We start from the raw sequence: 144179 nt of genomic DNA on the forward strand, positions 1-144179 counted from the left end.
TATTGTAAGCCGCGACCATATTCACCACTTCCAGCGAAAATTAAATATTATTACCATTGCCGCAACACTCTGTCAGCGGTCGATTTACACGTAATTTCTGCTCTCGATTGTCCTCGTTCGTGGTCGAATACCGCCATCTATAGAGCCCATAATTTTCCACATAAAACATCACGCGCCTCTATGTATGTGCTGAATCCATACGTCCCTCACTACAGCATACACACTCATCTTCTCTAGTCATTATACAACACAAGGCAAACAAGTGCTAGCCGTGATAATGAATGCCTGACCAGCGGACGTAATGCTCGGGAAGACGTCACCGACGTACTGTGATCATCGTCACAACCGAGAGAACAACAAGGAAAACGTGAATCCGCTCGTCCTCCATGTCCTAATGCAGCAGTTTCCATCTCGCATTACATTTCATTCCTTCAACATACGCAATCGTTCGCGCCGCCGTTTAGAGACTCCTATATCCGAACACAGAGCATCAATCAAGCATTATCATTTGCTCTTATCTAATTACTCATCCATCTCATGTGGAAGCAAGGTCTGTCTTTTTTCTGCACACCTGACTTTCAACAGCAAACAACTATTTTACACTGATCGCTATGTTGCACCGGCAACTAAACGTAGCCAATTGCCATACATATCGTCAAATACTTAAACACTCTTACTCAATTACACTGCATTCTCACCGAGGACATGAGCTTGAATATTACAGTTCTGGATGCAATAACAACGAAAACATCTACTAATTCGTCAAACTATATTTCCTCTCTAACGCTCACAACCCTTAAACAGCACGTGGAGAAAAAAAAAAAAATTCAATCCATAAATACTCTTTGCATATAGATGGGTCGAGCGTGCTCTATACCAGTGAGTAACTAGAAACAAACACATCAAAAATGATATCTCCACCCGTAAATACCGATCTCGCCCATCTAACAAATTCCAATTCATCCGTATAATTTACAAGCCAACTAAGGTCTCTGCCATGTCTAGAGAACAGGTAAACTTATCTTCCACACAACACATTCGATCTTGTCTCAACTAAACAAACGTGCCAAATGTTGAGAAGCAGTCAAGCGAACAATTTGCGTGGGAGGGACTAACGGTCTAGCACAAACCCACCTCCACACACAATGTTCTCAAATTTACACTTGTTCACGAAAGCCCCCCATCTTACGATCGCGATCTCAATTGAACATCATTCGACAATGAGCGAAGTATTGTAAATACACCCTACCGAAGGCGGTTGCTCTGGAAATTTGAAATATCTGTACCTTACTTACGACTAGACATACTCTTCCCTTCGCTATCACAGTACTCCAGATCAAATCCATACCCTCCCTGCAACAGCTCATAGACATTTCCTTTACGCAAACACATATACTTCATAACCGGGTCCTCAAATGCGAACATATCGCACACCCAGCACTAATCCCAAGTATAACATTACCTCGCCAATAACTGGGTGCATACGATAGCAAATAATACTGATCGAAAATAAACCATGAGTGTGCATGTCTCTTAAGTTCTTCTTTCGAGTCCTACCACCCTGTCATAGACGAAAGCGACCAGATGTTCAAGAAGAAATCCCGAGCCCAGCAACTACTGCATGTTACTCTCACAAGCGCTGTTGGATCTACAGGTACATCCAAGTATCCATGTTGAAACCTGTACCCGCTTTACGAAGCGAAGTACGACGTCACCTCTGAGTGAGGCGGTGTTTTCCTGACAAATACCGTGACGGTGATCGTAGGAATGTGTGTATTGACAGCCAACGATGCAACCTCGGGATAAAATCACTGAACTTTGAAAGTGATTCTGCTAAGGAATGTGGTATGTACGCGGTATTTGCGACTCCATCACACAGCACCCAACTAGATAATTCATTAATTTTTGCAAAGCATTTTGTCTCGAGACCGTATCAGAGCTTCCTCGATATATCCACTGAGTTATCGGCGATGACAGACAGTAGTAGTAGATGATGTGGTGATTGAGGTTGTAAGAAGAAAAGTATACACAGCTCATCAGATCTCTAGCCTTACGCTGTATGCTGGAAATTACGTCCATTCAAACACATACTTGCATAGGCTCACACCCACAAGTCAATCATATTTCACGCACTCTCATATCTCCAGACGAGTCACCTTTCCCGAACCTAGCTTCTACAGTAAAATTCCAACGCGGCTTTAGTCACCCCCTATACGTCGTGCAACTCATCCCATTTCTACAGCTTCGCGCAAGTGATCGGTCCAATTTAAGTCTGAACTGAGCACAAGTCGGAGAAAGAAATATCCACGACCTTCAGTAACCTCTGTAGAAACAGAACGACCTGAATTACCGCAACAGAACCGTGTTTTGACCATTCGGTGGAAATGCATGCAATTTCTTACGTCCCCAAACTAGATACAAGTACTACAGATCCACGTCCACTCAAATCAATCGGCCCATCAGATAAAAATGACGAACTACAAAAGCTCATACGAATTAGAAGTCACCAAGGCACCGACGTGGGTGCAATGACACATAGCTGAGGTCGGCCTCCAGCGCGGGCAAACAGATTTGACAATACTTCGCACAACAGCGTAGCGTGCAGCCACCCACGCATTCCTAGACGTACAGCCGCTCCCTGACCGGCTGTCTCCCGAGACTGTATGTGTGACACGATTCTGTTAAGTATACACACACCGCCCAGGCCACTTTAAAGTTCGATCACCTCTACTCTGGCCGAATTATAGTATGACACGCACCCTCTGGTCTTGTTTAGTTGTCTCAAACACTGTTTTCTGACACGCTTTTGTACGACGCCAAACATTTCGTTTTTCAGCCACGAGTTCCGTGCCTGTCTCGTGTTCTAAACTAACGTTAAGACGCCCTGATACACGGCCACTCACAGAAAACTAGACATCGCGCTGTGTAAATCATTTTGTTACTGCAACTACCATAACACGCCACACATCTACTTATTTTAAATAAAAACCCACTTGCAACATAACGAAAGTAGAATACTTTTACGGCGTTGGCGTAGGTCTCCAAACTGATGTCCGAAAGCGAACGACGGCCTACACATGTAGACTCGTGTCTCACACTTTTGACTCACTCCTCACACTGCACTCATGTACGCGATCACGGTTTTGCTGCCAGCAACCCCCAGGAGCTGCCATGCGTCCACGAAAACTTTTTTCCCAACTCTGACAAGCCACATCAGTCAATCATTGTCTGCTAACCAATGCAGGGCTGCTATGGAAAAGACACCATCCATGTACTCTAATAATAAACATGACAGACACCAATATTCAGGCTTTGAAAAATAAATACACAGTAGACTTTCAGACAATGACCAACAGACTTGAACAATCGGAATTAATACAGGATCCCGATGCCATTAAAGCAGACGTTAAGAAATGAAACAAAACCACGTGTAGAATGGAAAAACAAATTATATGCCTGTGACACTAAAAATGGCGATCAGGTAAAAGCACTGACTGAAAAATTTGATGCATTGGCCAGTCTTATTGACGGTCCCGAAAATAACAATGACACCCAAATCAGACGATACGTCACCAGTTTCGTTCAATCAAACACCCGAATTCCAAAACATACAGCAGACAATCAGCGGGATAGGCACGTCAAATAATACATTACGTAGAAAATTGTCATCTTTACAGCAAGAAGTGACAGAAATGAAAAATGTTTCAGCCTCTAACACGTCACAGCATACGCCACATTCTGAACATTTGTCACACTCACACAGCCAGTATAACTTAGGTAATTTACAAAGAGTATGTGACTTAGATTCCGAACAGACACAGACAAACAGATTGCCATATAATCCTGAACCAGCTCAGACAATCAGAGACGATAATTTTGATTACAAGCACTTTCTAACCGTTAGGAAATTTAACGTATTTAAAAATGATAGAACACAGATTCACCCCTTAGATTGGATACAACAATTTAGTTTTGCTTTTCCACCATCTTGGCCCGTAACACACAAACTTGAATTTATCTGCAGTTTTTTGGAAGGCGAACCGGAAACTCGTATGAGACCGATCGCCAGACAGTGTTATTCGGTAGAAGAATTTCAGAATGCTTTTCTGTCAGCGTATTGGTCGAAGACGACACAGAGCGGAGTCAAGGATCAGTTAATTACCTTACCGAGTTATGACAACTCAAAATTTCCCACTGTCACGCAATTTTTGGAACGCATGGTACAGCAGAACCAATATTTATGTGAGCCATACAGTGAGTCAGCACTTATCCAATTATGTATTTCAAAGTTACCACGATCGTTAAGAGTGTCACTTTTAACAGTTCAGCAGAAAGAAAATATTTCGGCATTGAAATCTGCTACAGCTTTTGGAAGTTCAGCAATCAGATTATTCCTTCATAAACAAAAGTTTTTCACAACATAACCAAGGCCAACAAGCATACAGTAATTACGATCAGTCACGCTATTTTAATAGCAAAGGTGATAGACGCTCCAGGAATGACAACCACCAGAACTTTAATACCAGACAAAATTTTTTTTATCAGTACCGTCAAAATTATCAGCAACAGCGAACACGTTTTGGCAACAATAGAGGATTTTCCCCACAACAACAACAAAACCAGCGGGTTGGCATACCTAACCACCAATGTAATGTGCAAGTTCAACCAAGCTTTAATGTTTCACAGCCTAGACGTATAGCGTCGGCTCCACCAAACAGTAACGCACAGCAACAAGGAAATCACTACGTACAGAAGTCACACCATTTCCACTCCTATCGCAACGCTCCGTATGGTAATGACTGTCATGACAGACGTAAAAGTAATGAGCACAGTCTTCAGCGGACATTTAATAACAGCAGGTTTTGTCAGCAGCAAAACCATCCACAACAACAGATTATCATGGATGAACCAGACAGTCGATATCACCCCCAACCTAATACGTCAGGACAAAGTAACAGAACAGTACAGATATTTGAAACGCCACTAAATCTTCCCCCAAACAACAGCCAGTCTGACTAGATACAGTAAAGGCTGCATCTTCCAGCAACGTAAGCAATACTTTTGACACACAGAATCTTGTTCACGAAAATGTTATTAATTTTGACGACATCCGAGACACACTTTTACATGAAAAACCAGTTATACAAAAAACCATTTCCCACCCTGTTATTGAAGTAAAGATTGGATCATCAACATTTTGAGCTATAATCGATTCTGGATCACCTATGTCAGTTATAAATGAAGAAACTTTGAATGAACGTAACAAAGGGAACACCTATCCTACGTTATCACTAGGCAAAACCAAAGTAAAGGGAACAGTATCTGGTAAAGGAGTAGATGTAAAATTACAGACACACTTATCATTTTGTATTGCAGGTCATACGTTCCACACAAAGTTTTTGATTGTTCCCTTATTTTCAATACGTTACTTTAGGTACGAATTTTTTGGTACAACACGACGCAATTATTGACTTTCGAAGTTCTTGTGTAATGTTAAAGGATGAAAAATTACAACTGGCATTAGAATTTCAGCACACTTTATCAGCAGAAGAAGAGGCGATTAATCGGACAGAGGTCATTTCTACATCGCGTAACATAGACTGTCATTCCACATTGTTCACAGATACGTATGTACTCAACTACAATACACCAGACGAAGCCGACTATGACGTTATGCAAATGATTTCTGAGAAGGTAAAACAGAGCAGTGCAAATACAGATAACTAACGTACTCAACTACGCAATATTCTTTTACAGCAAGCTCCAGTTATTGACAACATCCCTAGTACTATGTCCGGTTTTATGTATGAATTTCAAGTTAAACAGCATGACACCTTATCCCATTCCATATATCCACAGAGAACAAGTCAAGAAAGAATTGCAAGCTATGCTCGACCAAGGTATTATTGAACAGGCAATTAGCCCGTACATAAACCCGCTGCATATTGTTAAGAAAAAGGATGGCTCAGTTCGACTAGTACTTGATTCGCGTCATGCCAACGACATTATTATTAATGAAACAGATCATCCACAGACACTACAAGAACAATCCGGATTTTGGCAAATTCAACTCCATCCGAACTGCAGAAAGTACACAGCATTTCTCGGTTTTAGTGATTGTTATCAATTTAGCAAATTACCGTTCGGTATAACAATTTCTTCAGCAACATTTATTCGCGCTTGAATACTATACTTCCGTCAGAACTTAGACAGGATCACAGCGTATGTAGACGATATCCTTATCGCAGAAATTAACTGGTCTGATCATAGTTTGATTCTTGAACAACTGTTGCAAACTTTTCATGCACAAGGACTCACAGTTAATCTTAGCAAATCGCACTTTGGCAAAACTTCCATAAAATTTCTTGGGCATGTGATTTCAGCAGAAGGAAAAACTTCAAGCTTTACGTGACATTACTGTTCCAACGACCAAGAAACAACTACGCAGCTTTCTGGGATTAGTTAACTTTTTCCGTAAGTTTATTCATTACTCTGCTTTATACAACCCTACATTATGCCAGCTGACGGGTAAAAACGCTATTTGGTCCTGGGATAGCCAAGCACAGTTTGAGTTTGTTAATCTGAAACATGCCTTGTTAAACGCACCACTTTTATCACACCCAGATCCCACCAGAAATTTTTCCATTGCCACCGACAGTTCTAACACCGCTTTAGGCGTTTACAATTTTCAGGAAATTGGAGAAGACGGTACGACAGTAATTAAAAACATCGCCTTTGCAAGTCGCATTCTGTCACTTGCTGAATGCAATTATTCTGTTACAGAGCTTGAAATATTACGTGTTGTATGGGCATTTACCAGATTTAGGCATTTTCTTTATAGAAGATATATTACCGTTTATGCAGATCATAGAGCTATACAGTTTTTACTTTCACTAAATTTACACATGACAGGTTAAGCAGATGGAAGCTTTATTTACTGGAATTTAATTTTACGATTGTTCACATTCCCGGTACACAAAATACTGTAGCAGACGCACTATCCCTTCTCTCAGCAACAATCAGCAAGACATCGCAACCGAGTTCTGCCAAGGAAATTTTAGCCTCATGTATATTCAACAAGTTGCATTTGAAAATTTCATTTCGTCGTTATCACGAGACACAGTGGAAGAGCAGAGCAAAGACAACATACGTAAAGGAATTAAACACCTTTGGCAAGATAGGAATAACGTTACCATTAGAAACAATTATACTGTTTCGCCGCTCTCACCCTGACAGCATCAACTGGTTATTATGCATTCCTGACGACCTTGTTAACAAATCAATTTGGTATACTCATTTAAGATACGCACACCTTGGACCCAGAAAATGTTTTCTTATACTGAGAGAGAACTGTTATTTTGCCAACATGGAGAAACGTATTCGACGAGTTTTAGCGTCATGTAAAATCTGCCAGAAAGCTAAATCAGACACGATTTCGCATATTCCTCCGTTACATCCCATTGTACCCATTAAATAGACACATATGGCCGATGTAGACATTCTTGGACCGATTCCCAGATGTAATAGAAGTTTTCGTTACATTTTTGTCGCTTTGAACTCACTTCGAAATTTGTTACCTTCACTGCGTTACGCAAAGCTACTGCTAAATCTATTTCGAATGCATTTGTAAAACATTTTCTGTTTCATGTAGAGCATGTATTGAAAGTAATTTCCGACAATGGACCACAATTTCGATCTGCGATATGGAGACGTATGTTGCGAGCTAGAAACATTTCTCCAATCTATATATCCAGGTATCACGCTTCTTCGAAACCTTCTGAACGATTGATGAAAGAAATTGGTAAACTATGTAGAATGTACTGCCATAAAAGACATTTTGATTGGGACACACACATACTATCATTTCAGGATGTAGTTAACTCCATACCAAATGAATCTACTATGCTATCTCCGACTGTTATATTGAAAAATGTTGAACCACCCAACAAAATTAAAGAATTAGTATCTTTTCCTACATCTCGTCGCCTACGCCACCATGAAATAATTGACATTCCGCTCAACAACAACAAACGTGCCGCAGAGCGCCGGAGAAGACAGCAAAAACCGGTTTGTACACTCCTTGGCTTTCACATAGGACAAAAGATATTAGCACGCACACACTATTTATCCAACAAAGAGTAGATGTAGTAAATTTGAGCTTCTATACGCTGGTCCATATGGAACTCGCAGCATTCCCCACCCCAGTGTAGTACATGTCGAAACTTTGAGAACCAGAAAAACCAAGGGCGGTCACCATATATCCAATATTAAACCCATTTTTGAATAAACATACGTTATGATTTATCGCACTGTAATGCCATTTCCTGATACTTATATGAATACATACTGATGATGATAATATTTTTTCTTGGGAGGTGCCCTGCAAGGTGAGGTTAGCAGGTCGCTTTTCTTGTTGTTATACCTCAGACCGTGCATATTTTTCCAGATAAACAGATTATGTGACCACTTATGCATTTATACTTATGTGACTACTTACCGATGACGATCATATTTTTTCTTGGCAAGTGCCCGGTAAGTTAAGCTTAGTAGGTCGCTTTTCTTGTCGTTATATATCAGACCGTGCACATTTTTCCATTTTTAATGTATATATGATGGTTTTCCTATCGAAAGTAGAATTTTCTCTGTATGCACTATGAAACCATTAAGATATAACAAACACCAGTTGACTTTGACATTTTGCCTTATGATATCCCAATATCTTGACTTTTCTACATTTTTTTGCTACTACATTATGAGATTGCGTATACATATCTGCATTTGAAAATTGTCTACGGTTTTGACTTAATACGTTTTCTGTCATGCTATGCTGTATGCTTAGTCACATCACTAGAAAGAAGTTTTCATTTAATGGGTGTATGATTGCAATGCAAGATATTAATCCATATTCATCATTTTCAGAAAACAATATCGTGTGAAAGAAATAAATTAAACAACCACAGTGGTTTACTATGAAATGGAAATTTCACCATTGGAATGAACGAAAGAAAATGCAGTACCTTGTCATGAAGAGCAAATGGAATAGAATTAACAAAGATTACCAAAATATAGTATATGCACCGTATGACAGCAACCTTGACTAATTACTTTTCTTTCAGATGAAATTGCGGCAGACCGTCGAGCGGAGCTGTGAATCTTAATTTTAGTGATGAAGTATGCTAGAAGTAAGAAACTTAGTAAGATATGAAATGATGACTCTGATGAATGATGCTGATAAATAAGATAATGGATAATGAACTATTTTTGCAGGGGATAATAAATGATGGCGTGTAGTTATATGAAGAAAATGGCAATGAATATTGAAGTTTTTTTCTCTTTTTTGCAGATGAAGATAATGATGAAGTTTATGTAGTTATTTAAGTGTTTGTTGTAGTTCTATTTGACAGTATGTCGTATATATTAAGCAGATATGTCATTACCTGTTAATTAGAAGTTTACCACTTTTCAGCATAATATACATTTCTTGTTTCAGCTTAATAATCCGCATTGTATTTTTTCCGGGAGAAGCTTTTCACGACATTAAAATGATTTCTGAAATATGTCGTTATGTTATATCCTACAAGCACTTAGCTATTAAACCTGTTCTAGTACTTGCATTTTTTTACCCAGTTGTCTCTATCATTCATGAATGTGATCACATATACTCTACTTGTTTGATAACTTTGCTACAGCTGACTCATGACGAATTTCCAGCAATAAGTCAAAAGCAAATATTTGCTTGTCCCAGCAATTGACTATTGATCCCAACGCAACGCAATGCATTGCTAACAAAAAAAATTATTGCTAGTCCCAACTATTACCAGTATACAAATAAATAATGCTACCAGTTTAAGATATGTTGCTAGTCCTAAATGTAATGCAAATTTTTCTGATGTATTGATTCCATTCTGTCTATGTATTATTGGACTAAACACGTTGAGTACTAGGTCCAATGACTTACATTTTAAATATGTCTTATGTCACTTGCATGATATCAAGTATACTCACTAGCAGCTTGTTGCTACACACAATAATTCATGTTTTGAATAATGACTTCTGAATAATGCATAATAATGTTATGCAATACTACATAAATGCTTTGTAACTGGTCAATGAGTGCCCATAATTACTCAAATCTAATGATACACTAGTGTAGTTCTGAATGATGGCTAGCATAAGACTTAATGTATCGTTGACCTTCTGACCTAATTACCACAAATTACTGCGATATCCGCATGTCCTGTCCATCCTCATGATGATGGAGCACTATATTTGGTTTTTGCACAAATGCTACACTGATGTAAGATTGTGGATTCTACAAGAATGTGGTGTTGACATATCAAGCTGTCCACCTCTCTGACCGACGGAGGCGTCGTTGTGGTCCTACAGTTTGGTGTATCTACTGTACTACCAAAAGGACAACATGCAGTCTTACTACTACATTTCAGTGTCTCGGCTAGACTTATAAATACTTCAGGGAAGAGAACTGTGCTTCTGTGAAATGATATGGATATTTGTGCAGTGATGTGCAACCCACTGTGCTACAAACCATGATGCTATCCTTCCCATTCCTTTCTAAATTCTTGTAAAATTGGCAAAGAGTGATATAATGCATATGCACTCTATTTCATTTCTTAATATGTTCTGTACTTGTATTATTCATCAATAATGTTTACACATACTCTGTGAGTGTAGACTTAGTAAACTAAATAGGGTATAGAAAAATTTGTTGCTCATGGCAAGTCCAATTGACTCACCATCGCTGCCAGATTTTTGCCCCCCAGTGGATGGTTATGTAAGAGGTCCCCGAATAGGGACTTTATTGCTAGCGCACTTGAGCAGATGTAACTTCGGTGGACTGTTCACGCGCTGCCTGCGATATGTAAGCTACAATAGAATCGCAGACCAGAGAGCAATGTCGGCAGTAGTAGTAGTAGTAGTAGTAGTAGTTGTAGTAGCTCGCGGTCGGGCGGTTGGGTCAGGTCGCTCGTAGAGAGCAGCTGTCGAGTTGTACAGCTCACAGAGAGCACTCGTGTCCTGGAGTTCGGACACCGTAGTCCAGCAGTGGTGGTTTGTAGCTCCAGAAGAACAGTAGAGTTATGGTATTACCAAGGCTGGTCGTGGAGAACGATGGCGGTGCCTGGGCGATGTAGTACAAGGTAAAAGCAAAATTTGTTATTTATTGCCACACGCATATCTTAATTGCTACGACTGATTTTTTACTATTGCTATATAAATTCACATGTAAATATTTTTCAATAATTTCTTAATAATATGTTCTCTTATAAGGATAACTTTTGTTAGTCAGCCACCTGATTTTTAAGTTTTTTCTAACTTCTCCAATCCATAGTCATGGCAATTATTGTAAAAAAATATTTCTTTTTCGTACATAACAATTGCTTGAGGAATTCTGGAATTTTCATCGTGACTTCGATCGTTTAACTGTTGCCATCTCGCCTTCAAATTACTGCACGGTGTGGCACAATGATATGCGGGAGCGTGAATCGGCCACTCGGAAGAAGCGGCTTTGTAAATTTTACATTGAGGGAACGCTTCGCGGAGAACTTGCGAGATGTTGTTGGGTGTGTGGCATGTTTCGCCTTCTGGATGGAACCCAGCTGGCGGGTGAGGCGTGCTGGTGGAAGGCGCGAGGGCCGGCGAACTCTGCCGCGTCGCCGTACACCGTGCGGCACCGAACTGCTGGCCCGCACGCGGGGTGGAGCTTGGCACTTGGCACTTGGCACTTGGCACCGCTGGCAGGCGGCGCCACGGCCGCTGTGTGTCGTCTTTAGCGCGCGTTATTCAGATTCGAAATTCCCGAAACATGGTGAAGCACTCTGTGGAATCGAATGCGTCCGTCTTTATTTGCGAAAACTGGCCGAGTCGATATATGTCGATTACAGCGCCATCTACGTCGACTCGAAAAGAATTGTTCAGCTAAACTGTGCGTACTCTTTGGTGTGGATTCCGAATAGGAAACAAAAGTGGGGCTGGGGTGAAGTTGCCATTAGAAGACACAACGTCAACACTGCCCGCCAACCCACGGTAAGGGGCTGTCCACTAGTAGCACAGGCAGATACCACTTTACTAATGTCAGTGTGTCACCCAAAAGATTATTTTTCGTACCATGCATCGTTTCTGAGATCTTTAGCTGCGTCAAGTTGAAACAGACACTGTGTACTGGCTCTTCCAACAGTAAATTTTCTTTTTTCCTGACATTAACGATTGTTCCATTTCATTTTATTTTTATTTGGTACAACATTGCGCGCCATGTAGCTTTTTCAACCGCATTCACTAGAGACAAAAACTTCCAGTCAATTATCCTTTCAGAAAAAAATGGGGTTTTAACTGCGCAAAAGCTGCGGTTAAGTTTTTGTGCACCAAATCTGTTTGCCACTTGCGCAACATTCCGTAAATATTGCGCCTTGCCAGTACTTCAGATATTTGCACCGTGACGTGACAAAGGTCGAGGAGACCTCTTGACTGTCGACTCGTTTGTTTGCTGATTGTACAAGTCACCTGAGGACAGATAAGGAATCTGACTCAGAGGCAGCTACGCAGTTTCTGGGCGGCTCCTGGAGCACTGCGTGGCTTCAGATCTTCTGGAGCTTGGCAGAAACAGCGTTACTTCCTTCCCAATCCCTCAGGTGGTTTCGACGCAGAGGCAGAGCCACAAGTGCCCGAGAACCGGACGCTCTGGCCTGTGGCTCTTTCTGTGCGAAGGGCCTTCTGCACTGTGGCTGGCTTTGAACTGTGAGATCTACACTACTGGCCATTAAAATTGCTACACCAAGAAGAAATGCAGATGATAAACGGGTATTCATTGGACAAATATATCATACTAGAACTGACATGTGCCCTGGCCATTAAAATTGATACACCAAGAAGAAATGCATATGATAAACGGGTATTCATTGGACATATATATTACACTAGAACTGACTTGTGATTACATTTTCACGCAATTTGGGTGCATAGATCCTGGGAAAACAGTACCCAGAACAACCACCTCTGGCCGTAATAACGGCCTTGATACGCCTGGGAATTGAGTCAGAGCTTGGATGGCGTGTACAGGTACAGCTGCCCATGCAGCTTCAGCACGATATCACAGTTCATCAAGAGTAGTGACTGGCGTATTGTGACGAGCCAGTTGCTCGGCCACCATCGACCAGACGTTTTCAGTTGGTGAGAGATCTGGAGAATGTGCTGGCCAGGGCAGCAGTCGAACATTTTCTGTATCCAGAAAGGCCCGTACAGGACCTGCAACATGCGGTCGTGCATTATCCTGCTGAAATGTAGGGTTTCGCAGGGATCGAATGAAGGGTAGAGCCACGGGTCGTATCACATCTGAAATGCAACGTCCACTGCTCAAAGTGCCGTCAATGCGAACAAGAGGTGACCGAGACGTGTAACCAATGGCACCCCATACCATCACGCCGGGTGATACGCCAGTATGGCGATGACGAATGCACGCTTCCAATGCGCGTTCACCGCGATGTCTCCAAACACGGATGCGACCATCATGTTGCTGTAAACAGAGCCTGGATTCATCCGAAAAAATGACGTTTTGCAATTCGTGCACCCAGGTTCGTCGTTGAGTACACCATCGCAGGAGCTCCTGTGTCTGATGCAGCGTCAAGGGTAACCGCAGTCTCGATCTCAAAGCTGATAGTCCATGCTGCTGCAAACGTAGTCGAACTGTTCGTGCAGATGGTCGTTGTCTTGAAAACTTCCCCATCTATTGACTCAGGGATCGAGACGTGGCTGCACGATCCGTTACAGTCATGCGGATAAGATGCCTGTCATCTCGACTGCTAGTGATACGAGGCCGTTGGGATCCAGCACGGCGTTCCGTATTACCCTCCTGAACCCACCGATTCCATATTCTGCTAACAGTCACTGTATCTCGACCAACGTGAGCAGCAATGTCGCGATACGTTAAACCGCAGTCGCGATAGGCTACAATCCGACCTTTATCAAAGTCGGAAACGTGATGGTACGCATTTCTCCTCCTTATACGAGGCATCACAACAAAGTTTCACCAGGCAACGCCGGTCAACTGCTCTTTGTTGTATGAGAAATCGGTCAGCACTGGCGCGAACCTTGTGTGAATAGTCTGAAAAGCTATTCATTTGCATATCACAGCATCTTCTCCCTGTCGGTTAAATATTGCGTCTGTAGCATGTCACCTTCGTGGTGTAGCAATTTTAATGGCCAGTAGTGTACCTTTGAAGCTGACCTGGGATCCTATTCTGTATCGTTCACACAAATCGGTGCAATAGGTTAACCTCGCTAGTGACTTCATTTTTGGTTCTTTATCCCAAGCTCCTATTCAGTAAGCTTCTGAGACCTGTAACCGATCGGTCTTCCTGCCGATTTTTCGACAATTGTACCAAGACGTTTTGGATTTCCGTACGGACCTCCCGTTCGGTTTGGTGTGGTTTATTTGCACAGCGAATTCGTTATTTTAAACATACTGAGCGGTTTTATCTCCGGATGTAGTGACTGTGTCACTCAAGCATCTTCAGGACGCATACGGGTGGGAGTTCATAATAGACTATTTTCGTTTGTTAGAAATATGGTTTGTATTGTTGTTACTGTGAATGATTATAACGTAAAAAACATTGACAATATTCTCACAAAGTATCTGTCATTTTTAAGCAATTAAGAGTATAAGAAGTCATTAAATTTCGAAGCGTGCATCACATGATTGTTAGCTGAAATTACTACTGACTTCACATCCTTTTTCCACAAATAGTGCCGGCCGGAGTGGCCGTGCGTTTCTAGGCGCTACAGTCTGGAATCGCAAGACCGCTACGGTCGCAGGTTCGAATCCTGCCTCGGGCATGGGTGTTGTGTACTGTCCTTAGGTTAGTTAGGTTAAAGTAGTTCTAAGTTCTAGGGGACTGATGACCTCAGAAGTTGAGTCCCATAGTGGTCAGAGCCATTTTCCACAAATAGTAATACGATTTGCAGTAGCAAAGCTAGAAAGGCAAGGAACTGCTGCTTCGAAGGTCGTAGGCTGGCATTGCACATCATGCCAAAATATCTGCGGTTGAATCTTTAACGACAGTAGACAGAGATGAAAGATTCCTGTCACAATATTTTCATGCTATACCACCATATACGAAACGTTTTGGTTCATCAGATGCATGTAACAAACTACAACGAACTTCTCTAGCTACACCCGCCACACTCTCTCGAAAAGGTGTCTTTTTTTTTTTTTTAATTTTGTTACTATGAACCAAATCGCTGATACGTCATCTAGGGAAGTAGGCTGCGTCATCATTTGGATCTCTAGGAGCGAGGTTCAACCACATTCTATGCATCTTCTTATTCTTTGACTCTCCCTTAAACAATTTTTCGGGTTCGTGGAGGTGTGTTCCGTCTATGCAACTAATTGAAGGCAGTTTGTTTGTTGTCACATGCATTTCTCTTCTCTTATTTGTGAAGCATCTTCACATCACATACATCGAAAGAAGTAGGTGTACAATACGTGATTGACACTTCAGCTGTCCCGGCTACGAACCAGCAATCAAAGACGTAATTCCGAGTCGTGTTGCAAGGGAAGTGTGTGGGACTTGTCACCGCTAAACCATTGTAGTGAGCAATGTACACAACGATAGCCACCCACACCGGCGCAGCCGACTGCGGGCTGCGGCAGTGGGCACTCCACGTGGGCGTGGTTACGGACGCTTAGCGGCACTCAGTTGTTCTTTTTTTTTTTTCTTGGTCTTTGCTTACAACAGTATTCACGCCACGCTGTCACAATAATTACATGCAAGGCTCAATGCACGACTATTAAAGTAAATGTGGCTAGCAATTGTCCTGTAATTTACGCCGGAAACGAAAGTGATAAACTCAGAACTCGTGCCATATTTTACGAGCTGATTTCCAAAGAATACTTGCATTTACTCACAGAAAACCATAAAGGCATTTAATTACAAAAACAAAAATAATTTTCAAAGTTAAGACACCACACTTCCCAGAACATTATTTGGACACCATCGACCAGTTGGGTAATGTCCCAGTCTTTACTCACGGCGTAATTCACCTCGCTCCATCCTTTTGTTCCTCTGCTTAACGACATTGACGTCTGGGTATCCTGTGGTCTGTAACGTACCTTATTAGACTGCTGAAAACATACTGGGGTGAGTATCAGAAACGAAACGCACTATGATGTCCGATTTCGTGACGTGGGTCACGATATTCTAGCTCGGCAATCACACATTCTTTACATACTTTAAAACTGAGCTCCATATTTCTGTGTGTTCCTCAGCTTCCTTACGGTGAGACGCAGTACCCAACTTTGGTGTAATGTTGTGGGTGACAGTGGAATAAAACGACGTTTATGTTTGCTGCAGAAACATTGATTTGAGCGCATAAAACAAGTTTACTCTGATTCCGTTCCTGCAGCTTGAGATACGACCCTTCACCCGTACAGCTCCACTACAGAGTCAGTCAATGGCGCATTTCTGTATCAAGTAGTGGCATAAAATACTCTCTGTGTTTGTTGAGGGAACATTGAAACGAACGAAATAAACCAATGCCATTCGGTTTTGGATCATAAAACATTTGCTAGAGACGCCCTTGAAACTGAAAAATGCCAAAACCCTTACTTACACTGTAATTGAGCTCAGGTTCGCCTTATGGTCCCCAGCTTTCACAAAGCGACACACAGTATCACATTTGGGTATGATATTGTATGGAAAACTGACAAATTATTCTATATGTTTGTTGCACAAAGATTATAGTGCGGAGAATAAAGTAATCCTGTTCTGCTTCCGTTTCTACATTGTGAGTGAGATATGATCTCCTAGTTGGACATTATCCGAGTTGTTAATTAGGCTGGCACTGAAGCTAATTCCTCCCCTACAATTTGTGCGTCTTTACGGTGATACACGATGACGTATTTGACTATGTTGTGGGGGAACGGTGACGTAAAATATTCTCTGCGTCGAGGGAACATCGAAATCAGCACCATCAGCCGAACCCACTCTGCCTGCGCATCGACAACTTACGTGGCCATCCAGCTGGACAACCCATCACGTTCCGTACCCACACTGCGGTTAAGCCCAGTAATTTCTCATCTTCCTCAGTTTGCTCACCGTGACAAACCGTTCCTCATTTGGGTATAGTGCTGGAGGAAAAGGCTGCAGAAAACAGACACACAGTTTGTCAAGGACACGTCGAGGTGAGCGGCGCGCATCGTGGCCAGCCCTGTTCCGTTTTAACAGCATTACTCAGACACCAACTTCCAGCTGAACACTGCCCCATTCCTTTCTTACACTGAAATTCACCTCAGCTTTGTAATGGTGGCACACAAAAAGACATTTGGGTACAACACTGTGAGAAACAAACAAATAGGAACACTATCCAAACAGGCCTCGAAGGCCCAACGGCTCCGACCGGCCGCCGTGTCCTCGTCAAGCTCTTACACGTCACCGGATGCGGATACGAATTGGCATGTGGTCAGCACACTGCTCTCCAAGCTGAACCGTGATTTATTTTCGAAGAATACTGTTAAGAATTTATTTTATTTACTAGCGATTCATCAAGAACATTAACACATTTAATCGCACTATGTAAGCATGGAAGTAGTTGCCAGGGAGTAACTGATGAAATCATAACCAAATTCCTTTTAACAAATGGGAATTTTATTCACTTTAACAATGCCTAAAAGCATTTCTTAAAAGAAACACATTTAAAATTATAAAGCACCCTCTAAATATCAAAGTTACAATTTATTCAGAGGCAGAAAGAAACAAGTTTTCACTGTACGAGCTTTTGGGGACAGAACCGTGCCGCTCCCCTTTGACACGGCCGTCGTTATGACCGCTCACGACAGCCTCTGAAAGACTACACTGGCGCAAATCTGCAACACGCCAGGTTACCTTAAACTAAGGGTTTTACCAATTTACACAAGCACACAAACTATGCACCCCCTGTAGGAGGGAAGGAAATGATACAAAACATTAACGATTAAAATATTAACCTTGCCACTGAAGGAGCAACTTACGGCGAAAGGATGGCAAATTTATATACTAAAATGGTCATTTAAATAAAAGCCCATGAAATGCAATCTTATATAAAATTCTACAAGGTTCGCCAAACAATAGTTAAGATGCTCCACAGTACACAGCCACCGCCTCTCAAGATCATAGGCAATAATATCAAACTTTCCAAAGATCAAAACATATTTCAGGTATTAAGCTGTTACACTCTAGCCAATAAAGACACCAAATCCGACAAACATGACAGAGGCAGCTACTAACGTACGGAAGATTGATAGGCAGATTACCGAACAACCCGAACCGCAGGTTGCTCTAACCCGTCCCTACTCCACAAGGGAAAAACAGACCACCCAATTTATAAACAACCACCTTCCCGCGGGTGGGCGAACAGAGAAGAAAGGTGGGACGAACCCAAAGCAAAACTGGCTGGTGACCTCACCAAGAAAACAAGTAGAATTTAACAAGAGTAAATCAAACAACATGTCACCAATCACTTAACTTCTAATAAACTCTAGAAGACCTGGCGCAGAATCCCCCAAATCGCTCTCCCGAACCGTCCGCTGCCAGCCGCTTCAACGTACGCAGGAAGGCGCGCCGATCTCCCGTCTCACGGCGTCGCAGCTCGCACCGGCCAGACCGATGTCGCGGTTTGACTCCTGCTGCTCTCGTGTCGGCCGCGAAGCCACTACCCCTCGCTATACGGCGCGGCCCACTGGACTCACGTGGCGACCTCACACGCGCCGACGCTCAGGGCGGACAAGTCATCTCGTGTCTCAGTGCGCGACCGACCAACCGATCGATCCAACCGCCAACGACCGTTGCCCGAGCAACTCGAGCAGACTGGCGGCCTAACGCGCCGACGCAGGTGCAGGAACTAAGCCCAGACTGGGCGACCACTCGCTGAGTTCTCTTACTGGCGGAGTGGCTTTAAAGGTTGATCCGAACGACAGACATACCAGCACTCCGAACGACAGGCAGACACTAACTGCCTAACAAATGCGGACGAGAAACAGTCTAGCAAGCTGGGGACGAGAGACTGACCCAGACTGACCGACTGGCGAGCTCCTAGCGCCCCTTAAATGCACGTGAACAGGCAACCTTTCACCTTTCCCGCCAGAGGGAGACACCAAAGCTGCCATTGCCACAGCGGCGCCACCGCCAGAAACGGATGGCGACTGCTTCACACTACTCGCTGCGGCGCGCTCTTCAAGACAGCAGTTTTCGCCACGGCTCACAAGCCGCTGTCTGTTTGGTGACCAGTGTCGCTACTGCTCAATCGAGCAGCTCCTCAATTGTCATCACAAGCCCTGAGCGCACCCCGCTTGCCAACAGAACTCGCCAGCCCGGATGGTGACCACCCACGTGCTAGCCCGGCACGACAATGTTTAACTGTCACCATCTGACAGGAACCGGTGGTGTCACTGCGGCAATGCCGTTGGCACATTGTGACAAAGGCTGGCATAAAATCACCGTGTCTCTTGTAGAGGAAACATCGGAGTCCTGAGATTGAGCAAGGCCGTTCCTCTTCCACCTCTACAGCAACAGTTACGTCCGACCTTCCAGCTGCACGATTCCCGATATCTTTGTTAGGCTGTTATTCACCTCAGTTCTTTACGTATTCAGTATCCTCGGAGTGACATACAAAAATAGCTTTGAGTATCCTATTGTGTGCAATAATAGCCACCAAAATAACGTCTGAGGTGACCTTCACTCGTTCTATAGCTACCCTCACTTCCCTCAAAGTGACAGTCACTCCTCCAAAAGAGACCCCAATCCTCCAAAGTGACCCTCACTCCTCTGAGACTGACCCTCAGTCCTCTGAACGTTTCCCCCAATCCTCCCACCAACCTTTACTTCTCCGGACCAGACCCAAACCGAACCCATTCTGTTTCCACTTATAAACATTTCTGAGATGTTATCCTACATCTGGAGAATGTCCCACTTCTTACTTTGCCTGTTATTCACCTCACTCTTTCCTTATGTGTCTCAGAGTCCTTGCAGTGGCAGACAATCTCTGAGTATTGCAGTACGTGGAATAATAGTGTAAAATAACGTCTCATGTGACCCTCACGCCTCCAAAAGTTTCCCTCACTCCTCTGAAAGTGGTTCGCTCCTTCAAAGCAACCACCAGAACTGCAAAAGTAACTCCTCTCTCCTCCCAAAGTGACCATCACACTTCCCACAGCGACACTCACTTCTGCATATGTTACCTTTATTCCTCTCAAAACGACCCCACTCCTCTCAGTGTGTTTCTTCCTCCTCCCAAACCGATTCTCACTCATTTACACCTAAATCTATGCTCTGAAAACCACGGTGAACTGCATAGAAGAGGCTACATCCATCTTACCGGCTATTAGGAATTCCTCTATTTTCATTCATGTGGGGGAACATGTAAAGAGTTATTTGTTAAGGGTCTCTGTGCCTGCAGTAATTAGCCTGGAGTTTTCTTTGTGATCTCTGTGACAGAAATACGTATGGGGTCGTGATATATTGCTAGATTTATGACTCGAGGTTGGTTCTGTAGACTTTCTAAATGTGTTGCTATGAGATTTTTAGCGTCTCCTCCAAAGGTGACCTGCTCGCAGAGTAATCCTTAGGTGCCCCAAAAGCATTCAAAATGGAAAAATTCTGGACCGATTTAACAAGTGTGGTGTTCCAATGATGCTAACTCGCCTATCAGCTTACCCGTTATTTCGAGGCCACTGACAGGTTTCCAGATTTTAGCCACTGTTGTACTGAAATGGTGTGGCGATGTCTGCTAGTCAGAGAGCCCAGTCGAGCCCCTCCTGGAGGCAGCCGGCCCCCCAGACCGCGCCCCCCAGCTGGCCTGCCCGCCCGCCCCCGCCCCCCCCCCCCCCCCCAAGCAGGCAGCCCAGCCACACCTCCCGGCACTGGCTGCAGTCCTGGCTGCCCCGAGGACGTCGCCCCGCCCCCCTGCTGGAAAAAAATGTCAGGAGAGAGAGAGAGAACCAGTGCAAAGATTCGTACCAGAGACACAACAAATATCAGAGACGTGTCAGTCCACTGTCTCACATTAAGTGAAACCACTCAGATCCGAAGAGTGAGCGGAAAAACGTTCTTATCACTGACCTGGGTGCAGGGACAAGTTCCATCTGTTTGTTTCACTCGACTGAAAAAAACTGACTGAATGCCAGACCTTTCTGCTGCTTTTACCACGACACGAATGACACACAATGTTCCAGCAGGGCAACACTACGCTGCAGGCTCAACTCTCACAAACTATCCTAACTTTCGTTAGCAACGGCACACAGGCCCCGTACTAGTTAATATGTTACAAGGAATTTCAATCTAAAATAATTTCTAGGTTTTGAAGTGAAGCAAAGTACCCTATTGTTGTGTAGACAATGTGCCTGCATGGCTGCCAGTCACACACTTTCAGTGAGATGTTGTGAGGGGTTCACTTGTGCGTGGAGCCCGATTTTGTAATATAATTAATGAAAAATGACCTGAGATTGTATTTTTGACACTGCTGAACCAAAGATCTTGCCTGAGTGGCAGAATCGATCGTAAGTAGGGGCACGTGGAGCGCAGTGGCAGTTGCCGTCGCACTCCGTCCTAAGGAGGATGAGAGGCTTAAAGCTGGCGGCTACCTGTGAGACTGAAGTTGTTGGTCTGTGGACAAAGCATAATACACCTCTTTTTTTTAAAAAAAAAAACGAAGTGATGAATAATACTGAAGCTAAGAGGTAAAGCAACTCAAACAAGTTGATAACGTAATGCAATTTGTATATTTCGTTTTAAGTATCCAGCAACACAATTTGTGGATTTCCCTGAACTTTTAAGTACTGAGCCCTGAATGTCGGAACCAAGTATTTTTCCATCAGATTTAATGTACAGGTTGATTAGGTACACCCAGTTTGTAAGACTTTATGTGTTTTGTAATCCTGATATAGAGAACTTAAATTTCGGAATCGATTTTGTCAAATGATGTCAGATTTTTTGGCATGTAACAGTCGAACTGTTTTTTAATTATGTCAGTAAGTGAGAACTGTAGAGCAGTTGACAAACTTCACTGATTTTGAAGTTAATGTAAAAAGTTTCATATCAGATTTTGTGAATGAGAAATTTTATTTTGAATACAATTTTCAAACTGAAGCATTCGGTCGTAAGATATCTCCTTATCAGTAGCTCATCCTCTTTCACGTCGTGTTTAAAAAAATATTGATTGGGTTCAAACAATGAAATCATGTTTCAATCAGAATCAGAAAAATATCAGAGTGCCAGGATCACAAAAGTATGGATGTCTGTAACAGTTTCAATGCGGGCGCCATTGCACAGTGCTGAGCCAATATCCAGTATTTTCACTGAACATATGCAAGAGTACTCATTTATCGGCTAATCTACTATTATTATCTGTATGGCTCTATCCTATGGAATATTTTCTATGCCTACTGTGGAGAGAACAGAATACCAAGATTACATCCGTTGTGACTCAAGAGCTAAAGAAAATTTACTTGATTCTTTATTTGCATAGCCAATTTTATCAGAACTCGGTGCTCACGATACTAAGTTAATTTCAGAGGGACTGATTTCATTATGAAAACTGCGTATTGGTTTTGGAGATTAAGTCTTTTGTTCAACAACACATCACACAGTAAATTTGCATGACACAAATATTACCGATTTCATATTCATTTGCAAACAAAAACACTAAACTTTTTAGAAGAACCTTACATTTTGTAAAAGGACGTTACAACGTCCACTTTCAACATGACCGCGACCCTCGCTTACTCACTCCACTATTCACCTCTGTTATCCACGCCATTCTTTAGCTCGTCGTGCAGTACTGAAATGGACGAAATTACGTTAGCGTCTTGCTGTGTACCGTCACCTAGAATTCTGCTGCAATACTTTACAGAAGACACCAGTGCGTAGCATATATGTAAACTGTTGCACTGTTACTCATGCAACATGATGTGCCATCCTCATGACGTTATTCTTAAAATTTACGAAACCAGCGTGACGATAAAAAAACAATCGTAACAACGAAAATATAGATAAGAGCCATAAAGACTATGTGTTGTGATTATTGCAGTGAAATATTGTAAGATAATATAGAAAAAGAACAATGAAAATTAGTATTAATACGAAATGTATTTCAAGGATAATCAGTGAACAAAGATGAAAAGGAATAGACAGTCCTCTAAGGAGGAAGAAAGAGAAAAAACTAACTACTCTTTGTTCTGTTCTTGATTGTAGAAGGACGCCATTGATGATTCGTGTGTTTGTTACTAATACTGTAAGAAAAGGCATTGTCATGATAATAGTAATTAATTCAACAAATGTGTAAACTTGTGTTTTCCTTTCAGTAGTGTAGGGAAAGGCATCCTATAATTATAATAATTTGCAGTTGTCAAATACAGAGCTGATTTTGTTTCAAAGACGCCATTACGGACGATCACATAATTTTAAGTTTTTCATTACGCCACACGGCTTAAAAATAGGAACTCACTCGACGAGAATTATCTGCTTAAGTGTTTCGCTTGAAAGGGAATTAATATTTCATTGCAGAAACATTTTTTATGTAGTGAATCGTGTCAGACCCGATCCGTGCTGACTGGTCCAGGCTAACACAAAAACTAATTGTAATTCAGATGTAAACAGAGAACAGCTTTCAAAGAATGTTAACCAGTTCTATAACAAGATTTCAATGCGAACCTCACAGAAAGCCTCATTAACAGAACAATGAAGCTTGTCGGATTTTAATGTGCGCGACATTTAGCTTTGCTACATTTAATGTCTAACACGTTAAACACAAACATGCTAGACAGCTTAAAGTCTCAGTTGAAAAGAAATTGACATTACTCGCACAACAATCAAAGCCTTTCGCGTAACCGTCAAGATTTTGGTGCACTTCGTCACAGCATTTCAGCCTCGTGTTGCAGAGCGGCTCTGCGCGACTGCAAACGACGAGAGGTACGGGAAACACAATACTCTAATAACGACAGGCCCCCAGAAAACTAAAGTGTGTGGGGCCAAGGTGTCGGAGAAAAGTACATTTCTTTTTACTGAAAATAGCAAAGCTCCATTAAGGTGGCTTTAATGGTTATTACACTTTCTAATTTGCAACCTTTCATATCAGAGAACATCATTAGGTGTTAGTATAATTGAGTATTCTGCAAGTACAACTACATTTACTATTGATACTGAGAATAAGTCATCTTAATTATTTCTGCAGCCAGCGAACATTGAGAATAACCTGATACAGTCTGATATTAGTACAAATGGCACTCATAACGTGTGGCCAAATTGTTGCTATAGAGTGCCAAGAATATTTAACGAATATAGAAAACTTAAGTGAACTTGAGAGTACATAGTGATTAAACTGTATAACTTGTATATGTATACGTATATTTAATACTTCACTCGATTCTTTTCCATGGACTGAACGAGAACTCTATTGTATGAGTGAACTGAAGGAGAACAGAGACGTTTGAGTTGGTCGAAAAGAAACTGAGCTTGGACCATAAGCTGACCAGTGGCAGAAACATTTCCAAGGTGAGGACATTTCTCTCAGTGCTCCAGCTTGCTAATGTAGTGACTAGTATATTCCTCTGGGGCACGAACTTTATGAAAATTTGGATTAACTGTAACCTACGCTAAGTAACATTTACATGTAAATTACACTAGTGTGCTTGAAAGCAGTTTGAGTAGCACCTTCAGTGACATTTTTTCCATTTTTTACTGTGTGTAACCTTTTGGAAGGGAACCCAGTGGTTAATAGACTGAAGGGGAAAGTGAATATGTACCGTGTGACGATATCTGTGACCCCATTGTATGTAAGAGAAGTCATCTAGTTTAACAACAACTGCCGGCCGATGGTGGCCGAGAGGTTCTAGGCTCTTCAGTCTGGAACCGCGAGACCGCTACGGTCGCAGGTTCGAATCCTGCCTCGGGCATGGATGGGTGAGGTCCTTAGGTTAGTTAGGTTTGAGTAGCTCTAAGTTCTAGGGGACTGATGACCTGAAGTCCCATTGTGCTCAGAGCCATTTAAGGATTACTATGGGTCGACCGAAGAAGGTAGTAATGTCGGAAAGTGAAACCGTAGAGGGCACGGAGCATGGTGTGGTGCAGGGACTGGAGCATGTACCACAGCAAAACGATGTATCAGATATCCAATCCACAAGTAGGGAACCCGACGCGCAAGTCCGTTGTCCGTTCTAGGGAAGCTGATGGGCGTATCGAGAATATAGTTGTGAAAGACGGAAACGCAGATTTATCGGAAATCGGAACTGCTAGTAAATCTCCAACACAAATGAGTTTCATTGTAAACCTCATGTGTGAATTTCTCTAGAAACTGGAATCAGTAGAAGGGGAGCGTGGAGCTCTAGAATGTGCAAGACGGAAACACAGATTTATCGGAAGCCGGAACTGTTAGTAAATCTCGAACACAAATGAGTTTCATAGTAAACCTCGTGTGTGAATTTCTCAGGAAACTGGAATCAATAGAAAAGGAACGTGAAGCTCTACAATGTGCAAACCTCCACAAAGCAAGGCCTTAATGTGGAGAAGTTATCACGAGCTGAGGCGAGGTGTAGCTGCGAGAATAGTTGCTCCAGCGAACAGCCTGACAACAAGACTCGATACGGTAATGCAGCGATCGTTAACGTGCAGGGCAACCATAATCCTACCCCGCAGCAAAATAGCAACTTTTGCGAAAGAAACGAAGGAGATGGTGATGCAGCAGCGAGATTGCGAGCATGAAATTAGATGAGTCGACGTTAAAACACCGACAATTCCCAACCTTTGATGAAGACAAGAAAACGACACAATCTGTGGTGTTTGTAAAAAACTTTATAAACGTAATGCCGAGCTACTGGCCAGAGAGACAAAAGATACAATTAGTAGCACCGTACATTACACGAGATACTGCTCTCCGGACTATGGAGGCTGCAGAAATGTGCGATACCTTTGAGGAATTCGGGAAGCAATTTCTTAATAAATTCTGGTCCTTGAGTACTCAAGAAAGACTAAGAAAACAGGTGTATAATGCAGCGTTGTATGCCGTTAAGGAAGGTTCATTACGTAAATATTTCGAAAGGTACCTGAGTATGACAAGGTGCTGGACTGAACCGGTCTCTACACGAGACGCCTTGCGAATCTTAAAGGCAAAGTTGCCTATTGCTATGCGGGAAAAATTAATCAATGTACCGCATACTGACCTTGAAGAATTTATGTCAGTGATAGATTCCGTGGATTTGATTCAGGAAGGCGCTAGACAAGCAGTCGGAGAAACGAATAGTGCCTCCAGCAACAATAATAGCAAGAGTGATAAAGGTTTTGGAAGCTCACGGAAGAATGGGGAACCAAATAACGGAAATAATTATAAAAATGGGAACTAAAACAAGGGTAGTAATTTTCATAGTCCACAGAATCAGGCTCAATGTGTAAACGGTAATAAACAGTAATTTAAAGGCGACGAACAAGATTATACTAGGAAGCGCAATAATGAAATAACTTCAGACGAAAAATATGAAAACACAGAATGATCAATGGCATAACCGCACGCAGGGAAGCGTACCGGTCAACATTATGAATGTACCGAGTACTTCGTCGGGAACAGCTTGGGCGGTGAACGCGCCAAAACTTCATACCGGCGCCAAGTGGTAATGTACGTACAGTAGAGCACGTGACGGGGCAACAGCAAGAGCACACGGCCGTTAAACGCTCAGCGACCAGCGTGAGTCCCCCATGCTTGGTGGATAGGAAGTTAAGTGGGGGCGGAATCAGGGCACAGACAACCATACAACGAACTCTCAAGGGAACTGGAGAGGCAATTCGTCAAAAGTAAGGTGTGTACAAGCCGCGATTCGGGCGACGATTAACAATGTATCGGTAATGTGATTATCGATACTGGTGCATCGATGTCGGTCATGAGTGAGCAACTGTATGGATATATTGCTGCGGTGAAAACATTGCCACGTCTTTGGTGCAGAATTGTCCAATCCACGGGGCGATGAAAGGTAAAAATGAAAGTATAAAGTTTCAGGTACAGGCGGAGGTAACCGTGGGAAATGAAGTCATAAAATGCTTGTTCCTGGCTGTAAAGCACCTCCCAGTCACATGTAGCCTGGGTCTGGATTTTGTTCGCAACAGGTACGCGATTATAGACCTGGCCCGAGCTTCCCTAACTTTCGTCAGTGACGGAAGGCAAATAACTCTGGACGTTGCTGAAAACGCGGTCGGTGATGGGATGTAATATGGGAGTCTCGCCATAACCGATGAGGAGCTGCAAATTATGTTTTTAAAGGGAGGAGAACCGTTTGTCGGTCACCCCACATACATGAGGACACTCGTGAAGAATTAAAAGACATCGTAGGAGAAGTTGAAAGTAAAGTTGACGAGTCAGAATGTTTGAACTCGAATCAACAGCAGCATTTGAAACACCCTCTAACACAATATGCACCTGTATTTTCGGGGATTCCCGGCATCATAAAAGGTGACGTCTACAATATGCAGGTCAAGGAGCACAAAGCGTTTCGTCGCGCCACATTTTCCGTTGCTCACTCAAAGAAAGAAGGTGTCTGGAAACAAATAAAAAAGATGTTAGAATGGGGGATTGATAGACACCTCACTGTCACCTTATAACAGCGCCTTGCTTCCGGTTCAGAAGGCTGATGGCAGCTTAAGATTAGTACTGGATGCCTGGGATATTAATAAAACTATATTGTGTACGTACTTGTCCAGAGAGCTTAGAGGAGCAAATTGAAAGATTTCAAGGAGTGAAATTTCTTTCCACGAGCGACCTTCGATCGTCCTACTGGCAGGTGTTATTAGTGGAAAGATCTAGACAATTCACAGCTCTCATTTTTGCAGGACGAAGCTATCCGTTTACAGTATTGCCTTTTGGCCTGAATGTCAGTGCAGGCGTTTTTATAGCTGCACTTGACACTGCGTTGAAACCAGACTTACTTACTCTATGTTGACGATTTGTTACCACTAGCACATGGGAAGAACAGCTTCAGTTAATGCAAAGAATCTTACAGAGCTTCAAACGAGCAGGTGAAACGGCGAATTTAAAGAGGTAAAAGTTGGGTAGAGAAGAGATTAAGTTCTTGGGTCACATTATCTCACCCCAAGGGATTGTGCCGGATGGAAAAAAAGTAACAGGTAATTAAAGTGTGTCCTTATTCAACAACTCGGAAACAGTTAGAGGCGTTTTTGCAGCTGGCCTCATTTTTTAGGCGTTTTGTGCCTAACCAGCTATTAAATAGTTCTGGATTAGTAGTCTGGCACTTTACAAAGTAGTTTAAAGAAGCATTTGACAGGATACGGGAGGATTTGCTCAATGCATCTCCATTGCACCAACCAAACATGAAAGAGGATTTCTGTCTTGCAACTGACGCCTCGGTTTCGGGATTGGGGCCTTGCTTGTTCCAAGTAGACAATCAGGGGTCACAATTCGAAATCAGGGTCATTGGATTTGCAAGTAGGGTCCTGTCTGATTGTGAAAGAGCATACTCAGTGACAGAACTTGAGGCACTGGCAGTGTGATCTTCCATTACTCTGTGTTTGGCGGACAAGTAAAAGTTTTTCTGCGACCACCAGGCATTGAGCTAGTTATTAACTTGTAAGTTGCTTCATGCGAGATTGACTCGACGGGCATTGTTGTTGCAAGAGTACGATTTTGAAATTAGGTATTTGAAGGGAAATCACAACTCGATGGCGGACGCACTATCACGTTTGCCGTAAGTTTGCTGAACTTGATGAACAGTTGACAGAATTCAGAATACTACTGTTGAAAGATGAGACACGTGAAATGAAGTTTACAAAGATGAGCAAGCACATGGCGAGAATGCAGGGGGAAGATGATATGTGGAAAAGTATACGGGATAAGCTAAAGGATGGTCCGCAGAGACAGTAAAGTAAACATTTTCTCCTTCAAGGGTGCATACTGTTTCACCGTACAGACGAGTAGAAAGGCAGGTGGGGAGTGTGCATACCGGAGGATCGAGTTCGAAATGCCATCTGGTATACACACAATACCTGGCGCCACCTTGGTGTTGAAAAGTGTGCCAGGAAACTGGCAAAGTATTGCTACTTTCTGAATACGCAGAATGTGTGTTACATGTCAAAAGGCCAATGTAGCAATCGAAGTACTTTATCCGAATTGAACCTGATATTACCTAAAGAACCTTTGATCTCCGTGGATGTGACAGGCCCGCCATTCTGACGGCTCGGGGTGGGGGTGGGGAGGGGGGGGGGGTGCACGAAATGTGTTACCATTTTGTTTTTGAACATAAACTTTATGAACAATGATGCTGGTCGGATTTTAATGTGCGCGACATTTAGCTTTGCTACATTTCATGTCTAATACGTTAAACACAAACATGCTAGACTACTTAAAGTCTCAGTTGAAAAGAAATTGACATTACTCGCACAACAATCAAAGCCTTTCGCGTAACCGTCAAGATTTTGGTGCACTTCATCACAGCATTTCAGCCTCGTGTTGCAGACCGGCTCTGCGCGACTGCAAACGACGAGAGGTACGGGAAACATAATATTCTTATAACGACAGGCCCTCAGGAAACTAAAGTGTGTGGGGCCAAGGTGTCGGAGAAAAGTACATTTCTTTTTACTGAAAATAGCAAAGCTCCATTAAGGTGGCTTTAATGGTGTTACACTTTCTAATTTGCAACCTTTCGTATCAGAGAACAAAATTGTTCAAATGGCTCTGAGCACTATGGGACTTAACTGCTGTGGTCATCAGTCCCCTAGAACTTAGAGCTACTTAAACCTAACCTAAGGACATCACACACATCCATGCCCGAGGCAGGATTCGAACCTGCGACCGTAGGGGTCACGCGGCTCCAGACTGTAGCGCCTAGAACCGCACGGCCACTCCGGCCGGCTATCAGAGAACATCATTAGGTGTTAGTAGAACTGAGTATTCTGCACTTACAACTGCATTCACCACTGATATTGAGAATAAGTCATCTTAATTATTTCTTGTGCTACACGAACATTGACAATAACTTTTTAACAGAACATTACATTTCGTAAAAGAACGTTACAACATCCACTTTCAACACGACCACGCACTATTCAGGTCTGATTTCCACGCCCTTCTTCAGCTCGCCTTGCAGTACTGAAATGGACGAAATTACGTTAGCGTGTTGCTGTGTACCACACCTAGAATTCTGCTGAAATACTTTACAGAAGACACCACTGTGCAGCATATATGTAAACTGTTGCACTGTTGCCCCAGCAATATGAACAGGACTCTGATTTCCAGCAGGATCAACATTCATAACTCACTATCCACCTCAGAAGCTCCAAACGATCTCAAGTGCCTCCAGCATGGACATACAGGGCCCACAGCAGGTGGTATGTGTCACGGAATGTCTACTCAAAACAAATCTCAGAATACTTTAAAGAACATCCAGTTATTTCAACAGGACTACTCCCCTCATGCACTTAATCCGTTATACAGAATTAGTCTCCAAGGCGTTCCTTACCTCATCTCACCACAATATATTACACCAATGCTGTTGTCATCTGCCGGTGTGTCATAACCCAGAGTAACCACTGCAGCATCGTTAATAGTTAGTTGCTGTTTCCAGAACATGAATGAGACGTTACGTGCCCGTAGGACAACTCCCCGCTTCTCAGTAATCTCCTTACAAACTGCAGCTCCATGCTTCGGTGGGAGTGACCTTCAGAACCATACAGTGTGGTAAGTTCATTGGTATTTTAAAAAAATTTAATTTAGTTTTTAGCTTTTAGTATACTCCTGTAATGTTGCAGTGCATTTCACTGCGTCCTTTGTGCAGAGAACGAGGGTCACTCGCAACACTTTAGTACAATATCGCTCACACCTTCATCATCTAATGTCTTTGTCTTCTTACTCTTACTGTGCCCTCTGTACCACCTGGTTCGTTGGTTAAGCATCTATTTAAATATTTATTCCTCTGTCTGTCTATCTGTTTCCGGATCCCGCTCCAGCTACTGCCAGGTCTGGGTGCTGACGAGTCCTCTACATTTGGCTCGGTCCCCCCACCACCACTTTTCTTCCCCCACTTGCTGCCAGGTCTCACATCTCCTTTCTACAGATATTCTCCCATTTTCCATCGTGTTCTTGGGCGCCCTCTAGGTCTTTTCCCACCCATCTTTAGTTCTTCCATAATTTTGGGGAGTCTCTGCCCATGCATCCTCTTAACATGCCCATACCATCTTAATCTCTTTTTTTCAGTTTCTTCTCTCATACTTTCGTGTTTAAGGTCCTTTCTAATCTCTACATTCCTTACTCTGTCCATTCTTGTTTTTCCCTTAACTGCTGTGAGAAATTTCATTTCACCTGCTTGCAGTCTGCTCCAGTCCCTTTCAGTCATTGTCCACGTTTCTCCACCATAGGTGACAATGGGGAAGTAATAATTCTTATGCATAAGGAGTTTTGCTTTCTCTCAAACTTCCTTATTCCAAATCAGGTGTTTTATTGTTTGGAAGAAATTGCCTCCTTTCTGTAACCTCCTATTAATTTCGTTAGTTATTCTTCCATCCCTAGATATTTCATTCCCTAAATAAGTGAAACTTTCTACCACTTTGAGGGGTTCTCCATTCAAGGTAATATTTCCGTTGATCCCTTTCTCTCTTCCAAATACCATTACTTCACTCTTACTTTATTTATTTTTAATCCATACCTTTTCATTATTTCCTTCCACGTGTCAAGTTGTAACTGTACATCTACCTCTTTTTCACCCCGTATTACCATATCATCTGCAAAAAATCATCTTTTTGTCTTTTTATTTTACTGTATCTATAACTGCCCTATTCATTCCCTTTATCACAACATTAAAAAGTGCTAGAGATACTTCCTTGCTTAAGTCCTTGTCTTATTTCGAAGTATTCAGAGTTCCCCAATGGTGTTCTAATTCTACAATTGTGTCCTCTGCACATTGTCTTTGTTACAGTAATGTATTCATCTTCTACATCTACCTTCATCATATTTATTCACATTTTATGTAAATTTATCGCTCTGTAATTAATCTCTACACGTAATGTTCAAATAACTTTTAAATACTGTTTTTTACCATTAGCATGCAAGTTGTACCCACGGAAGAAATAACAGCCAGTGTAGAAGCAGGCGTTCGTAGTGTGGAGAAGGTCACGGATGAAGAAATCCGTATAGAAGCTGTAAGAGTAGCTACTGTCTCGCACAAGGCCACCAAAAAGTAATTTTAAGTGTGGGTGAGAGGAAAGCCGTAAAACGCCTGAATGAGGACGATAGTGTTGTCATTCTCGCCGCTGACAAGGGAAATGCCGAGCTAGTTTTGAATGTCACCGACTATTACGATTAACGACTTATTAGATCCGCAGGCATATAGGAAACTAGGTAAAGACGCCACTGACAAAGTTCTTAGAACTGTTACGTGGTTGATAAAGATGTCCTCTATCGAACACAGCGTTCAGAAAAGTCTGTTCAATTCAGTTGCGCGAGCATCGAGTCTTTACGGGTTGCCGAATCTGCACGAAGAACGTGTTCCTCTGTGGCCTATTGTGAGTCCTACTGGTTCGGCCACCTACTCGACTGAAAAGTTCTTGACAACATTATTAAGACCACATGTGGGCCGATCGGATTCGTATGTCAAGAATTCGGCACATTTTATCAGTAAATTAAACAGCATAGAGGTACAGCCGAAGGACATATCGGTTAGTTTTGATTTGGTGTCGCTATTCACTATCGTTCCACTCGATGAAGTGTTGCAACAGCTGAATCCAATTTTTCCTCCCGATGTCGCAGAACAGTTCAAATATTGCCTCAGAACCAAGTACTTCAAATGGAACGAGGAGTCCTATGAACAGACGGATCGCGTCGTTATGGGGAGCCCCTTAACCTCGGTTATAGCGAACTTCTCTGTGGAAAAATTCGAGGAGCGGGCATTGGAAACTGCGAACAAGAAACCGAATATCTGGTTAGGTTACGTGGATGATCCGTTTGTGTTGTGGCGGCATGGCAGGGAGCAACTGGATCGTTTTCACAAACATCTGAACGGAATCAACCAGAAGATTCAGTTTACCGAGGAGGAGGAAGATTAAATTTCCCTGACGCGCTAGTTTTCAAGAAAGAAGGCGCACCGAAAACCCACGCACGCAGACCATTACCTACACCGGGATTCGAACCACCACCCACAACAAAAGCGAGGCATCATAAAAACATTGGCGGACAGAACAAGGACCACTTGCCAACCAGAGCTGCTTGAAGCAGAATTGAAACATCTCGCCAATGCATTGCTCAAGAATGGTTATTCGTTCGCTGAGGTGAAGAGAGGGTGAAAAAATTTTGGAAATTTGTCGTACGTTCCTACGAGATCAAACTGGTGAGGTCATCGGTCCCTAAGCTTACACACTACTTAATCTAACTTAAACTAGGTTACGCTAAGGACAACACACACAAACACCCATGACCTAGGGAGGACTCGAACCTCGGACGGAGGGTCCTCAAGAACCGTGGCAAGGTGTATGAAACCACGCGGCTACCCCGCGCGGCCCAAGGCGACAATACCACAGCGTAGAAATCATAGCGACGCTCGAGCGCCGGTGAAATCGGGTCTTGTTGCCATTCATTAAGGATATGACTGACAGCAGAGAAAAAAATCTTGAAAAAGCGGATCGCCGCCGTAATTAAGACAGCCACGCGGAAGATGCAGGATCACCTAAAATCGGCCATGGAGCTCGCCAAGCGCAGGAAAAAGCTGGAATTTATAGGATTCCGCGTAGTCGTTGTGGCGAGTTTTGTGTATCATCAACATGGACAAGTGCAATGAATATGGATGATACGATACTCTATGGTATTCTGCGGTTTGAATTCACTCTGTTTTTTTTTTTTTTTTTTTTTTTAGCAGTTGCATTGATTTGATTTTGTAAATGATACTGACAATATTATACACATGTATAATGCATTATTCAAACTACAACTTCTCCCGGATAATTATTTTGTTCAAATTGCACAAGAATCCCACCTGACGTAGTGTAATAATGTTGACTGGTAGCTGTGTTCATATAACTAAAATTACAGATCGTACATCAGAGCATTTATAATTTTTTTTGTCTTCGATGGATTTAACTATTCTTAGCAAAGTGATCATGAAAAGGAACCACAGAATACCACCTACACACAACAGTGATGTATGCTACCAAAAAATATTTTTCTCCCTGATTCGTCCGTAGTTTAATTTTGGCCTCATACATCAGCAATGAAATCTTGTTCAACAATAAATACCATCTGCACTGTTCTTAGAAAATGCAGTCTGATTCGATTAATTTTTTTTCTTTTATAAACAGAGTTCAGTACCAGCGGTGTAACATTTATTTCTTACACATCGGAATATTGTTTGCAGTTTCAAGTAATTTAAATCTGCCACTGTAATAAAAGTTAAGATGACGGCCAACAAAAGATATAGGATTTCTTTATTAATTAAGATTTTCCTTTTCGCAATAAATAGTTAATTATTTAAATTGATGTCACCAAAAAAGTTATTAAATTGTTTTGCAAATTAGTTTAACGCAAACCCATGCTACTTTCTACTAGAAGTACAGACGAAGATGCTATATAATCGCAACTAACAATGGCTGCGCTTCTTGCAGCTATGATAAAACAATTAATACAAAATTATAATTAAAAGAGGAAGTGAATTTTCAATAATTAATCGTAAATAGTTTTAACGCATTTGGCTCTATTTGTTTTTACCGGCAAATGAACATGAAAGTACAATAATTTTACTTTAAACGTTTTTCACTTAACAGACCTCAAATCGATTCGCGTCTTGCGTCGGCGATGTACATCAGAAGAAGACGACAAAAGGGTACAAAAGAAAAGAAAAGAATGACATAGATTAACAAAGAATGTGAGACAAATATTGTCTCTGTTTTACATAATTATCATCTTTTTAAGAAATAATTACATAATTGAATGAATATTATCCACACGTTCATATTCCACTCGTAATAAAAATATATATATATATCGTGGATTTTATATTGCCCCTTGGGCTGATAAAAAAAAATAGTTGATTCACCATGTTTATTTCTTATCACCCTTTTTTTATCAGTCCACGTAATCCATGAAGATTCATTATTTTTAATATCCGAATATTTGACTTCGATGTAACTTGTCACAGAAAATGGTTTTTGAATTGAGCAATTACAAAAAAAAAAAAAAAAAAAAAAAAAGAAAAGATCCTCCGTGACTGTATTGCGTCGGAAATTTGCTTCGGATACTTCCTGGATTATCTTATACCCCCCCCCCCCGCCCCTCCCCCCCTCATTCCGGTTAGCTGGAATCGGAAAACAGGGATCAAAACCGTCCAAGGGGCTTCAAGACAATACATTCACCCACTATTTACAGTCAGGTTTGACATAGTTGAGATTGAACAAACTGGAACACGAATTTATGTTTCTGTCGTATGTGCGAAATACATTGAAGTTTTATGATGTTTTTTTAACAGTTTTAGTGTATTTCTTGTGCATGACAAAAATTTCTTCCACGTCGAGCCGTCGGAACGCAGTCAGGTAGTGACTGCCTGGCAGCGTCGGCGTCGCGTCGACTGCCGCCGGCTGCGTCGTGATTGCGATCTGCTGCCGGCCGGAACTACCCCTGCAGCAGCTCTGGATTCTCTTGTGCCTCGTCATTCAGTTCAAGACGGGTACATGTGTCAGTGACAAGATAAACACTCTTACCATCCTGTGGATGGAATTAATTTTGTCCTGTATCTTGACACTGTTCAATACAATGTAGTGATTCATTTAGGAATTCATCACAATATGCACGTTTCAGTCACGGCACTGTTAATCACACACGTGTCCGCAGCGTGCTTTCTGTATACTCGGAGGATGTGATTACTCTTTCTCTCTCGCGACGCGCTGCCAAGCCAACGTTGCATTGTTTCTGTGCGGCGCGGCTGGCTCTACAGTGAGTCACATAATATTTTACCTGCAAAGGCGCTCCGAATCGAATTATTAGAGGTCACGAGTTCCTTTTAACTGCTAATATTGGCAACAGAACTTAACGTCCATAGCGTCCTTCGACACTACACGAGTGTTCTTAAGGTTTCTTCATCACAGTTTATCACTGTTCACATTTTTCGCTAAATAAATCAGTGTCCACTAGACTTTTGTGCAGTTCTTGTAAGACACAGATCAAGTTTCTGATTGCTGTGAGTACATGTCCATAGTACTTACACACAGTCTATATGCGAACGACACCTTTCATGAAAAGAGGTCTGGTACATTTGCACACATTTTCGGATTACAATGACTGAATAACATGATCAAAATTTTATCCAGTTACGTAAACTTCATACAGTATAAAACTTTAGGAGTCTGCTACATTGTTGTGATCATTAGATCATTCTCGAACAATCGAGATGACAGTACACTTCCATGTTCATGGCAAATACACATATTTTATCATTTCTTGGGACAGAGGTCCATGTTTGACTTCTTTTAACCGGAATGTCCCTGATAAGTCATTTTATATGACTTCATATTTAAATGTGTACATTAATTAGTACACAGTCAGTTACTATTCGAGAGGTGGCTGACATGATCACACAGCTCACACATGACCAACATTCGTTGCATGTATGGGACTATATGACTCAATCTCATTTAAAACATTGTATGCATTTCATCGATATGTATGCTACACAAAAATATAATAAAATTTACTACATATAATACAATAATATTTAAGAGAACTTTTATGAAGATATTGATTTCTTTTATTAAAATGTGTTTATCATGGAGATTGTTTAATCCTTGCACAAATAATTCGAGAATATTATATTGTGACACTTGACGTGTAAATCTACATACTAGAATGAGATTTTCACTCTGCAGCGGAGTGTGCGTGATATGAAACTTCCTGGCACATTAAAACTGTGTGCCAGACCGAGACTCGAACTCAGGACCTTTGCCTTTCGCGGGCAAGTGCTCTACCAACTGAGCTACCCAAGCACGACTCACGCCAGGTCCTCACAGCTTTACTTCTTGCAGTATCTCGTCTCCTACCTTCCAAACTTTACAGAAGCTCTCCTGCAAACCTTGCAGAACTAGCACTCCTGAAAGAAATGATATTGCGGAGACATGGCTTAGCCACAGCCTGGGGGATGTTTCCAAAATGAGATTTTCACTCTGCAGCGGAGTGTGCGCTGATATGAAACTTCCTGGCACATTAAAAATGTGTTCCCGATCGAGACTCGAACTTCGCAGGAGAGCTTCTGTAAAGTTTGGAAGGTAGGAGACGGGGTCCTGGCAGAAGTAAAGCTGTGAGGACGGGGCGTGAGTCGTGCTTGAGTAGCTCAGTTGGTAGAGCACTTGCCCGCAAAAGGCGAAGGTCCCGAGTTCGAGTCTCGGTCTGGCACACAGTTTTAATGTGCCAGGAAGTTTCAAATCTACATACTAACAAACATATAATATCATTGTATTACTAAAACTAAACATCACATTTATTAATGTTCGGTACATTAGCTCCTCGTATTAGGCTTTTCTAAATACAAACATTTTATTGCAAATATTTTTTCATGTCTTTATGGCAATATTGCCCCTAGTCCAGGGAACCGAGTAAGCTGCTCTACAATAAGTCTTGTGCGGGAATACATTCATTTTATACTGATAATCTTTTATGATATCAGGTTGTTCAACGAATACTTCATGATATTCAGACAATAATTCGGTCAATTGCTTAGCCTCAGAAGTATTAATGCAAGTTGTCTCCTTTATTTTTTCTTGTATTGTTGCCGCGATGCCGTTCGCATTGCTGGGTAGATCGTTATTTCGGTTTTGACTACATATCTGCGGGTGCTCTTGGTTCAACATTAACATCTTCTGTTTCCTGACAGAAAGGCGTACCTTTTGCATTAATGGAAGGTTTGCACCGAAATCCCGATTCAACATCAAAGTTACCGGTCGCTGTTGTTGATTAAGATCACACGTCCCCCGGGCAAGATTAATTATACCTTCCTTTTCCCGAAGGAACTCAAGTGCATGTACCACTGGTACGGATAAGTTATCTATCAATAGTAACGTGCATGTCAAGCGATCATTTCCTAAGGTAACTTCCACCTGTGTCTGGAATTTTATGGTTTGTGTCTTATTTCCCAATGCTCCAATAACCTTGCAATTTGCGACGGGTAAGATCGGTAATTTTCCTAGTTGCGAAACCTTCTCGACAAATTGCATATTCATTACGGATACATTTGCACCTGCATCGAGCAGAACTGTAGTTGGTATCCCATTTATACTCCCGTTGATACTTGCTTGAATTAGTTTCTTTTCTATCTTATCAGAAATGACAGATTCTCGATATAGCCCATCTTCTAATTTATTTCCATCCTGATGTCGAAACATGTTCATATTGTGCTTCTTCGACCCATTGCCTTCCTTGTTGCCCTCGGTCGCCTGGCGAACGCCTACGGGGTCCGCAATTAGTTTGTCGGCATCTGTGAATTTTGTTTGGTATCAGAAGGTACCTCTGTTATTTTCACATTTTGTGAATTTTCTGTTGTAGTTGGAGGTGGCCTGCTTGTATCCCACCACGGTGGATATTGGCTGTTTGACATCGGAATAGCTTGGACATAGTTTACCGGCTGGCCTGTATTAAAAGAACCTTGCGACGGTTACCAATGGCTTGGTCCTGGTTGCCGCCACTATTCGTTATCTCCACGCATATTCTTTGGCTTATCTTTGTACGGACTGTTTGGTCTGTGGTCATTCCGTCTTTTTCGGTTATTAATGTCACTATGAAAATTTGAATTCTGATTGTGATGCTGCGTTGGATTACCATTCGGCTGTTGGTATTCTTCGGCTTTCCTATAATCCTTGTTATTATTATCGTTGTAACCACAGTCTTGGTTGTATTGGTTTCTATTACTGTTATTGTTGTAATTGCTGTTTCCATAAGATTTATTTTTATTTTGTTTAGGACTAGCTTCGCCCCTATTTTCCTTGTTTGAACTCCATGAATTCTTTCCGTTCGGACTGTTTGTATTGCTGGTGACATCAGAAGTTTTTCTGGCATCCTCGTACACAAGATCCAGGGAATCGATTACAGATAGAAATTCTTTTAGGTCGGGGTCTGTAACATTGAACAGTTTATCTCTAATGTGGATTGGTAGTCTGGCTTTTAGTACTCGTAACAAATCTCTAGTGGTAACTGGCTCATCCCAGTACCTGGTCATGTTAACATATTTTTCAAAATATTTCCTTAATGAACCTGATTTCGGATTATACACTTTGTCATTGTATACTATTTTACGAAGTCGCTCTTGAATAGACGCCGACCAAAATTGATCTAAAAACGCCTTTTCAAAGTCATGAAAGGTTTTACAAGTTTCTACGCCATTTATTGCCCATAATAACGCACCACCAGAGATATGTGATACCACAAATTGTATCTTTTCTTCTTCTGACCATGATTTTCGGAGACACTTTTGAAATTACGGATAAATACAACAGGGTGTACGTTTCTATTGCTTTCTTCATTGAAGATCTGAAACTGCCGATGCTTGATTAGACTCTCTTCATGCATCAGAGTTGTTAGTTGCATTGAACTGCTATCATTGGCGGGTGTTGCATTCACCTTTTCACAAGTGCACTCTGTTTCGTTATCATGATTGTTTCTTGTTGTCGCGCATTGCTGCGGCAAAATAATTTGATTACCAAACTCTGGTTTTCTTTGCGGTACAACAAGATTCGGTGTAGAATGGTCTGTGTACGTTTGCCTGCCAGCATCAGTGTTGTCATTGCTGTATACTGACAGATTTTGTGGGTTACGGTTTTCAGGATACATCGCTCTGGCTATCTCGGTTTTGGCTTGCCTTTGAATTTCGGAAAGAATATCTTCCTGCAATGTTTCGACAGCTGTGGCTAGAGCTTTGAATCTATTTTCAAGTTTATCCACATCAGTTTTAATGCTACTAACCTGAACTGGAATTTTCACTAATGGTTCGATCGTGGATTTCACTGCATCGATCTCTTGTTTCACATGATTAGTTATAGCACTATTCTGTTCGTTTAAAGTTTGATTGATCTGGCGGACAATTTCCTCATCTCTTTTAAGAAATATGTTCTTGATATTTTCAACTAATTTCCTTTCCCTTTCTTGGTCTTTAATTTCTTGTTCCTGTCTCTCTCTAGCCCTTTCTTCCCCCTGCTGGGTAGTAAATTTTTCGAATAATGCTGTCAACATATCCTGTAACGGCATAGCTTGTGCGTTGTGCACTTGTGCCCCTGGGCCGGTACAAATAGTGTTTCTATTTTCTAACTGATTGACTGGTGGAGTGCCAGTTTGCTTCGGCAGCTCTTCAGTATCACTAACTGTCGGAACATCATCTACAAAATTCTCTTCGGTAATTAAATTCTCTAATGACTGAGTAGGAGTGTGAACAGATTGTTCTACTGGAGGATCTGATACCACTTCTACCTCCGCATCCTCACTAGGTTTAACCAGTTTCCTTGGCCTAAACATTTTATACACAATATAACACAACAAGTCCATATATTTCACTACCACATATACATCAACACAATATAATCTTATAACTAACACACACACACACACACACACACACACACACACACACATATCTGTGTAGAGAATCATTTTCAAAGTAACTTTCTCGCAGCCGGTTTATTGAATCGCTACTACTTATGGCTGATAGTGTTGAATCTAATTTGAATCCGTACAACTCCAACATTACGCAAAACAAACATAAATCTCTGTTCCTACCTCTATATTCCTCCAAAATGGTGAGCGGTGCTGTATTTGATTCGTCTGTCGCACCAGCTCTAGTATTAGTAGCAACAGCAAGTCGGTGGATAGGTGTCGATACATACGAATAATTAATAAGTTGTTGTGGCAATTTATACCTGTAAAAAATTACAAATTTTTTGTGTTATTATTTCATTTAAATGAACAAATGTGCATTGGTGGTCTCTGTTCGGGCGCCAGTGTGGCGGTTTTTGAGTATCATCAACATGGACAAGTGCAATGAATATGGATGATACGATACTCAGTGGTATTCTGCGGTTTGAATTCACTCTGTGTTTTTTCTTAGCAGCTGCATTGATTTGATTTTGTAAGTGATACTGACAATATTGTACACATGTATAATGCATTATTCAAACTACAACTTCTCCTGGATAATTATTTTGTTCAAATTGCACAAGAATTCCACCTGACGTAGTGTAATAATGTTGACTGGTAGCTGTGTTCATATCACTAAAATTACAGATCGTACATCAGAGCTTTTATAATGTTTTTTGTCTTCGATGGATTTAATTATTCTTAGCAAATTGATCATGAAAAGGAACCACAGAATACCACCCACACACAACACTGACGTATGCTACCAAAAAATATATTTCTCCGTGATTCGTCCGTAGTTTAATTTTGGCCTCATACATCAGCAATGAAATCTTGTTTAATAATAAATACCATGTGTACTGTTCTTAGAAAATGCAGTCTGATTCGATTAATTTTTTTTTCTTTTATAAACAGAGTTCAGTACCAGCGGTGCAACATTTATTCCTTACACATCGGAATAATGTTTGCAGTTTCAAGTAATTTAAATCTGCCGCTGTAATAAAAGTTAAGATGGCGGCCAACAAAAGATATAGGATTTCTTTTTTAATTAAGATTTTCCTTTTCCCAATAAATAGTTAATTATTTAAATTGCTATCACCAAAAAAATTATTAAATTGTTTTGCAAATTAGTTTAACGCAAACCCATGCTATTTTTAACTAGAAGTACAGAAGAAGTTGCTATATAATCGCAACTAACAATGGCTGCGCTTCTTGCAGCTATGATAAAACAATTAATACAAAATTATAGTTAAAAGAGGAAGTGCATTTTCAATAATTAATCGTAAATAGTTTTAACGCATTTGGCTCCTATTTGTTTTTACCAGCAAATGAACATAAAAGTACAATAATTTTACTTTAAACGTTTTTCACTTAACACATTCGATTCGCGTCTTGCGTCGGCGATGTACATCAGAAGAAGACGACAAAAGGGTCCAAAGGAAAGAAAAGAATGACGTAGATTAACAAAGAATGTGAGACAAATATTGTGTCTGTTTTACATAATTATCATCTTTTTAAGAAATAATTACATAATTGAATGAATATTATCCACACGTTCATATTCCACTCGTAATAAAAAAATATATATATCGTGGATGTTATATCTCCCCACGACTACGCGGAATCCTATAAATTCCAGCTTTTTCCTGCGGTTGCCGAGCTCCTTGGCCGATTTTAGGTGATCTTGTATCTTCCGCGTGGGTGTGTAATTACCGCAGGAAAAAGCTGGAATTTATAGGATTCCGCGTAGTCGTCGGGAGGTGTACGTGGGTACCACAAAAAGAACTGTCAAAAAACGACTCGAAGACCACGAGGGCAGTTGCAGAAGAACATGCTTTACAGCCAGGAGGCCACAACATTCATTTCGATAGGACTCAAGTAGTGGCAGCCACAAGCGGGCACCACGAAAGGCTATACAGAGAGGCCACGGAGATTGCGAGACACCGCAGGAACTTCAGTAGGAAGGGGCAGGGCGTGTCTGGACTCCGGTGCTGGAGGAGACGGCCGGCAGTCTTCCAGCGTGGCGTGACAGCAGCAGCGCGTGTGGATCGGACAGTCAACAAAGCTACGATTCCGCCTGAAAATGTCCTCCGCAGATGGGTACGAAACGTCGCGTTTTAAAGAGGAAATCCTTTCGACCACGACACGATAGCCAGGAACACTTTATTAATCATTGTCATCTTCAATGCCACCACCCGTATGTCAAGTGACAGATGTACTTGTGTTGACCTGCTATTTGCTTCATTAACAAATAGTACTTGTTTCTAGTTGAACTTTGTATCGAAAACCTTGGATTACTCCTTCCTCGTGTTAACTTGACAGGATCGTTTTCCTGGTGATGCGCCATGTGCGCGTATCATATTTTATGGAACTGCATAGTTTCATTCCTTTAATAGTGCTCATTAGCGTTTGTGGAGTAGATTTTCTTTAGCGTTCAGTTAGTGTTGTTTCTGAAATACTCGACGTAAACCTGAGTACGTAAATAGTTCAAGTTTTGCAAAAGTGTAAATATATGGAAAAGAACCAACTACTTCGCTGCAGTATCTATCTCGACAAAAGCCTAATTCAGTGTTAAATACAACTCAACAGAGCACTGATAACAATGAGTGGTTATTGTTCGTTGCAGTCTAAGGGCCAGCGTTGTGAATAGTTGCTGCACAGGTTTGTAAAAGTGTTAACATAATTCTATTTCTCTTTGTAAGTGTTTTGATACTACATCTTGCAGCTAGTGTTCAGTTCTGATCTGAGTCAACCGATTGAAGAGTTTCTGGCCCGCCATGCCGAAAGTTGAGGCAGTATTGCAGTCATTGTAACACTGAACGTACTTACAAAGAGCAGCAATCATTTCGATAGCTCTCGTGTGTTTCAACATTGAGTGGCTACATCTGTTCGTACCGTAACAGATTCAGGGATCCCTTGTTCTATTGGTTCTCTGTTCAATGCAAAGAAATGCTACGAGTGGAAACGTATAGTAAACAAAACAGTTTATAGATCATCGCTGTATCGGTCTTTCTAAACAATCAGTTAAAGCTCCTCATCTTCATATTTGATGCTCCCATCCATTAGTACCTGATGTTAATTAGTGAACGTTAGTGTTCTCGCTGTAAATACGGACGGTGAGTGTTACTAGGAGCCATGTTGTTGCCAAAATATTTTCAGATTCCATACGTGTTGCTCGGGACAAACGTCTGTTCCGAGGCTTGCTAGACTGTGCTACTGTCTCGTGTCCTGTTTGCAAAACAGGTGTTAGCCCCAAGTAACGTCACGTACAGTACAATCAGTTGGTTCCACTCTCCCTGCTCAGGCTGGCGACTTTTTTTTCATTTACGTAATTACAGTTTACTATAGAAGTACCATAACCTTGCTTCGATTCCCACTAATTCACCTACTACTCCCAAACAAAACATAATCTTTCGGTTAACGACTAACTGCTGCTTTTGCTGCCTGAATTTGTCCCGTGAATGGCTTACGGCTCCAGAAACTTACCTGGGCGAGCCCATTCCTCTTCTGGACAGTAAAATCTGCAGCTTGTAATTCAAAGGACCCTGTAAGGAATGCTCACACGGTGTCTATCCTGAATAGCTCCCCTTCTGCGCCCGTACAGTAAACTCAGTTAGCACTGAATTACTGCATACGTACTGCTCATTCTTCTGTCGTTCGTACGTGTTTGTGATATGATCTTTCAAATGGACAATAACAATAACTGTTTCGTACCACTCTCGAACAAATCCCTCTGCTCTTATGCTTGCGGTGCACAACACCAAGATATTTCTTTATCACGTTATGGGGAAGCACAGAAGAAGTAATCCATAATTTTTCTCGGAGGGAAGTAGGAGTGTGCGAGATACGGCCAGGCCGTTCCGCTGCTGTTGGCGGCACGTATCTTCCAGCAGGACAACGCCGCTTTGCTCTGTTGCTGCGCCGGTACGCTGCACTCTCACGCGCGTTGCTCCGCCCCTTTTACAGTGGCGCAGTGGAGCAGCTTCCACTGTGCTCTGCTGGGGAACCGAAACGCGAGGTAAGCAGCTGACGATGCTGTCCGAAGATGGCATAAGCCCAGGCCGAAACAGGTCGCGACCGAGACTCTTGTTCGCCGATTTTAAACAGCGTGCGTCGAGAGGGCGTCGATGGCAGACTGGTGGCTCCAAGAAACGTGCTGCACACTTCGCATGGTGGTGGTGGCTGAGCTCGTTTCGAGTGAAGGCACCAAAACAGCGAGGTCACTGGTACCGTAGGGTTAGGAAAGGGTGGGGAAGGAGGGCAGTAGTGCCCTGTCACAGGAATCATCCCAGCATTTAGGGAATTCACGGAAAACCTAAGTCTGGAGGGCCGGACTCGGGTTCACCGTAATGTAATTAAATCCTTCGGGTTTACTGACTTAAGGTAGCAGTGTCCAGGGTTCGCCCGACACGTTCTGTCACCACACGTATGGCACGAGGGGTGATCGACTGCACACTGAGGCAGTGTGTTACGCAGCTCCAGCCCTCCACGCGTGACTAAGCTTTGTTGTCAACTGCACACGTTACCCATTTTGTGTTTCGTGCTTTGGACGTTTATGACTTTAAATGACAATTTGGGTTTGTTGAGGATAAACTGAAGAGTGGTGGACGTACCGCCCCTGTCTGTCTTCTAGTGTCTCTGCTACGCGCCAGCAGGAACACGCACTCCCCACACTGCATTGAGTACCTCGTCTCAGCTGGCCACGCCACACAGGGGTATATTCGAGTATCGTGTCGTGTCAAACTCCAACCCAGCATAACCTCAGCAGTTTCGTAATGGAGCAATCAAACATGCTAGATAATCCTTCTGGAAACTCTCTGGCACAAGTAGATTGAACCACGTTCATAGTAATTCTCTATTGTTCCGCTCTCGAACAACGCGCCGAATAAACGAACACCTACAGGGTGTTACAAAAAGGTACGGCCAAACTTTCAGGAAACATTCCTCACACACAAATAAAGAAAAGATGTTACGTGGATATGTGCCCGGAAACGCTTAATTTCCATGTTAGAGTTCATTTTAGTTTCGTCGTCCACCTACGCTCAATGGAGCACGTTATCATGATTTCATACGGGATACTCTACCTGTGCTGCTAGAACATGTGCCTTTACAAGTACGACACAACATGTGGTTCACTCACGATGGAGCTCCTGCACATTTCAGTCGAAGTGTTCGTACGCTTCTCAACAACAGATTCGGTGACCGATGGATTGGTACAGGCAGGCGGATCAATTCCATGGGCTCCACGCTCTCCTGACCTCAACCCTCTTCACTTTAATTTATGGAGGCATTTGAAAGCTCTTGTCTACGCAACCCCGGTACCAAATGTAGAGACTCTACGTGCTCGCATTGTGGACGGCTGTGATACAATACGCCATTCTCCAGGGCTGCATCAGCGCATCAGGGATTCCATGCGACGGAGGGTGGATGCATGTATCCTCGCTAACGGAGGACATTTTGAACATTTCCTGTAACAAAGTGTTTGAAGTCACTCTGGTACGTTCTGTTGCTGTGTGTTTCCATTCCATGATTAATGTGATTTGAAGATAAGTAATAAAATGAGCTGTAACATGAAAAGTAAGCGTTTCCGGACACATGTCCACATAACGTATTTTCTTTCTTTTTGTGTGAGCAATGTTTCCTGAAAGTTTGGCCGTACCTTTTTGTAACACCCTGTATATCTTTCCGTACGTTACGATGATCGTTTCTCCCCTCGGCGTCAACAAAATATTTTCATATTTGGTGGGGAAAGTTGGTGACTAAAATTTCGTGAAAAGATCCCGCAGCAACGAAAAATGCTTTTGTTTTAATGATGCCAATCCCAAATCCCGTATCCCGTCTATCACACTCTGTCCCCTATTTCTCGGTAACACAAGACGTGCTGCTCTTCTTTGAACTTTCTCTATATACTCCGTTTATCCTAACTGCTGAGCATCCCACACCACGCAGCAGTACTCCAAAAGAGAACGGACAAGCGTAGTGTAGGAGTCTATTTAGTAGGTCTCCCGCATCTTCTAAGTGTTCTGCCAGTAAAACGCTGTCTCTGGTTCACCTTCCCCACAACATGTTTCATGTGTTATTTCCAGTTTAAGTGGTTCGTAAGTGTAATTCCTAGGTATTTATTTGAATTTACGGCCTTTTAGATCTCTCACTCAAGTCCGACCTTCCGTAGAAGATTCACAAACTTGGGGATTTTCCGAGCGTCTAAATTCGGCGTACTTTTCTCGTTGTTTCTGCAACAGTGCTCTGACCTGTTTTGTGTACATTGGGGGATCCCTGCTCCGTGTTTTGTTACTTGGTATAAATCTCGCAACTGCTGTCTACGCCATTTCTTTGCATTGAAGCCACCTCTGGTCTACTTACATTCTTAATTTCGAAGGAGTGCAGATTGTCTCTCAGGAAGGATCCGAGCGAATTGTTATCTGCTTTTTCGAACAGATAAATTTTTCGTTCATTTTTGGAGGATTTTGGAGTTGCTATATTCAGTCTCGCTACGACAGCCGTATGTTGACTAATCCCTGTATCCGATTCGATGCTCGTCATTAGCTCGGGATTATTTGTTGCTAAGAGGTCAAGTGTGTTTTCAGAACTGTTTACCACTCGAGTGGGCTCATGAACTAATTCCTCGAAATAGTTTTCAGAGAATGCGATTAGCACAATTTCGGGTGATGTCTTACGCTTACCTCCCGATTTAAACTCGTACATTCGTCAACACATTGGGGGTGACCTGAAGTCAGCACCGACTATACTTGTACGAGTCGGGTGCGTGTTTCCCAGCTTTCTCGTTAAACAACAGGAAGTGCCCAGCCGTTGCTCGGCTCGGAGGGCAGCGGCAGCAGCCAGTTAAAGATTAGGCCTTGGCGTTACTGCATTCGGGGAAGTGTAAAGTACATCCACTTCTTTCGAGGTCTCCAGCACTACGTGGACTCGGCGTGTGGACAACGGCCGTTTACTCACTGGCTGGGCTACACGGCGCCACGCTCCTACGTACGTCCCCGTTCTCCAGGCCAGTGGCCAGCATCGCCAGCTTCGGGCACCATGTTTTGGCGAAGCGTAAGCTGTGGAAACGTCTAGTGCTGGATGAACGGATGCGGAAGTGTGGAGAAGAAACACAGACCTTCGTGCAGCACTTCCAAGGAGTTCAGTGGGACGTGACCTTCCAGCAGAACAATGCACCTGAACTCATTACTGCGTCACATAGCTCCAAAATCCCAGATGAACCTCAACGATCTACAGTGCCGATATAATCATGTGGTAGGGAACTGTACACTCTCGTTCTTATGGTTAGCAGCCCCTTGGCAGCCCCTCTCAGAGGTCCAAATGTAGGACTAATCCGGAACCATTTGTCAACACAGATACCATCATGGCACTTTTTCAATTATTCGTTCTTTACTGGGATACCTTCAGTAACTTATACACCTCTATTGACGGTAAAAGCGATAAGCGGTACTACACTTGGCAGCGTAAAGGGACGCAGCATTTCCTCGCTCACCACTGGACCCCCTCTACTGTACTAGTCCCTCTGGGGTGTTGGGTTACGTCTTCTGCACAGTGTCTCCGTGATCCAGAAGTCTGTCCCCGCCAGATGGCTTGGGAAGCGGCCACACCTTGCGAGGGGGCTGATGGCCTCAGAAGTTAAGTCGCAAAGTGCTCAGAGCCATTTGAACCATTTGGGCCACACCTCGCGTCCACGTCATCGTTCTGCACTACGCTTTGTGGCAAGATACACCATGTGATCAAAAGTATCCGGACACCCCCAGAAACATACGTTTTTCATATTGGGAACATACATTGTACTGCCACCTTCTGGCAGGTGTTCCGTATCAGCGACCTCAGTAGTCATTATCGTGAGAGAGCAGAACGAGGCGCTCCGCATAACTCACGGACTTTGAACATGCTCAGGTGATTCGATGTCGCACGTCTGTACGCGAGATTTCCACATTCCTAAACATCCGCATGTCCACTATTTCCGATGTGATAGCGAAGTGGAAACGTGAAGGGACACAAAAGTGTACAGGCCGACAACGTCTGTTGACTGACAGAGAAAAAAAAATTGTAAATTTGTGGTAAGATCTTATGGGGCCAAACTGCATAGGTCGTCGATCCCTAAGCTTACACACTACTTCATCTAACGTAAACTATGGGCAACACACACACACACACACACTGAAGGAGGACTCGAACCTCCAATGGGGGCAGCAGCGCAGACCGTGACAAGACGCCTCAGACCGGACGGCTACCCCGCGCGGCAGGCTGACAGAGACCGCCGACAGTTGAAGAGGGTCGTAGTGTGTAATAGGCAGACGTCTATCCAGACCGTCACACAGGAATTCCAAACTGCATCAGGAGCCACTGCAAGTATTATGACAGTTAGGCGGCTGGTGCGAAAACTTGGATTTCATGGTCGAGCGGCTGCTCATAAGCCACACATCAAGCCGGTAAATGCCAAACGACACCTCGCTTGCTGTAAGGAGCGTAAAAATTGGACGGTTGAACAGTGGGAAAACGTTGTGTGGAGTGACGAATCACGGTACGCAATGTGGCGATCCGATAGCAGGGTGTGTGTATGGCGAATGTCCGGTGAACGTCATCTGCCAACGTCTGTAGTGCAGACAGTAAAATTCGGAGGCGGCGGTGTTATGGTGTGGTCGTGTTTTTCATAGAGGGGGCTTGCAGATGGTTCAGACGGCTCTGAGCACTGTGGGACTTAACTTCTGAGTTCATCAGTCCCCTAGAACTTAGAACTACTTAAACCTAAGTAACCTAAGGACATAACACACATCCATGCCCGAGTCAGGATTCGAACCTGCGACCGTAAGGGAGCTTGCACCCCTTGTTGTTTTTCGTGGCACTATCTCAGCACAGACCTACATCGATGTTTTAAGCACCTTCTTGCTTCCCACTGCTGAAGAGCAATTCGGGGATGGCAAAACGATATTTCAACGCGATGAACCAGCTGCTCCGCCTGTGGCGGAGTGGCTGCACGACAATAACGTCCTTGTAATGGACTGGCCTGCCCAGAGTCCTGACCTGAATCCTGCAGAACACCTCTCGGGATGTTTTGGAACGCCGTCTTTGTGTCAGGCCTCGGTACAGCATTCCTTGAAGGCTGGGCTGCCATTCCCCAAGAAACCTTCCAGCACTTGACTGAACGTATGCCTGCGAGAGTGGAAGCTGTCATCAAGGCTAACGGTGGGCCAACACCATACTGAATTCCAGCATTACCGATGGAGGGCGCCACCAATTTGTAAGTCATTTTCAGCCCGGTGTCCCGATACTTTTGATCACATGGTATGTCAAATTTCTGCTACACTTGTCAAGATTAAACAAGTAAACAAGATATTAAATCGATCAGCACGAACATCCACATCGATTAACACTTTGACCTTGGACCTTGCCTGCTATCGTTTAGTAGCAGGGAGACGAGATGAGCCTGAAACGCAGCCGGGTCTTCAGTTAGAAGGGGCGCGGCTCGCTGCGGTAGCGAGACTGCTGCTCACACGGCCGCCCTACACTAAATGTTCATTTCTCCTCGGTTCCTGCAAGAACTGGCTCGACAACAGAGCGACATAGTGTCTTCATCGCCACCATGTGCTGGATGAGAGTCTACTGGAGTAGAATCTTTGTTGTCAAGTCTATTGAGTTAAACTGCAAGAAACGCTTTTTGTTGGAGGCGAAGGCAAGCTCTACTAAACAGACTAGAATGCCAGACTGACCACTTGATTGGAGAATACGAAGCAGCCGTAAAGGGCGGTCTTGTGCAGAACAAATTTGGAACCTGAAAATGATTTTACAACACAAACAGGACCTGACCATTTCCTCCGTCGACTTCAAAAAGCCGTACGACTAATATCGACCGGAAAACTCTCTTCAAAATTCTAGCTGAATGCAAAGTAGACATCAGAACACGGACTATCACAGAGCAAACCTTGACCAACATGACCTCCAAAGCAGAGTTCTGTCGGCAACCGTCAGAGACCATTGAAATTCGCACAGGTGTCCGACAAGGCGATGACCTCTCACTGAAGCAAAAGAAGCTATTGAAAAACTACACGATATCGCTTCCAAAACTGGACTATAGATCTCTTACGAAAAGACACAGTTTTTGAGCACAAAGAAACTCTCATGTCTGAACACAAAGTACGGCACGATTTACAAAACGGCAAACTTCTAATACCTCGGTGAAATACTACAAATGAGCGGACATAACAGAGACTCAAAGGAAGAAAGAAAAACTAAACTGGACAAGGCACACAAAGTAGTGTGGAATCATTAGAACAAGAAGTCTGTCTCACAAAAAGCCAAATTACGCCACTACGACACGGTGGTGCTCCCCGAGGCACTGTATGCAGCAGAGACCACACTAACCCTAGGGCATACACGTATCAGACAACTGGAAAAAGTGGAACGGAAGATGCTTAGGAAAATACTTGGCGCAACCAACAAAATGGAATATGGATCAAGAAACCTTCAGCGGAACTATACAAACATACGGAGACAATCACAGGTCATGGTGTAAAACAGATCTGAGGATGGTCATTACGGACTGAAACCGGTCATCGTCTAAAGAATTCATATTGTGATCAAAGACTGGAATGAAAAACATTTGAATCACAGAAAAGATTAGAAAACGGAGACTACAGTTCTACGGACAGTAGTACAGAAAGCCATCACACAGACTGACCAAACAGATCTTTGACTGGCTAACCACTAGAAACAATAAATGGGTGGCAGAGCTGAAAAACGAGCTGAACCAACTCAACGTCACACCAGACACAATAAACGACAGAATAAGATTCAGAAACATCATTAAGAAAAGTAAACTACATGAGATACACTGTGACAAACGAACAGGCGTAAAATGGACCGAAGAACGCAAGCAAGATCACAGCCGGAAGATGAAAGAAATATGGGCAACCAAAAAGGCAATCAAGATGAAGCCGAAGACACGAAGCCGGCATGAAGCATGGACAGAGGACCGGAAACAGAAACACAGCGAGCGAATGAGGGAAGTTTGGGCAGCAAGGAAGGCAGCGAAAGGAATTGGCCATCTAGTTTAATCTAACTGCGCTCTATAAGAGCAAAACACCAATAATAATAATAATAACATACAGGATGGGCCATTGATAGTGACCGGGCCAAATATCTCACGAAATAAGCATCAAACAAAAAAACTACAAAGAACGAAACTCGTCTAGCTTGAAGGGGGAAATCAGATGGCGCTCTGGTTTCCCGCTAGATGGAGCTGCCATAGGTCAAACGGATATCAACTGCGTTTTTTTTTTTAAATAGGAATCCCAATTTTTTATTACATATTAGTGTAGTACGTAAATAAATATGAATGTTTTAGTTGGGCCACTTTTTTCGCTTTGTGATAGATGGCGCTGTAATAGTCACAAGTGTATAAGTGCGTGGTAACATTCCGCCAATGCGGACGGTACTTGCCTCGTGACACATTATCCTTGTTAAAATGGAGCGTTCACCAATTGCGGAAAAGGTCGATATCGTGTTGATGTATGGCTATTGTGATCAAAATGCCCAACGGAGGAAGGATAATTGGCCCCCACTTTATGGATGGCAATCTAAATGGTGCAATGTATGCTGATTTGCTACGTAATGTTCTACCGATGTCACTACAAGATGTTTCACTGCATGAGAGAATGGCGACGTACTTCCAACATGATTGATGTCCGGCACATAGCTCACGTGTGGTTGAAGCGTATTGAATAGCATATTTCATGACAGGTGGATTGGTCGTCGAAGCACCATACCGTGGCCCGCACGTTCACCGGATCTGACGTTCCCGGATTTCTTTCTGTGGGGAAAGTTGAAGGATATTTGCCATCGTGATCCACCGACAACGCCTGACAACATGAGTCAGCGCATTGTCAATGCATGTGCGATCATTACGGAAGGCGAACTACTCGCTGTTGAGAGGAATGTCGTTACACGTATTGCCAAATGCATTGAGGTTGACGGACATTATTTTGAGCATTTATTGCATTAATGTGGTATTCACACGTAATCAGGCTGTAGCAGCATGCGTTCTCAGAAATGATAAGTTCACAAAGGTACACTCGAACAATAAGAGTGGGGCCGGCCGCGGTGGTCTAGCGGTTCTGGCGCTGCAGTCCGGAACCGCGGGACTGCTACGGTCGCAGGTTCGAATCCTGCCTCGGGCATAGATGTGTGTGATGTCCTTACGTTAGTTAGGTTTAAGTAGTTCTAAGTTCTAGGGGACCTATGACCTAAGATGTTGAGTCCCATAGTGCTCAGAGCCATTTGAACTATTTTTGAATAAGAGTGGGTCACCCCTGAATTCCAACGTCTAGGCTGCACCTGAATGTATGCAACCAACATAGCATATCTGTGTTGCACATAAAAGTCGCAACCCTCCACAGTACAGTCGTTGTAAGATACACAATGAGTACCGCTAGAGACTACTAGAGAACACCGGTCTTTATGACAGTCCGTCCAGATGTAAAGTAACACCACAATAGTACAGAAGAGATCAGACAGTCCTTAACGTTTGTAAACTAAACTTAATTACAATAAGTGACATTTCAAATGTTATGGGACAACTAGTTTTGTCACATAAATCGTTCAGTAATCCTTAGGCACAATTAAATATTTGAGACAGTATATGGATTTATGAAGTTGTATGGCAATTGGAAACAAGTTCTTTGCTGTCTAAAAGGTTTACCCAACACATGCTGAACGCCGTTCAACGTTCAACTGGGAGTGGTTTCGCATCAACTTTATGTAATACTAAGCAGTTAAAAGAAAACGTGATTAACGGCGGCAACCACTCTACGGAAATCCCAACATTAACAGCGAATCACAAGTAATATCATAGTTCACATTACTCATCAACAGTTACTTGTACACGAAGTTGTACTTTAAATCACATGACCAACGTCTTTGTTCTAGATCCGGATGTAAACCCAGAACGTAAAGGCATTGTTAACCAAGCAAAGCTTTGTGCCTTATAGAGACTCGATCACTAGGCAGAAAGAGACGTCAAATATTGACGTTTGCACCAGTATCAGTTATCAGTTCTCAACTTGAACGTAAATGACGATAATGTTTCTACGAAAGCAGGAACCCTAACATGACAATTACCCTCTTGTTAATTAACCTCGAAAGACGTTGTATAGTGTTGCATTGTCAAGGAATAAAGGATGCACATGTTTAAAATTGAAATGCCATCATGTAATGCTGGGGACAAGGATGCGAACCCAGTACCTAATCGGATTGTTGAATAACTACGTAAAATCAGAATGTAGATATCACAGTTTGTCTCTAGTAGTGGGGTTGGAACTTTAAATGACGACTGAAGTTGTATTACCTGACCGGGATTCAAACTAGGTGCCTACCGCCGTCGTTGTCTAACCAGGAACAGACGAGAAATGTCCAATGTTGGTACACCATCAGCGAGATGTGCACACGTTTAACTAGAAATAAGGTGAGGAAAACGTCTATGCTGACTGAGAGTCGAACGCCGCACACATGGTTATGAAGACACGTTAATAATCAACTTCATATTCAGTAGTAGCTAGGAGTAGTATGTTTAGTTGCAAACCTTAAGGCCTTACTCATCCCTAGTAACGTGTTGCCTAATATCTGGGATATCATGATGTTAATTTACAAGTGGATTGACTGCCGTAAAGAGCAATGTTCTCCAGTAGTCGTGTATCATTGAGAAGTAAATGAAGTTCCTCAGCAGAAAGGAATTTCCGTCGTGCAGCACGTATTGTTTCAGAGACAATGAGTTCATGTTATAAGTGCACAAAACGTGTATTATATACTCAGAATATACTATTATTTGGAGAAGCTGCCGCCAAACCTGTTTACTTTTACATTCCGCTTAGTTGTCGTGGCTGAATACAGGTTTTCTGAAGGCTACATCTAATGCACAGCGCTTACAAGGAAGTATAGTTTCCTGCGTCATGCTATTGCTAGCTAGGTGAAATATTTTGTGGTAGCTATGTTTAAAATGAATGTATTTTTGAAAGTATTGTTCGTCAAATACTCGAATGAATCGTCAACTGTAGGTGTGCCTGCAGCATAATAGCCGTAGCTGCGTTAGTTTGTACTACAGACTTGGGTAGGTTAAGTGTCACTTTTGATCCTTTAAGGGGTTATCGTGGCCCTGCGGTCCGGGTCTGTACCAGCCGCGGCTCGCGAGCTACGGGCCAGCCAGGCTGGCCGAGGCGAGACGCAAGTAAGCGAGCTGGCGGTGGCGTTGGGGGGGGCCAACAGCGCGGGACGAGCCGCATGCCTCTGCCTCTGCCGCTCCGTTTGACGTAAATATGTTTACCTCCTCTCCTGACATCAGTATGAGAGCGGCAAGCAGAAATACACGTCAGGCTGTCTGCCGTAATGGCTCGCTGGGAGAGGTCTATTCGAGGTAGAGTCAAAAAAATGGTTCAAATGGCTCTGAGCACTATGGGACTTAACATCTGAGGTCATCAGTCCCCTAGAACTTAGAATTACTTAAACCTAACTCAACCTAAGGACATCACACACATCCATGCCCGAGGCAGGTTATTGGTGGAACCGCTCGGCCACTCCGGCCGGCCGAGGTAGGGTCGTCGCCCTCATTGAGGAAGGACGATGTTCCATCAGAAAAGCTGACAGACGGTATGGCGTACCACATGCCACTGCAACGAGATGGTGGAGGATCTTCCTCGAAAGAGGCACTACCAACAGGGCTCCTGGCTCAGGCAGGAAGAGAGTGATCTCACAGCGGGAAAACAGAGACCCAGTGTCTAGGGTTGAGAGAAAATCCCTTTCTGAACGCGAAGCAGTTGCGGCGGGAGACCAACTTCCCCGGTTCCAGTGACACGATTCGCCGAAGGCTGAGGGACACTGGACTGCATGCACGACGATCCGCCGTGAAACAAGAGCTCAGCGAAGACAACGTTTTATACCGGCTAGCATTTGCGGAGCTCCATCTGAGGGCGTCGTGGGACAACGTCATTTTCACTGATCAGAAGGTGTTTTCCACCAGTAACGACGGTCCACGAATCGTTTACAAACCGCAAGGGACTCGCCATCGACGCGAATATGTAACCACGACGAGAAGAAGTGGCCAGCTATCTGTTACCTGCTGGGGTTGGATTTCTGCGAGAGGGGCGGGAATTCTTCACAGGAAAGCATCAACTCTGGACAGCGCGCAGTATGCTCACATATTGGAAAATGTGAAGCGTCGGTCAGTGCGAATGCTGTACGCAGAAGGGGACGTCACATTGGAAGAGGGCCATTCTCCCATTCACAAGTCTGCATTTGTTCAGCAGCGGCTCTCCACGATTGGCGTCAACGTCATGGACTGGCCGCCAGAGGCGGCCGGTATGAACTCCATGGAAAACATGTGGGCTGAGGTCGCCAGAACATTAACAGACAACTGGCCACGAAACCAACCAACTACTGCGGACGCTCTTTGGGACTGCGTCCTGGAAGCCTGGGAGGAAGTTGCTTCTTCAGGCTGTTACGTCCGACGGCTTATACATTCTATGCCAAGACTCGTGATAGAAGTACAAAATAATGAAGGATTCTGGATAAAATATTAGAGTTCTTAAAATGTTTTGTTATGTCTTCTCTTTCATCATTTTTCCTCATTGACAGCTAGTGGAAGATCGCGTGGCAACAGAAAAGATACAAGATAGGTTATCTTTCCTTTGAGTTGCCCTTTTAATTCAAATGGTTTCTTTTGAATATACAGTTTGTTAAGTATTCTATTTTGATTTAGTTTATACCCTGTCTACATACTTACAAACTAATCGCATTCAAATACGTCTCTCTCTTCCCCTGCATCCACGAATACACGCTCCGTCCTCCACACAATACACCAACGATTTCATATTATGTTTACTCGCCGCGCGGGATTAGCCGAGCGGTCTGAGACGGTGCAGTCATGGACTGTGAGGCTGGTCCCGGCGGAGGTTCGAGATCTCTCTCGGGCATGGGTGTGTGTTTGTCCTTAGGATAATTTAGATTAAGTAGTGTGTAAGCTTAGGGACTGATGACCTTAGCAGTTAAGTCCCATAAGATTTCACACACATTTCAACATTTATGTTTACTCGTTGTTAATATCTCTTCTATTCTCTCTCACACACTCTCTCTCCCTGACACTATCGCCGCAAGTGCCCTTCTATTACACTCCCCCAAAACTTTGTAAACAAATCTAGCGGTTCCCAATGACGCTACATTTTATCTTGTAATTGCTGCTGTCTTTACTCTCTATCATTCCTCTCATCACCTATGAAACCGTATTCTTTGATCGCCCCTTCTCTATAACCCATTCTTCGTTCTGAAAACAGTCCCTCCTTATCTCTCGGTCATAAGATAAAACGAACTGTGGCACACATCTAAGTAAGCAATGCAATCATTTCACGCTTATATTTTGCACTTCTGCACTTCTATCCATTCCCAGATCCCGCCCTCCTTCCTGTTACGCGTCGCTTGACGTCTGCATCTACATCTAAATGAATACTCTGCAGTTCATAATTATGTGCTTGGCAGGGGGTTCTGTGGTCTGGTGGATTAATCTTGTATTGACGTGTAAAACGTGTAGGTTCACATCTCACGTCAGGCGTAGATTTTTAACACACACAAGTAGCTCTCCTTCACCTCTAGTAACGCCAAGTGCAGAACGCCAGTAAGCTCCGTAGTTCAATATCCGCAGTAAAGATAACATCCCTTCGCTGCCGACTGGGCATTCGTTTGAGCTGTGACAGATGGAGAAACCCCGAGAGGCAGAGACTCTGTCACCCGCAAGCCGTCGTAAACTAGAAAACGTATTTCATTTAATGAACCAATGGCCATGCAAGTTCACAAGGCTCTTACTTTATTTGAAACTGAGACGTTGAAAATTGTGGTGCTGGACTGGGATTAGAATTTGATTTCACTGTGTTCCCGAAGATTGCAAACTCTTCTAGGCGTCCTCGAAAGGCACCTATCTGGTTTCGAATCCTGATCAGCACAAAATATACATTATTTCATTTCAAGCCCTAGCATGTACACTCCGAACTACTGGTGAAAAACAGTTGCATTTTTAACGTCTCTTCGTGCGTTGTCAGCTGTATCGTGTTCGTTTCAACTCACAGCCACATGATTAACTTTTTATCACAACATTACAAGATCAAACGTTTCCTTACATCTTTTCAAGTTCAAACATTCCTCTCCATCCTACTGATGAAAACGGATTTGGGCTTGACGTTGTGTTCGTTGTGATCACCAACGACGACATGTTGTGGATTCAACTTCTAGCCAGCAGAGTATTTTCCATCACATCATTGAAAGTACAAACGTGACACTCCTAGCTATCATTGGAAAAGAATTTGATAGTTAAAAGTGTGGTGTCACCGCCACACACCACACTTGCTAGGTGGTAGCTTTTAAATCGGCCGCGGTCTGTTAGTATACGTCGGACCCGCGTGTCGCCGCTGTCAGTGATTGCAGACCGAGCGCCACCACACGGCAGGCCTAGAGAGACGTCCTAGCACTCGCCCCAGTTGTACAGCCGACTTTGCTAGAGATGGAACTGACAAATTACGCTCTCATTTGCCGAGACGATAGTTAGCATAGCCTTCAGCTACGTCAATTGCTACGACCTAGCAAGGCGCCATATCCTTTGCTACTTATCTTGTGAAGCATATACAGTCAAGAGAGATGTTCACCAATTGTGGAATAAAGTTAAGTATTCAAGCAACAACGTACTTTATTTACTGGACTCAACTCCTTTAACTGTTCCAGACCTCACGCTAGTCTGCGTGAGCTTAAACGCGTGCATTTCGGCCTCCTCTAGCAACACGGTGTTGGCTCTTCTGCCAACACTTCAAAAAGTTTCTTCATGACCACGTGTCCGGGGTTTGAATTCCATTCAGCACAGAACTTTTCGTCGCCTAATGTCTAGCTAAACATGCGCCCATCTCGCTACTGGTGAACCAACAATAGTTATTTATCGTCTTTTCCTGGCTAGAAAACGACGGTGCTAGATGCTGGGTTCGAATCCCGGTCAGGCAAAAACAATTCTATCGTCAATTAAGGTTCCACCATTTCGCTATTGGTGAAAACATTTGATATCTAACTTCTGATTTTATGTACAATCGTGCTCAAAAGTATCCGAACGACCTGGATTGCATTTCTCCTGATTCCCATGCAACCCACATAACGCAGCTGTCTAGCAGGTCCTCTAATCGCTCCCTGATACAGTCGTTTGACTATTGAAAATGGTTCCAACAAGTCACCACTAGAAAACACTGTTCAGTATCGCAATAACTCAAGATGTAAAGCAATACCACGATACTACAAATATCAGGGAACACCTCATCACAGATAAGACTGTCCGTAAGGCTTGTAAGCTCACATTTATTGCAATAAATGACATACCTGAAAGGTTAGCACTCTCATTATTACGTCAGATAGGTAATGCACGAGCCGGCCGCGGTGGTCGCGGTTCTAGGCGCTCAGTCCGGAACCGCGTGACTGCTACGGTCGCAGGTTCGAATCCTGCCTCGGGCATGGATGTGTGTGATGTCCTTAGGTTAGTTAGGTTTAAGTAGTTCTAAGTTCTAGGGGACTGATGACCACTGATGTTAAGTCCCATAGTGCTCAGAGCCATTTGAACCATTTAGGTAATGCACGTATTAAGTTCGTCGTATTCACGATTTCCTCTTCAAAGTAACATACCATACTTGTTACTTAACACAAAATGTCATTAAAATTTACGTTATTCACGAGCAGCTAGTTGAGAATATGTATGAACTTCAAGTAACACGACGAACCGCCTCGTTCTGCATATGGATTCAAACCCAGGTCATGCAAACTAAGATTTCGTGACTGACGGAAATTAACAGTCATTCCTTACTAGGCATAAAGAGAGTGATATACCCCGATTTTAGACAGTATCAGTTAACAAATATCAACTTTAAATTACATAACGTAAACATTTTTAACGGTCGCGAATTCCTACCCAGCATCTATTCTCCCTGTTAACGAACTACGAGAGATGTTAAATACTGCTTCTTCACTAGTAACTTACTTGAAATGCAGTGAGGTAAAGCTTTGTGTTGGACAGGGATTCGAACCCAGAACCTAATCGAATTGCTATCGAAGCACGATCAACAGTGACATATCGGATTTTCTCGGCAATGGCTAGATGTTTTAACTGAAATGACGAGACGAAACATTAATTTCTTCCTTCCCAGGACTCCAACCCGGCACTTATCGCTGTTATATTCTAGAGCAGCAGCGACATGTGAGCAAGTCTGAGCTAGAAATAATATGACGGAGGGTTCAGTGCTGACTGAGAATCGAACCCCAAACATATCGTTGTTGACTACACACAAAGAGACGACACATACCGAATTTTTCTCCACCAGCAGCTCGGAATAACATCCTTGAATCAGTGATCTCGCAAATAGTTCTGTGTCTCACTGGGAGTCAAAAACCTCAGATACCGTTAGTGTTGACAACGAATGAAAATGCATTAAGAATAAAAATTATTATCCACGAGCAGAAAGGTGTTCTCATGCTAGAGCTTAATAGTACATAGTGAAAAGTTTAGTGCTGGGCCAGGATTCCAACCCATTCACGCGCAATATGTGGAGATGTTGAGGAATCTGCAGTTTTCAACAAACAACAAGTTGTAGTCGAGCTGTATTGTCACGAAGAGATCAAATTCCGCGTTAAGGGCGGTCTGAGTTGCATTCCCAGTTCAGAATCAATTTTGTCGACATACAGGAGCTCAAATAAAAGATGGAATAAGTGTCCTGTGACCATACACAGAGTTCGTTTCGTCACTAGAAATAAATAACTAGTATAAGAAAGTTTACTGGTGATATTCTACATGTCGCCACTCCTTACTTTATTGTGGCTCAACCTAACGTCTACTTGGTAGAGAAGGAATATCATCTTTAATGTGATTTTCAGACCGCAATGCCATTATACCTTCTTCACTTGGCGTAGCCAGAAGAGAATAGAATCTGCCTCTCCCTATCAAAAAACATTGGCAGAAGTTTGAATCGAACCCAGTCCATCCCCATTGAAACCTACCATCAATCCAACAGACCACCAAATCCTCTTCTTTGACACTCATTTCTCTATCATAACACCGTTGCGGCACACAAGATGAGAATTCTGACACACAGGCTCCCTGTAGTGGTCTGCAGCATGTTCAGTACATTCATTTACTTGGTTGACCGAATCGCCATGAACTAGCTGCCTTGGCTATCCGGTGCATAAATTCGACTCTATTTTGTAATCACCGAAATAAAATAAAGGAACTGCCACCCACACAGAACTGCCAACAGTGTAGGATGCACAAATTTAAATAGGAAGTGTTCCTTTCCATTTCTATTGCGCTATCTGTTTGTTGAAACCATCGTGCAGTGCAAAAGAAATGCTGTAAATGTCTGTCTCTCAGAAGTCTAGATGCATTATCTCACAGCACTGTGGAGTGCCAAAGTTCTGGAGGAACTGTTGTTCACTTCCAGAGGTGCTGTAGCTACGTCACAGCTAGTAGTGTGACGGTACGCGTCGCGCACTGTTGATGAGACTTCGCGTGTTTTATTACATTCGCTACTACATTTTTTTTAAAACGCAATTCTGCTGTCTGCCGAAGTTAACAATTTAATGGAACTTTGAACATAATTCTCTTCACTTCTCAACCCAAAATAGTTGCATGTGGAAAAAAGGCTAACTTCAGCGTCATTTTGTCCCTTTCAGGTTTAATAGACGGCCAGGCAGCAGATGCGTCTCGAAGCTTTTGTATTATGTATGGGGAGAGTGCATCGTGCCAAAATAGTCAGAAAAGTATTTTCTACATTAGCTGTCGTCTGGTAGTGGCATTTTATTCTTCTTCAAACCTTGTTTGACAGCTTTAACTCAGAACAAGTTTTCTACATGCATGCAATCAATAAACTGCATGTTCATTGTCAAACTGTTATAGATAACATCAGAGAATTCGCATATATCGTTGATGATTAATTTCACTCTCACGTTTAGTATTGTTTTAACAACACTAAAAGAAACCTTACGAAAACTGTGCACTGTATTGTAAGAAATGAAATAAAACTACCCACGATAACCTTACGACGAAAGTCTGTTTCAATAAAACTGAGTATCTGCACACAAGCGTGCTTCTATCTGCACGAATTAGTAAAATACTACTCACTTAGATTTCGATTGGGTCTGTGTTTAAATGGTATGCTGTGTCATACTCAACAGGTATGCAAACGTGGCATTTCATAAATAAAGTTACATATTCCTAGAAACCCAAAATTTGCTTGTTAGCAGCGGAATGAAGCGTTACCTGTTGTGCAGCATTGTAAGTTTTTCAACATTGCACTTGGAGCTGAAAGTATTTTCTTACGATTTGCTTATCGATGTTTGATCTGACTGCATGTAGCTCTTACAGGGAGGGGATAAAAAGGTTACATTCAGCGAGGCTGGAACCGCGAACCATAACAATGGCGTTTCCACAGGTCAGCACGTCACCACAGAGCTAGCGGATAGATATGGTTTGCACCTTGCTCTTACGAGGCCAATAGTGGCTAGAACTCGTAAACCGCTATTTACAGGACGAGATTAGTTGCGATTGGCACGTTCAATTACTTTGCTGGGCTGAAAACCGTAAATTTACAATCTCCTGTTACACCTCAAGCGATAACAGGTTATTCAATGGAAATGACACGAGAAATCAAGTGAACTTTGAGGATTAATTCTGTGTATACCAGGAAGTAACTCGTCGGTCACACAGCTGCCAAACATACCTTGCGTTGTTGCCAAATCTCAGTTACAGTACCAGCAGGAAGAAGAGGAGCCGATGTGATCCTACAGCGGGCTGGGAAGTGACCACGGCTGGCGTCTCAAAGACGCGGCTGCTACGGCTTGGAATACGTAATGCGTCTGATTCGCATTTCTGCAACTAGGGTTAGGGACTGGAGCGTAGTTGCTAATAATACGCAGTACTGACTGCAAACTAAGAATCATAAATCAGTAACTCTGATAGTTGTTTTTGTATTTCTTTCGTAACTGTACTCAAAACTAAGAAACTCATTCACGGACGTTTTCGTGCCTCGCCGATAGTCGAGCACAACAAGCAAATAAGAATAAAAAGAGAATGTGGGTGTCTGTGTGTGTGTGTGTGTGTGTGTGTGTGTGAGAGAGAGAGAGAGGGAGAGAGAGAGAGAGGGAGAGAGAGAGAGAGAGAGAGAGAGAGAGAGAGAGAGAGGGAGAGAGAGGGAGGGAGAGAGAGAGAGAGAGAGAGAGAGAGAGAGAGAGAGAGAGAAGGTAAAAAACTGTTGTAAAGAAATTGAATACTGGTATGTAAAGAAATCTTTCATTAAAATGACTCGTTCCACATCATTACGAAATGTCGTATTCATGATCTATGGAACAAGTATTAATCTAATCTAATCATATCATATTGCTGACTATACATGAAGAGTCATGAAGTACCGAAATTTTCGCCTATATCAGTAACCAAATCTAAACTTGAAAATGAAAGACGACAGTTTTTGTAATGAAGCGAGACTCCTATCAGGACCCTTTCGTCCCTGTTAGCTAAACGTGAAAGATGTCTGATATACCTCAATTCAGAAGTAACGAAGTGTGTATGAATTTAAAGATGAAGCGCATGATGTGAAGTTCTGCGACGGAGATACGAACCCAAGACGTAATCGGATTGTTAACTAAGTAAAATCAAATGTTACGTATCGGTTTTTCTTACCAGCTGCTAGGTGTCTGAATCTAAAATAAGGATACAAATTTTTGTGCCTGAGCGACAATCGAACCGCACTCCTATCGTTCTTCTTTATTGTCCACGAATATTGCTTAAGTATCAATTGCTTACTCACCAACAGTAAGATGTGTGCGTGTTTGTCCAGAAATTGTTGGCAATATGAACAGACATTAAAAATGCACTTTAATTTTCAGTAGAAGGCCGGTGAGCACGTGATAGGGCTTGAGCGTGACTGGACTTCGTTAACAATCCGATTAGGTGCTGGGTTCGCATCCCTGTCACAAGCTGTATATGATGGCATTTCAGTTTTAAACATGAGCATACCTTGTTCCTTGTGAACGACACCATATTAAACGTCGTTGGGGGTAGTTCTCAGGACGGTAACTGTTATGACAGGATTCCCAGTTCAGTACAAACATTTTCGTCATTTAGTTTCAGGATCTGAATTGATAACTGATACTGGTGCAAACGTCTATACTCCACGTCTCTTTATGCCTAGCGATCCTGTCTCAGTAAGGCACAAACAAAGCTTAGCTTAGTTAGCAATGGCTACAGGTGCTGGGTTTGAATACAGGTCCAGAACGACGAGGTTGGTCATGTCATTTAAAGTTCAAATTTGTGTACACGTAGCTGTCGACGTGTTACGAGAACAATGATATTATTGGTGATTCGCTGTTAATGTTGAGATTTCCTTAGAGTGCTTGTTGCCGTTAATCGCGTTTTTCAACTAGTTCGTCCAATATCCAGTTTCCAGAGCCACTCGCCGTTGAGCGACCTTCAGCACGTGGATGGAAAACCTTTTAGAGAGCGAAAAACTTTTTTCCAATTGCCGTACAGCTTTGTAACTCCATATACTGTCTCAAGTATTTAATTTTGACTAAGGATTACTTTACGATATATGTAAAATAATCCGTTTTCTCAGAACTTTTGGAATGTCACTTGTTGTAATTAAGGTTAGTTTATGAGTGTTACGGGGTGCTCATCGCTAAGAACGTGTTTTCTAATATGTTTTGTATGACGATATTAGTTGACTCTTGGACTGACTGCCATAAGGACCTTTGGTCTCTTAGTAGTCTCTTGCGGTACCCATTGGGTGTAGTCAAACGACTGTACCCCACGGGGTTTTGGTGTTTAGAGGACCTGCAACACAGCTATGTTATGTTGGTTGTATTCGGCAGACCCACTTTTTTTGCTGTCAAGTGTACATGTATCACATTGGAACAACCGAAATGAAATCTTCATCGTACGTACGTTCTGTATTTTAATTTAAAAGACCTACCTGTTACCAACTGTTCGTCTAAAATTGTGAACCATATGTTTGTGACTATTACAGCGCCATCTACCACAAAGCGAAAAAAGTGGTCCAACTAAAACATTCATATTTCTTTACATACTACACGAATATGTAATAAAGCATGGGGGTTCCTATTTCAAAAACCCAGTTGATATCTGTTTGACCCATGGCAGCGCCATCTAGCGGGCCAACCATAGCGCCACCTGGTTTCCTCCTTCAAGCTAGGCAAGTTTCGTTCTTTGTAGTTTCTTCGTTTGACGCTTATTTCGTGAGATATTTGGCGCGGTCAAGATCAATGGACCGCTCTGTACACACACACACACACACACACACACACACTCACTCACTCACACACACACACACACACACACACACACACACACACACAATAGCCAAAGAAACTGGTACACCTGCCTAATATTGTATAGGACCCCGTGAGCATATGACAAACGTAATCTTCTTAACGACCAGCTGCAGCTGCATAACGAAAACTTTTTTGAAGGTTTTCCACCGTTATTCCATCCGCCATAATTTTAGGGAGTAATTATTATACCCTTGCCAACATGTTTTTAGCACTCCCGTTTTCTGAATAGCTGCGATTATCTGGCATTTCAAACCCTTATTTATCCTGATGTGGTGAAGTTCGATGGTTAGCCCGAATGTGCTAGGTTGGCTTAAAATAGTAAACGCATTGCTCCCTTCACTTTTGACGTCCAACAAATTATCACAAATGTTTAGGCATCCGATGTATGTTTGTTCCTTGCAGGATAACGTATACGTCAGTTTCGTTAGCCGCACCTGGTTATTTACAAAATTTTAAATTTAGGAGTACGTGTTGGTACCAGTGTTAACAAGTACGCGTGACACACCATCGACCATGCGCTCTCGAGGCTGCAGCCAGTTCCAGTACAACATACGTTGCTGCCGTAGTGCGGCCGAGGCTGTTCCCCACATACGTTATTGCAATATTGTAGCTTTTAGTTTTTGACTTTGTCCATTATGGACAAATCGTAGTTACTTTTATTGCGAATAAGGTTGGGTTATCCCAACTGACACCTGGGTAAATCTAGGTAAACATTGCAACTGAGGCTGTTCTTAATTTAAAATTAATATTTATGCAGTTGCTGACAGAGCCGCGAAATGCCGAAAATATTAAAAGTATGTGAAAGCGCAGTAATTTGTTTTACAGTTAAGTCTTTTTATCTGTAATCGTTTAGGCAGGACGCAGAGCGGTGTGCAAACCTAACTATCTGGTCGCTCTACAAAGACGGCGGGTGCTCTTATCGCTGGAGGCTCCAGATAGCGAGAGTACGTCGGCGCCAAACAGCTGTTGACACGACGTTGCGTTATCGAGTCGCGGTGAAACTCCAGCCCAGCTGCAGAACTGCCGGGCCGCTGTCTGATTTTCGGTCTGAAACGGGACGCCCCCCCCCCCCCCCCCCAACCAGCCGTCACTGGAGCTGGAGCGGCGACCGAGTCCTGCACGCACAAGGCCGTACCGAAAGTCGCGACAGACAAGTCCTCCCTCCAGACTCCTGTCCCAACAGAGTAACAAGAGTGCCACGTCCCCTTGTTGTGATCTCGTTAGCGTCTATAAGCACACGACATTTTCCTGCCTTGACCGTACACTATTGTTGCTTACTTTGACTGCGATTTTCAGGTAAGTGACGTCATTCACAAATGGGTGCCGGATTAGCAAGAATGTCGGATTATTGAGTGTCTGGAATCTATTTCATTTATTTATTTTGTTCTGTATTTATTTTGGGAATATAGGGGATATAGTGTACTGTACTTTATTAAACCGAAGGATACAATTTGAAAACTTAGTCCTTGAGTATATTCAGCACGCAATCACACAGCAGTATCACTCACTGTGAAGCATGTCCCTAATTTTTAGCTGTCGCAATGACGAGACGATACGCGGCGGTGGCATGCTTCATCACGCAACCGCTTCTCAAGCTACGTCGCTACTGCGAGTGTCTGGCTGTTGCGTAACGTACTCCAGGAAGACCTCGGCAGCAGTGCGACTAATCTTCATGCTCTCTCCCCCTGTGTCCTCTTCTTCATTATTTTCATCATTACTCTCTTTCACACCTTAGATTATTTCTTCATCTGTCAAAGTTCGGTCCGTATCCCAGGTTTCCTCATTCGGCCACTTAGTAACATCTCCACCAATTTCTTCTCCTCCTCGAGGGTTGTGGAACATGTCAGCGCACAAGGTAATTGATAATTCCGAATTGACTGGCTCATCGCTGTCACTCGCTACTGGATCCAACTCGGCATCAGTGTGAGCGAGGAGACGAGAAGTGAAAGTCGACAATGACGTTTAATTGAATCTGAAATTCCCTGGTCCGTGGGCTGGATTAGGGCTGTCACATTGGGTGGGAGAAACAGTGCTTCTGTACCATCGGACTTCAGAGAAACATCTGAAGGATGACTGGGAGCACTGTCAGATATATAAGGACAGCTTTCAGTGGAAGCTTTTTCTTCTTCGGCTCTTTTCTCACCGCTGGTACAAGCGTTTCATGGAACCACCGAGAGAGTATTTGTCTGTCCATCCACGCTTCCTTCTGAGCGCAATACTGCACTGGTAGAGTGCAGGTATTTATGTCAGTGTGTTGTAAACAACGTGGATGTTGGGATTTTCCAGTCACCACAAGCGGTAGTTTATGACTCCCGCATGCATTACAACACGCCATTAATGTTACACGCTGTCTCTGTTGCTTCTAGTTCTTGTCAGCTAATGTTTTTGAAGCGAGCATCTTGTAAGAGAGTCCTGTTTCATCAGCATTATACAAGGCATCAGCAGTTAAATCTTCTTCCTCTAACATCTTCCGTATCTTGCTTACAAACTCATCAGCTGAGTGACTTTCTCCGGAAACTGTCAGTTGCCGAATGCCATGTCGTTTTTTCCAGTATATATATATATATATATATATATATATATATATATATATATGTGGTTTACGAAATATATCCAGCGGTAATGTTAGGTGACTCACCCTGTATATATATATATATATATATATATATATATACAGGGTGAGTCACCTAACATTACCGCTGGATATATATATATATATATATATATATATATATATATACACAGGGTGAGTCACCTAACATTACCGCTGGATATATTTGGTAAACCACATCAAATACTGACGAACCGATTCCACAGACCGAACGCGAGGAGAGGGGCTAGTGTAATTGGTCAATACAAACCATAAAAAAATGCACGGAAGTATGTTTTTTAACACAAACCTAAGTTTTTTAAATGGAACCCCGTTAGTTTTGTTAGCACATTTGAACATATAAAGAAATACGTAATCAGTGCCGTTTGTTGCATTGTAAAATGTTAATTACATCTGGAGATATTGTAACCTAAAGTTGACGCTTGAGTACCACTCCTCCGCTGTTGGAATTACCTAGGGATCCAAAGGGAACGGTGATGGACCTTAGGTACAGAAGAGACTGGAAAAGCAGATTACGTCCACATGTTAACAGCTTTTTATTGGTCTTTTTCAGTGACGCACATGTATATTACCATGAGGGGTGAGGTACACTTACACACGTGGTTTCCGTTTTCAATTACGGAGTGGAATAGAGTGTGTTCCGATATGTCAGGCCAATAGATGTTCAATGTGGTGGCCATCATTTGCTGCACACAATTGCAATCTCTGGCGTAATGAATGTCGTAGACGCCGCAGTACATCTGGTGTAATGTCGCCGCAGGCTGCCACAATACGTTGTTTCATATCCTCTGGGGTTGTAGGCACATCACGGTACACATTCTCCTTTAACGTACCCCACAGAAAGAAGTCCAGAGGTGTAAGATCAGGAGAACGGGCTGGCCAATTTGTGCGTCCTCCACGTCCTATGAAACGCCCGTCGAACGTGTACCTCACCCCTCATGGTAATGTACATGTGCGTCAGTGAAAAAAACCAATAAAAAGCTGTTAGCATGTGGACGTAATGTGCTGTTCCAGTCTCTTCTGTACCTAAGGTCCATCACCGTTCCCTTTGGATCCCTACGTAATTTGGTGCTCTCCGATACACACGATCCAACAGCGGAGGAGTGGTACTCAAGCGTCAACTTTAGGTTACAATATCTCCAGATGTAATTAACATTTTACAATGCACCAAACAGCACTGATTACGTATTTGTTTATATGTTCTGATGTGCTAACAAAACTAACGGGGTTCCATTTTAAAAAACGTAGGTTTGTGTTAAAAAACATACTTCCGTGCATTTTTTTATGGTTTGTATTGACCAATTACACTAGCCCCTCTCCTCACGTTCGGTCTGTGGAATCGAATCGTCAGTATTTGACGTGGTTTGCGAAATATATCCAGCGGTAATGTTAGGTGACTCACCCTGTATATATACATATATTGTGAATAGCAACGGTCCTACGACACTCCCCTGCGGCACACCTGAAATCACTCTTACTTCGGAAGACTTCTCTCCATTGAGAACGACATGCTGCGTTCTGTAATCTAGTAACTCTTCAATCCAATCACACACTTGGTCTGATAGTCCATATGCTCTTACTCTGTTCATTAAATGACTGTGGGGAACTGTATCGAACGCCTTGCGGAGGTCAAGAAACACGGCATCTCCCTGGGAACCCGTGCCTATGGCCCTCTGAGTCTCGTGGACGAATAACACGAGCTGGGTTTCACACGATCGTCTTTTTCGAAACCCATGCTGATTCCTCCAGAAAAGTCATTATACTCGAACATAATACGTGTTCCAAAATTCTACAACTGATCGACGTTAGAGATATAGGTCTATAGTTCTGCACATCTGCTCGACGTCCCTTCTTGAAAACGGGGATGACCTGTGCCCTTTTCCAATCTTTTGGACGCTACGCTCTTCTAGAGACCTAGGGTACACCGCTGCAAGAGGGGGGCAAGTTCCTTCGCGTACTCTGTGTAAATTCGAACTGGTATCCCATCAGGTCCAGAGGCCTTTCCTCTTTTGAGCGATTTTAATTGTTTCTCTATCCCTCTGTCGTCTATATAGATATCTACCTTTTTGTCATCTGTGCGACAATCTAGATAAGGAACTACAGTGCACTCTTCCTCTGTGAAACAGCTTTGGAAAAAGACATCTACTATTTCGGCCTTTAGTCTGTCATCCTCTGTTTCAGTACCATTTTGGTCACAGAGTGTCTGGACATTTTGTTTTGATCCACCTACCGCTTTGGCATAAGACCAGAATTTCTTAGGATTTTCTGCCAAGTCTATACACAGAACTTTACTTTCGAATTCGTTGAACGCCTCTCACATAGCTCTACTCACACTACATTTCTCTTCGTGTAATTTGTGTTTGTCTGCAAGGCTTTGGCAATCTTTATGTTTGCTGTGAAGTTCCCTTTGCTTCCGCAGCAGTTTTCTAACTCGGTTGTTGTACCACGGTGGCTCTTTTCCATCTCTTACGATCTTGCTTGGCACATACTCAACTCATCTAATGCATATTGTACGATGGTTTTGAAGTTTGTCCACTGATCCTCAACACTATCTGTACTTGAGACAAAACTTTTGTGTTGAACCGTCAAGTACTCTGAAATCTGCTTTTTGTCACTTTTGCTAAACAGGAAAATCTTCCTACCTTTTTTAATATTTCTATTTACAGCTGAAATCGCCGATGCTGTAACCGGTTCCCCTGTACTGCATTAACTGTTTCAAATAATTTGGGTCTGATGTGTTATCGCCACGAGTGGGTTCTCTGTTTAACAGCTCAAGGTAGTTTTCAGATAATGCACTTAAAAAAGTTTCACTGGATTCTTTGTCCCTGCCACCCGTTATAAGCGTTTGAGTCTCCCAGTCTATATCTGGTAAATTAAAATCTACACCCAGAACTATAACATGGTCGAGAAATCTACTCGAAATATTTTCCAAATTTTCCTCCAGGTGCTCAGCCACAACAGCTGTTGAGCCAGGGGGCCTATAGAGACATCCAATTACCATGTCTGAGCCTGCTTTAACCGTGACTTTCACGCAAATTATTTCACATTTCGGATCTCCGTCAATTTCCTTCGATACTATTGCACTTCTTATCGCTATAAACACGCCTCCCCCTTCACTGTCCAGCCTGTCTCTGCGGTATACATTCCAATCTGAGTTTAGAATTTCGTTACTGTTTACATCTGGTTTCAGCCAACTTTCCATCCCTAGTACTGTGTGGGCATTGTGGTCGTTTATTGATTAGAGCAATTCTGGGACCTTTCCATAGACGCTCCTGCAGTTTACTATTACCACATTAATATTGTCATTCCCTGTAATAAGACTGTCTCTACCCTTACCTTTTATTGACTTTTTTTTTTTTACTTTCAATAATATGTGAGTTTTAAGAACTGAATCATACTTCGATAACAGGGCGACTAAAATTAGAGAGTCACAAAGGAAATACGGACATTGGCTGCGAGTGGGCATTGATTTAAATCAATGGGGAAAGACGAAAATTTGTGCCGTAGCTGCTTACTAGGGCGTATCGTCGGAAAGAGCAGACGCCACACGTCCACATAATTAGGGCGAAGGCGGCCAGTGGCCCCTTCAGGGCGGATGCACAACAGGCTCCAAATCTTACGGGAACCGGCGACATGTGGAGACACTCTCGCATTTTCGTCAGCTGCCGGCGACGTACTTCAATCTGCCTTTACTATTTTTTTAGTAATAAAATGAAATATTTCAGTTCGGTACTATTTAAAGTGGTGTGTAAGAGTACCAAGTGAAGGAATAGAAGCATGTTACGTCGTACACTGTTATGGTCTATGCAAGCTACTGCACGACATTGTTAGCTCTCTTCTGTTTGTCGCTTGCTGCACTTATTCGTCGCTCTTGTTGCTAATATACGGTTTTTGATACGATTTCTGACGTCTATATTGACACTGCAGTGAAAGTTTCTTTATTTGTGCTGTGCAGAGAAGGTACTGAAAATGCAACAAAGTTTATTTTAAACAGTGTACGTCCTTTAACCAAAGATATCCTTGCACCAACTCGGCGCTAATTTCATCCTACGAAAGAGTTACTTTTCAAATTTGAAACTACGGAGAAAAAGAGAGAAATATTAATTAACTGTTTATTAGATGAGAACTCATTAAGAAGTGACTTTTAACTAAATACGCTACGAGAGTTTAAAAAGTGATTTTAACCCGAATTTTTAGAGTAAATAGTTTACTACGAACCACAAAGATATTAACAGTGACAGTCGTATATCAGCTTTAAACCTCAATAAGGTGCAAATAATAAAATCTCTGGTCAAATTTTACGTGAACTGGCGGGAACTATTTCTGCTGAGTAATTAAATCATATTTCTGGGCCTTGCATATTAGTAGAGACTAGAAAGTTTAATATCATAAAATTATTTAACTGAATGTTAACGCAGGCCATCTTAAATAACCGTCGCAGTCCGTTATATAGCGAGTGAATAAACAGTGCGTTAGTAACGAATCCCACACAGTACGTAATAAAAACTATTCAAACACTATATAATATGGAACTGTGTTGCTTGGAGCCAGGTTGTGTATCTTCTCAATGTCTAAATATGACCCGAGTAAGAATATTTATAAAATAGCATCGTCGTTACAATGTGAAACAATCTTCTCTGCCATGGCGACGCATCGAGATCACAGCTGCTACGAAGAGAGCCGCAAAGTTCCCAAGGAATGAGTTACAAGACTTACTGCCGAGTACGAAAGACAAGCAAGCCGCAAGGCGGGATCGACTTGAAATGGCGCGAGTAGTGGTGATGACGGCCGAGGTTCACTCCGTCGGCAGTGTGTGGGTGGGTTGAGAGTTTGCTGGGGTGGTCCGGGCAGAGGCGGCAGTGGCGCACCTGCCTGCTCAGCGGGAGACCTGGGTTCGAATCCCAGTCTGGCGCATGTTTTCAACTTACTGCATCAGTGCCGACTCGCAGCCGGTGTACGTAATACCCCTGTGATTTAATTCATAGTGGCTGCTGGATCAAAATGGTGGCTGGTCTTTCGGACATGTCGGAAAGAGCTGCTACAGCGTACATAGAATTTATATTCTGGTTTCAGCCGTCGGCGATATATGTCAGTGAGTACATGGCATCACTTTTTCCACGATAAGTCATACATTGTTTGGATATAAATATTATCATATCGATGATTCATTTTCAGAACAAGAAGGCTATTGGAAATCTCTTGCATATTTTTCCGCCTTAGACTTGGTTGAACATTTCCTCGTATTTTTGGTGTTTGCAAGGCGACGACGGCTAACAGATGACTGTGTCTTCCTTCGTGTTTGACGAGTTGTTCAAAAATATTTATTTAATGGAGTGACACTGAAACGGAACTTGTTGTACCGTTCCAATGTTTTATTAAATTGCTAGCACGCAGAAATTATTAGCAAGAGTTTCTTCTCTTGCAGGTAATACCTCAGCTGGTGTCCAAAAGGAGAGAATGGACCAAACAGTGTTAGTTAATTCATTTTTTTCTGTTGTGTACCACGTTTCCCATTTTCCTTTCCTTTGTGCGGCCTGGACGGGATAAATGAGTGAGTGTGCGAACTAGCAGAAAGCTTTAGGCACAGATTGTAACACTGCATGAATGGTCTTTCTGGGGTAGGGTAGTACCAACCCCCCAAGCGTGAACAAGTTTAGCAGAGATCGAGTTTGCAGGTCAGGGCAAAGACGACACGGAGGCGCGCGCATTGGCTCTGTCAGGTTGGCGCGCCACAACCCGCCACGTTTGTAAGCGGAACGGTTAGGCGAATTCTGTTAGAGGAGCTCTTGTTCCTGGGTCGTGGTGCTGGACAGACGTGGAGACGCAGCTCTTGTTTTGGTAATGTTAACGTAGGTATTACATTGTCTGAAATCTGCTCTGTAATCAAGTCCAGATGTTGAAATCAGGCGCGAAATGAAGGGAATTGATTTTCTTTTACTCGAATTTCAGTAGACCTTGCGTTAGTGCCTTGTTCGGGCAACGCACCATGTGCCTTAAGCTCACGGTCACGTTATTGCTCTGAGCTTAACGGAAATTCACTCATTCAATGTATTTTAATCTGCTCTTCCATTTACAGTAATATTTTGGGGATTTTCATTTATTTTCCATATGTTTTCTTTGTGAACTTGCTTCCGCGCCACGTGGTCGGTTGGAGCAACCGCCGCATTGATAAATTGTAGTTTCGGTCTGAAAATATATTGTACACGATGAATAATCATACGATAGTGAGCGAGTGTAAGTATCGGAATTTAATGCCCACTGATTTGATAAAGGTTTGCGAAATACTCTTCCACCCTGACCTAGTTCTGCTTGTATTGTCTTTGCGGAACTTGTTCTGTATAATGTATAGCAACTGAATGTAATAACCGAGGGTTTAGGTATAACTGTGCGGCTGTATAGAATTACATTGAAGCCAGGTCTGCGCTCCTCTGTCCCATTCCATAATTACGTGGCGAAACTGAACCATGTTAAGTAGAGACCGGTTTTGATGATGTACATTGCAGGAGAAACAAGGTTAGTTGTTGGAATACCATCGGTACTAAATAAATGTCAATTAATCTCTACCCCCGACTGATTATTTACTCCTTCCATCATAAAGAATAGGTGGCAGTCAGTACCACAGTCGAATCCTGGGTCATGAAAGCAAAAGCAAAGCTATATAATGCCTATTAAGCCCCGTATAGGTGCCTTCTGTAGTGGTTCAAAATAAATGCGTTATCGTTAAGACCTTCCGCTAGAAATTATCACTACCCAGCAATAACTCACAGGGGCCAGTAATTTCGTGGACCACACGAATTTAAGAAACCATTTACTACAGACGGTAGCTCGCAGGAGCGCTAGGACATGTCAATGCGACGGTAATCCACCTGCTTAGGTGGAATTTTACCACCACCAGTACTGGGAGGTCACGTTGCAACACCATCAATAAATGTACTTCTTCCCTCCTTCATTTTTCTTGTACCGTCACACGCAAAACACATGCAGGTAGTCCAGAATAGCTCATTTAATTCGAGAGAATTAGAGACATATTCTCTGGTTAGTCACTTTCGGTAGCAAACTCGATTTACATCAGAAGGCAAGCTGTTTTTATCAGCCGAGCACTGGATACGGTGGACATACAAAAAACGCAATTTCAGTGCATGGGTGGCATTTCTTTCGTGGTGGAGCAAAATCTGAAAGTTTGCGAATTCCACTGTAATCGTCGTCTGTGAGTGCAAGTCTGCGCCAGCTCCGGTATCGCCAGAGACCGAGAGAACTGTGTCTGTAGGATCAGAAGTGCAGGCATTTCCTTCCTGTGGTGTGTCATGACTGATTTGTAAAACATGACCTAAATCTAGTCTAAAACGTAATTTTAACAGATTTCAGTCGCTTTAATTTTGAAGATAAAAAGGAATAAAAAACTGAAATCGAGGGTAAATTTTGTTGCTAGCAAACTATAAATTGGACTTGTTAAATCCGAAAAAGGGAACTGCATTAAAAAACTAATTTATTACCGAGGTTGCGTTTCGTTCTGATTTTGAGAATCTTCAGGCTCGTGAGATGTAAACGTAAATGAAAGCTTGGATTGCTTTGGATTCAAAATCGCTCTATGTAATTCGAACATTGTTTTATTTTTGCCTTTTTCGGAACCAGATGTGTGTTTATATGCGCCTGAATGTGTCTAAAACATACTAATTCAAGTAATTATTAGACACGAAGGTTGCAAATTAATAACTTTTTCTTCGGAAGTCAATTAAATGAAATGTAAATTATCTGTTCATTGTAATGGACGATGTAGGTATTCTCTGTACTTAACAAATGTAACGAGAATCAAAACCATCTACACGACACCGGAACTTTTAACAACATCAGTAAATGACAAAAACCCGTAGTACTATAAACTTGCACGAACTGACGTCCGGGCGGGAATAAACAATGAAATACGATGCCGGGAGCGAGAGATAGCAGGCTACGGCTTCAAAATGAGGTAATTTCCCCAAGTGCGTTGCTAAGACTCTTTAAAGTTGCGTTCCGTTTCTCCACTATTATAAAACTCAATAAATTAGTTACGTTCTATATCTGTTAATTTATAAATGTCATTGACAATTTCCTGTTATCTATTTTTAATAAAAAATAGCAAACCAGTAAGAGTTTAATTATAATTAATGTAGAATGGTACGAAAATTTTTAAATGTGGGATAATTATTGAATTTAATCCGAGTTTAGAAAATCTAGTTTCCGGTAGATCTCGACGTTGTATGGTTCTAAATATTCCTATTCTCTCCGACTGTGAGTAGTACCTCCTCATTCGTAAACTGATCAGTCCACCTAATATTCAACATTCGTCTTCAGCAACACACCTCAAATGCTTCGGTTCTCTTCTGTTCCGGTTTTCCCACAGTCCATGCTTCACTACCCCAGAATGCTGTTCTCCAAACGTACAGGCTCGGAAATTTATTCCTCAAATTAAGAAGGCCTGTGTTCGATACTGGTAGACTTCTCTTGGCTAGGACTGTCCTTTTAGCCATTGCTACTCTGCTTTTGATGTCCCCCTCACTCCGTCCGTCACGGGTTATTTTCCTGGCTAGGTAGCAGAATTCCTTAACTTCATCTACTCCGTGGCCATCAGTCCTGATGTCAAGTTTCTCTCTGTTCTCGTTCCTGCTACATTTCATTACTTTCCTCTTTCTTCGATTTACTCTCAATCCATACTCTGTACTCACCAGACCGTTCATTTCTTTCGCCAGATCATGTTATTCTCCTTCACTTTCACTCAGGTTAGCAAATCGTATCACTGATATCTTGTCAGCTTGAATTTAATTCCACTTCTGAACCTTTCTTTTATTTCCATCCTTGCTTCTTCGATATTCAGATTGAACAGTAGGGGCGAAAGGCCCTTTCTTACACCCTTTTTAATCCGAGAACTTCCTTCTTTGTCTTTCACTCTTATTATTCCCTCTTGGCTCTTGTACATGTTGTGTGTTATCTGTCTCTCCCTATAGCTTACCCCTACTTTTCTCAGAATTTCTAAAATATTTCACCATTTTACAATGTCGAGCTGTTTTTCCAGGTCGACAGATCCTATGTGTCTTGATTTTTCTTTAGTCCTGCTTCCATTATTAACCGCAACGTCAGAATTGCCTCTACGGTGCCTTTACCTGACCGTCAACTAACACATCCTCAGTTTCCTTTCCCATTCTTCTGTATATTATTCTTGTAAGCAACTTGGATGCGTGAGCTTTTAAGCTGATTGTCCTGTAATTCTCGCACTTGTCGGCTCTTGCAGCCTTCGGATTTGTGTGGATGGTGTTTTTCCGAAGGCCAGGTGGTGCGTCGCCAGACTCTTACGTTCCACACACCGACGTTTTGTTGCCACTTCCCCCATTGATTTTAGGAACGCTGATGGAATACTACCAACCCCATCTGCAGTACTTGATCTCAAATTTTCCAAAGCTGTTTCAAATTCTGATTCTAGCACTAGGTCACATATCCCCTGTTTCTTCTTTTATCACGCCATCGGACAAGTCTTCACCGTCAGAGTGGCCTTCCGTTTTCTCTTTCCACCTAGCCACTATCTACTATAACCGTGGAATTCCCATTGCACTCTTAATGTTACCATCCTTGCTTTTAAATTCACCGAATGTTTTGTCTTTTCTATGTGCTGAGACAGTCCTTCCGACGATCTTTTTTGATTTCTTTACATTTTTGAGGCAGCAGTTTCGTCGTAGCTTTCCTACGCTTCTTACTTATTTCGTTCCTCAGCGGCTCGTATTTCTGTATTCCGGAAATTCCCTGAACATTTTTGTACTTTTTTTTTCATCGATCAACTGAGGTATTTCTTCTGTTACACATGGTTTCTTTGTTGTTACGTACTTTGTAGCTATATTTTGCTTCCCAACTTTGCCATTTTTAGAGATGTCCATTCCTCTTCAACTGTACTGCCTACTGAGCTATTCCTTACTGCAGCATCTATAGACTTAGAGAACTTCAAGCGTATCTCGTCATTCCTTAGTACTTCCGTATTCCAGTTCTTTGCATTTTTATTCTTGCTGACTAATCTCTTAAACTTCTGCGTACTCTTCATCACTACTACATTTAGATCTGAGTCTGTATCTGCTCCCGGGTATGCCTTATAATCTGATATCTAATTTCGGAATCTCTGTCTGACTATGATGTAATCTAATTGGAAAACTTCCTGTATCATCCGGTCTTTTCCAAGTGTACCTCCTACTTTTGCGATTCTTGAACAGAGTATTCGCTATTACTAGCTGAAATTTATCACGGAACATATTCTCCTGTAAGCTTTTCTTCTCCTCCACACCCGAATGGGGGACTACTCAGGAATCTATGCTAATGCAGGGATCATCATGACAGTTTTTCAATTACAGGCCACATGTCCTGTGAATACGCTTTACGTATCTTTAATGCAGTGGTTTCCATTGCCTTCTGCATCCTCATGCGGTTGATCACGACGCTCCATTGGGGTCAGTTCCCAACCCAAGTACAGGGAAGTGTCCTGAACTTCTGTCCGTTCCTCAGCCCTCTTTGACAAGGCCGTTGGCAGAGTGAGGGTGGCTTCTTATGCCAGAAGTCTTCGGCTGACAATGCTGATTATTAATCAAAGTGTAAGCGGTGGCGGGTTTCGGCCCGAGGACGTTTTAGTTACTAATCAAAGACGCTGCCCCAAGACCACGGACATTCTAACCATAGATATCTTGAAAATTTGAAATATTTTTTTAAAACTTTCATTTTAGTATTTTCTCAAAATTTATTTCTAATCTCTTTTAAACGGCTCTACTGACTGACTGCAGAATCTAATCAACACTTTGTCTCAACAAACAACGTCAAATAACGCGTATAAAAAAAACGGTAGATTCGGCCAAAAGTTATCTCTTTCAAAAATTTCAAAAAAAAAATGTTTTTTTCAGAATAACTTTTCGATTTCTTAACCAAGAGACATTTTTGTGAGGAGGCAACTGCAAGAACTTACAACAGCACGTCGAATGCCGTCAAAATCGTTTAATTCATTTGGGAGATATTACAAAAAGTTTACGGAAAAGTACCTTTTTGAACTAACTTTCAGATATCTTGATGAAACAACAATTTTGAAGAGACATTATTTCTTGTACTGAAAAACAGCATGGAGCGCCACAATTTAGTTAATCTCTCGGTAAATATTGTCTTTCAAAATCATAAAAACGGCCATTTTTGTTAAATTTCGACCTCCTTGTGCTTTAAAAATAATAAAGTCCAGTTCTAGAGCTCAAAGAGCTCAATAACTATGACAAGAGGTATTTATGATCGTTTTGAGCTCGAAAATAGCGGGAAAATTCATAGATGGCCACGTGGTGAACTGTTTTTCAAATTTTTCTCTCTCATTTCTGTCTATTTTACATGTGGGTCGCAACCCACGCGGTTTCCTCCAGTACAACAAAAAAATATTAAAACGTTTGTTGCGATTAACTCCAATGGTGAATATGCATGGAGAAACACTAAAATCGTTCTCGTATCTCCGAAATGAAACAAAAGACACTTTTTTTCTGTCCTAGCTTCGTTGCACCCAGGATATCGAAGTACGCGAAATATCTTTCATTAGTTCTGCCGATAGTAGTTCATAGACATGGCTTTGGAGAAGACTGTTTCGTACTACATTATTTAAATACGCAGCCATATAGGTATGGCGTTCGCTTTAGGCTATTAAAACACAATGTAAGTGTTCCTTTAACGGGACTTGTGAAATCCATTTTTCGTTCCACATAATAGGCTACTGCTTTGCACCTTGCAAAGTCACTTAATTGTAAGTCCCACGCACCGTCTGCCAAAAACTTGGCGGACAACTTTCTTGTTTTGGCCAGCATTCGCAGCTGATGTGTGTCGTAGTAGTTATACGGTTTTTTTCGTTGTTAGCTGCTGCTTGTAGACTTGAAACAGTTAACGGAAAATTTGTGCCTAACGAGTAAACACTTGTTTCGCGGCTGAATTAAGTTTCCCCGATATTTTATCCACTGAACCGCAGCCAGGCGCCTGCTTTCCCCCTCCTCCCTGGGTGGTTATTCCTGGCTGTTTTACGCCATTTATTCTCCCCGTCGATGTATCGCCAGCAGTGTAATGGAACAGTAGCTGACTCAGTCGCTCTACATTCCGCTCCAGGCCTTCCAGACAGACAAAACTTGCGGCAGCGTGCTGGAGAGCGGTCAGCCGAGGAGCGCGAGGGACGCCGTCTCTGTCAGTGTCGTCACTGCCGTCTGAGTCTGGCTGCACTCGCTAACTGTGCCGAAGAACGCACAGAGCGCTGACACTTCCAAGTAAACCGTCTCTGCCATTTTCCTATTCACTCCCCATTCGTAACTGACGACCTTTGTGCCGGTTGTTAATTTCGTCCATTGGGAGGAAAACTGAGGAGAAGGAGGGAGCGAGCGAGCCGTCTGGACTCCAGCGAGTGGTGTGGCGCTGAGCCACTGGAGCGTCACACCTCGGTAACGATGCAGGAGCACAGTCTGGAAGGGCGTCACTCGCCCGTAACTTGCCCAGAACTGAGGAAAAATGGCCAGCTGGCAGACCAGTTCCGGTCAATGTTCTGAAAACGCAAGCTGGACTGGCATTATTCTTCAAGTCCACTTCAGTTTCTCCTCGGCGCAACCAGAGCTCTTTTTTATTAGGCCACATTCCTTACAACGTAACATCAGACTGCCAGGGACAGCTGAGAGAGATAAGAAATTACTGAGCTGAGTAACAGCAGAAGCAAGGAACGGCGATTCGTTCAGTTGGAAGAGAACGACAAGACGATTCTGTATCTGAACAGGCCTCATTCGTCTTGCTCACGTTAACCCTTTCAGACCCTCTGGCTACAATTGTGCACACCAACTTTTACCGTGTCTCAGCTGCGACGGAAATAATTTTTCCCAATCGGAACTTGAGCTACGCACTTGTGAACGTCCAACCTTCTCATCATTCACAAGTGCTGCCAACTGTTGGGCATCACTGTGAAAGTACCAGCAGATCGGTGCAGCAGTGGACAGCATCTCGTGACAGCCAGAATACACGGATGTCGTTGGTTCCCTATATTCCGCTGCATAATTAAATACTGTTATTGTTATTTTGCGTGATAATTATTGAATGATCGTTTTACTATTTGTTATAACGAAGAGTATATCGTAACTAGTCATTTTAGTACATAAACTTAAGCCAAGTGTACAATGTATGTTTTGAAAATGAGTGTATATTTTTGTACAAATCTTGCGTCTAAAGTCATTAGTAAATCACATATCAGCATTACCACACAAAGAAAAATTTTCCTTCCTTGAGAAAAAATTGACGTCTGAAAGGGTTCACATTTGATCAAATGGTTCAAATGGCTCTGACCACTATGGGACGTAACATCTATGGTCATCAGTCCCCTAGAACTTAGAACTACTTAAACCTAACTAACCTAAGGACATCACACACATCCATGCCCGAGGCAGGATTCGAACCTGCGACCGTAGCAGTCGCGCGGCTCCGGACTGAGCGCCTAGAACCGCTAGACCACTGCGGCCGGCTCACATTTGATCAACAAGGCTAAAAATTATTGTAGACATCCTCACATCTTGATACCTAAAGGCAACTGGGAGATAAGTTCGCACTCATGTTTTGGTAACGGAAGGTGACTGGGAATTACTGGTGCTGCCCACTTCAGTATTGCCACAACACACCCACAGGTCATTGTAGACCAAGTTCCTCATAAGAAGATACCAGTGAACCCGAGGAAGATGTGAAATGTTTGAGCTGGAAATTTGGACAAGTAAGAAATGCAATATTGTCGAGCTGCTGAATCACGTGACACGACAGCTACAGAAACAGGTGGTGACTGATTGATTATTCTCGCAGTTAACGTCAGTTTTTCCTTAAGAAATACCAGACACGGGTTGCAGAATGAATTTTCAATTTACAGCACAGAGGTACTCAGTTTGAAAACTGGCGGCAGATTAAAACTGTGTGCTGGAGCGGGTCTCGAACCCTAAACCTTTGTGACTCAGGGAGATCTGCCCAACTTAGTAAACTACTGGATCTTGACTCGCTGTCCTCCCTAAAATCTTACTACCTGGGGTGCTGGTCCCGCAAGAATTGGAGCAGAAACTCCTCGAAGTCTGGACAGCGGTAAAGACTTGCTGGCTGAAGGAAGCCAGGTATACAGGTATACAGTGGACAGCTAAGCTGGTGGAACGACGGCGCACGAGAGGCAGAGTGTCTGGACACGAGACCTGATCTGCTAATTTTTCAGGAAGGTTCAGAAACCGTAGATAGCTTCAAATAATGGTACCTCGTAAAATAATGTCCAAAGAAGGTCCTGTTTGTTGCTGCAAGGAAGCTGAGAAACATGACGAAAGGGTGAGCGTTGAAAGTCACAGAGAAGGGGGCGTTGTGCAGCTGGAAGACCACATCCCAGCCGTTCTGTAGCACATATTTCCTTTTGCCTACTTCAGTGTGTCATCAACAAAAGCAGGAGATGGTCCTGTATGTAACTGCAAGGCAGGTAAGGGTCATATGGGATGGTTGAGCTGAATAACAGCGTAAGCGAGAAATGATGCGTTGTCGTCCTGGAATATCATGTCCAAATACTGTCGCAGAAACAAAAGGAGGGTTTGCTTTGTAACGCAACACACTTCAATGATTCGTTAACAAAGAGCGGAGGTTACTTTAAGTTACTGTCCCCTCCTGCCTGGCACCTACAGTTTGTATTGTTTGTGACAGCAAGGGAGCTGAGGAACATACGTGACGGTTGGAGAACAGTAACTTTGTAAACGCTTCATTACATGCGGCTGTAGTAACTGAAGAGGACTTGGCTGTATTTATATGGTTTACTTCAGTATTCACTCCAAAAATTCGGAAAGTCATTTTAGATCAGCATTCACGGGTGACGTACATTGGAGTAACGGACCTGAGGAACACGTCGAAGAGTGAGAACAGCTACACAGTAAGCAAACTGTCCAGTCGGATCCTGGAGTGTCGCTGATGGCGCAGGAGCGGAAGCAGAGTACGCTCACCCTGCACACGTCGTCGTCCCCTGAGAGAACACAAGAGTCTATTCGAGGTCACTGTTCGCTGCAGCACGGTACCCGGAGTTGCTCCAGTATGTCGCAGCAGAGGAGTTGAGGAAGAGTCGCGAGGGCTGGCGAGGGTAATGAGGGAAGCCCGGAGCAGCTGGAAGGCCGGCCGCCGCTGGCTGACAGCCGGCTCTGTGTGTCCCCCAGGCGTCATCAGGTGGTGGCGGCTGGCAAGTAGCGACTGCCCGCGCCCACACAACCGTCTCAACCACACAAATTTTGTGTGAAATGCGGATGTAGGGACTTCGCAATTTCCCAACTCATTATTACCTGCATCCCGGTCCAAGGCATATAGTCCTGCATTAGCAGTCCAATCATACATTTAATCGTTGACGAAAATCATTAATACCGTCCAAAAATGAGTCTAAAACCTTAGTAAGGTTTAAAGTTGAGATTGTTTATAAGTAACCAATCTTTTCAAAGACGCTTAAAAGCACTAATATTTGAAATTTAATGTTTGCAAGAACTATTTAAAAGAACATGATCTAGTCAAATTCATTAGCTTATTCATTCATATACCTAAATAAAGGAATATTTTTCACCTGTTTTTTGTGGATTTCTTGCCTACTGCATTGCAGCATCGAAAAAGTGTTTTGTCGTTCACTTAGGGGCTTTATTATTACGCTAAAGGAATGTTATTAATGATATTCAGGTAGCTGAACAGAACTATCTATTACAGTTTTTGGCAGTTACAGCAGGAGTGAGGTCACACCATTCATTATCATCATGTTGTGTGCATCCACTATTCAGTCGATTATGAGTCTATCAATCTCTGTGTAAAATAAAACTAACTTAATGGTACAATATTTGCTCCTAATTAAATTTCACTCTTCCAAAAACGACAAATCTTTTTGTCAGCACGACTACTGAATGACGTCTTCAGAGCGAGTAGAAGCCATTCTTATGTGTAAATTATTCTCATCATAATTAATTGATTCAGTAGTAAATTATCTGCCCTAGGAGTGCCGACTGTATTGTATTTTTACCTGATTTTCCATTTGTAATATAAATTACAATAAACCATACTTTTAGCTTATGAATAGCAGTTAAACATTCTCCCAGGTAAGCAATCAAAAATGAACTTTATTGATTGCAGTTATTTTAATTAAGTGTTGACTGAGACAGTACAGTAAATGGCCATGTTGGTGATTAGTTGTACGCTTTCTCGTATCATTTTGTTCCCAATAATTTGGAACTGATACCTTACCGTATTATTATATACCCATAATCATTGTCGAAATTAATGAAGCCTTAGTGTGAGGACCACAACCTGGCTGCTCTCAGATTTGATCGTGTGCAGGTGTAGCGCCTGATGAACTTGTCATCCCGCAGTTGTACTAAAGTGGACCTTGTGTTTTGCTTCCATATGCACTCGAGGATTTACATCTGCCCAAACTTGGTTATTGTGGTAATTCATTGTCTATCCCTCCTCACCTGGGAATAAAAGGCAAGTTGTGAACTTTGAATCTTCAGTGCCCCGTCTTAGTATGCACTGGTAGAACTGTAATCTCCCATGACTTGAGGGCTCGCACAGGCTTCAAGTGGTGTGGACAAAGTGAGTGTCTGTACAGAACTGACCAGCCGAGAGCGTGCGTAATGCCTCAACAACTACAGTTATCCACACACTTTTTACAGGACCATCTCCTAGTCGTGGCAACACTCCCCCCTCTATCCCCTCCCTTCCTCTCCCCCCTCTGCCCTCTCCCCCCTCCTGTCCCCTCCCCTGCATGTCATGTCTTGTCCTTGCTGCAGGTACCCCATGTCTGAAAGTCGCCAGAACGACCTGATTGATGCTGTGCAGTGTTGAAGATGTCGCTCAGCATACCCGATCTGTACCTCTCGGTTAACACCACAGCGAGCACCATGTCTGTCATTTCCCGTGTGGAATAGTGGAGTACAATTCCGCTGTTTAAACTGGTCGCACTCCACTGTGCGATTAGCCCTTCCCTGATGCCAGCACCACCTCAAAATGATACGTGGGTAATGGCTGACGTACAAGGCACTTGCAGGTGCTGTGTCTGAGATAATGGCAGCACAGTAAGAGGGAGTGAGGTCAGAGACAAACACGACCAACAGGAAATGAGCGACGGCCGTCTACAGGGAGTCTGCCAAAACCACTGAATACTGGGTCTAAACTATGGGAAGAGGTGCATGACGTATGGTATGTATAAGGACAAAGAGGCAGAGAAGGGGACCAGGTATGAAGTGCTCAGATTAGAGAGGTTACAAGACATGGATGTATTGTCTAGTCATATTGTTCAAGGTATGCATGACTGAAGTAATGGCAGAAATGAGAGAGAGATTCAGGAGTTGGATTAAAATTCCGGGTGAAAGGGTGCCGACGACAAGATTCGCAAATGACGGAACTGAAACGTTGCTGTGTTGAATGGAATGAAGGGGGTGCTGAGCACACGTTGTGGGTTGAAAGAAAACTGAAGACGTACAAAAGAAATAACGTGTAGCGGTGATAAATTTAATATCAGAATTGTGGGGAGCGGCAACGAAGCAGGCAAAGTGAAGGAATTTTGCTACGTGGGAAGCCAAACATAGACCTTCATTTGTAGAAGAAATGTGTGGGGAAGTGATTCACGGACTGTGGAGACAACTGGAAAGGAAGAGAATCTGAGCGTTTCTGATTTCGTGCCGTCAAAGGATTCTGAAAACTGAGGGGACTCACAAGAGACGGGGAGGTTCTCCGCAGGAATGGCGATGAGTGCAACAAGTGGAAAAGATTGACAGAAAGAAGGGAAAGGGTGATGGGACACGTATAAAGATGTGGAGGAATAAAGACGTGAAGGAATACCGTCCGCGATAGTTGAGGGGGCTGTAGAGGGAAAAAACTTTTTGGGAAAGGCAGAGATTGGAATACATCCGACAAAAATACCTGAGGACGTTGATCGCAAGTGCTACTCCGAGAAGAAGAACCTGACACAGGAGGGAATTTCGTGGGGACCCGCATCAAACCAGCCACACGAGTCACCACCAAAAGAAAATAAGGACAGAGAGATCCAAAGTAAGACATTTTATCAGGCATTTACAAATTCCCAGACGCCAGTATTTGAGGTGCGAAAGATTTATACCAGCTTCTTGCAGCTGATCGGCTATTCTACCGCCATTTTCGCGACTGCTGCGACTCGGCAGTGTTGCGAGGATTTTGGCAGGGCGGCCTGCGTGCCGGCCACGCCTCAGCGCAGTCTGCCTCGGTGCGCAGCGTGTTGGGTGGACCGCGGTGGGCGGCGAGGGGCAGAGCCGGGCCGCCCCCTGGCGGCGGGACGTGCGTGCCGCGGCGGCGACAGCCCCAAGTGCGGGGGCGTGACGACCGCTGCCGGCCACTGATTTCCTACTGAACGGTGTCTCAATATTTTTCTCATTTGAATGGTTTCTTTTAACAAGCCAGGACTTTGCTTCACTGCATTTAGGCACAAGTCTGTTGGCATTTCATTGCACTTACCTGTGTCTTACAGTGATACTTATAAGCTGTGGCAAAAAGCCAAAGGAATTATTGTTTGCGTCGACTAGCAACGATAATAGCAGTGGTCGTGCGTTGGAAAACCTTCGGGTAGGCAGGTGTTGCGCGGAGTGGGCGTGGAGAGAGGCAGAGAGGTTGCGGCGCTTGCAGGGTGCGGCAGTGCGGCGTCGACGCTCTCGCACCAGAGGGCACCAGTTCCGGCTGCATCGTGTCGGCGCGCCGGCCGCATGTCCAGCAGCAGCAGGGAGGGCAGTGGACGGGCCGGACAGGCTGTGTCGACTACGACTGCCCGCTCCTGTGATTAGCCGTGCCTCCACGACATCCTGCCGCCCTCAACAACAACAACAACAACAGCAGTTCCGGCAACTCGGATTCGCCGCCGGCTCCGAGTTTCGTCGCACGCACAGCACTCAAGTACTAACGGCTGATTTTCTTACCTGTCCTTAGCACAACGAAGAAATACACGCGTAAGAACGTATGGAGCTCTAGCCTATGCTGCCTTATAAATACTGCATGATGGTGGGCTGTCTATTCAGAAGAAAAACAAGAGTTTCATAACTTATTCGACTATTTTTGGACCAGCTGGTTGATAACGAGGATGTGCCAAGACAAGAGAGATGTGGAGTTACGGTGGAAGGCCCCATCACACTATCAACGCCTCTGAAGGATGGAACCAGGCGATAGACATGTTAATACCAAAACTTCGACCAAATGTTTACTCATTACTGAAAAGCCTGGTACAGTGTCCTTTGACCACAAGTTTGACCCATTAATTTCGAATTTCGGCGGGAAAATGGGAGAGAATTGAGAAATTTAGACTGATGAGACTACTGTAAAGAATCAAACTGATGCCAGCTTAAAATCATTTCTGACCTGTGTCACCTCTGTACGGAAATTGCAGTGAAGAAGGAATCGTGACAACCATTGGAAATTATGTGAACATTCAAAACACGTTCACTGTAACTCGTACACGCTGGAATGCTTATAAATCCACGAGTCTGGATGGATGTACCGCTTGTTGTCAGACAATATGAATGTGTGTGTGTGTGTGTGTGTGTGTGTGTTTGTCTAAAAGCTCCAGAATACATCTTCTGGAAAGGGAGGCAGACTCTCTCATCTCTGAACTGCTCATCCTGAAAATGATGGCTGGATACACGGTGGCTTGCAGTCACTGGATAAAACGCCGACGCTGTTTATGACCGTTTTATACTGCATTCTTTACCACAGAGATGGGCCCTGCATCTTCTTCTTCAGGAAACAAGAGGTAAATATCAGTCTGTTCAAACGAGTGTTGGTATGTCAATCTATTTAGACTTGCAGTGGTAATGGAAGCCAGAGACTGTGGCACACTCTCCACAGGGGTTAGTAGTCACAACCGCCAACAAATGGGTACATTTGTGATTTGTGATTTGCCGACTTGGAATTACAACATTATGAGTTTTTATTTGGGTGCTGAATTGAGGTGGCGCTGGACGTATTCTGAAAAGAGAAAAAAACTATTGATCCAATGAGTCGGTGTCAGATTAATTTTGTTGCATATAACGTACGCGTACAGGTTGCCTACACTTTTCGACACTAACGGCCTAAATAAAACTGTGGTGTTATATTACTGAACGAAGTTGTTGTTACCAAAATATAGGCCCAACTAACACACATTAGTGTAGAGAATCCATCTCTAAAGATTCTCTGTAGTGTACTCAGAAGTTTTCTTATATATTGTGGATTGATTTACGATATTGATCGTGAGAGATTACAACTGTACATCAATATATTTTAACACCGCTAATCGTTTCTACTGATTCCACAACTAAGAAGGTAGATTGTATTATGTTGTGATTGCCTATTGACACTATTCCTTGAAAATCTGTTTGATACGCTAGTCGGGTGGTGTCGTCAATTTATGGTGTTATACCCTGTCAGTATCTTCTCTTGATATCTTCACCGGAATCTTCAGATACGTCAGCCAGGCAACCACAGCTCAGAAGTGGTGTGCTGTTTTCCTCAGAACTGATGTTGTACTTTGAAGTGATTATCTATTGCCATCCTCTTTGGGATCTTCTGTTGAACACTGGCCGGTAATAACGTTTCTTCAGGGGTAGCAGTTCAGAAGCTGTTAAGGTATGCATTTTAGAGCACATGTTTACTGGACATGTTTTTCTTGTTTTGATCCGTACTACCACTTGCCAAAATATGGGAAGCAAAGAGCTTGCAGTAGAAGAGATTTATTTCACAATATTGAAAACCAAGAATACCTCATAGCTCTTAAGGTATGCGTTTTAGAACTCATGTTTACTTGACACTTGTGCTCCTATTGTCATGTACTTTCAGCTCGGTAGGTTTGCTCCATCCTTTTTTAATACACCCTGTATACACACACACACACACACACACACAAACGGTGATTCTCATTCCGGAAAACGGAAGGTGTCCCTGATCTTCTGTAGCTGTGTAGATACAGAGAGGACAGCAAAAGAAATTTTGTAACATCAAACTTAATGAAAGAAGAAATGTACATTCTTTTGTTAAAGGGTGAGATAGCGTGTCCGACACTTTCAGACTCTCCTTTCAAGTTAAGCTCGATTTATCTGCAGACGTCGGCTGTGTTGACGTTATCGCACTTTGGAGTAAGCGCTCGGAGAGATAAGCTGGTTACCAAGTGACCCTTATCGCAATTTAACAATTGTGAAGTCGGCTGACAGATGTACCGCGCTGTGTGCTCTGGGGAGAGTTAAGCTTTTCAAACAGTGATTCCCGTTAGCGAAACTGCTAAGAAAATACGGTAGCTCCCATCAGAGTGACTCTTATCAACACAATAATAGCAACTACAAATAAGAGAAGGAAGTCGGCAGTTACGTTTGGGATAACATCTCGAGCCATTAATATCACGAATTGCTATAAAATATCACGAATTTCTATAAAATTACCACTACAGGGAGCGAGTGGACTCGTATTTGACATTCTCTTTTCTACTGGTTCGTGATAATTTCGAGGAGCAAACTGTCTTTCTTTGCCCTGAATCGACAACAGATTACCTTTCTTCGAAAATCATTCACCAGATGTAGTGATGCAGCAATAAATTTACAACTGCTGCAAGTTTAAATTTCAGTTTTGTTACCACAGCACAGAATAAACGTCAATAAGGTAACTTCGAGAACGAGTGTTACGTTTCTGATGCTTCAAGGCCGGTGTCGTACCCCATCCTCGAGGTGTCCACGAGAGTAGTTCTTCGACAAGATAGCGCGACACCCGGCCTGCCTCAGTACGGAAGGCACTGGGCTACTCCCCCGGCTGGCGCACTCTCCGAGTCTCTCAGCCGCCGGACACTTTCGGTGACGGGCCGCCGACAGCCTGTCGCCGGTGGGGTCTGCACGCAGTGGCTGACCGAGCTCACTCTGGTTCGGTGCCGGGCTGCGACAGAGCAGTTTCTGAACTATCGATTGCAGTGGCCAATATTCTGAAGGTCCAAAAAAAATTATACATACTATTTGTCTGTTTCACGTCAGACTATTCGCTCAAATGAAAGAGAACTGACTTACGACCATCAGCAGTACAACTCCACCTGTTCCGCAGACAATGGAAAACAAACTGTTTCAGCCCATTCGAATACAGATTGTGTACAAACTTATCACTCGAGAAGTACCAAATTTCGGTCAGACACAGAACTAGTGTCGAAATTTTAAAATTTCTGAAAGTGAGACGTGTCAGCCGGCAACGACAGACAGGTTACCTAACCCCGGTCGGTCGGCGCGCTCTAGATCGGAGATAACCTGATAGGGGCCGCCACCTGACGGTCGCGCACGCGGCAACAGGTGGACAGAGTGACGTCACGCGGACTCTGCCCCCGCCGCCAGCCATATAAGCGGGCAGCGGGCTGTCCGCGCCGACACCGCTGCACCGGCGACCGACGGAGCGTTCTGCGTGCTGCGCTGACTTTGTGACGTCACTTCTCCCCGAGTCTGAGGTGAGTAGAGGCTGAGGCCCGCCTGCCGGCACAGTGGCTCCACGCTGCCAGCAGGCGCCGCACTGCTCGGACAGCCGGTAGCGCCTCCCCGCTCTGCCGAGTCTGTGCGCGGCAGCTCTGTAATTTGCAAAGGGACACAGGGTGGGGCCGTAGTACGGGCCACGCGGCCGCCACCGTCACAGTCGTCGTGGCCGTGTCTCCCCGATGCCCTGGGCCTTCGTGTTCTGCACCTGTAGCGTTACACGTCTTTCGTGTTCTAACCGTCCTCTTTTAGAATACTGCTGCGCGGTGTGGGGTCCTTACCAGATAGGACTGTCGGAGTATATCGAACATGTTCAAAGAAGGGCAGCACGTTTTGTATTATCGCGAAATACGGGAGAGAGTGTCACAGAAATGATACAGGATTTGGGCTGGACATAATTAAAAGAAAGGCGTTTGTCGTTGCGACGGAATGTTGTCACGAAATTCCAATCACCAGCTTTCTCTTCCGAATGCGGAAACATTTTGTTGACATCGACCTACATAGGGAGAAACGATTACGACGAGAAAATAAGGGAAATCAGAGCTCATACGCTATACGAGATTGGAATAATAGAGAATTCTGAAGGACATTGAACCACCTGCCAGGCACTTGAATGTGATTTGCAGAGTATCCATGTAGATGTGGATGTAGAGAAGTTTTTGTGGCGAAAATATCTGGAACTCTGTAGAGTAGTCGATTAAATGTGAAGCTTGCGTGCAATGGGAGAGGCGTCTTCCTTTACAGTTCACTCATGTATACTCTGAGACATCCAGTGATGGATGTGTGTCACAGATAAGGAGGAAGAAAATCATCCTCAGTCTGGATTTAAATATAAATGATGTCACGTTACGAGTGAAAGAAGTTTGTTGGTTTACCAGTTTTTACCACGACACAAATGAATAATCTTTGGACTTGGAATGATAAAATTTTTAGCAGATGAAAGCAGTTTCGAAGGGACTCCTGAAGCGTGTGTGTCACGCAACCCCGGTAACGAGTTTTCTGGACTGGTAGCTTCACTCGTTTCGTGGCAAATGAACGGGGGAGGAACATGTGGTAGTTCCGAGGCTGTATTACATTGCTACAGTTTCATTATTGTTTTTCACTTCGTTATGTCATAGAGGTATGAAATTATATTCTCTAGCGAATTATGGCAGTCTGTGTTGATTGCAGAGATTTGGGCATTACTGTGGAAAAGGAAAAAAAAAAGTACTCACAGTGTCTGTGTGCGTGTGTGTGTGTGTGTGTGTAAAGTCATAACAGAAATAGACACGAATATAAAACAGGAAATATGTTTATGGCTCTTGAGCAAGTACAGTTGTAATGCACTGGTCATTCTAGCAGTATGGCACATTTTGACACTGTGCAGTGACCTATTTTCGTCTTGAACTCTGTGATAGCCGTTTCGAATAAGCGAATACGCGCTACTTCACACCGGTCACTGGTGAATGCTCAGAACAGACAGCAGTGAGTGATGTAGGGAGTGTGACTTGTCAAGTGGGAGAGAGTCTGCAGAGGACACCGTACAGGCTGTGAAAGATGATGAGTACATATGTGGAGGAAGTAGGATCGCCCACCCCTGTAGTGTGACGTATAGCGCGCTCGCTTGGCGGCAGGCAGGTGAAGTGGAAATTCCGCACAGCGGATTACCGACCGTGGGTGGTGCAGCCGCCCGCCTCAGTGAGGTTTTCAGGCGGTTTCCCACACTCGTTTACGCTAATGCTGGGTCGGTTCACGATTTCCACTGCACAAAATACGGTACAGAAGCAGCGAGAGTGCGAACACACACACACACACAGAACAAAGTGTACACAGTCAATAGACAGGATCCAGAAGTGTCTCTCCTCCATTAGGTAACTGACCATTGTAGTGAGATTAACTGTAAGAAGAATAAGAAGAAGAAAAAGAGGAAGAGGAGGAGGAGGAGGTGTTGAGAAATAATGATCGCTAGTATTGATGTAGCATGAGGGGAAAAGCGTAACCACAAGATGTGTGGCTCACAATATAGGACAGTGAGGCTCTTAAGTCGCAGACAGTCAGTGTTAAATACATCAGTGACAACGTATAACTTACCGAGATTTGATCTGTGATGTTAGTAAGGGGAATAGTGAGACATGAGTTGCTTAGTTTACTGTATGAGAGTATGGGTCGACATTGTGACTCGATCGAATTTGAGTGGGGAAGAGGAAGAAGTCGTGGTGTTAAGGTAACTGCAATAAATAATGGGCAGCTATTTGTCCCCTGGTTTAGGTGAATTGTGTCAGTATCTAAAGTAGAGGTTATAAACACCGAATTTGAAATGCAATTAAATATTTGGTCTCCTAGAATCAGAAAGTGTAACTGAGAAATAAGATAAATGAAAACGATGCTGTTACGAATACCATCATTTACATTGTGAGTGTGTGACATCAGTTACAAAACGATAGCTCATGTCTCAGCCAACTGACAGACACATTCTCTGTGAGCCGCTGCACAGCTGACCAATTCTCGGTTAGGTGTCGTCTTGTCGGAATGCGTCCGAAAGGTCGGGAAGGATTCGCAGTCCGAGTCCGACAGTTACCCCGTGGCAGTGTTCGCCGTTAAGTCACCCCCGACTTTAGTAGCAGAAGTTCGGTGCACTGTGCGAGGGAGCTGCTACGAGACGTACGCAACTAGCTGCTAGCCGCGGAAGAATGCAGATTTCTGGAGTCAAATACAATTCTTTTCGTAAATAACTGGAGAGACTGGGACAGTTACTGTCTCCATTTCTGCAGAAAGAAGTTAGGCAAATGATGCCTGCAAGGCTCCTGAGGGCGCGTCCAAAATCAGGGTGCTGCGGCGAGACGGTAAGTCCGGAAAGCTGTGTTGTCGGAGATGTGCAGCTCGTCACGTGAGGCGCGAGTAGGCTCGTGCGCCGTACAAGTGTGGAGGGTGCCGTGTAAGGTGGGCTCGGTGGCGCCGTGTTTCAGGACCTTCCGCCATGTCGGCAGCTGCTGAGGTTCAGAGGACGGCGGCCGTGGACCTGGGCGCCCTGCTGGACGCGGGCGAGGGCGCGGTCGTCACGCTGGTGGCGGGAGAGACGCGGCTGGCGGCGCACCGCGCGGTCCTGGCCGCCAGGAGCCCCGTGTTCCGAGCCATGTTCCAGCACGACACGCTGGAGGCCAGCTGCGGCGAGGTCAGAATCGCGGACGTGGGGGGCCCGGTGATGAGGCAGCTATTGTCTTACGTGTACACCCTGCAGGCCCCCCAGCTGACCGACACGGCCCCGGAGCTGTTGGCGGCAGCCGACAAATACGGCCTGTCAGCCCTGAAGGCCGCCTGCGAACAGCAGGTGGCGGCGCAGCTGGAGGTGGAGACGGCGGCGGCTGCAGCTGTGCTGGCGGTGAGGCACTCGTGCCCCAGCCTAACTGCGGCCGCCATCCACTTCATAAGGTCTCAAACATACAAAGTAATGGCGACGCAGGGCTGGGCAGATGCAATGCGTAGCTGCCCTGAGCATCTGATTGAAGTCAGTCGGCTGCTTGGTGAGCCACCAGCAGAACCCAGGTGAGCACGGGGCAGGATGTTTTTCTGTGTCTACCAGTAACATACGCGTGTGTGTGTGCGTGTGTGTGAGTATTTCTGAGACTAAAATATTTGTCAGCGTCTCACCTCGGATGTATCAGTGCTGTACAGTACCCGTGCACGGAATGCCATTCGCTGACAGCTCACGATGGCGTAATTGTCTTGTCACGACTGGTTTATTAAAGCTCCACGTTGAACTCTTTTTGTCAGCAGTTACGTCAAGTAAAGAAATCAGAGACGCCCAGTGTAACATCTCAGATACTTCCATTCTCTCCTGCTCCAGTTTCCCCACAGTCCCATGTTCACTACTATACAGTGCTGTGCTCAAACATACATTCTCGCAAATTTCTTCCTCATATTAACGCCCGTGTTTGATACTAGTAGACTTCTCTCGGCCAGAAATGCCATTTTTACCTGTGCAACTCTGCTTTTGATGTTGTCCTTCCTCCATCTGTTATTTTGCTGCCTAGTAAGCAGAACTCGTTAACTTCAATTACTTTGTGACCATCAACCCTGATGATAAGTTTCTCGCTGTTCTCATTTCTGCTACTTCCCATTACTTTCGTTTTTATTCAATTTCAGCTCAAACCATATTCCACATTCATTAGCTTCTTCATTCCATTCCCTGTAATTCTTCCCCACTTTCATTGAGGAAAGCAATCTCATCAGCAGTTCTTATCATTAATGTCGTTTCATCCTGATTACTTCTTCGATGTGTAGACTAAACAGTACGAGAGAAAGACTACATCCCTCTTTTACACACATTCTAATCCGAGAACTTCGTTATTCGTTTCCCAGTCTTATTGTTCCCTCTTCCTTGTTGTAAATATTGCATCTCTCCTGTCTTTCCCAAAGCTTACCCCTAATTTTCTCAGAGTTTCGTACATCTTGCTCAATTTCACACTGTCGAATGCTTTTTCCAGGTCGGCAAATCCTATGAACGTGGCTTGATTTTTCTTCAGTCGTGCTTCCATTATCAACACCGTATCAAAATTGTCCCTCTGATGCCTTTAACTTTCCTGAACCGACATCTAACAGAACGTCAATACTCTGTTCCAGTCTTATGTACCGGGTGGTCAAAAAGTCAGTATAAATTTGAAAACATAATAAACCACGGAATAATGTAGATAGGGAGGTAAAAATTGACACCCATGCTTGGAATGACCTGCGGTTTTATTAGAACAAAAAAGAAAGACGCTTGAAAGATCACTTGCGCATGTCGTTCGGTGATGATCATGTGCTCAGCCGCTACTTTCGTCATGCTTAGCCTTCCAGGTCCCCAGACCTCAGACAAATCTCTGCCCTCCAGTCACGTCTGTAATCGTCTCTGGCGCCGCCGGAGGCCGTCCAGTGGAATGCACCAGTTTGCTCCTACTGGGATACGCCAGATTACGTTGCCTATGGATCTGTTTGAGTCTGAAGCATCTTCTACAATGTCAGTACTGATGTGACGCTTAGATCCCACTCCTATTCGTTACTCTCTGTCTCTCAGATACGTATGCTTCATACAAGGCTGTCTCCTTTATTTTTCAAATTTTTTGGAATGTGTATGCAATACTCTACAGATTACTTGACAAGCTGTAAACATTGCCTGTGAGGCAATGTTGCCTGTACTGCCTGACCCACTTTTTCTTGTAACAGCAGCCTGTAGTGTAATCTTCTCAATGTCAGTCTCTCTTGTCCAGTTTAAAACGGAAGATAATGTTTGAGTCAGAAACACACAACCCTTGCTGTCTTTTCAAGAAATCGAATTATAGAGACATTACATGCCTGTATGATTTTGTCTGCTTTACTGAAAAGCAAATTTTGAAACTACTCATTGTAACGTTTGCAGTATAGCTGTTGTAGTTCCTGGCCGTCACCTTCTTCATTCCCTCAGGCGTCAAACGTATTGCATGGTAGTTATCCACTGTTCATCAAAATATCAGCCTATCAAACAACTCCTGTATGTAAGTTGGTACCCCGAGTTACCAGATTATATCTTCTCCATCTCCTCCCCCCCCCCCTTTCTCTCTCTCTCTCTCTCTCTCTCTCTCTCTGTCTTCAGTGACATCATTGAGCCTCCATACATTAGGTTTCAACCAACCTCACAAGCCAGCCGACTTGAACTGCTTGCCAGGTTGTGCCCGGCAGGTGTTGTGTGACTGAGGCAGAGCTGCTGGCCCCTGCGGCCGGGCTCTCGTGTCCAGTTCGGTGTCTGCCGCCTCCAGCCGCGCCTCTTGTTTTCCAGCGCGCCGGCCGCCCCCGCCGCCCGGCCGCCCAGCGACAGCAGCCGGACCCCCGCCGCCGCCCCCGCCGCCCCCGCCGCCCCCGCCGCCCCCGCCGCCCCCGCCGCCCGCCGATCTCCACCGCCGCCGGACAGCGCCGCCGTCTCCCGCCTGCGGTGAGTGGCCGCTGCAAGTCCGCGACTTGTACCCTCACGCCAACACTCACTGCCGTGTCAACCAAACGTTATACTAACGAAGAAATCGAATTTCATATACTTTTTCAAATGTTAGATGGCGCCCAGGTTACAGTTATCAGGAAAAATTATTTCCTTGCTTAACGGTGTGTTTAGTGTAGTTGCCACTTTCGATGGTCTTTATGCGTGTTACAAATTACTCGTGAAGGAAATGGGTGTGAAGCCAGGGTTTCAGTGCATCGGCATTCACGTAACCCAGAGGATGCATTAATGAATCGTTGCGTATACAGGTGTATGCACAGGCTCAAAAGAAAACATAAAAACAGTGATAAAGTAAGAGTAAGCAGAATTAGAAGTAAGTGGGCTCAAAACCGGCTGTTAACAGCAGAGGGTGTTGATGTGGCTTGTTTCGTGCGTGTCCTCAAATATTATTCGAATTTGCTTGAGATGACTTTCGTGGATGGATACTTTCGTATTGTAGGGCATATTCTGAGGCCTCAAGTGATCACCAGTTCAGTACTGGAGGGCACTGCGGAGGGTAAATATCGAAGAGGGAGACCAAGAGATGAGAACACTAAGCAGATTGAGGAGGATGTAGGTTGCAGTAGGGACTGGGATAGAGTAGCATGGAGAGCTGCATCAAACCAGTCTCTGGACTGAAGACCACAACAACACAACTTTCGTACGTAGCAGCCACTGATGATCTTAATGCAAATTAAAGCTCCGGTAGTAGCGTTTAGAAATGAAGAAATTCAGAAAACATCAGCCACAATGAAAGTTGGAGTCAGGTGGGGTGACGGCTGCGGTGCCCGTCGACGATAGGCGGGAGACGAGGTCAGCTGTGCTGTGGGCGTGGCAGGGTGGAGGCGTGTGCAGCACTGCACACCCCGCCCGTCTTAAACCACGCCCTGCAGCTGGTGGCATCTGCCGGGCGTCCCGAGCACAGCATCTCCAGTCAGCGCAGAGCAGTTTTTTCCTTAACAACTTCCTAATATTCATCTCGCTTGTTCGAAATCAGCGACCGGTGTTAGTGGACATAACTAGTCGGCTTTCTGAAAAAATATGCCTTACAGCCAGCTGAAAGGTTTTACAAGATGGCTTCGTTGAGACTCCACTGACATAGCTGTTTTTGAACTTGAAGAAGGTGCTCGATGTACCAGAATAGTACCTCCACAGGACTAGGACTAGCAACATTGTGACTATTCAGCATGCCATTTGAAACTGATCAGAGCAGAATGCAGCAAGACGCAATAGAATAGAGGAGTGTCCTAAGTTTCAAGTGGGAAAGTAGGTGCAAAATAAATGCTGTAACTTAAATATATGCACTGACTTTAGAAAACACATTGCTCCCCCTATACGGAGACTCACGGATTTCGTGGCTCGGTTACATATCGTGCTGAGCTTTAGACACGTACAGCGTGTGGATCTACTTGTCATCGAACCACCGGCCTCCTACTGTTACAATCCAGTTTCGTTATTCTATTAGTGAAGCGAGGGTTGCATCGTTCTGTCCACCAGAACCGTCTGTGATAACGTCTCGGTGTTGCACCGCCCAGAACCCTACCAGGCTGCCTCAATGATTTGGTTTTTTTCCCCCCTAGTTCACTAGATTATAACGACGGTTTATTTTCGTGCATTGACACGTTTCTCGGATATATAGCGATTGTCAGCTGCCTTTCATGGAAACACAGCCTGACTGTGTGCCACTCCCACCTGCATAGCTCCATAAATGTGCGAACTTCAGGTACATTAACTTCTTACACGGGAAACAGCCTCTTCACGCTCTGTACAGTATCACTGTGGGCAACTGGCAAAACAGCACCACGGAATAACAATACTGACTGCAGAGGAGTGAAATTCAGCTTACACACTAATAGTGAAAGCTACCCACAGCTACTACTGGACTTTACACTACTATTACTGTCGAGGGTAAAACTAATGAGAGTAATTAGGGGCTCCACCGCAAACTGTGTCGTCCCAGTGGCAGGGCGTGGCCAGGGTTTAACGCGGCGTGAGCGGCCACTTGCATTTTGTAGGCTGGTGGGCGCAGCTGTCAGGCCGTGCCCTGCCTGCCCCTCACTGGTGCTGCATCCAAGTTTCAATGACAAAGCGTTCAGGTTTGGAGTTGAGAATATTTGGGGCTTCAGTGAAACAAGGCAGCAAATCCAGTGAGCAACTGCAAACACTGTATTCCCCATTAACTGACACCACAGTTCTGAGCCAATGTGGTACACTGCTGCTGGCCGCTGTTGTTTGACGTTCCAGTAAGTCTCTGGAGTTGGCTCGCTGCCCCACTGGGAGAAAGTGATGGTGCAACCAAGTCCTGACACCTTCACGGATCGGACTGCTCGCTGGACAGCATATATGCCGAGAGCCGATTTCTGTCGTTCTTGTGGCTGCAGTATCCCTACCTCTTAAGAATAATGATGTACAGGTCCTTTGCACACGAACGCATGTCCGAAGCAAGAGGCACAGTGACAACAACAGCTGTTAAAAAGATACAATCAACAACACAGGCAAGGAATCATCGTCTTCATCCTCCAGCAGCTGACAATGACTTTCAATCAGAGTATCCTCCCCTGCACGGTGATTGACGTGTTGTTGTGTACACAGTTCCGCGTAGTCAGCGCGTACGCAACTTTCCCACTAGAGCGCGCCCCGCTAAGCACAACAGCGCAGGCGCAGCGCTCGTCCCTCTCCGCACTACGAGATGGCACTGCCGTAGAGATGGACCAAATTCTGTTTCTGCCGATCCGCGTGTTAATGTGTAACGCAGCCAATGAGATTGCTGCTAACGTAGAACCTCTTCTCCTCGCGGATCACACTCGCGCAGTGATACCTGAACGCGCGAGGTATTATAACCTCCGATTAGTCAGTCTGTATTAGTCTGCATCAGTCTCTACTCAAGCTTCAGTCTGCGCCTAATAATCGACTGTGATAACGCCGCTGCACTCGGTCGTAAAGTGAAGGCAGTCGGCCGCTGTGTTCTCTGTGCTGACAGACAATACCTGAAATCTGGTATTGTTGTCGTACTCACATCGCTGTGGATGTCGTAATTTTCGAATCCGTAAGAATTTGCAAAATGGAATGTCCCGTGCCTTCAGCTTAAGGATGTTGATGAAATGTAGTTACATCAATATCTTCTCCAAAAAATATTGATCTATATCGGACATCATTTTCTGTCGGTAAATCAAAATGTCGATATCAAAACGGCAATATCGACTGTGATATTTTTATTTTATATTATATTTTCGATAAATATTTGAAGCTGTCTTATTTTCAAATTGTAGTGGGACATGATTCTCACCTTCAAGTGTGTAATAATCTTACTACTTTCTGAGTTTTCATCACGTCCAATCTTGCCCTTTGAGTGTGTGAATCAAGTATTTGTGGCAGAGAACAAAAACACCGATTGCACCGTGGCGTGGGAGGGAGGGGGGGGGGGGGATTGAATGGAATGACAAGATTTACGACGTCAACAAACAAAACACCAATTTCCTAAAAAAATAATTTTCAGCGGAACTAGTGTGCTATTTCTGCACATCGAAATTCTTGAAAAACAGTTGCTGAAAATGAAGAACAAAAATGTAAATGACAAGCCGTGGGCGCAGACGTGTGAGGGGAAATGCTGACGTAATCGGCGGGCAGCGCTGCCAGCGGAAAAAGCACGCTTTAACTTGGCCGCAGAATTTCGACGCTGCAGCTGGTAGGTGCCTGGCCTTTGCAGAAATGGAAAAGCAGGGAAGCGGGCATGAAGTGTTCCGGACAAACCCGCTGTGGTGACGAAACACCACGATGGACCCATCACATGCCTTTTTCTGTTTCAGTTTTCAGTTAAATTTTTGTGGTTTTGATTGGTGAGAACCAATACTATAACAAAGGATACTACTGTACCCTGCCACTGCAGAATAATACTGCAGCAACAAAACATGAACGACAGAAAAGAAACGTAAATAAAAGTTTAGTTGCGAAGGAAATGCGCCACATACAACAACAAAACACAGTGCTCATACAAGCTTCTGCCAACAGCAAAGTATGTCGAAGGCTTTAGGAAGACTGTGCAGTGATCGATAACAGCAAATTGCCTCCGACGAGCGTGACGTGACGACTGTTTGAATTGGATTCGTCTGAACAGTTGCGGGCTGCCTCTCGCGCATGCGCAGTTCAGTGGCGTGAGAGCAGTTCCTGCTCCCTGTTGTGGTTACAGAAGTGTGGCTGGGAGCCGCCCTTGGGAAATGCGGTGGACCCGGGGCTGGTGCAGAGAGCAGCCCGAGCTGTGGTGGGCGGGTGGGTCGCCTCCACGTGGCCTGTGTATACGTTCAGAGGTTTTACTGTCTCCTCCTCGTTTATTGCTCTCACGTTAAATTAAAACAAAACGGATTTTTGTGACAGGGAGCTGTCAGATGAATTAAAATACGTTCGCTAAAGTATGTTACTAGTTTCAGATTCTATTTCCACCTTTCTGACAGGCAAGAAGTAATCGCTTTGCAGAAGAGTCAAGTTATTTTTCAAGGTTCTCTAAAGAGATTAAGCTTTTAATAATCTTTTCCGCTCAGGCAGTCAATTTATTTGAAACAAAGTGTTTAATTTCACACTATTGCCTAGTTTCAACTGTTCACTGCGCATCAAGTGCACTTATGGCATTATGGCATAATAAAGAACCAAACATGATGTAATGCAGTACTGGTGCTGCAAGGAAATTTACATCGGAATCTCGACTTGGGAATGCGCGCTTTAAGGCGAATTGTGCATTTTAGCGTGGTGCACGATATCCGGATGTTCTTGAAGTAATCCTGTGATGTCTTGTTTCTTTCGTGACATAATGTAAGATCTTTCAGAGCTTCACACGTACGAACATGAGGGCCTCCTGCGTCATTGTAGCTGGGCAAGTGCGGTGACTCCTTCCACCTGGCGCTCTCTGTCAGCTGCTGACACGAACCTCATATTTCTAGCAGGTCGCGGGAAAATACTGCGAATGGTGGTTTCAAAAACGTACAGCGTAAATTTCCTTTTACGCAAGATGAACTATGTGCGAGAATGTACGATGAATTTATTGAATCAAAGAGCGTTTGACTCTCATTTAAAAATCAACTCTTCGGTGACGAGCTATTTAGAGGAATTTAGAGTCCAGAAGATGAGACATTTGGGTCGTTACTAAAAGTTTTACAATCACGTTAGTGTGACATGTATTAAAGTGTAAAACGCGCACAGATCATCAATATTGTATGTGCAGCCTTAGCTTCTCTTGCAGCTTATTAATCTTTGAGACCAATATTGTATGTGAACGCTGTGTATATTAATTGAAACCATGAGCTTTTATTATTTGTGTCTTGGCGCTACTTACGAGTGATGTTGCTGTTGGCTGACTACATCGCGTGTAGTGTGCTGTCATCACCTGCCGAGATCACGTGACTTGAGCTATGGCTGGCTTACAAAAGCTCACCGCAATCTCGATTTCAATGCATTGGAAAGTGACGTGCGGTGTTTGGTGGAATCCGAATTTATACCTCCATAATAAGAACAAATGCACGACATAAGAGGTCTTGCAAAAGGTTTTTTTTTTTCCCCGCTTAGTTTCGTTTTCTAATGTGGCGGGAAATTGTACGTCGGTATAACAGTCAGAGAATTGTTGAGTTCTACAATGGCGAGGAAGAGTATAGTGTCGCTTAACACGGAAAAAGTGTATTTTGACCCGGGAGAAAGTCTATTTTTAACCGAGAAGCCGAGGAGAAATGCGTGAACTTTTTTCCCCTTGTCCACGTATACACGCTGTATAGCTTGTTGATGTACAGAACATGTAATAATAAGTCGATAGTTGCACAACTCTAGAACCAGCAGTATATTTACAATGTGCAGCCGATATTTTTATAGGCAGTAGTGTCCCGATATTTTGTCCGCCGACACACACTTTTTTCAAGAAATCGAGTGTCGATATTGACATTTTAATTAGTATCGAGGTATTGGACACTCCATATTTTTAAAAATATCGACATCCTGGTGTAGCGCCGACTGCCGTTCCGCAGCCGAAGTGTGTCAATTGCGGCCGTGCGGCCATCAGAGAAGACGGCGGCAGGCCTTGCAGGCGAGCCAGCCGAGTACAGGGGGCAGCCCGGCCGACGCTCGGCCCTCCCTGCAGCTCGCGTGCGCCACGCCGCAGCCGCCTGCGTCTGCAGACACGGCTGTCGCACGGCTCAGCCTAACATTCCACCTGGTCTCTGCTCGAAGGCACGCGGTTGCTTCCTGACGGTGAAACACCTGGTCTCAGGTCGCAATTACAAACTACTCGCAATTGTACGTAGACGGAATACACTTTATTTAAATACTTTGAGCACATACTGAAGTGTGTCGGACAGTCGCTGACAGGCGGTAGGGGGCGTCCCTTGTGAGGGTCGCCTGCCCTGGCCGCCCTCTGCCCTGGACGCGGTACAGTGTGTCCGTCAAGTCGTGCGCCCTCTCCGCTCCACAGTGCTGTCCCGGCGACCCAGTCTGGCCACACAGCCTGACACCGCTCATTCCCAGCTCAGCGACTGCCCTGTGCAGAAAAACACGACATTACGGAGTAAATTGCATAAACACGGGAACAGGAGTCAAATGTCAGCGTTCCCGTATCTCTTAGAAATATAAAAGCGGGTGCCTGTTCGTGTGAATGCGTGTTCGTGTACAACTTCATCCACAATTGGCGCATACATTCCGTCCGATACGGTTTTCAAACAACACATACTGCAGGTGTACTGGAGAATTTAAGCCTTTCTTTCGATGTGGTCTGGCCTGTGTTGCGATCTACGTTTTGTTAACAGACGAGGAAGTTGTATTTCTGTACTTAGATATCTGATTAGTTACCTATGTTTCCTTCCCGATTGTCGGGAGGGATTGCTCCACACACACGTAACCGTTAGAGGTGTGTTTCTCTGAAGCTCAAAGATCGGTTACCAGCAGGATGCTGAGGTCACAGGAGGTGACTCCTCAGAGTGAATTAGGAGAAAAAGTTAAAACAGCTGGTAATGAGATGCAGTGCACAAATTGAGGGCTGCTGGAAGTTTCGCGTCTGTGATGGTTTCTTTCATTCGGTGTGTGTGTGTGTGTGTGTGTGTGTGTGTGTGTGTGTGTGTGTGTGTGTGTAGTAGAGTGAGAGAGTGTCGATGTTTTGTGCAGGAGCCTCTCTCAACAGGAGAGAGGGAGGAGGCTGATAGAGGCGGCCAAGCAGGGCGCGGTGGAGCAGCTGCGCGAGTTACTGGCGGCGGGGGCGGACGTGGGGGCGAGGGAGGAGGGGTGGGGGAACAGCTGGACCGCCCTGCACTTTGCAGCACGCGGGGGTCACGTGGCGGCGGCCAGCTGCCTCGTCGGCGCCGGCGCGGAGGTCGACGCCAGGACCAGCCGGGTGCAGTGGACGCCCCTGCACTGGGCTGCATTCAATGGCCACGCTGGTGTGGTGCGGCTGCTGGTCGGCGCCTCTGCTGACCTCAACGCCAGGGATCAGTGGGGGCGGACGCCGCTGCACTGGGCGGCAGTGGAGGGCCGGGCAGAAGCGGCGGCTGAGCTCCTCCTGGCGGGGGCGGACAGGGGGGCCCGGGATGAGCGTGGCAGGACCCCCCTGGACCTCGCCAGGCAGGAGGGAAAGCAGGAGCTGGTGGATATGCTGACACAACGCTGACATATGGCATTCAGGAAGCACAAGCAGTTACACCATATGCGTTGGTCTTTCTAATAAAGAATACAAAAAAACAATCCTTTGTTCATTTATTTGTACATACCATTTTGTGCTGCGTATGACAACTCTGGTAACACCGGGACAACGACGAGAGATACCTGTAAACTAACGTGAGGAGCCCGTCAGTCTGTAAAATACTTCACAATCAGTTTTTGCAAAAGCTGAGTAACAACTGATAAACACTGCACTATTACTAAGCACCACCTGTCTCTCTCAGGATAACGTCAGCACTCAATCTCTTTGAAGACACGAATGGCGCAATATTCTTGGTTGTCTACCACATCACGCAGCTGCACTAACGTTCGTTGTTCGGACCAGACCACTACATTACCTGATTACTCGAAACTGTATGCTGCTAGCATGTGTGGTGCTATGTTACACCAGCATAAACTGCACCATACTCAGATTACTGGCACACAAGTCGTTCAGTCAGAATGTGTCTTCTGTTGCGATCTCACGCCGAGTTCACTTATGTATCTGCAGTACGCAAATACTTGCCGCCTTTAATTGCAGCCTCACATTGCCAGCAAGAGTTACACCACATACCAGGCAACACTGCACACGGAACGAGTCACACATCAGGCACATTCGTAGAGGTGACACTATGACGAAAACTAAAATAAATAAAATTCTCTAGTTTGGCCCACTATTCCAGCAAGTGCTTCCAACTGCTGGTGAGATTCTAATGAGCGACTTGCTGTTACGTTAATTCAAATGTAGATCTGACTCTCGATGTAAATTACACACTTTCCCATACTGTCGCCATCTGTACATGAGCGTGTCGTTATTTCCTAACTTTCGTCACCTGAGTCTACGACGTTTAATAAAAATGACGGAACGAGCAGCGGGGATTTCAAAAACGAAACGCACTACGACAACTAACTTTTAAAACACGGTTCCTCTCACAGCAGTGCTGCACTGAAGCGAATACCTGGTGGTTACAGAGATGGAAGAGATACATGTCCAGTGTGCACAGAGGGGGTTCTTATAAAGTGTCAAGCGATGTGAAAGACTCATAAAATGTTGACGTCGAAAGGGAACTGGCCGGATTGAGCGTGTGAGGTTGCTTTCCCTATCGACAGCAACTTATTTTTCCAGATTTCAGGTTTCAATGTGACGCTGCAGCTAAGGGAACAGTGCAGAATACAGCAGCAGTGGCGGCGGCGAGCGGGAAGGCGTTCTCCGCGCATGCGCCGGCAGCGGATTCGCCGCGCGGCGTGACGGTGAGTGGCTGGGGTGAGGGCTCGCGAGCCAGCCGTGGGGCCGCGACAGAGACTCGCGCCCGCCAGCCTCCAGTACTCGGCTGCGAGGCGGACCTGCAACTTCCCCTCAGTCAGCATCGGCCGCCAGGGCCCACCTGTGGCGCAGCAGGCGGTCACGTGTGTAACCGCTACACGGCGAGACAAACAACTTAACACCCACACATTCACACCAGGCTATGATCGGAAACAGAAAACACACTAAATTTTCTGAATATCGCCGTTCGAAAGAGAAACGCCACACATGGCTTCACAATAGTCGGGAAACCGACAGCCACGAAGCATCGCCGTTCACAAACCGCCGAATCACCCGGTGCTGCACAAGCTTCAGATTCTGACTCCACAGACTGAACAGAACATCCGTAAGCAAACACCATCACACAAAGCAGCTACACACAATAAAACATATACCAGAGGAAAATAGTGGCAAGTCCCATATGATCCAGAAATTAAACCAACAAATTAGTAGAGAGAAAAGAAACTGGCGCACAAAGAGAGAGAGAGAGAGAGAGAGAGAGGCCTATAGTGTAACCAAAATTCAAATTCGTCGCCAAATACTCTCGAGAAGAGTTGAACGCTAACGGCTTTAGCAAACACAACGTGTGTTTGTGCGTGCAGTCCCCTCAGAACGCAAAAAGAATGTCGCAAAAAAATTGAGCAATAACATGTATACGCTAAATGTTTTGACGCCAAAATTACGTCGCTGAATAATCAAGAGGTGTGCAGTGCAGGACACCATACAGATAGTCCTGCTAAACTGCGTAATGTAAAAATCACGGTAAGAAGAAAAAAAAACTTTCTTTAGGCCTGTCTTTGTTAGATCAATTAAAACATAAAATATGTTCACTTTCTACAGCTTACAATAATCAGATGTCCACTGGGTATGGCACAGAGCTGCCTAAACATGTTTACGTAACAAGAGAAATTACTCTTTCTGCATAAAAGGGGAACCTGTTTTCAATAATGTATGTAGATATTCGCCATTTACTGTAAGAGTTATTTTCACAACTGCAATGTCGCCTTTGGGCTCTGAACAAGATTTCATCTCGGCACATGTCAGACTTCAAACTCCTCCGACACACACACACACACACACACACGTCCCGATTTTTGTAACTTCATGTGGTGAACCGTTTCACCTATTCAAATGCAAACTGTTTTACTGCATTCTTTAATAAATGTACTGTGATGGCGTCTTGGAATTTACTTCAAATGGTTTAGCTACTCTCACCACCAAATTGGACACACAGACCGCCTGCTTGCATCGAAATAGCTATCCGTTCTGCTGCAAGAACTGCCCAAGTGGCCATATCAGCGAGAGACGTACGAAGAACAAGCAGGAGGGATTGCCGTGCGTCGGCTCACTAACATCGTACAGGAAATAGTTAAGTGTAGCAGTCTCGGGTGGGAAGTTACGGTGTCATTATTGCTTCCTTCGCAGTCGTGGCTACATTCAGAAACATGTACGGAGATTTCGTACCAAATGGGGGTCTTGCGCGTAAAAAAGCGTTCGGAAGGAAAGTAACGAGTAAATATTTGTACAAAGAACGGCTGTTCAAAAATTACAGGTTGTATACGACTGAGGACAACCGGAAATCTGGGAAGAACCTGTGAATTTTTTCATTGTTTTAGTTTTCAGATAATTTTTTTGTAATTTTGGCTGGTGGGAACTGATTCTGTGGTAAATTGTATCCCGCTACTGGAGAATAACACTGCAGCAATGAAACATGAACGGGAGGGAAAAAAATAAATCTTTAGTTGCAAAGGAAATGCGCCATTTACAACAAGAAAACTCAGCTAAAAATATGTCAAAGGCCTTGGGGCGAAGACGATGTGATACTTTGTAACAATAAGCTCCTTTCTGTGAGCGTGACGTCACAGCTGCTTACGTCAGGTTCATCTGGGCAGTCGCCAGCGGGCTGTTGCGCATGCGCAGTTGACTCGCCCGCTGCTCGGACTGCTCCGGCCGTTAGCTGCGTCGCGCGCCCTGGCTGCCGCATTCGCGCATGCGCAGAGTTATCTGAGTTGCAGCGAAGGGGTGGAGGGGGGGTAGTGTCCACGTGACCCGTGTTTGCGTTCAGTGATATAATTCGCTGCTTCCTCTTCATATACAGCTCCCACGTTTAATGAACACAAAACGTATTTCTGTGGCCGGGAGCTATGAAGCGAATTAAAATACATTAACATATTTATTGAAGGCAAAAACATATTATTAGTTCCACTTTTCTGGATTTTATTTCAAAGTTTTTGGCAGTCAAGCATTAACTGCTTTGCAGAACTATGAAGTTATTGTTGTCAGTTTGCTACACAAATCTGGCGTTACTATTCTCGCTGAGGAAGTCAATTTATTTGAAACGAAGTGTTTCATTTCACAGCTGTTCGTTGAATGTAAAGTGCACGTTTTCATGTTCGGCCATGTATGGCATTATGTCATAATGAAGAGAAAAAAAAACATGAGATGCTACAGTACTGCTACTGAAAGAAAACTTACGTCCCAAAAACCACACCGAAAAGCTTAATGTCAGGTGGGACCTACTTAACTGTGAATCTGGACAGTGTGCACTTCAGACCGAAGTATTCACGTTAGTATAGTTTACGAAATTCCGATGCGCTCGGAGTATCCTCTGACGTCCTGTTTCTTTTATGGCGTAATGTAACACCTCTTTGTGCTTTATACACACAAACATGCGGCGTTCTTACGTCACTGCAGCTGCGCACGCGCAGTAATGCCTCTGGCGACTGCTAAGCCGAAGATATTTGTGACGGTCTCGGGATAGTTTTGCGAATGGTGGTTTGAAAAGTGTTACTTTCAAAGTAAATATGATTGTACGCAGGATCAATTATGTTATGTGTGAGAAAGTGGGATGAATGTCTTAAAAAACCAGAGCGTTCGACTCTCGTTTAAAACTGAACACTTTCAGGACCAACCACGTAGAAGAATTTCGACCCAGAAGACCAGACATTTACGTCATTATTTTAAATTTACTGGCAAATTAGTGCGACGTACCTCAAAGTACAACACACGCAATAAACATCGATATTGTATGTGAAAGCTTGGCTTTTCTTGTTGCTACACTTCATATTTTAACGTAAACCCCTAACTTTTCCTATTTGTGTGTTCGCGCTACGTAGGTGATTGCTATTGGCTTAATACAGCGCAGGTCCTATGCTCTGAATGTCTGCTGTCATCGGCTGGCCAAGTCACGTGCCATGACGTCGCAATCTCGATTTCAAAGCTCCGGAAACTAGGGTGCCGTGTTTGGTGCAATTCAAATTTATAGTTTCGTAATACGAAAGTATGCAGCGTAGGCCTATATGTTGCTGCAAATGAAAGGCCGTTCAAAAACTTCTCTCCCCGTTCCATTTTTTCCAGGAAGTTCCACTCAACTGTATAAACCGTAAACCATTCAAAGGATTGATAAGTTTTACAGTTCCGAGGGAAAGTTTACTGGAAACCTACCGTCACTTAGCACGGAAAAAGTGTATTTTCACCCGGGGAAAAGCATATTTTTACACCCTGAATTACCAGTAAAAGAATCAACCAAAAAAGAGGTGAGAATCCTGGAGGCCAAAGAAAGTGCGTGACCTTTAAGAAGCAGCAAATACACTTTCCCACAACGTAAGTAAGACATCGGGTAAGAATTATTCTCTGTATCAGGAACCTGACTTCGGTGCGCTCTGCCCCTAAAATCTCGGGTAAATTACTCTAAAAGCTGACTGATATTGTCGTGTTGATTCCACTAGCGATGGGAACTACAGGAATTGCCGAGAATAAGTACCATTCATTTCGTTTACCACTATTATTCATGTGCAACAGGTGTATTTACCGGTTTCCGCTACTTGCAGAAGACTCCAAAGCTTGGAAGGCTTCGCCGTAAAACACGTAACGTGGTAATTGATGTACTCGAAGTCCCCGGTCTGCGACTCGTATTTGTTGCATTAGAGGGTGCTGTGGCGTGGCTGGAGGATGCGATATCTTTCATTTCGATAACTCTGCTCAGATGCATGCAGACGAACCCGTTAAATACTTCGGAGCAGACTGCGAATATCATAAAGAATAAACGTAGGTGACTGGACGATTAGTCGCAAAACAGACTGCGCGCTCCTAAACAGAAAGGTGGCAGCTGAAGGGCGTGTTGCACGATGCCACGGAAGTAGCAGCAGGCAGGAGGTAACATTCTTTCTGAGAGTGTGGCTCATGTCCAGTGTAAGAGGGGCCGTGCAGATCCTGATCTACATCTACATGATTACTCTGCAATTCACACTTAGGTGCCTGGCGGAGGGTTGATCGAACCACCTTTAAGCTACTCCCTACCGTTCCGCTCTCGAACAGTCGCGGGAGAAACAAACACTTACATCTCCCCGTGTGAGCTCTGACTTGCCTTATTTCATTATGAAGATCATTTCTACCTGTGTAGGTGGGCGCCAAAAAAATATGAGAGAGACCAAGGTGGCAGAAGAAACTGGAGAAGACAAGACATAAGGAATACTGTTTAGGCAAAAGCAATACTGTTTGTAGTTGGTTATGATCTGGGTAAACAGGATATTCATGAACATCTGCATGCTTGGGAATAAGCAGTAGGGGATGAAATTTATTGTAAACAAATGTGAGATTCTGCTTCCAAGTAGAAAGATAGACCAACTAGCAGAATAAGGATAGGAGGAACAATTGAAAGTGGAGAGTGTGAAGTACTTGAGAAGTGTGGCAGAGGAAAATGGAAGAAGTGAGCCTTCAGTGAATGTGGCAGACAGGCTGAGGAATTCTTGCTAAGTGTTAAAAACCTGGTTTGGAGCAAGGATGCCCCACAAAACCAAAGAAGTGATGTACGGAAGTCACTACCATCTGAAACATGGGTAATGAAGGAAATATATGAGCAGATTACAGGTGTGTGAAATGAAGTTTCTCAGAAGCAGGACGGCAGTAAGAAGAAGAGATGATTTGGAATGGAAATGTGAGAAAAATAGTAAAAAGGAATGCTTACAGAGCAGGATAGAAACAACAAGGCTACAATGGCACCAAGGCTATGATGGTATGGGCACTTAAATTGAATGGAAAACAAGAGGGTTCCAAGAAGAGACATGAAATGGAGATGTGAAAGAAACAACAAAGAGGAAAGGCAAGGGACATATGGCTGAAAAATGTGAAGCAGTGCTGAAAATGAGAGACAAGGACTGGACCAGAGTGAACGCAGACAGTGAGGAAACAGGACTATATGGTGAGGCTTATGTTCCAAACAGACCCAGCCTGGGGCTGGAAAATGTTCAAGATAAGCAAAATGTGGTAGACAGCTCACACAGCTCTGGTGAATATTCTAATGGCATTTAACAGGACCCACTCTTTCTTCTCAAGCAAATCACCTATCTCATACCAAAAAGATAAATTAGGCTCACTTATGATTCTTATGTGATCAGCATAGCATACAACAGAGCTGCAATAGCACAACAAGAGTGCTGCAGCAGCAGTACAAGTAATTAGTTAAGGTCTTCATCCTTAATAAATGGAGTTTTACTTAGAAAGACTGTGCAAGGCAAGAATATCAACAATTCAGCACAGGAAGGGAACTCAACATTTAAGACCTCACTATTCCCAAATGTCCACATTTCTGAATGTGCATTTTCCACAATTAGCAGGAAGTCACAACCAGATCTTTCCAAATACTCCTTAAATTCAGAATCAGAAATTTAATGTACTTTGTCTACGTCCATTCTATGTTAAATGGACTAATTTTCTGTGACAATTCCAGACAAACTACTCCTTGCACAGAAAGACAACATCCTGTGTATCCCTACTTCAAGAAGACAACTGTCTAAAAGCATGAGGCTGTTATGTCTTATGTTTTTACCAAGTTTGTTGGAGAGAATTGTGCGACATTTGACAATAATTTTCATAAAACAGTATAAGACTAGGAGCAAAAAACCACCACTAGCCACACTCCTGGACAAAGGGGAGCAAAGTACAATGCCATAATCCATTGCGAATTAAATAATGATGTTGAAGTATTTGCACAGGCCCTACAGAAACTGATACTACACCTCGATAAGTGGCCTAAATATAGGATTTTAATTTTTAGTGACATAAATATTGATATAAGACAAAACATTCCTAAACAACTTAATCTTCTGAATATGCTAAGATCACATGACTTGCACTGCATTAATGGAAACCCAAGAAGACAGTCTGCCTGCCTTGAGTATGTAATCACAAATGTTGAGACAAATCGGTATGAACTAGGGCTATTCAATACTCATTATTTATCAGACCATAAAGGTATTTGGTTAAAATTGATAACAAAAGAGCCATAATCTGTCTCCAATAAAATTAAATACATTAGGCTTTTGAATGAAGAGAACATTGATAACTACAGAACACAAATAAAGATGACAAATTGAAATTACATTCTGCTAGAAAGTAATCATATCGAAAAGGCATTTACATTATTCATTAGTGCATTGTCAGATACATTTAAAACTTGCTGCCCTAAAGTAATGAGAAAAAAATAAGAGAACTATGAGGAAACATGGTCTCACATCAGTGCATAACTGGTTCACACCTGACCTACAAAGGCTCAGAACTCTGTTAATGATTTCCTATGACAAATCAAAAAATAGTGAAGCCAAAAAAGCAAACTACATAAGTTTGAGGAACAAATACAAGCCAGAAAATAGTTTAAGCAATTGCAAGGCAAATGATGATTATATTAGTAAGTCCCAAAATAAATGCAAAGCAGCCTGGACTGTTATCAAGACTCATCTGGGTAGAAATAAAGATGCTAACAAAAGTAATTCATGTTATGCTTGTATCACACCAGATGAACATATCCATAAATGTGACAACAACCATATCTCAAATAATAGAAATTCATTTCTGCAAAATTTCGAGGGTATGGTTCCTGTGTTTAAATGGAAAGAAGTAAAAGTAACAGGTATTAAGACTGCAATAGCAAAATTAAGTTACTCAAAATCAGAAGACATTTATGGTCTCTCCAATTTTGTAATAAAAAAAATAGCAGATGTAATAGCACATCCACTCTGATCTCTTATGAACCGGATGTTTGTCAGTGGCTGTTTCCCTTCATCCTTAAAAATGGCAGTCGTTACTCCACTGAACAAGAAAGGTGACAAGTCTTGTCCTAATAATTACTGTCCAATCTCCCTTGTACCCATCATATCAAAAGTAGTGGAATATTGCATACAGCTCCAAATCAGTCAACATCTGTCTGTGAATAATATTCTTAGTGACTCTCAGTATGGCTTCAGGTCTATGGCAAAAGCAGTTGAAGATGTTGTTTCATATATATTGACATCATTTGAATCAGAATTATCAGTTAATGCCACTTTTGTGGACCTCAGCAAGGCATTTGACTCTATCAGTCACAGGATACTATTAGAAAAACTGCACTGCTATGTTATTAGAGGCTCAGAACTATCTCTGATCAGATCCTATATGAGCAACAGAAAACAAATTGTGCATTTTAACAATATGAGGTCAAATGTCTTGGATATCATGCAGGGTGTACCACAAGCCTCTGTATTTGGTCCTTTACTTTTTATAATATATGTAAATGACTTGCCCAGAACCATGTTATGTAAATCCACACTCTATGCAAATCATAAAACTTTTGTTAGAGCAGGGAAAGATTTAGGAAAATTAAATGAGGAAAGTGAAGCTCATCTCAGAGCAGCCATCAAGTGGTTCCAGCTCAATGACTTGCATATAAATCATGATAAAACTGTAAATATTCTCTTTAGCTTGTGTGTTAAGAGTGATAAGATTGATTGTGTCTCAACTAAACTACTTGGGATCCATCTTGACTCAAAATTAACGTGAAAGAGTCATATCGATTACATTTGTACTAAGTTAGCACATGTGACATATTTGTTAGGTAAACTAAGGTCATGTGTTAGTGATAAGTTATAACTCAATGCATACTATGCCTTTTTCCACACCCATTTAACATACGCCACTATGTTGTGGGGAAACTCAGCTGGAGCAAAACAAGTTTTCATTTGGCAAAAGAAGGCAGTCAGATGCATCCATGGAGTCAGAAATAATGAGTCTTGTAGATCATATTTAAAAAATCTAAAAATACTAACAGTTGCAGCCCTCTTTATACTAAGTTGTCTGATACGCACAAAAGAAAACCAACACAGTCACAAACTACGACAATCTATCCATCACCATGACACATGTTTAAACAGCAAATTGACATCCCAGTTGCTAGATTAAAGAAAACTCAAGATAGTTACAGGTACATGGGAGTAAAACTATTTAACATGTTGCCAATAGAGGCACATAATGTGTCACTGAATGAGTTTAAAAGTGTCACAAAGAAATGGCTTAGAGAAAAAGCTTTTTATTGAATAGAAGAGTTTATAATGTGCACTAAAGATGATCTTAAGTACTGGTACTAATAGAGTTTCACTTAGATTAAACTTATACATGTAAATATAATGCAAATATCTTGTGCAGCATCAAGAACAAATTTTTGTACCTTATTAGACAATAATGATCTACAATATATTAGACCATTTCTGTTACTTATGTAAACTGTATATGTACACAAATGATGACATCAATTGCATTTTTAATGCCTAAAGATGGATAATAAAATAAATAAATGTCTGCTTGTGTTTGTGTATGTGCGGATGGATGTGTGTGTGTGTGTGTGTGTGTGTGTGTGTGTGTGTGCAAGTGTGTGCCTTTCCTTTTTTCCCCCTAGGGTGGGTCTTTCCGCTCCCGGGATTGGGGTGACTCCTTGCCCTCTCCCTTGAAACCCACATCCTTTCGTCTTTCCCTCTTTCTTGGTGGGGCAGCCGTTGGTTGCGAGGGCTGGAATTTTGTGTGTATGTTTGTGTTTGTTTGTGTGTCTATCGACCTGCCGGCGCTTTCGTTCGGTGAGTCGCATCATCTTTGTTTTTGGATATATAAAATAAATAAATGTGCTGGAAGATAAAGATGTTGACAAGGAATTTCAAAATTCTGGAAAATTGACTATATTTGAACTACAAAAATTAGGACTAAAGTTATTTGGTTTGATGCTGTTTTACTGTAGCAGTTTTGAAAGTACTGAAAATTGTTCACAGTCCAAACAATATTGGCAGGTGGTGAAAATATCTTATGTATCAATAGTTTATTTCAAATTCACTTATAACAGGAACTAAATACATGTAAGAAAGATGGAACATTTATCTGTTCAGCAAATGGTAAATGTGTGCTTTCAGAAAATGTGTGAGAGTACACAATTTTGTTCAACTAAATTTGGGACCTTTTCACCATAAGCATTAGAAGTGCCAAGCTTTCTGTATCCTTATCTGTAAATGGAGATATGCACCAATAATTTAATGTTTAAGATTATACTTTATTTATATTTTATATATAGGATATTCTCTATTGCTAGCCGGAGTGGCCGAGTGGTTCTAGGTGCTTCAGCCTGGATTTGCGCGACCGCTACGGTTGCAGGTTTGAATCCTGCCTCGGGCATGGATGTGTGTGATGTCCTTAGGTTAGTTAGGTTTAAGTAGTTCTAAGTTCTAGGGGACTGATCACCTCAGAAGTTAAGTCCTATAGTGCTCAGAGCCATTTGAATGATTTTTTTATTCTCTATTAGTGCAAAAATTTGTATTGTAGAGGTACTTCAGCACCAAGCAGTCATTTTAGTTCATCAGGAGACATCTTTAGGCCACAGGAAATTTTGCAAAGCTAACACCACACAGACCACCCCAAGGGGACCTTTTAATAGCCAACTATATGAGTTGCCAATGAAAATGAGAAACGTCAAGAACTTATGTAGTTTTGGCATTTTGAATGCTCTTATGCATTCTTTCACCACCATCTAAGATTTCATTTTCTTATAATAATCCTCTTGGCAGGAAAAAATTTGAATGCGGAGGAAGGTTCACATGTGATGTCTAAGTTAAACTGTAGTATCTTGTGGGTCTTATTTAATAGACAGTATAATTATTCCACCTTCATATATAGCTGCTGTATTGCACAGAAGAACTTAATGTGGTCTTTGTATCTAGCTAATACTTAAACATTAAAGTTTCATTGGCTTTCTTTAACCCACTTTTACAAAGGCAATCCTAAGTGAAATTTACATTTTTTATTCTTTGTGGACTGCATACCAAGACTTAAAGTTCCACTGCATTTTCCATTCCCCAAGAACAAAATTAAGTCTTTACCATCTGCAGAGAAACCAACACAATTGTCAGTTGCTTCAGATTGATCATCTGATGTTTCAACACTTCAGTGTTCCTATATATTCAAGACTTTTTGCTTGTCTCATAGTACTTTATGAAAAATATTTGTCTCAGTTATGATGATGACATGTTGCCCACAACTTTTATTTGTCATTAATAGGAAAGTTACATGCAGACTGGTAGTGCCAATTCTTAGTTAAGGATTATTTTGTGGCAACTGATGCTATAAAATTATTCAAATTCTTCAGTTATCTTATAACTTACAGGAAACTTACTGCATCCTTAAGAGGTAAAATACATAAAGTGAAGCTGATAGGAAGCGATTTTAAAGGAGTAAAGTGTTGTAGCCCACACATTTTAGTCTGTACATGCAAGAAAAACAAAAATATGGAAAAGAAAAATAAAACATTTAAATGATACTTAAATTCCACCAGATGGCAAGTATTTAAAAACAGTGATTGATACTTCCTTGGAAAGAGGCTTTAAGACTAAAAGTACAACACTAGAGAGATGAGAGGTTAGCTTCAGATATGAGAAAGGTGTAGTAAAGTTACTGGCAATGTCAGAAATACAGAAGATATAAAATGCAGTTTGTGTACAGCGAGAAAAGCTTTCCTTGGAGTTAAATTTCTTTATCAACACATTATCTTATCTTAGAAAGTAGATTAAGGAAAGCCAAACCTACGTTTGAACATTACCAACACATTTTCTTTCTCGTCCTTCCCTCCTTGTTTTATTCCTTCTTATTATTACTATTTTAACTTTATTTATTTAATTTCCCTATCCACCAGTTACCCACTGTGTACCCTAATCCTGTATCACATAATTTACATTCATTCCGGAATCATGCATTCACTGTAGCCAAACTGCAACCCCACATACTTTTCCTCCGGTCCTGCTTAAACATTGGAATTACCCCTAAAGGACTTACCTTAAAAGTTCCCATCCCTTGGTGCAATCTCTCCTTCCACCAGTCTCTCCCAGACTTCCAGAACCTTCAGTCCTTAGCCCTTACCCAACTTGTCCTGAATCTCTGCACTATTTCGTCTAACCCCCACTCCCAATGGCTCCTATCTCTTATCAAAGTCCTCCACCTCTCAGACCCCTGCTTGGAGAACACACTCAGGAACATCATCCTAGAAGCAAGCTGTAAACTTGAATTGCATACCACACACCACCTGAAAAAACTATCCATAGTGCTAGTGCAACACTTGGGAAGTGGGGTCCGTCTCCCTATCCCTCACAAACACCAAACACAACAGCACCTTCCATAAACCCCCCTCATAGCCAACAAACCTAGCCTGGCTACCCTACTCAATCTCCCAATCCCAGCACATACCCCACACAGGCCAAATCTCAACTATAACCACAGTCAAATGCCTCATATCACCAGTCCCAATTCAGTTCTAAACCTCTCATCCAGATCCCTCTCTCCTCCAGAGATATCTGTTCTATCAAAAGGCTTAACCTTTAGCCCCACATCTAAATTCAACCACACTGCCCTGGTTAAAGATCTTCTCTCATTCACCCGGAACCTCAACTTGACCACCCAAACACAGCCCCCAAATAGTAGACCCAGTGTTGAACCCTGTCTAGAACAGCTCCGACTGTCTTTTCAAAGGGATCCTCCTCCCTTCCCCCAAAACCATCCCTTGCAGACATTTCAGGAATTCCTCACATCCAGTGTTTCCTCCCAGTCCTTTTTGAAGAACATCCCGACAACCCCCTAACATCACCCCAGCTGAATCCCGTGCCATTAAGGAGCTGAAAACAGACCACTCTATTGTCATCCTCCCGGCAGATAAAGGCTCCACAGCTGTGGTACTTGACCATGTGGAGTAGGTGGCAGAAGGACTGCGTCAACTCTCCAACACCTGAACCTACAAAGCTGTTACCCAGGATCCCATTCCTCCCATCCAGACTGAGCTGCAGAAAATCCTAAAAATCGAGGGTCCCTTACAAGGCCTCACATCGGCCTCCATAGACCTACTCACTCCACCTGAGTCACATACCCCTACCTTATACCTATTACCCAAAATCGACAAAGAGAACCATCCTGACTGTCCCATTGTGACAGGCTTCAAAGGCCCAACAGAACGTATCTCAGCTCTGGTAGACCAACACCTCCAACCTATCACCCGCAGACTCCCATCCTATATCAAAGACACAAACCACTTCCACGAATGCCTCAAATCCATTCCCACTCCCCTCCCACCTGAAACCTTTCTTGTCACCATAGATGTTACATCCCTTTACACAAACATCCCACATACCCATGGTCTCTCTGCCCTTGAACACTATCTCTCCCAATGCCCACCCAAAGATCTTCGAAAAACCTCGGTCCTTATAACACTTACCAACTTCATCCTCACCCATAATTACTTCACTTTTGAAGTCCAGACCTACAAACAAATCAGGGGAACGGCCATGGGAATCAGGATGGCTCCATCCTATGCCAACCTCTTCATGGGCCGCATGGAAGAGGCTTTCCTCAAGACCCAACAGCTGCTTTCTATGGCCTGGTATAGGTTTATAGATGACATTTTTGTGGTCTGGACTCATGGTGAAGAAACACTCCTTAATTTCCTCCATAACCTCAACTCCTCTTCGAATCTGAATTTCACCTGGTCATTCTCCAAAACCCAAGCCACCTTGCTAGATGTTGACCTTCATCTTGTTGAAGCTCACATCCACACCTCTGTCCACATCAAACCCACAAACAAACAACAGTGCCTTCACTTTGATAGCTTCCATCCATTCCACATCAAACACTCCCTTCCCTACAGCCTAGGTATTCATGGCAAACGTATCTGCTCCAGTGACGAATCCCTCAACAATTACACCAAAAACCTGACCAGTGCTTTCCTCTCCCGCAACTATCCTGCAGACCTTGTCCACAAACATATCTCCCGAGCAATACATTCCTCCCCATCCCACAAGAATGTTCCTATCACCAGACCACACAGAAGCACCCCCTTGTCACCCAATATTATCCTGGCCTCGAATACATCAACAAATTACTCTGCCAGGAATATGACTTTCTCAAGTCAAGCCCTGAAATGAGATCATCCCTTGACAATATTCTCCTCACACAACCCAGAATTGCCTTTCATCACCCCCCCCCCCCCCCAACCTCCGTAACATCCTTGTCAAACCCTACAATATTCCCACACCACCTTCTCTACCCAGCGGTTCCTACCCCTGTAACCGACCACGCTGCAAAACCTGCCCCATGCATCCCCCCACAACCAACTACTCCAGCCTCGCTACTGGTAAAACATACACAATTAAAGGCAGGGCCACATGTGAAACAACACATGTCATTTATCAGCTGACATGCCTGCACTGCCAAGCCTTTTACATAGGTATGACGACAACTAAACTGGCTGAGCGCATGAACGGGTGCAGACGAACTGTCCGCCTAGGAGGTGTCCAATACCTAGTAGTGGAGCATGCCCTCCACCATAATTCTCGGGACCTAGGAACCTGCTACACTGTAAATGCCATTTGGCTTCTCCCACCCAACACCAATCCCTTGGAAATGCGGAGATGGGAACTTGCACTGCAACACATTCTTTCATCCCACCAAACCCCTGGACTGAACCTATGTTATCCAACCTCACTCCCATTTACTCTTCAGTCTTCTCCTCTTTCCCTTTCCTCTTTAGCCATTCACACATCTTTTCATCCTACATAGTTGTGTTTATCTTTTACTATATACCTCTTCACTTGTATATGCATCCTCTTTGGTTTGAAGCTGGCACAGTACTTACAGTAGAATATCTATGGCTTCCCTCTGACACCCATACCTCCATCTTTGCTACCCTCCCTGTTTACCTTTCTCCTGTTGCTTCATAACCTGGGTTGTGAGTAACTGAATCCACTTTCCCTTCTTCCCCTTCTTTTCCCCTCTCTCCTCCCTGACGAAGGAACAAAGTTCCAAAAGATAGGATAAAAATGTTCTGTTCTGTTTTGTGTATCTATTGTCTGTACTGAGCTGAGGTAAGTACTGGCCAGCCCCTCTATCTCTTTGTTAGTATTTGTTTCAAACCTACGTTTCTAGCATTTGTAAAGTGATTACATGGAAGGATCATACTGAGGCATCAGAGTAATTTGGCACTGGAAGGAAATGTAAGAGCATAATAATAAAAGAGAGACCAAGGCTTGAATACAGTTTAGTATGTTCAAATGGACGTAGCATATAGAGAGATGAAGATGCTTGCATAGTGTGATCTGGAGGCATTTTTTGCCCATCATGACAGGCAGTTAAAAGAGTGTGCCATGTACCTTATTAGGAAGGTTAGGTGCTAAACATCTCATAGTATCCTCACATCCATTGAAGAGATACCTACATATCAGCCTAGCTGTAACGTGACATAGCAAGAGCAGCACTTCCACCCTTACCTATTCCATGTCACAAGAGACATTCCTCTGGCTTCTGGACATCCTCGTTCATGAGCACAGTGCATTCTGTCCCAGTTTTTGTGCAGACTCCAATGTAGCTCTCCTCACCATTGGTGAAGTAGATGTTGCCCATTATGAGGTCCAATGCCAGGTCTTCTGGTAGACTCAAACCTATAAATTTTGAACCATGTCAATTTACACTTCTCTGTGCCAACTGTGCTAACTCCATAATCCTTATTGAACCCATTAACAGAAAACTGTCTGTGACCCAAATATGAACACCACGTCACAGAGCAAAAGGACATTTTCCCCACTAATAAATCTCTGGTAAAGGTGAAAGGGGCAACAAATGAAAAATTTTTAAAATGACTGGGGATTGACAACCCAAACCTTTGGCTCTTGGCCTACACCCAGCGAAAATCAAAGCCAAAGATCCTTTCTCATATATTTCACCAAAACTTAATTTTTCTTTTCGAAACTATACACAAAAATTGGAATCAAAGTGTTCTTCCTTATACTGTAGAAGAAACAGTTTCCTCTAAAGTTAACAACAGAACAGTGACACTGATACAGTACTGTTTTGTATTCAGTACTCTTCCACAAATGTAAATGTCTTCATTTGTCAGAAATTAATTTCAGTATTATGATTTCTTGTAAGCAACATTTTTTTTTAATTTGCTGTGAAGTAGACACATTGGCTGTGTCAGAGATGTTTCTTTATATAAAGTCTATACTCTAGTCTGGACTGAAGGGAGAGATATTTGACATAAGAGCATGGAATACAGCGTCTGCAGAACAGTAAACTGTAAAAGAGTAGGGGATCAAAATTCCCATTACAAACTTTGAGAACTTTTAGAGGGGATTGAGTATGTAACATTTTGAATAGCAACCCATGTCTGGAAACATGCTGTTTCTGTTGTGCAATAGTTTCATTTCAGATGTCTAGCTCTTCTGTTTCTGGTAGATGAATTTAATTAGGTGTGATGCAGTATAATTATTAGATAAAAATTCAAAAGGAAACTTAACAAAACATCCATTTATCACTTTAGCACATTTGTATTAACACTTTTTACATTATGTGTTTACATTATTCCGAAACGAAAAAGAACCCAGCATAATGTACTTAAAAGACAGTACCGATGGATTATGACAGCAACTCAATGTTGTGACCACTAATGTTACTGACATTGTACTTCTGAAGCATGTTGTATGCTCCATCCCACTAATGTCTCTTCAGTTTCTGGTGCAACAGCCAGAACTCATGCCAGTAGATCCTCCTCCTGTCTCTACGGGAGTCAAAAACTTTACATATGACCCCATGCAAAATAGTCCACAGGAATTAAATCTGTCAATTGTGTCAGCTAAGCGGTTGGACCAACTTAGCCTATCCATTTTTCACTAAACCATATTGTCTGTTGATGTGTGTGTGAGCTGCATGTCTGAGATGAGGTGGTGCCCATCATGCTGAAACCACATTTCGTGACAGACATTCAGTGATACAGCTTTCAAGAACTGGTCTGACAAGTTTTTAGGAAGATTGAGGTTGCAGGACCATTTCCAATTATCATGAGTTGCACTTCCTTTCACTCAAGCTGTCTTAGAACAGAAACAATATGTTTCCTGACAGGTTGATATTCAAAATATTGTTTATCCACTCCCCCTACAGGTCCTTGAAGTTTGTCACAGGAATTTCTGAACAGCCTGTAGATGCCAACTAGCTGCAAGTGACACAGGGTGGCAGTAAGTATGCCTCCAGCATGGAGACCTAGGGCAGTAACACTTTGTGGATGAGAGAGCCAATACAATTCTGCTGGGTCAGAGAACAATGTTAATTTATTAAGAGGCTTCAACAGAACTTTGAAGGACCAGTACAGTTTGGCCAAAGTATGCCAAGAATAATTCACACCTGGAAGAGATTCCACAGTTAACATTATTATGCTGAGCTAATACATGATGCCAGCAGCTTCACAGTTAATAAAACCTGTTTTACACGGACGACTTTCCGCTGAAAATTGACTACTCGATTCGAGTGTGTGCTTCGAGGGTCTGCGTGTAAATCAGGAGCCAACCACGACTCGAGCGGATCAGTGACGTCAATGATCACCTACATCTGCATCTACGTTTATAATTCACAAACCACCAAACGGTGTGTGGTGGAGGGCACTCGAATATCTCTAATTTTACATTCGTGATCTCCTCGGGAGGTATAAGTAGGGGGAAGCAATATATTCGATACCTCATCCAGAAATGCACCCTCTCGAAACCTGGACAGCAAGCTACACTGTGATGCAGAACACCTGTCTTGCAGAATCTGCCACTCGAGTTTGCTAAACATCTCCGTAACGCTATCACACTTACCAAATAATATGATCATTCCACTTCAAATTGTTCTGTACGCATACTCCCAGATATTTTACAGAAGTAACTGCTACCAGTGTTTGTTCTGCTATCTTATAATCATACAATAAAGGATCCTTCTTTCTATGTATTCACAATAGATTACATTTCTCTACGTTAAGGGTCAGTTTCCACTCCCTGCACCAAGTGCCTTTCTGCTGCAGATCTTCCTGCATTCCGCTACAATTTTCTAATGCTGCAACTTCTCTGTATACTACAGCATCATCTGCGAAAAGCCACATGGAACTTCTGACACTATCTACTAGGTCATTTATATATATTGTGAAAAGCAATGAGCCCGTAACACTCCCCTGTGGCATGCCAGAGATTACTTAGACGTCTGTAGACGTCTCTCCATTGAGAACAACATGCTGTGTTCTGTTTGCTAAATCTCTTCATTACAGCCACACAGCTGTTCTGATATTCTGTAGACTCTTACTCTGTTTATCAGGCGACAGTGCGGAACTGTATCAAACGCCTACCTGGGAGCCTGTATCTAATATTTTCTATGCCGAGTGCGGAGTTCTAAAATTCGGAGAATGCGGAATACTGCGCATGCACAGAAGGCATAGGCGTGCCATATTTGTTTACAGTTGTGGATTTACAGCAAAAGACAGACAGAACATTTTTGAGCACAATTCTCATAGTGAGTATCCATCATCAATTGTTAATAAATGTTGCTCATATTTTGGTATTGTCACAGTATATATGTATATAAATTATTTGTATTTTATAATTTCATGTTATTTTTTAAAAATGGAATGGACAAGGAATTTCATCACTGCCTTGATTTCTGCATATCAGGGCAAAAACGTTCTAATAGATGCAGAACATTCACTGTACCCCAACAAGGTAAACTTGTAACTTCTGTAACGTTCTTTGTGGTCCTTGTATCTTTATACTACTTATAGGTGCAAGTAGATACATAAACGTGTAGAGAAGTATTATCGACAAATCTTGTATTTTTTCTAGAATGCAAGGAAAGAGTGTTTGGAACATGTAGCAACAAAAGTGGCCAAAGTCTTGCAAGGCATTACCGCTGATGACTGCAAGGACAAATTCTCAACTTTGTGGTCTCACTATGGCGCTGAACTGAAGAAAATACATCAGAACGAGAGCAGTGGCTCATCCAGTGCCGTATACAGGCCAAGAGTCTGGTAGTTTGATGTTTTACATTTCCTGAAAGACTTCATTACACCACGCGAAAGCCGGTGTAACATTCCGAACAGTGTTGTAAGTATTTTTAGTTAACTTTTTATTCTCATACACAGCAGTTTGTAACAGTGCTTTTTATTGACAATGTTAAGTTTGTTAATGCTGTTGGTGCTGCCCTGAAATGAAGAAAAAGATTTTAGTGAATTTTAAATAAAATGTTGAGCATAGTTTTGAGATAAGCTATTAAATGTAGGAAGAAGAGAGAGCTGAAATTGCATGTATTATCATTAAAGAAAAATGTAGTTAACGTTTACTGAGTAACTGAATATATTACTTGAAGCAGTAACTCCAGAGGCGTTCAGTGAATGTAGCATAGCTGGCAGTTATAGAACATTAGCTCTATTTAGTATGTGTATTTGTCCATTGCATCTATAACAGCAGTAACTGCTGCAGATATATCTTGCCAGATTCACTGAACTTGTACACTACTTTTTGCAGAATTAATTTCTTAACATGCTTCATGAATGAAACATGTATTTTACATCTAACTTTACAATTCATGCTCAGCTTGTACATTTAAATGAACCATACAGGAATAGAAAATTGAACACTGTGCAATAAAAGTGCATATATTTATGGACTGAGTGGACTGCGTGTGTTTTTTTAATGTAGTTTATATCACAGGTAGATTTCTCAGTGAGTTTAGCAGTGTAATCTGCACTGGCACTGTAAACAAGTGTTTTCTTGTGTGGTGGTTTATGCTGAGCATGGTGTTACTTTAATGATCAGCTTCTTTACCAGTTAAATATATGTTAAAGAGTTGAAATGTTTGGCAAATAGAAATGCTTGGCAGAGAAAGTATGTCAAGTGCTGTGAAAACAAATTTAATTTCCTTATTTAATTCCATTCATTCTGGAGGTTTTATTCTGTATTTAAAAGTATTCACCTTACTGGATAGTGTCCTAAGAATATTACATTTTAATTTAGGCACAACTGAGTGTAACATTCTAAGTGCTCATAACTGTTTAGACTGTGGTACAAGATTTTTCAGTTCTTAAGACATGACAGCCACTACTTAACTTACCATTAACAAACTCAATATTCCACATCACCTTTACTTCAGTTGTTGAGCTATTTATGTGATCATCATTGTTCATTCCTTCAGAAGGTCTTCTTTATTTATTTAGAACCTACATTAATGCATGATTCATAGCAAGCCTCTCATTGTGGCCGTAGGTTATTATCAGGTGCTATCCTTCCTCCTTCCCAGCCTAGATCCTGGATATACTCTAGATTTAGTTTACTTTGCAATTCCACTACATTACTGTCCAGAGATTTCTCTACTGGCATTGTACTCAGACTTAGCATTACTTTTAAAAACAGAGAAATATTGGTGACAAAGGGTTAGTGTTTTAGTGCTAATTCCCCTCATCTCCCTTCTTCCCCTCCACCCCCCACTCCCCATTTACACGATTTCTTGGTTGTGTTGGCATACTGATGTGTAACATAGCCCGAGGTCTGGTTTAGATTATGTGGTGTCAGTTTCATTGAAAGTTTGGGGAGCTGACATTTGTGAATGCAAACAAAATGTGTGGTATGCACCACATGTGACTTTCTTTTTAACCTGCAACATGTTAATGTAATACCTCGACCATAACCAACAAGTGTGAAGACTTGTGGGCCACAACATTACCAGGAATAGGAGTCACTATATGGGTGTTCAATGTACCCCCTGAGTGTTACATTTCTTTGGTAGTGTGGTGGGATTAAAGTGAATAAAACAATTTGTCTGATAATGTATTTTACTCCATGGGATAGTACCTACACAATGTACCCTGGGCTTTCCTCCAGCAACTAGGCAGTTCTCTGTTGGGTTGGTGGCGATGGAAGGAGAGTATTCTGGTATGTTATGGTTAAATAGTATGGGGGTGTCTCTCAGCTGCAAAGCCCACTTATAATCTGACAGGGAATCCACAGGGTCTTCTCCAATGTTAGCAGTTTTGGATAACTCAGTGCCACCAACATCAATGTCATTGTCACTTAGCTCACAGTTCTCAGTGGACTAGGCAGTATAATATTCATGTTGACTGCTTACAAAAACAGCTTATTCTTGATGAGTTTTGTTTAGTGAGACCTTCATTAATGTGTAACCAGACCAGATAGCAGCTTAACATCACTCACTGTGGATAGTAGAAAACTAGAGCACAAGTATGTTGAGTAATTGTTCATGGCATGAAGACTTGATTTCAGTAAAATTTTGGGTAACATTTGTGATAAATGTGGTTGTTCGGATGGATAATGATATATGATATTGTCAATACACAGTGACCAAATGTGTTATCAATAAGGCTCATCAATTTGTAAATTCTCTTTTGATATATGTGGCCTTGTGATCCATTTAATGTAGAAATGAATTCCAGTTTGCTACAATTAAATGTTTAATGAAAAAACAGCAGAATAAAACTCTTCAGTATTTATGTAGTCAGTTCAGTTGATTAGCCTCCTTGTAAGTCATCAGTCATGTTTCATTAAATGTCACATTATTAGATCTGCTTGGAACAATTTCAGTTATATGTTGATAAAATATTATATACAACATTGGGTCATATAGTTACTGGTTTTTCCTCTCTGCAGCCATGCTCAAAGCAACCTTAGGTCTAATACACAACTAAAATGAGGGAATTTTACAGGTGCCTCACAACTCTGGTACAGAAATCCCGAGGACTAGGAAGATGCCTGACAACTCAGTGATAGAAATCAACAGGACTGAGATCATAATTTTTTATGATGAGAGTAGTAATGTAAGTCAGGCCATAACATTTTTCCTTTTTATTGTACAGTAAGTAATAATTGATATACTGAAACATTTTTTCCCTTAGATCGATAGCCCACCATGTACATCAAATAGTGAACGCCCAGATATCACAATTGATGTAAGTAAAAGACTCGCTTGAGGTAATGTTCATAACCTCCTACACAAATAAGTTGCAAATAACAGAGATTAAATCTTAACCTCCCAGCGTTACTTTTATTGATAACAGTAGCCATTAATGAAATTAAACAAACTTAAACAGTCCTCTTGAACACTAATGCCATTTTTCATTACAGAATATGGATGTGGTGGTAGTTAACGACAGTGATGAATTTGAGGTGCCTAGTACTCCAGTGGTTTCTGGTGCATATTCCACTACACCAAAAGTTCGGAAGATGAGAAAGAGTGATAGTAATCCCTTACTAAATACAGTACTGGAGAACTTAAACTCAAAATTAACCAAAAAGGCATTAGACCCGTCTCCACATGATGCTTTGGGACACTTCATTGTTGAAGAGTTGTCCAGAATAAGAAATCCAATGACTGTGAGAGACACAAAACATAAGATACTGAAATTTATCATGGAAGCTCAAATAATGGATGATAATTGTTGAATTGTATTCATTTAGTATTTATTACTTTGAAAATACATTACCATTCAAAAATTGAAGTTTTTAATTGACTCCATTGCCAAGGGACAGAAACACTCATATTAAAATATTCACAGTATTCACAGACTTCCTTTGCTTGCTTCGCAGTTCTGCTGGTGTATGCTACCCCACAGAGCACCAGCACGCCATGACCCTTCCTCCATCGTACAAGACTCCGTGTTTTCCACGTCTCTGGTTGACATATATGTGCTGTCTGTTTCATCAATCTAAAAAAATATGTAAAATGCAAAGTGTTTCCGTAATTAATTCCACTTTGTCTACAGCAAGTTTAATAGTTGTCAGTAATATTCAGAAAAGGTTGCTCAGAATACCAAAGGCATTTTCAACAACTCATCTTGCCCTTGATAATCTGTAATTGAAAACATTTTTGTGAGTTTCATTTTTATATTCTTTATAGGGCTTCATGCTGTATGACTGGAGTCTGAAAGCGTCATCTGCCACAACAACATGTGGAAGAGATATGTTGCTGTTTTTTAGCACTTTTTCTTGTGGAACTTGCAACCAATTTTCCCTTAGTGCAGAGCTTATTTTACATTGCTGAAAGACTCCTCCATCGCTTACTCGCCCATTGCACCCAATGTCAATCAGAGAAAACCAATACTTAGCATCAACGATTGCTAGTAATACAATGCTATTAAATTTTTTGTAATTATAATAAAGTGAGTCAGCTGATCTTGGTGCAGCAATCGCAACATGTTTCCCATCCATTGCACCTGTCAATAAAACAACAGAGATGATTTGTCAATTTTGTTTAAGTAGATTTTATTTGGAGACAGTTATAATAAACTACACAAAATGTAAATTCCTTGATTAAGTAACATACCTAAGCAATTTGGGAACTGCCACAGTTCATCAAACATGTCATCAGTCAGCTGCCAATCTCTTTCTGTTGTTGGAGCCTACAGAATGGTGACAGCAGTGAGATATTGATGACATTGTTTTCACAGTAATGATGGAGGATATTGGTTTTGGTGGGACGATACTTCAACTATAGCTTTAAAGAACACACTTACCTTCAAATATTTATCTTTCAGTACATCTCGAATTGCTGTGCATACTTGCATGATAATATGTGAAATACTCGGCACAAATATTCTGTGCAAGAATGACAAACTCTTGTAACTTTCCCCTGTTGCCAAGAACCTGAGAGTAACAGCAAGCCTGTAAAAAAATTTTTATTCATTCACACATCAAGTTCAATAGATCCAATACTGAATGACTCAAGACATGTACAAGAGGCAGAAGCAATATATGCTGGCTGCTTCTATATTCTATACTAGCAACAAAATGATGACTAGCATCAATCTACTCGGTTATGGTAATTATTTGTAGATTATATAAGTATGTTACAATAAAACACCTTTTTTGAGAAAGACAACTGCTTCATTGCTCAGCTGCTGCTGTATAATACCTCACACAAACCAGTATAAGCTGTCTATATACAGGCAAAGTAAGGTTGCACCCTAATACTAACATTACTGTTATGCAGAAATCACATTCTGGGGTCCCAGTATTCAAGTATCTTAGAGTGGCTAAAGAAACACTCATTTCCTTTATATTTAAATATATCAAATTTTCAGTCTCCTGCTTGATGTCCACTGGTAACTTGTTAGATGCTACTACATTATAATGTAAAACTCCTCTCTGTTACCTTTAGTATTGTGGCTGTGAATTACTGAGTTCAAACTAAATACTATTTGGTGTTATTATTATTGGCATGTAAGAATCCCTAGGTCTTTGAAACTTCTGCAAGATGTTAAATTAGCAATTTCCTAATATGCTGTTACTGCACAGTTTGTAAAATGGTTACATATCCACCATGCTTGTAACATCTCAGTTAATTATCCATCTAATGCCCACAAACTTAACATTTGGAGTCTTATAAACTGAATTCCCTATTAATCACTACTTCTGGTACCTGTTAAGTCATTTTGATATGTTTGTAATTTCATATTAAGGTTAAAGGTAGTGGCTGTGAACCAGCTGTAGGCCTTTATTATTCTGCTGGTTGACTCTAGTATTGATATGTTTGGACATTTTATCAGTACAGTAGCGCCATCAGCAGACATTAGAGATTTTGAAGTCACATGTTTCTTATAAATTGTTTGTGTAGACCAGGAACAGGTGTCAGCTAAGCACTAAACTTAGCAGAACAGCATATTAATATTTTCCCACTGTCAATTTATTCTTATTCCCATTTTATTTAGTAGCCTCCATTTTCCAGTGTTAAGATATGACTGTCAGTATGTGGGGGAGACCACTACTCCCATACCATATTACTTTCCCTAGCAGAATTTTATAATCTACACATTCAAAGGCCTATACAAGATCACAAAAAATGCCTATTAGATTTTTTAGTTAGTTTTACAACAATTTATGAGATTATTGCATCTTCAGTAGAGAAGCCTTTTCAAAAGCCAAATTGAGCTGTTACAAGGTTATCCAGAAGACTTATTTACATTGATGGTTGCAGAATGAATAGTGATATATATACAAATTATATAACGATACTGCAGTTAGGAGTAATCAAATATTAAAAGAACAAATGCAATCTAAATTACCACTCAAAATCCCGCTGTATACATCAATGTGCAAAGTTGCCTGAATTCGGTGAAATCTGGAAAACATAACTGCTACAGGATATAATGCATTTGAATTACAAATAAGTGGCCAAAAATAATACTAACAGTGCTAGATTACTGTGATTTTTCTGTGTAAACCGTAAATAATTTAGCATAAAAGTGCTCTTCAGCAGCTTAATGATGTAGTGGAAGGGCACATAAACATTCCATTTGGTCTTAGTAAAAGTTAATATGTGCAACTGGTATGCATTCAAATACACTTTTCCAGTTATGTTTACAGTGCCACTGATTGTACCCTACCAATGAACGAAACTTTGTTGGTATTCTCAGACTCTAAATGACAACCCACTTGCAGTATTGTTGAAGAAATCACCACAAAGTAAATACAGACAGTACACACACAAAAATTGTAATCCTAACAATATGGTATATTGCAGTACATACAATCCTACCTTCGACTAGGAGAAATTGATTCCTTCATGACGGGGTCTTTGTGACAAATGTTATCACTGATGAACGACAACAATTTGTCATAACATGACTTGTCCATGCCTACAAAATTGCAGAATTCATTGGGGTCCTCTGGTTCCATTTTGTTCATCGCATGTTGTATATACCCCTCCCTTCTTCACGTCTCTGCAGCCAATGTCGAGCCCAACAACCTCTTTTTCTGCCTCTTCTGTCCTTCTTTTCCACTTCCAGTGCAGCGATTGCTATCATTGCTGTAGCAATTTCTAGCAGATTCCTATCCATTGCTGTGTTTTCAGAACATTGAAACAAGTATGTAGTTGCACACGGTTAAATGCAGATCATAAATTCACAGAATATGGTGCATATGATATAAATGCATGTCCACAAATAAATTAGATATACCTTTAGAACTGAGATACGACACTCAACAACTATTCATGGGTTGTTTAGAGGAAGCCTTCTTAGTTAGCCAGGCCTGCCAACCCAAAGTTTGGTACAGATTAATTGATGACATCTTCATGATCTGGACTCACAGTGAAGAAGAACTCCAGAATTTCCTCTCCAACCTCAACTCCTTTGGTTCCATCAGATTCACCTGGTCTTACTCCAAATTCCATGCCACTTTCCTTGACGTTGACCTCCATCTGTCCAATGGCCAGCTTCACACGTCCGTCCACATCAAACCCACCAACAAGCAACAGTACCCCCATTATGACAGCTGCCACCCATTCCACATCAAACGGTCCCTTCCCTACAGCCTAGGTCTTCGTGGCAAATGAATCTGCTCCAGTCCAGAATCCTTGAACCATTACACCAACAACCTGAAAGCAGCTTTCGCATCCCGCAACTACCCTCCTGACCTGGTACAGAAGCAAATAACCAGAGCCACTTCCTCATCCCCTGAAACCCAGAACCTCCCACAGAAGAACCACAAAAGCGCCCCAGTTGTGACAGGATACTTTCCGGGACTGGATCAGACTCTGAATGTGGCTCTCCAGCAGGGATACGACTTCCTCAAATCCTGCCCTGAAATGAGATCCATCCTTCATGAAATCCTCCCCACTCCACCAAGAGTGTCTTTCCGCCATCCACCTAACCTTCGTAACCTCTTAGTTCATCCCTATGAAATCCCCAAACCACCTTCCCTACCCTCTGGCTCCTACCCTTGTAACTGCCCCCGGTGTAAAACCTGGCCCGTGCACCCTCCCACTACCACCTACTCCAGTCCTGTAACCTGGAAGGTGTACACGATCAAAGGCAGAGCCACGTGTGAAAGCACCCATGTGATTTACCAAATGACCTGCCTACACTGTGAAGCTTTCTATGTGGGAATGACCAGCAACAAACTGTCCATTTGCATGAATGGACACAGGCAGACAGTGTTTGTTGGTAATGAGGATCACCCTGTGGCTAAACATGCCTTGGTGCATGGCCAGCACATCGTGGCACAGTGTTACACCGTCCGGGTTATCTGGATACTTCCCACTAACACCAACCTGTCAGAACTCTGGAGATGGGAACTTGCCCTTCAGTATATCCTCTCTTCTCGTTATCCACCAGGCCTCAACCTCCGCTAATTTCAAGTTGCCGCCACTCATACCTCACCTGTCTTTCAACAACATCTTTGCCTCTTTACTTCCGCCTCAAGTGACATCTCTGCCCAAACTCTTTGCCTTTACAAATGTCTGCTTGTGTCTGTGTATGTGCGGATGGATATGTGTGTGTGTGCAAGTGTATACCCGTCCTTTTTTCCCCCTAAGGTAAGTCTTTCCGCTCCCGGGATTGGAATGACTCCTTACCCTCTCCCTTAAAACCCACATCCTTTCGTCTTTCCCCCTCCTTCCCTCTTTCCTGATGAAGCAACCATTGGTTGCGAAAGCTAGAATTTTGTGTGTATGTTTGTGTTTGTTTGTGTGTCTATCGACCTGCCAGCGCTTTTGTTTGGTAAGTCTCATCATCTTTGTTTTTAGAAATAAATTATTTTGTTATGTTTTTGAGCTTCCACTGCAATGTGTGTGAATCCTGAATCCTTCCTGGTGTTGCTGACAAAGTTTTATTAATTTATTTGTAACATTATAGACACTGGAAATTAAAATGTCCTATGTTGACTCTCAGGCCAAAGTCAGCCTATTTGACGTCCTACCACCCTTAATATACATCATACTCAGCATCCAGAAGTCAACAGTTGATGCTGCTTCATCACACGTTTTGGGTAACATTACTGCGATGAGTGGACAAGATACAAAATTTTCTTCCCCCAACTCACTGCAAACAGCATATATAATCCAATGTTTACTGTTGTGTAAATCTTACTTTGGGAGAAAATTAAAACTGTCATGTTCTTAGCATAACACTAAATTGTCTACACAATTCATACAAATAGAAACAAGCACTAATTCAATGTAAAAATCCAAGTAGAGGAACAATCCATTTTCCCCTGATATCAACAATGCTTACACATTAATTTACTTTTCAGCTACTTACAGGTTTAAATGTAAGTACAAGGTAAATCAAGTATGTCTGCACAAAATTCTTACCTGTAATAGTAGAATTATGTTATAGTGAGTACCATTAAAATATGAGAAACAAAATGACAGTAGCTGTACCACTGCCTTTTTGTTTCATGGAAATGAGTCCATTGACAATAGCCTACTTTCACCGCCAACTTATCAGCCACTTTTCTAAGGTGGTCCTGGCTATCGAGGATGTCTGCACAGGTGAACAGTATAGGCTCCAATGTGTTCAGATTTGACTTTGTTGTTACCTTGCAATTCTAAACTTATGTGACTGTTAACCACCTTTTTTTGTGGACAATGTGAGTGCAGCTCAACACTTAACAATTCCTACAGTTCTTCTCGCACTTAATTTCTGAACAGCCTGTAGATGCCAACTAGCTGCAAGTGACACAGGGTGGCAGTAAGTATGCCTCCAGCATGGTGACCTAGGGCAGTAACACTTTGTGGATGAGAGAGCCAATATAATTCTGCTGGGTCAGAGAACAATGTTAATTTATTAAGAGGCTTCAGCAGAACTTTGAAGTACCAGTATAGTTTGGCCAAAGTATGCCTAGAATAATTCACAACTGGAAGAGCAGCCACAGTTAACATTACTGTGCTGAGCTAATACACGATGCCAGGAGCTTCACAGTAATGCTGAGCCATCTCAGACTCAGTTCTGTGAAAGACTTTCTATCCTCTGGGGAGATTTTTGGACAAAACAGTTGTACATACTTAATGATTCTTCTACAGTTGCTACTGATCCATGTAACTTACCACAACCAGGGTCGACAATCTGTTCTCCTTAACACTGATAATCACATGAGCTCCAGAAACTTCAGTTTGAGAGAAACTTAGCCTTACTCTCTGGCAGTTATGTAAGTTGAGAAACAATTTCTTGTTGATTAATCAAATTCTCTATGCAAATATTTTACTGCAATCGATTTTACTAACTTTTGTAAGGAACATTTGGTAATTGCCAAAAATATTGAATGTGGAAGAAGAGTTTACTTTAACTCTCAGCCAAACGTACTAACGATTTTTATGTGTCTCGATAAATGTGAATATCAGTGTCTTTGTATTCTAATGATTTGTCATCAGCTGTCATTATCAAATTACACTAATGGTACCTTGACCTTTCAAAGTCTCAAACATCTACGATGCATGCACACAGACTGAAGTGGCAAATGAAAATTTGTAGAGAGGCCAAGATTTGAGCCCAGTTCTCCTCACTGCTTCACTATGCGGATGCACTACCACTACACCATCCTTGCACAGTGTCTTTGGACACCTGCACAAACTATCTTAGCCCGACTCCTTCAATCCAGTTTTCTATTCACACCTTGTCCAATGCTGAGATGCTATTCCAACACATTTGGAGAACCTGTGCAATGTTGGTCAAGTTTGGGGGGAATACCATGTGGGCTGAGGTGTGAACAGGAATGTCGATTGAGGAGACATGTGCTAGGGTAGTCTGCAGTTGTGCAAAGCCACTGCACCAGTGTGGTGTAGTGGTTGGTGCATCCGCGTAGTGAGCGGCAGGTGTGGGTAAAAATTTTCATTTGTCTGTCCTGTCTGCACACATAGATTGATATCTATGTTTCCAACACTGAATTTTAAGTATTTTGAATGGTTCATTTTCCAAAAGGAATAACAGTTAAGATAACTTTAACAATACACTTATAATTATGCCACAATGCAGTAATTCAGTTTTGATCTCAAAGAGCTTAATCTTGAGTGCTCATTATGTACTCCAATTTTTCTAATGACTTCCTGTGAGCCATGACTTGTTGTCTATACCCATTTTACTAATTTTTATGTACACTTAACTTTAATCAAATGTAAGTGGTTTCAGTAGTCATCAATTTTAGGACTGGCAACCTTATTTCTTTGTATAACTGAAGTTTCATTTAACTGCAGTTTCTTTAATAACTAATTCAACTATTCAAAATTTATTTGTAATTATGAGTGTTTCCATTTATTAAGATAGTATCCACTTGTGGAGAAGTGTAGAACTAATCTTCACATTTCAGTTTGTTTTCTTTGGAATCTGTGCCTTTCTGATAACTAGGTAAGCTTAATCATAGTCAGTATCAAAGTAAACTGAAGGATGTGGGTGGATTACAAGGTCACTCAATACTGATTCCATACCATTCAACAGCAGTCAAAGTTCCAAATTTATTATCCTGTCTTGCACTGAATTTTGACTATACTAAGGCTTTCTACATGGTTATATGAACTAGGCTGTGGGAAATATCCTGAAGTACGGTTTTCTCACTACACCCAGTGAAGGTTGTATAATGGTTATTCAAATACACCTCCATTCCCTTTCCCACTTCATATGTTTTGACTATAACAACTAAGCTGTTAGTCAATAATCCAGTATTCTAATGACACAGAGAAATGTAAACCAGTGTTTTTAATGTTTTTTGAGCTTACTGCTCTGTCCTGATTTGCTCCAACATTTGGATTATCATTTAAAGGTAACATACACCAAAAATTACCTAAACAATTCAGGACTATTTTCTACAATTTTTAAATCAATAATGCCTGAACAATGAAGCTCAGTTTGGACATGCATTTGGTGAACAAGCAACCCGCTACATCAACTACAAATGTTAAAACAAATTCAAAGGAGATTAATGATTTCTCATTGTTCTAATTCTTAAATGCCCAAGTACTACTGTTACTGATGAAAAAAATATTGCCATTGTTTGAGCAATGATTTAGTAATACCGAAATGAGTATTGCTCAAACATTGGGCATTGGTGTGATAATGTAACATCAGCAGTTCAATTTGAAAAGTTTTAATGGATTATCCATAAATTGACTAAACAACACCAATAGGTGGAGAAAAAAACTGCAACAGCACTTTAAATTTATTTGTAATACTGTTACTGGTGAGTTTTCACTGTTGTGATCCTGAAAAGAAGTCCATCAGTTGAGCACACATTTTGAACAGAATCTAAGCCTACTGAATTACTGATGACTGACAACAGTAAATAGAGGACTGATGTCTCACAACATACTGGCACCCTAATCTATGAAGCAGAGGCAATTTTATAGCCTAGAATATAATTTTTATGCAGTTGCCTGGCAAACTTACCATAGTTATTACACTGACACAGATATTTTGGATATTTTCAGTTTTGCACAAAAATATAATGTAATGGAAAAAGGAAAATTCTGATGATGATTATTTTTTTATTTTTTTTTTTTTTTTGCAAAATTTATAGGAGAATTTGGAGACTTTCATTTTTACCACATTGTGGTCATCTTTGGTCAGTCAATAGATGAAAAGTGAGGACTGATGCCTACAAAACCTCCACAGCAAACATTTACTTAAGAAAATCCTAACCTAAAGCACATGGTGAAGCAGTTTATTTTGCTTATAATGTTGGCAACAGCCTAGAAAGTTAAAACACTGGCAGTATTAAATCCCTCTACTAGCAGTTCAATATAAAAAAAAAACTAATTTGAAGGTAATATAAATGAACTTAAAGCAAGCAATGCTGTAGAGTTTATTTCTTAATCTAGTCTATGCACTCCCAGAGTTATTTGGTCAGTGGGTATGGCCAAAGCAAAGAGAACAAAGTGCAGACTGCCAATAGCTGTAGAAGTTTCTCTGAAAAACTTGTGGCAAAATCAAAATTTTAAGTGTCAGGATCTCCTGAAGAAATTTATTTGGAGTGTGGAATTTTGTGCTAGGGAAACACTGACAGTGCAGAGAAGAATATAACACTTTTGAAATACAGTCTCACAGAAGAATGCTAATGATTAGTTGGGTATATCTGATAACTTAGGAAGTATCTATATGGGTAAAGGGGAAAGCAAAGACACAGTGAGGCATGTAACTGCTCTTCAGACAATATTCCAGTGCAAACCATAGTGACTGAAAGAATTACAACAGCACCTAGAAACTGTAACAAAAGTGTTAAAGCACGCAACAAAACTGCTTAAATATGCAAATCAAAGTAATTAATGCTTTTATATAAAAATTAAAAATCTGGCACAATTTGCTTTCTTTCAGCTATATCCACTTGGACTATGTTTTACCTGACTTTGTCTATATGTATCTGTCTTTTAGGATGTTGTTGTTGTTTTGGTCTTCAGTCCTGAGACTGGTTTGATGCAGCTCTCCATGCTACTCTATCCTGTGCAAGCTTCCTCATCTCCCAGTACCTACTGCAGCCTACATCCTTCTGAATCTGCTTAGTGTATTCATCTCTATGTCTCCCTCTATGATTTTTACCCTCCACGCTGCCCTCCAATACTAAATTGGTGATCCCTTGATGCCTCAGAACATGTCCTACCAACCGATCCCTTCTTCTGGTCAAGTTGTGCCACAAACTCCTCTTCTCCTCAATCCTATTCAGTACCTCCTCATTAGTTATGTGATCTGCCCATCTAATCTTCAGCATTCTTCTGTAGCACCACATTTCATAAGCTTCTACTCTCTTCTTGTCCAAACTATTTATCGTCCATGTTTCACTTCCATACATGGCTGCACTCCATAGAAATACTTTCAGAAACGACTTCCTGTCACTTAAATCTATACTCGATGTTAACAAATTTCTCTTATTCAGAAACGCTTTCCTTGCCATTGCCAGTCTACATTTTATATCCTCTCTACTTCGACCATCATCAGTTATTTTGCTCCCCAAATAGCAAAACTCCTTTACTACTTTAAGTGTCTCATTTCCTAATCTAATTCCTTCAGCATCGCTCGACTTCATTCGACTACACTCCATTATCCTTGTTTTGCTTTTGTTGATGTTCATCTTATACCCTCCTTTCAAGACACTGTCCATTCCATTCAACTGCTCTTCCAAGCCTTTTGCTGTCTCTGACAGAATTACAATGTCATCGGCGAACCTCAGTTTTTATTTCTTCTCCATAGATTTTAATACCTACTCCAAATTTTTCTTTTGTTTCTTTTACTGCTTGCTCAATATACAGATTGAATAACATTGGGGAGAGGCTACAACCCTGTCTCACTCCCTTCCCAACCACTGCTTCCCTTTCATGTCCCTTGACTCTTATAACTGCCATCTGGTTTCTGTACAAATTGTAAAAAGCTTATCGCTCCCTGTATTTTACCCCTGCCACATTCAGAATTTGAAAGAGGGTATTCCAGTCAACATTGTCAAACGCTTTCTCTAAGTCTACTAATGCTAGAAACGTGGGTTTGCCTTTTCTTAATCTTTCTTTTAAGATAAGTCGCAGGGTCAGTGTTGCCTCACGTGTTCCCATATTTCTACGGAATCCAAACTGATCTTCCCCGAGGTTAGCTTCTACCAGTTTTTCCATTCGTCTGTAAAGAATTCACATCAGTATTTTGCAGCCATGACTTATTAAACAGATAGTTCAGTAATTTTCACATGTGTCAACACCTGCTTTCTTTGGGAGTGGAATTATTATATTCTTCTTGAAGTCTGAGGGTATATCGCTTGTCTCATACATTTTGCTCACCAGATGGTAGAGTTTTGTCAGGACTGGCTCTCCCAAGACTGTTAGAAATTCTAATGGAATGTTGTCTACTCCTGGGGCCTTGTTTCGACTTAGGTCTTTCAGTGCTCTATCAAATTCTTCACGCAGTATCATATCTCCCATTTCATCTTCATCTACTTCCTCTTCCCTTTCATAACATTGCCCTCAAGTACGTCACCTTTGTATAGTCCCTCTATATACTCCTTCCACCTTTCTGCTTTTCCTTCTTTGCTTAGGACTGGGTTTCCATCTGAGCTCTTGATATTCATGCAAGTGGTTCTCTTTTCTCCAAAGGTCTCTCTAATTTTCCTGTAGGCAGTATCTATCTTACCCCTAGTGAAAGAAGCCTCTACATCCTTACATTTGTTCTCTAGCCATGCCTGCTTAGCCATTTTGCACTTCCTGTTGATCTCATTTTTGAGACGTTTGTATTCCTTCTTGCCTGCTTCATTTACTGCATTTTTATATTTTCTCCTTTCATCAATTAAATTCAATATTTCTTCTGTTACCCAAGGATTTCTACTAGCCCTCGTCATTTTTACCTACTTGAACCTCTGCTGCCTTCACTACTTCATCCCTCAAAGCTACCCATTCTTCATCTACTGTATTTCTTTCCCCCATTCTTGTCAATTGTTGCCTTATGCTCTCCCTGAAACTCTGTACAACCTCTGGTTCTTTCATTTTATCCATGTCCCATCTCCTTAAATTCCAACCTTTTTGCAGTTTCTTCAGTTTTAATCTACATTTCATAACCAATAGATTGTGTTCAGAGTCCACATCTGCCCCTGGAAATATCTTACAATTTAAAACTTGGTTCCTAAATCTCCATCTTACCGTTATATAATCTATCTGATATCTTTTAGTATCTCCAGGATTCTTCCATGTATACAACCATCTTTTATGATTCTTGAACCAAGTGTTAGCTATGATTAAGTTATGCTCTGCCCAAAATTCTACCAGACGGCTTCCTATTTCATTTCTTAGCCCCAATCCATATTCACCTACTATGTTTCCTTCTCTCTCTTTTCCTACTCTTTAATTCCAGTCACCCATGACTATTAAATTTTCGTCTCCCTTCACTACCTGAATAATTTCTTTTATCTCATCATACATTTCTTCAATTTCTTCATTATCTGCAGAGCTAGTTGGTATATCGACTTGTACTACTGTAGTAGGCATGGGCTTCGTGTCTATCTTGGCCACAATAATGCATTCACTATGTTGTTTGTTGTAGCTTACCTGAACTCCTATTTTTTTATTCATTATTAAACCTACTCTTGCATTACCCCAATTTGATTTTGTATTTATAACCCTGTATTCACCTGACCAAAAGTCTTGTTCCTCCTGCCACCGAAATTCACTAATTCCCACTATACCTATCCATTACCCTTTTAAAATTTTCTAATCTACCTGCCCGATTAAGTGATCTGACATTCCACACTCCAATCCATAGAATGCCAGTTTTCTTTCTCCTGATAACGACGTCTTCCTGAGTAGTACCTCCCCTGAGATCCGAATGGGGGACTATTTTACCTCCAGAAAATTTGACCCAATTGGATGCCATCATCATTTATCCATACAGTTAAGCTGCATGCCCTCGGGAAAAATTACGGCTGTAGTTTCCCCTTGCTTTCAGCCGTTCACAGTACCAGCACAGCAAGGCCGTTTTGGCTAGTGTTACAAGGCCAGATCAGTCAATCATCCAGACTGTTGCCCCTCCAACTACTGAAAAGGCTGCTGCCCCTCTTCAGGAACCACATGTTTTTCTGGCCTCTCAACAGATAGCCCTCCATTGTGGTTGCACCTACAGTATGGCCATCTGTATCACTGAGGCACTCAAACTTCCCCACCAACGGCAAGGTCTATGGTTCATGGGGGAAGGGTTTTTAGGATAACATTACTTAATTTTTCTTTGCTCTAGGAAAATGACACTATCTGAAAAATTTCCTTAAAAAATTTCCCACCAAATTAAGTGGAAATAAGATGGTCTCTAATTTAGGTGGTTAGATCAGAAATTCTGGCAGCAGTATTGAACCTGCCTAGTTGGTTATTGGCTAAACTTTTTAGATGCTGTACCACATAAAAAAATACTGCTAACGGCGAGTTTTTACTAGCATTTTTGTACATCTGATGTGTTTATGCCAGTTGCATGAACTTTGTTTCATGTTTGTGTGAGGTTAATTCCTGATAAAGAGTATGTTAAAAGCACATGATTAATACTACATTAATATACATCATACTCGTCATCCAGAAGTCAACAGCTGATGCTGCTTCATCACATGTTTTGGGTCAGTTTACAGTGATGAGTGAACAAGATACAAAATTTTCTTCCCCCAACTCACTACAAACAGCATGTATAATCCAATGTTTACTGTTGTGTAAATCTTACTTTGGAAGAAAATTAAAACTGTCATGTTCTTAGCATAAGACTAAATTGTCTTCCCAATTCATACAAAATAGAAACAAGCACTAATTCAATGTAAAAATCCAAGTAAAGGAACAATCCATTTTTCACTGATATCAATAATGCTTACACATTAATTTATTTTTCAGGTAGTTACAGGTTTAAATGTAAGTACAAGGTAAATGAAGTATGTCTGCACAAGATTCTTACCTGTAATAGTAGAATTGTGTTATAGTGAGTACCATTAAAATATGAGAAACAAAATGACAGCAGCTGTACCACTGCCGCTTTGTTTCATGGAAGTGAGTCCATTTCCTCACTGCCATAGCAGAAGGATGCGTTGTGCATATTTTGACACACTACTGCATCATATATATCTATGTGATTACTCTGCGATTCACAATAAAGTGCCTGGCAGAGGGTTCAATGAACCACCTTCAAGCTGTCTCTCAACTGTTCCACTCTTGAACGGCACATGGGAAAAACAAGCACTTAAATGTTTCTGTGTAAGCCCTGATTTCTCTTATTTTATCATGATGATCATTTCTTCCTGTGTAGGTGGTTGCCGACAGAACGTTTTCACAATCGGAGGACAAAACTGCTGATCGAAATTTAATGAGAAGATCCCGTCACAATGAAGAATGCCTTTGTTTTAATGATTGCCACTCCAATTCACATATCATGTCTGTGACACTATCTCTCCTATTTTGTGATAATACAAAACAAGCTGCCCTTCTTTGTACTTTTTCGACGCCATCCGTCAGTCCCACCTGATGTGGATCCCACACCGCACAGCAATACTTCAGAATAGGGCGGACAGTCTCTTTAGTAGACCTGTTGCACCTTCTAAGTGTTCTGCCAATGAATCACAGTTTTTGGTTTGCTCTACCCACAATATTATCTATGTGATCGTTCGAATTTAGGTTATGTGTAATTGTAATCCCTAAGTATTTAGTTGAATTTACAGCCTTTAGATTTGTGTGACTCATTGCATAATCGAAATTTAGCTGATTTCTTTTAGTACTCATGTGAATAACTTCACACTTTTCTTTATTCAGGGTCAACTGCCACTTTTTGCACCATACAGATATCTTATCTAAATGAGTTTACAAGTCATTTTAACCATCTGATGACTTAACAAGACGGTAAATGACAGTATCATCTGCAAACAGTCTAAGACAGCTACTCAGATTGTCTCCTATGTCATTAATATTGATCAGGAACAATAGAGGGCCTGTAACACTTCCCTGGTTAACGCCGGATATTACTTCTGTTTTACTTGATGACTGTCCATCTATTACTATGAACTGTGACTTTTCTGACAGGAAACCATGAATCCAGTCACACAACTGAGGCGATACTCCATAGGCACTCAGTTTGTATAGAAGACACTTGTGAGGAACAATGTCGAAAGCCTTCTGGAAATCTAAAAATATGGAATCAATTTGACATCCCCTATTGATAGCACTTATTACTTCATTAGTATGAAGAGCTAGTTTTCTTTCACAAGAATGATATTTTCTGAAACCGTGCTGATTATGTGTCAATAAATCGTTTTTTTTCGAGGTACTTCATAATGTTCGAATACAGTATATGTTCCAAAACCATACTTCGAAACGACATTAGTGATACAGGCCTGTAAGTCAGCTGATTACTCCTAATCATATTCTGAACTGAAGCTTTACTGCTGAATAAATAGGTGTGTCCAAATAAATATCACCTACCAAATTTGTATGAGTCAAATTTGACTTAATTTTCTGGTTTTAGAAAACATTTACTGATCAGTCTAGCATTTGTAAGAACAAAGTGACATAATCAGGGGATGGTGTTTGAAGATATGTCACTGTCTTCGAGATAGGGAAGGAAGTTACAGGAAAAAAAGGTAAAGAAAGATTGATTAGATAATGGATGAACACCCCCCCCCCCCCCCCCCCTTTCCCACACACCATCTCAACAGTTACTGACAATCTGAAATTTTTCACTGTGTTCATTATACTTTAATTGTTTTTTCTTCTGTTTCTACATCTACATACATACTCCACAAGTACCATACATTGCATGTCAGAGGGTACCCTGTATCAGGACGAGCCATTGCTTTCCTGTTCCACTTGCAAACAGAATGAGGGGGAAATAATTGTCAATATGCCCCATATGAGCCCTAATTTCTCTTGTCTTCATGGTCCTTAGACAGAATTTTTGCTGGGGCTGTAGAATCGTTCTGCAGTCAGCTTTTAACTTCTTTGATTGGGGGAAGATCCAAGCACCCCAGTAGCACTCAAGAATAGTTCATATGAGCACCCTATATGCAGTCACTTACCTAAAATTCTCCAATTATGTGGGTTTCAGACACCTGCAGGTGTTTTAGTCTTTGTATGACTGCACATCAAAAGTAGTTGCTACAATGCCAACAAGGGTTTATCAGTGTCCAAAACCTTTTGAGGCACTGAACAATTCTTTTACCTATTAACTAGGTCACAACAGGAATGCTAAGTAAATTTAGGCTGTAATGCAGTAATGTAACCAACAAGCAAGACCTGCAGGTTGTTTTACTTCACTACAGCTACTGAATTTCATGCACTTTGCCATGTATACATTCACATTTTGCTTAATGTCCTTAAGGACTCTCTAGTTTAGAATCTGTGAAGGCAATGTCAGTTCGCTTGTCAGTATTTTCCCAAAATCCTCTGTATCACTGAGCATTCATCAACAGACATCCAACAGAGAAAGAAGAAAACTAGCAGGCAGATCTGTCTGCCACACTTGCCAGAAGATACGAGCACGTCAGTAACGGATCCGTAGGGGCCGCTCCGGACGACTGGCGCCTCTCCGCTGTGGACGCTCGCCAAGTAGACGTACGGCCCGTAGTGAGCTACTCCTGCCGTGTGCTGCTGCCCGTCTGCCACCAACATTTACACCTCTTTCCACATGAGGTACACCCGAACAACTGTATTTGTTGACAAAAGCAAGATAGCTTCCCCTTCTGCACAACAGCAAGAAGTAGAAGTAGTACAATTATTTCTCAAAGTATTACGACAGTAAGGTATACAGAGCATACTACCATCTTACCGCTGGTTAGATAATCTGTACCATAGATCCCATTCAACACACCATATTTACACAAATAATCTGCACATTTTTCCTGAATTCAAGGACAAAAACTGGAGTGTGTGGAGGTAATTGTAATAAGATTGGTACTGCTCCACCAACAATAGATCCTGTTATATTGTAGCACTGCAGCTTCAGTCTGACATGTCAGGTGCACATTAAAAGAACACCATAACACTAGAAACTGTGGGAAGAAAGTACGGTAGGAGTCAGGGTTGTATTCACAACTGGTGAAAGGTCTCCTATTACGGCTTCACAGTTACTAGTCAAATGTGCTTACTCCAGCACTGGCTTCAGTCAAAGAACTGGGCATCTCTGGTTTCAAAACTAGCGAGGGCTGACTATCGAGATATTTGAATTGAAACTGATGAGAGAAGCTGAAGGAGTGATTTGATTTGTGCCACAGCTGGGACTAACCTGGTCTCCTGCTTATAAGTCAGATGTGCTGACTACTACACCGCTGTATCAGTAGGTTTAGCGCAGCTCCACGCACTACACTAGTCCAGTGCCCTCCATAACATTAACATCTACTCACAACTTCAGCCCATTAATGCCTTCTCAAATAGTCAGTGAAGGTGTGAATTTAAATCTGTGTTAGGGAGGCACTGGACTATGGCAGTCCATGCACCTGTGTTAGCCATACTGCTACAGTGATGCAATGGTCAGCACATCTGCCTAGTGTGGCAGCAGACCAGGGTTCAAATCCCAGCTATGCCACAATTCTTAATTCATTTCTCCAGCGTCTATCATTATTGAAGATAAAGTTCAAATTCATGTAAGAAATTTTAGATCCATCACATCAATGAAATGGATTAGATCCATGGAGGAAAACTACTGTCACTTCATAGCATTCGGGTGATGAAGAGAAGTGATTTTTCATCACTGCATGATCAATTTGCACTGTGAACATTTTTATATATTATTGCAAATTGGTAACAGAT

At 42.6% G+C, this 144179-nt stretch overlaps 1 protein-coding gene and 1 long non-coding RNA gene across 2 annotated transcripts; both read left to right on the forward strand.

The window, feature by feature from the left end:
• Positions 1-24500: 24500 nt before the first annotated feature.
• LOC124743712 lies at positions 24501-93126 on the forward strand. Its single transcript, XR_007010516.1, has 3 exons — positions 24501-24530; positions 30596-30708; positions 93090-93126. It is a non-coding gene; the product is annotated as an uncharacterized LOC124743712 (long non-coding RNA).
• Positions 93127-95579: 2453 nt separating this feature from the next.
• Positions 95580-103736, forward strand: LOC124743715 (poly [ADP-ribose] polymerase tankyrase-1-like). The gene is made up of 4 exons (XM_047248885.1): positions 95580-95633; positions 95838-95990; positions 100293-100396; positions 103238-103736. Exons 1-4 carry the CDS (start codon positions 95580-95582, stop codon positions 103734-103736), a joined length of 810 nt encoding a protein of 269 aa, XP_047104841.1.
• The last annotated feature ends 40443 nt before the right edge of the window (positions 103737-144179 follow it).

Source organism: Schistocerca piceifrons, unplaced genomic scaffold (assembly GCF_021461385.2).
Source record: "Schistocerca piceifrons isolate TAMUIC-IGC-003096 unplaced genomic scaffold, iqSchPice1.1 HiC_scaffold_2513, whole genome shotgun sequence".
In the NCBI taxonomy this organism is placed as follows: domain Eukaryota; kingdom Metazoa; phylum Arthropoda; class Insecta; order Orthoptera; family Acrididae; genus Schistocerca; species Schistocerca piceifrons.

Bases quoted from the DNA above. Each gene is read 5' to 3' on its own strand.
- LOC124743715 (XM_047248885.1), top strand. From the start codon at position 95,580: ATGGTAGTTATCCACTGTTCATCAAAATATCAGCCTATCAAACAACTC. The intron at 95,991-100,292 runs GCCCCCGCCGCC...TTGTGGTTACAG, and splicing joins CCGCCCCCGCCGCCCCCGCC to AAGTGTGGCTGGGAGCCGCC. The intron at 100,397-103,237 runs GTATACGTTCAG...TGTTTTGTGCAG, and splicing joins GTCGCCTCCACGTGGCCTGT to GAGCCTCTCTCAACAGGAGA.